Consider the following 144,179-nt stretch of genomic DNA (forward strand, 5'->3'; position numbering starts at 1 on the left):
GTGCAATACCAGCAGCAGTGCAGATGTTTATGGAACACCATTGAAAGACTTGTTGTGGATGAGACCCGGCAAGTTTTTGTGTTCCATGCTCATGTGCTCATTTCCTGGCACACTCGCAGTGAAGCTCCCACCGTGAAACAAAGGGAAAGTGAGTGCGGTGTGCCAATGCGATTGGCAAACCCTGGCCTTGAGCTCAATGAGAGAGGAATCCGTGTGGACAGCCTGTGTAAACCTTCATATTGAACAAAAGCTGTCTTGTGAGTAGACCTCTGCAACATGCCAGACCGCTAGTATTTGTCTTCCTGTTTTTGCTGCTCTTTAAGGAGAACTAGTAAGAGCAGACCAAAACTCGGGGGTTTAATGTCAGTGCATAAAACCAGAAAACTTTCCAAGAGCTTGCAAAAGGTTGGATAAAATAGCGCCAGTGGGAATAGCTTAAGATGTGCTTCTTGACAAAAGTTTTTGTGCTGGAATGACGTGAAAGAAACCCATTGCACCTTTTAAAAAACAGCTGGGCAGCTGAACAAAAGATAGGGTAGCATAAGCTTGCCCATAAACTCTTATTCTTTGGGGAAAGCCCTGGTACTAAACTGGAACCCAAATGTCTCACACGTTTGCAGTGTAGGTGTGCTCCAACTCTGTCCTGATCCCCAGAACTGCAAGAGTATTTTTGCTCTAGGTCTCCCTCCCTCCTCTCACAAACACACTTCTGCAGAAGAGATTACGTGCCCCAGTGGGACGGAGTGTGGGAGTGGAGAGCACAGCCCTTGGCACTTCGAGTCACCTCAAGTGCAATCCCAGGATCTCAGTGGGGTGGACTTTCTCCCTAACAGCCTCTTCAAGGATACCTCCTCCCACTTGAAATCAACGTCTTCAGATCTATTGGCCTTGCTGGCTATGGTTTCTCGTGTTTACAGTGAAATATAGAATTAGATCTCCCTTTTCAAACTAATCAGTTGAGCGAATAACAGTGCAATCCTGAGCAGAGTAACTGCAGTCTGAAGCCATTGATTTCAGCGGGCTTAGACTGGGGCAACACCGTTTAGGTTTGTACTGTAAGTTGTGGTATTATGTGGTTTATCTGCTGTCTTATAGAAGCTGACTAGTGAATCTAAAGTTTACAATAAAAACAACTCAAGAGCAAAGTTAATGTCCTTCCCCAAGAAATCATTTATTTGGCTCCAGAATGTAATGTCACTTCAAAAAAGAAGGGCGTCTTGCTTTTATGGACCTTTTCAATGCTTACAATATTATGGCTGAATTTTATTTTGGAGACTGTAGCTCATCAGTTTATAGCTTTGGGTTTTGTTTTCAGTGTTCTGTTAAAAAAAATCCTAATGCAAATTTTGGATCTTTGTTTTAATTTTTTTTTTAAAAAAAATGAAAGAAAAACCTTGTAGATGCTTAACAGTATAACCCTTACTAAACTCTCTAAAGGCAGAGATTCTGGAGGGAAAAGGTGTAAATAGTCTGAGATGGTCTGTGCATGGTTTTAAGCAGGGCTTGTTTTTGTCAAAAAGCTGTATTTTCTTTCCCCGCCCCCAACCCCTTGCTGTCTCCCCCTCCCCAAACCACAGACCTTAGAGCTGTGCCTTTTCTATGCAATATTACAGACATATACATCTGAAACCAGATTACTGTATTCACTTGTAGGTATGGGCTGTAATCAAAACAGTTGGGCAGATTACATGGAAATGATGCAGTCTTACTTTTGTAGTTTTATATTATACAATAAACAGTTTTAAAAAGAACTACAGCAATCCTTGGCTGGCTTTTTCACAACTCTTTTCATGCATTAGGACTCCAGGAATTGAGGCAAAGATAAGTGCGCTGTAAGAAAGTAGGCAGGGCGACGAGATTTGTGGATTGCTCATCGGATAGGACCAGCCACAAATAACACTACAGATCCATCTCTTTTTTTGAAATATGCCAACTTCAGCCCTGTTTATGTGATACAAAAAGAAGAGATCCAGAGGAGTTAGCCATGTTAGTCTGTAGTAGCAAAATAGTAGAGTCCAGTTAGCACCAAGACTAACCAAACCATAAGCTTTCGAGAACCACAGATCTCTTCGTCAGATGCATCGTCAGCTTTCGTGAATCGCAGGTGCATCGTCAGATGAAGAGAGCTGTGGTTCTCGAAAGCTAACAATGCATCTGACGAAGAGAACTGTGGTTCTCAAAAGCTTATTCTACAGTAAAGATGGTTAGTCTTAAAGGTGCTACTAGACTGTTTACTAAAAAGAAGAGCGTTTGCATGCCCTGGTCCTGCCCCCCTACCAGCTTCCATATATTCATCCGAATTTATGCACAGCCCTTGAGTGGATAAAAGTGGTGGGCTCTCTATGTGCCATTTCTAGCTTTCAAAAATTCTGGGCGCAGATTACTCAAAAGAGTGTACACGAATACAGTGCATATGCAGGGGGTTGAGTCACAGGGTCTGATGAACATCAGAGGGGGCTAAATTTGGGCTGATCCTGGATCCTCTGGGCCCTTTGCCTCTTTCCCTTAGCACACGCCTCTGGCCACACCCCAGACTTTCTGCCTGGGGGCTGGAAAATGCAACAAAAGCTCAGCTCAGTTGTTTGAGCCAGCAAGTGGGGTTAGCTCAGCCGAGTGAGGCAGAAAAGCCCCCCACCCTCTCGTCTTAGCCTCCTGCTGCAGAAAGTGAGGGGCAGGGAGGGCTGAAGAAAAGTAAAAGTAAATACCGGTTTTCTGCTGCCCCAGAAGGTCGGATCCGAACCAATGGGTTGAAATGAAATCAAAAGTTTTCAGCTAAACGTAGGAAGAACTTCCTGACAGAGCGTTCCCTCGGGAGGTGGTGGGCTCTCCTCCTTCGGAGGTTTTTAAGCAGAAGCTAGATGGCCATCGGACAGCAATGCTGATTCTGTGAACGTGGGTAGAGCATGAGAGGGAGGGCAGAAGGGGTTGCATCAGTGCTTGGTTTTCATGGCCCCATCTTACATGCCCAGAGTAATGCCAGGTAGCAATTTTCCCCAGGCCAGTTTGGCTAGGGATCATGACAGGGTTTTTTTGCCATCTGGGCATGGAGCAGGGGTCACTGGGGGTGTGAGTTTCCTGCAGTGTGCAAGGGGTTGGACTAGATGAACCTAGAGATCCCTGCCAAACCTATGATTCTATGAAATAGTCACCCAATGACTTCATGTTTGAAAAGTATTTCCTTCATTTATACCCCACGTTTCTCCTCAATGGGGACCAGTCATTCTCTTCTGCTTGTCTTCACAACCATCCTGTGCGGTAGGTCAGGCCAAGAGTCTGTTCCTGGGCTAAGAGCACCCAGCAACCTTCAGTGGCAGAGCAGGGATTCAAACCACTGTAACTACTACACCACACCGGCTCTGAAAAGAATGGGTACCAGCAAGGCTTTTTTTCTGGGGAAAGAGGTGGTGGAACTCAGTGGGTTGCCCTCGGAGAAAATGGTCACATGGCTGGTGGCCCCGCCTCCTGATCTCCAGGCAGAGGGGAGTTGAGATTGCCCTCCGGTGGCTCTGATAGGTTTGTGTGCACAGCATTGTCATTGCCCTGCCTGGGAGGGCTTTTTGGATTGCGTACAAATAGACTGTCATTCTTTCCCTAACCATGTCAATTATTTTCACAGAGAGACTGTTAAATGCCCTCCGAGTTCCATGCTTTGCATCCCTGCTGCTTTACCTTTGCGATACTCTGATTAGTGCTGGCCGTCTTGGAGTTCCTTGTCCGTTGTGAAAGACTGTCTCTTAGGTTGTCAAATGCTTTTCAGTTTACTGATCTGCAAGTAAGTATTTTCATTGCTTATAAAACATACACCCCTTTCCACAATCTCTGAAATCTGGTGAGTAGGATCTCATGGGTAAAGGATACAACCTCGAGCAATTTTGCAGTGTGTGTGTGTGTGGGGGGGACTACAGCCAGAAATACATTTCCCGCTGGAAGTATTAGACATGGGAAAATGCAGGTGTCATAGCTATACTCCCCCCATTATTAAAATGCAAAATGAACTGAAAAACATGAATAATATTTCAGTGCGAGCCCACGCTAGTTTTGAAGCTTTTCATTAGGAATGGCTGCATGGCCCAACTTCTCCTTGCAAGGCTAGGGACTAGAAACTTTTTTCAAAAATCCCACAAAGCCAAATTCATCACCAGTATCTAGTTTGTATCTAGGGGGATACAAAACAACTCCCCACGTTTGGCTAACACACAGCAGCTGTGGTTTTTCTGTCCTGCAAGTGGGGTGCTTTATGCCGCATTAGAGATTTCCTCCATGCGATCAGCTTGCATGAGAATCCTGAGCCAGGAAAATCTTGTCTGCGAGCAGATAATGCAGTCACTTGTCTTAGGTAATCGTACACATAGTAAATGCAACAGGTTGGGCATCCATGTTCAAATTGCACAACAGGCATATTTTTTTTCTGCTAGCCAACACCTCTCGATTTCAGCTCTTCTGCTCTGCGGAGTGCAGACTTTAATTCATAAACAGAAAAATATCTATTTGCATTCCCACCCGCCCACGCAGTAGTAGGACTTGTCTGCCTCAGATACACAGACTTCCATGCTCAAGATTTCTGAACAGGACTTTTACAAGTTGAAACAAGTTACGTCTGCAGCTCGCTGTGCCACCAGTATCTAAAACCTGAACTGGATCAACGAATGTGACCTTTGCCCATGTTTTACTGCGATAAGTAAAGTAAGTAGATTAGCTGATTGAGTGGGACTTGACTTTTTCTCTGCCACAGACATCAGAAGGTTATAAACTGCAATCTCCCAAGAATTTACCACCGAGTAATGCCATTGATTACAACTAACCTGCTCCCAAGTGAAATGGAGTCATTTTCCTGTGTGTATCATCAATGCAGAATTGATTATTCACTCCTGATCTCCTAACTCCAAAGAATTTTATGAAAGCTGTCAGTGCCAGAAATCATGAGTAGTGAATTGGAAGAAATTAAATGGGGGTGAAACGCTCAAAAGAAAAAAGATTTTCCATTTTCACTACTCGCTTGCCAGGAGCAAACACTGGAGAGCTGTACAGTACATATTATGAAAGCCTTGTGACAAAATGTTATACAACGAACAACAATTGCTCGATAATTCAAATAGGATACTAAAAAAACTGTATTTATAGTTTTAATGAAAAACAAAAGCTCGGTTATTCATGTACCTTCAATAGACTTTAATTTATTCTCAAAGAGAAGCAAGCAGGGTTTTTTTTCAATGGGAACACGGTGGGACAGAGTTCCGGCACCTCTTAAAAATGGTCACATGGCTGGTGGCCCCGCCCCCTGATCTCCAGACAGAGGGGAGTTTAGATTGACCTCCGTGCTGCTCCAGTGGCCCGGAGGGCAATCTAAACTCCCCTCTGTCTGGAGATCAGGGGGCGGGGCCACTGGCCATGTGACCATTTTTGCCGAGGGTGATTTAAACTTTTAAAAACTCCCCCCTTGTTCCAGCTGACCCAAAGAGACATCATTGTGCGGCCTTGAGTTCCACCACTGAGTTCCACCACCTCTTTTCCCAGAAAAAAAGCCCTGGAAGCAAGTCTAAAAAGCCATAGTAAAAATACTTCATCTTAAACACCGACAGCAGCCGATGGTGATATATTAGCATACAATGTAGAAAAGAAACTTCTATTGTTCTTGGACAGCTGTGATCCTACGCAAAGTCATGTCAGTCAAATCTCACGGAAATCAAAGAGCCTAGACTGGAGTCATCCAGTATAAGATTGCACTGAAATGAGCCAAACATCTTGGCCAGCACTTGTGAAACAAAACAAAAAAAAGAAGGAAAATAATCCTCTCCCAAAGATATTTTTGCAGCCATGAAGAAAAACTACCCTAGAGAAGAGGTGAATGTATTAATTTGTCATAGCAAAAATCAACAGGAGTCTTGAGGTACCTTCCAGTAAATAAGTGTTGATGCTAGCATAAGCTTTCCTGGACTGGAACTAGGGTTGCCAACTCTGGCTTAGGAAATACCTGGAGATGTGGGGGTGGAGCCTGAGGAGATTGAGAAGGGGGGCAAGGAGGGACCTCAGCAGCATATAATGCCGTATAGTTCAGCCCCCAGAGCAGCTGTTTCTTCAGAGGAACTGATCTCTCTAGCCTGGACATCAGTTGTCATTCCTGGAGGTCTCCAGGTAGGGTTGACTGGCTGCAGCGTACAATAACCAGGAGCAAAAAGGGGATGGTGCACCAGTGTGACATGTGTGTTGGTGTCACTTCTGGTTAAAACCGGAAGTGACATCACTGGATTTTCAAAAACTCTATGGTAAAATCAAGTTTTACTGGTAGAGATGACAGCGTGCTGGCACGCTCCCTGTCTCCTCCCACCAGCATTTTAGGTGCTGGTGGGCAAAGTGCAAGCTTGCCAGGAGGAATCTGGCTGTGGCAGTTGACTTGGTGAGCCAATCTCCAGGCCTAATCTGGAAGTTGTCAACCTTAACTAGAACCAACTTCTTCCGGTCCCTTGCAGATGCAGCCCATTTTATGCAGGAGGTCTGAGAAAAGAAACCCAAACTGCAAAGTCAAGGGGTCATGAAATAACAATTTACAACCTTTTTACCTAAAGGTAAACCCCTATGCAAAACTGAATTATTCAGGAGAACTTTTCAGTAGGGGGCTGGGGGCTGGGGGCTGTGTCATTTCTGCATCATTTAATGTCATGCTTTGTTTCAGCTCTTCTTCAGATTTCTGCAACACAAATCCTTTTGCGCTGTTTACTGGATGTCCCGTCCTGATTCTCAATGAGAAAGGAGGACTATCGATGACATGAATAAACACATAAACCAACATGGCATGAACAAGTTCTCATTTTAAGCTTCTGTGGGATGTTGTGACAGCCTTCAAAAGGTAATGCTTTTGCCCCAGAGACAACAGAAATCACAAGATTGAAGGCTTTGGGACACAATGGACTCTGGTTCCTGGCTCACGCTCCACAAGACAAAATGCACCAAGTCTTGAGATTTCGTTGTATAGAGCCCCCCCTCGTCCGAGATCTAGCTCACCCTAGGGTCTTGAGCGTTCTTTGCCTGCTCCCCGCCTGAGAGCAGTCGGCCGCGGGCTATTTTCACCCCGCCGGCCGGTTAAAACGGCAGTCCGGTCAGCTCCGCAAGTGGAGCTGCGTTAGACCTCCATGGATCCCAAACAGGAAGTCTCCCCCCGATCCTTGAGGTCCCACCTTGCGACGGGTCGGCTATAATCTCTGCGGCAGTTTTGGGGCCAATTCGGCTGGCATAAGACCTACATACCCAAGCATCGATTGGGGGAAGAAGCTGAGAGGGGAACTTAAAATCGAAACAGCGATTACAACCCGAGAAAAGTGAAGAGAAGGTAAAGATCATTATCTTCTGAGACGGGACAGATTGATAAAAACAGAGAGGAAAAAAAGTAGATTTTTAAACTGCAACAGACTAGTGAAAAGGAGGGGAAGACTCGGCAGGAATCGAATTTAAAAAGAGACTAAGTTTAAAGAAGTTATTAAAGAAATGGGACTATTGTTTTGAATACCTGTGGCTTTGGAGCTGTGAGAAAAAGACACCATCGCGAGATCTGCTGTGGGAAGACGGGAGACAGGAAGTGCGTAATAACAATAGAGTGGCTGGAGAGAAGCGGCCCTTGCTGGAGGGCAGGAAGTAGGGAATCGCCATTTTTGAAAGGGGAAGGGTCGCGGCTTCAGCGGAAGAGGAAGTAGGCCATCTTGGATTACAAAATCATAGAGAAACCATAGAGAAAAGACGCCCGACATTTTGGACTCTTTAAAATTTAATTTCTATAAGAAGACCGGGACATTTAAAATAGAAAAACGTTAAATTTTACGCCACGGAGTTAAGGAAGAGAGCGGATTCGTGGGAGCGAGCTAAAGCAAGCCCCACGATGTCAAAAAAAGAGTGGCAATCGGCAATAGAAAACCTGGATAAAAACCTGGACAAAAAACTTTTAGATATGATTAAAGAACTTAAGGACACGAAATTGGAGCTGATAAAAGAGGTTAAAGAGGTTACACAGACAGTAAAATCGGAGCTGTCAGAAGTGAAAAAAGGTATGGAAACAATACGAAGTGAATTACAAGGAACGCAGCAGAGAGTTAAAACAGTAGAAGACGCGATGGAGAATTTAGCAGACACGCAACAAACAGAGATGAGATTGGTGAAGGGGAGAATGTCAGTTGCAGAAACTAAACATATGGAGAAGCAGCTACGTTTTCGTGGCTTGCCAGAAGTGGAAGGAAAGTCAGCGCAAGAACAGATGACTGAGGTGTTGGCTGAGTACCTGGGGAAGGAGGAGGAGGAAGTTGTGGCTATCCTAGATGTGGCATACCGTGTGAATTCGAGAATAGCAACCCAGAGGAAACTACCAAGAGATGTGATTGTGCAGTTTACAACACGAAATATGAAAGAGAGGATTGTGACAAAACAGTTTCAAGATCCATTGGAGATTGATGGCAAGACGATTATTATAATGAAGGAACTGCCCAGATCAGTGTTACTGGACCGGAAAAAATATAAAGTGCTAATTCAGATTTTGAAGGACATGAAGATCAGGTACAGATGGGAGTTACCGGAAGGAGTGTCCTTTGAGTTTGGAGGGGCCAAAAAACGCATCAGATCTGAGCGAGAGATGGAGCGATTTATTAAGGACAATGAAAAAGACTTACCAACAAGATCATGAGTATGGAGTGTAAAGTATTATCTTGGAATGTAAATGGACTAAACTCACCGAATAAGAGGAAAAATACTTTTCACTGGCTACTAAAACAAAAATGTGACATTGTTTGTTTGCAAGAGACCCATATCAGAAAGCAGGATGTAAAATATTTAAAATCTGGAAAATTGGGCAAAGAATATGTAGCAGCCTCCAACAAGAAAAAAAGAGGAGTGGTGTTGTACATAAAAGAGGAGCTACAGCCAAAATTTGTTATGAGAGATGTGGAAGCTAGATTTGTAGCAGTGGAATGTATTTGGAATTTAAAGAGAGTGTTGGTAGTCGGACTTTATGCACCTAACGGTGCAAAAGAAAGCTTCTTTGAGGATTTAAGGAAGCATTTAGACGATCTTGCATACGACCAGATAATTCTTGCTGGAGACTTCAATGGAGTGACAGACTTGGAACTAGACAAAAAGACTACAACGGCACAAAAGAAAAGAGGACTATTACCAAAGCTTTTTTTTGAGTTGATTCAACAAGAGACTCTTGAAGATGTATGGAGGAGAGAATATCCTAAAAGCAGACAGTTTACTTTTTATTCTGCAAGGCATTCTACATTATCAAGAATTGATATGATCTGGGCCTCAAAAGACTTAGCATTATGGACTAAGGAGGTAGAAATAATGCCTATGGTAGGCTCAGATCACAACCCAATTATGTGGAAATTTGGAAAAAAGAGAAAAAGGAAAGCATGGAGAATAAATGAGGACTTGTTACAGGAAAGAGAGAATATGGAAATACTGAGAAGAGAGACAAAGTTTTTTATACAATACAACGTGAATAAAGAAGTACCAACCAATAAAGTTTGGGATGCTTACAAGGCGGTTGTAAGGGGCATACTAATGGACTTAAATGGTAGAGCAAGAAAGAAGAAAGAGGAGAAAAGACAAGAGATTGAGGAGAAAATAAAAGCCAAAGAAATACAGCTAAAAAAGAGACCAGGGAAAAAGAAGGTATACCAGGAAATTAAAATACTTCAAGAACAGCTAACAGCAATGAGCAATAAAGAATTGGAGTGGAATCTCAAAAGACTGAATCAAAAAGCGTTTGAGGGTGCTAATAAACCTGGGAAGTACCTGGCATGGCAATTGAAGAAGAAAAGGGAAAAGAAGATAATAAATAAAATTTGCGAAGATAACAAAACGTATTTGGAGCAGGCTACCATTAGTAGAGCCTTTTATAAATTTTACGCTAAGCTGTATAATAAAAAAGAAGTAAACAAAGAATCAATAGCGTCATATTTGGAGAAAACCAAACTTCCAGAAATCTCGGAAGCTTGGAGAAATAAGTTGAATAGTGAAGTAACTGACGAGGAAATAAGTAAGGCAATACAATCTGCAAATCTAGGAAAGGCGCCAGGGCCAGATGGACTTACGGCTAAATTCTATAAGACAATGGCTAATGAACTGGCACCATTCCTAAAAGAGGTGATGAATGGGGTTTTAAGGGATCAAAGGATTCCAGAAACTTGGAGTGAAGCGAATATATCATTGATCCCAAAAGAGGGCCAAGACCTGACTAATGTGAAAAATTATAGACCTATATCGCTACTCAACAATGACTATAAAATTTTTGCGAAGATATTGGCGGAGAGATTGAAGGGGTGGCTCTCGGAAGTCATAGAGGAGGAACAAGCAGGCTTTTTGCCAGACAGACAAATAAGAGACAACTTAAGGACAGTGATCAATGCTATTGAATATTATGACAAGCGTTGTGACAAAGAGGTTGGTTTCTTCTTTGTTGACGCTGAAAAAGCGTTTGACAATTTAAACTGGGACTTTATGTTTGCCACTATGGAAAAGCTACAATTGGGAGAAAGATTCATCAGAGCAATTAAGGAAATTTATAGAGACCAGACTGCAGCAATTGTGGTGAATGATGAATTGACCAAGAAATTGACGATAAGTAAAGGAACAAGACAAGGTTGCCCGTTATCTCCATTGTTGTTCATTTTAGTATTGGAGATTCTGATGATACAAATACGTCAAGATGATGAAATTCGTGGAATAAAAATAAAGGACTATTCATACAAGGTCAGAGCATTTGCGGATGACATAATGTTAATTGTAGAGGACCCATTGGAGAACATGCCAAGAGTGATAGATAAGATCAAGGAGTTTGGAGACTTGGCAGGTTTCTTCATTAACAAAAAGAAGTCAAAGATATTATGCAAAAATATGACTAAGCAGAAACAACAATTGTTAATGGAAACAACGGATTGTGAAGTAACAAGTAAAGTGAAATATTTGGGAGTCGAATTAACTGCAAAGAACATAGATCTATTCAAAAACAATTATGAAAAACTATGGACTCAGATAGAGAGAGACTTGATTAAATGGAATAGATTGAATTTGTCATGGTTGGGCAGGATTGCAGCAGTTAAGATGAATGTGTTACCAAGAGTAATGTTTTTGCTACAGACAATACCAATCATCAGAGACTCCAAACAATTTGAAAAATGGCAGAGGAAAATATCAGATTTTGTTTGGGCAGGCAAGAAGCCTCGAGTGAAAGTGAAAGTTTTACAAGATGCAAAGGAAAGAGGCGGAATGCAACTGCCCAATCTGAGACTTTATCATGATGCAATCTGCCTAGTTTGGTTGAAAGAATGGATGACATTAAAGAACAAGAAACTATTAGCCCTAGAGGGATATAAAAAAATATTTGGATGGCACGCATATTTATGGCATGACAAAGTAAAGGTCAACTCGATGTTCCTGCATCACTTTGTTCGGAGAAGTCTATACATAATCTGGAAGAAGTACAGAATTTATCTACAAGAAGGAACCCCTTTGTGGGTGGTTCCATATGAGGTGATAGACCCGAGAGCTGTTGATAATGAACAACAATGTTTAACGTATAAAGAAATAACTAAAACTGAAGCATCCAAACTTAGAATAAAGACACAAGAGGAACTATCACCTAACTACGATTGGTTCCAGTATGGACAGATCAGAGACTTATATAATTCGGACTCTGTAAAGGGAGGTATACGAATAGAGAATTCGGAACTAGAGCAGACCCTTCTTAAAGAAGATAAGAAAAGAATATCCAAGGTATACCAAGTACTGTTGAAGTGGTATACCGAGGATGAGATAGTTAAAACACAAATGGTGAAATGGGCTATAAACTTTAATAAAGAAATAACAATGGAGGCATGGGAATACTTGTGGAAAACTACAATGAAGACAACGACATGTATTAATATCAAAGAGAACATTTATAAAATGATCTATCGTTGGTACATGACACCAAAGAAGATTGCGCTAGGGAATTTGAATACTTCTAATAAATGCTGGAAATGTAAGAAGCATGAGGGCTCCCTCTATCATATGTGGTGGTCGTGTGAGGTAGCCAGGTAGTACTGGGGGGAAATAATAAGAGAAATGAGTGAAATTTTACAATTTCAAATTAATAAGAACCCAGAACTCCTGCTACTGAACTTGGGAATGGAGGGAATTCCAGCCCAACACAGGACGTTGATATTTTATATGACAGCAGCAGCTAGACTTTTGTATGCGCAAAAATGGAAAGTACAAGAAGTGCCAACTATTGAAGATTGGACTTACAAATTGCTGTATATGGCTGAAATGGACAAGATGACAAGAAAATTGAGAGATCTGGACTCAGGGCAGTTCAACACAGACTGGGAGAAGCTGAAACAATACCTGGAGAAGAAATGGGAGGTGGGAGGAAAACTGTGGCAGTTTGAGAACTACTGAAGTATTGAAGTAGAGGGGGGAGACTTTACCGGGGGGAGAAGAGATAAATGTGAATTAATAAGCAGTCAGATTAATAGATTGACATATATATAGATATATATAGGTTAACAAACAGAACATAGAGAAAATAATTAATTATAAGGACTAAATATAAGGAGCGATTAACTAACAATATTTTCTTTTTTTTCTGACAAGTTTTGTACCAAACTGAATGTCTGAAGATATAGATGGGTCAAATTGATTGACTACGTGAGGAGAGATATATAGAACTATTATAAAAAGATAGAATGAGTAATATATATAGAGAATAAGTCAAATTGTTTGATATAAACGAATGTATGATCTATATGGTTTATGATATATAGAAATACCTGAAATTGAAAAATTGGGATAAATTGTTTATCTAAGATGGAAACAAAGGCTTACAGTTTGGGCATATAATGTTAAAAATAGTTAAGGATGTACTGCTTAGAATAATGGAGAATATATATTTGTTTTAGATAGAGGAAGCTAATAAAAGTAAGGGAAAGGGGACAAAGGGTTGGAAAGCTGTTGGAAGTCAACAAAAAGGGGGGGGAAAGGGAGGGGGTTAGAGATGAAAAAATTGGGGAAAATTGAATGTAAATGTGGAAATAATGGATTCTAACCCAATAAAAATTTTTCAAAAAAAAAAAAAAAAAAAAAAAAAAGTCTTGAGATTTCAGCGTTCACACCTCCTGTGACGAGTAACCCAAAGCCTCGGCCCTACAGGTGCAAACCTACAAATCTATTTGCCAACAATTAATTTTGGAGATGAGAAGAGGTTATTGTCTCCTTTCTCAAGTGACATTGAGTCGCTCTACACGAGGCATCTTACACAGGGATGCTCAAGTGTTTTGTTGTTAGCAGGCCTTTTTGTGGCTGTCGGGAGCAAGAGGTGGAATTCTTACCCAGCTCAAAACATACTTCCCTAATATAAAAAATTAACCATCACAAACATAACTTGCCATATTAAGTTTTTCTGTCTACCACAAAAAGTCTCTCTACACAAGACATCTTACATGGGGACGCTCAAGTTCAGGGAGACACAATGTTAGCCAGGAAGCACAGTTTAAATTTCACCTCAAGGGTAAAAAGTCTGACAAGAAAATGTCGTGATGCGACATCCCTCATAGGTCAGTAATGACTTGGTGCTTGCACAGGGGACTACCTTTACCTTTACTTTACACAAGGGTAGTTTTAAAAGACAGGGCTGGCAGAGATTGCTCCTCGGAGGGTTTGTTAATTTCATCTTTGCCTCCTGAAGGGTAGGTGAAATTGACAGCACCTTCAGGGAGGCAAAGATGAAATTAACAAACCCTCTGAAGAGCAATTTCTGCAGGCTCTGTGTAAGGAGGTGAAATTGACAGAGCCTTCAGGGAGGAGAAGATGAAATTAACAAACCCCCTGAGGAGTGATCTTCACCTGCTGTCTTTTTAAACTACGCTTTCCAGCTAACATTGCGTCTCCCTGAACTTGAGCGTCCCCATGTAAGATGTCTTGTGTAGAGAGACTTTTTGTGGTAGACAGAAAAACTTAATATGGCAAGTTATGTTTGTGATGGTTAATTTTTTATATTAGGGAAGTATGTTTTGAGCTGGGTAAGAATTCCACCTCTTGCTCCTGACAGCCACAAAAAGGCCTGCTAACAACAAAACAGTATCAAAATACTGGACAGGCAGGTTAGACTTTCCACTGGCATTGACGACACTGCAGGCGGAAGTAAACGGGGGAATGATTGCAAGGTAACAAAAATTCCAGAGGTGTTCACTCCCATAGCAATTTGTATAAACAAGACACACCCAACCTCTTTTAGCCTGACTTCCTTACTCACAAAACAAGGATCACTCAGGAGTTCCGATTTTCATAGAGACGATGTGAAGAAAAAAACAATGAGGCAGGTTTGCAGCTACCGCAGCAGCACAAGCAAGACATATAAGAAGGACAGTCCCTTCATGCCGGGAGCAGCGGCTGCAGGCCACGTGCGGCAGGTGTCCAGGGTGGCGCGCAGAACAACGGAGGAGGAGGGCTGGGAGGACACACGCACGCCTCCCCAGCCACCCGCCATGTCTGGCTGGGAGCGCACGCCGGCAGCAGCAGCATGGAGCAGTCTGAGTGGGCAGCCCTCCTGCCCAGCCATCCACCGCCCCGCAGTCTGGGTGCATGCGCGTGCACGCACGAGGGGGCAAGAGCAGACCTGAAGCTGCCCCCAGCCGCAGGCACCAGAAATCCTGGCTTCGGCCCTGGTTGCTCATTTCGAGGGTTTCTTGAAAAAGATTTTTAAAATTAACACTTCCCCACCCCAATATTCTTGCCTATTTTTCAGTTCTAAACGGAGCATCCAGGAGGGAAGGCAGCTTGGTATAAGCTAAGCTAAGCTCAGTATTTGGATGGGCGACCACCAAGGAAGACTCTGCAGAGGAAGGCACTGGCAAACCCCTTCTGCCTCTCACTTACCTGATAACCCCTTGCTGGCATTGCAATCAGCAGGGCTTTTTTTCTGGGAAAAGAGGTCGTGGAACTCAGTGAGTTGCCAGCACAGGGAGCAACTCCTGGCGGGAAGTGGTGCCCCTGCTACCACATGCGCACATGCGAAATGCACACATGCTTAGAGGCCGTGCAATGATGTCACTTTGGGTCAGCTGGAACATCGCCCTCAGTGAAAATGGTCACATGGCTGATGGCCACGGTGTGAAGGGTGATCTAAACTCTCCTCTGTTTGGAGATCAAGGGCGGGGCCACTGGCCATGTGACCATTTTCTTTTTTCTTTTTTTAAAATTTTTTTATTTTTAATTGCTAACATCAAAAACTACCCAAAAAAAAGGGGGAAAGGGAACAGGGGGAGAGGGAAAAAATAACATATAAAAACACACACTACATCTACAAGTTTTGTATTCCCTTCATAATACAATTATTTAAAGTTAAACTTTCTAATATGCTATTAGATTGGTAGATCTTATAAAATACAAACTACAGTCAGGATCAGGTCTTCTTCCCCCCCCCCCGGGTCTCAGTCTCAGTTCTCTCTGAACAGCTACAGTAGCTGCACTCACTCCCTCCTCCCCACTCCCCCCTTCAGATTCTAAATCTTCTTCTTGCTGGAACTCTTGATGATTAAACACAAAGTCCCTCAGCTGTACTTCTGATATTATCTTGAAGGCTTAGTCTTTATAGCTGAACTAGATGCCTTCCGGAAATAACCATTTGTATTTTATTTCACGCTTCCTCAGAAGAGCTGCAAACCTGTTATATTTGAATCTTCTTTTCCAAGCTAAAAATGGAACGTCCTTCAATATCTTAACCTTGTTGCCCAGAAAGTCCACATTGTACGAATTATATAAGATGGTGTCCCGAGTCTTCTTAGATGAAAAATCAATAATAATCTCGCGAGGCAGCTGACGCTTTATTGCATATTTTGAAGATGTCCGACGGACTTCCAGAATATTGCTTTTTAACTCTTCTTTAGTTGCCTTTGCGGATGACGCCAAAAGTTCCGACACCAAATCCTTTAAATTTTCACTTTCCTCCTCCTTCCCATTCTGAAGACGCAATACCGTCTGAGCACGATCCACTTGTAATCCTATCAATTGATTCTCAAAAAGCTTTACTTCTTTGTTTGTTGCTTTCATGAGTACTGCATTTTCCCGAGCAGATTGCTCTGCCCCAGACACTGCATCTTTAATGGTTTTCACTTCATTCTCAACTGAGCCAACCCTTTGTCCGATTTCATTTAGCTTATCAACAAAGGGCTTCATAGCTTCAACGACCGACGGTTTAACCACTTCTTCAAGAGTTTCTCCCTTCCCCTGTAACGTCGCCAAAACCGATTTGCTCACAGCAGGGCTCTGCTTTTTCGTCACCATCTTGCGGGGGGGGGGGGGAGAGACTGCCAACTAAGACCGCCAACTAAGTTCAAGGGGAAGATATCCGGACCTTCTTAGCTTCAACTCCCACCAATCCTTCGCATACGTTTGGAATAACAGAAGGGATTCGCTTACTTACAGGTTTTCACCTTAAATCTGCTTGTTGCCATTCTCCATGGCCCGGCAGCACGCATTGTGCTGCGCAAGTCTGCCGGCCTCCGTTCGAGCAAATGGGCAATTTACCCTCTGCATCAACTTCAGGGGGCTCTTCCCGCAGCGCTCCGGACCCTGACCCCCTCACTGGGAGTCCTGGGGGTTAACCCTCACAGGTCAACCACCCGGTCAGGCTGCTCGGCCGCTTCCTCCCAGACCTGCGGAGAGGAGCGTCCGACATGGCCGGGAAACCGAAACTGAATCAGCCATGTGACCATTTTCAAGAGGTGCCAGAACTCCGTTCCACTGTGTTCCAGCTGAAAAAAAGCCCTGGCTTTTTTTGTGTGACTTGGTGGTACACATGTACTCACACAAACTGAGCATCTGCCTCTTTGCAAGATGCAAAATAGCAAAGAGTCCAGTAGCACTTTTAAGACTAACCAACTTTATTGCATCTGATGAAGAGAGCTGTGGTTCTCAAAAGCTTATGCTACAATAAAGTTGGTTAGTCTTAAAGGTGCTACTGGACTCTTTGCTATTTTGCAACTACAGACTAACACGGCTAACTCCTCTGGATCTATTTAGAAGATGTGTTTCTTCTTGCGGATGGAGAAGGGGGCGACTATGCACAAGTTCTCCAATGGTAAAATCCCTGTTCAAGAGGAAGGTAGTTTTTAGGATGGGGCCATAGATCAGTAACAGAACATCTGCTCCCGGGTCCCGGGTTCTGTCCCCAGTCTCTCTAAAAGGAACAGCTGGTAGGTGAGGAAAAAGATCTCAGTTATAGACCCTGGAGAGCTGCTCCTGATCTGGATGGGCTGAGGGTCTTCATTCACAGGAAGGCTGCTTCAGCTGGAGGCCCTTCATTCATATTAAACTGCTAGGATTGATCTACCATAATCCAGACTCCTACAATGTGCCTCGAGAACAAAACACCTTTCGGCCGATGCTGTGCTGTGAGAGCTTTGCTCATCTGAGCAGGGTCTTCTGCGGCTGCCACCCTACGCAAAATCAACAACTGCCTGTACGTGCGCTTTCTCCGTTGTGTCCCCCACTGTGGAATGGCTGTCCTGAGGAGGTTTGGAAGGCTCTCCCAACTTTTCACAAACTGTGCAAAACTGAATGATCCGAGAGGGCTTTTTTACATAGGTAATAGGGCTGTACAGAAATGAAATGGTTCCGAAAGATGCTTCGGCAGAGAGAGGGGAACTGCAGACTATACTGCTGGGTGCTGCCTTTTGCTGCTTCTATATAATTACTACATCATTTACCGTGTCAGCTTTAAATTGTTTCTGCTTCCTTTCAGGTTGTTTGAATGCTGTTTCAGACCTTTGCTTCTTTTCATATTTCTGCAGCCCAAGCTCTTCTACTATGTTTTATTGGATGCCCTCGATGTTGATGGTATTTAACCAACATTATGCAATCCACCTTGAGTCTCAGTGAGAAAGGTGGACTATAAAAATAAATAAATAAATAACATTAGAAATATGAACAAATCCAATAACTCTGTAGTCTTTCTAAAAGATTGTGTCTTCCGATTAAACATTTTTAAAAACCATGACAATAAATCTTCTAAAATGTTTATTTTTCATTAAGTAGCACTCAAAAGTTGGGAGCCCCGAACTCACCCAAGGCTGAATGAAACACTGAGATAATCTTGCCACCTTTGCACTGGGAAAGTCCTGGACATTTGGGGATGGAGGGGACAGACCTCAGGGGGGTATAAGGCCATAGAATCCAGTCTACAAAACAGCTGTTTTCTCCAGGGGAACTTTTCTCTCTCTCTTTGTAACTTTATCAGTTTTACAAATTAACTTTCACATACTTGAATTTTGAGAAGGAGCAGTATTATATACAGTCATAGCCATATATATAAAGAATGAATACATTGCTATTACTCTGTATTTCAGTGGGATCACCTTTTTAACCCTTTATCATTCATTCTCAACAAAGTTCAAAAGGGGAAACCAATGAACTAAGAAACTGGGTTAATATAACGGATTCTCATATATTGAAATTTGGTCAGAATTTTTTCCCCATAATAAAATATCTCCATGTTTTGTATATCCATTAACTTCTTGTGGGAGATTCTTTAGTTTTCCTTTCATAAGCATGACCGAAATTAGTTTGGGTATCTTATTATCCTTGCATAAATTCAACAAAATAATTTTATCATTTCCAATATTTTCTTCCAATACTCTTGAATTTTAGGGCATTCCCACCAACAATGAAAAAATGAGCCAATTTGACGGCATCTTTTCCAGCAATGTGGGTCAATAGTTGGAAGGAGAACTGATCTCTGTAGTCCGGAGATCAATTATTATTCTGGGAGAGCTCTAGAACTTTCCTGGAGGTTGACAACCCGAGTTGTAGTTCTGGGAGCATGCCAGCCCCCACCTGGAGGTTGGCAACCCTAAGTCTGGTACTGTCCTGCCTTCTACTCCTGGAGTACTCCAGATTATGTATTTCTCCCAAAGAACACTTGCCCCCAGGTATACTTTTAAAAGTGTACATTTTATCCCGTACCAAAAGAGAGCTGCCTGTTGTGTGATACTGCCTTTGTGAGTTGGAGTCTGTCACATTTTTATCCCACTCTTCTTTGAAGGAGCTGAGGATGGCATACACCATTCTCCCTGCCTGTATTTTATCTTTACAACAACCCTGTGAGGTACATTAGGCTGAGACAGACAGAGAGTGACTGGTCCAAAGTCCATAGGGCCTTCTGCCACATGAAGAGTATCAAAAATGCTGCCGCCACCATGTTTGGTAGGAAATGAGACATCTGCTGGGTGAAATCTATATCTCTGTCTCTCTCTGGATCGAAATCAAAAAGAGTCCAGTAGCACCTTTAAGACTAACCAATTTTATTGTAGCATAAGCTTTCGAGGATCGTGACCTGCCTGTTCTAAGCACTCTTCCCTGAAAGGAAGGTCTGCTGAAATTAATAGGATGCACACGCAATTTCAAAAAGTGAGTGCTACGGCCAGTGACTGTTTTCTTATCAAATGTCTGGTAATTATTCCCCTTCATGATTGCGTCAGTACATCTCTCAATACCCTGCATCATGGAACAGAACACTTTCTGCCTCCCAAATTCTAAAATGGGATTAAAAACAAGCCTTACGCATTACAAATCCAAGGCATTCTTGTTGCCGAGGGCTAGAAACTTAAAACGTATTAAATCTTTTTTTAAAAGCATCTGTTTTCTCCTTCTAGGGAGAGATGCACTGCTCTGTTCTTCAAGGAAAGAGGAGAAAATATTGGCTTGTGCCTTCTATCTCCACCGCAGTGTGCTGCTTCATTTAAGAGATCCTTGTCCCAGTGACCCAACCAAAGGGTCTACCATGTGGCCACCCCACCCCCCCACCCCATGAACACTGTGGTCCACTTGGCTGCTGGGCCTCATTTTTGCATTCCTCAAGTTTTTGCTCTTGACACGAGCAGCTGTTCCCCTTCCTACAGCTTCCTGACTCGACTGAAGGAAGCAGGCGAGGCCTACAAGTGGGCGGCAGGGCATGTCAAAAATGCAGCACAAGAAAGGGGTGCACAGATCTCCTGTATCAGGCTCATGGGTAGGGCAGTTTGGAGCTTGGCTCCTTCCAAGATGTGTGTGTGACCCAGCCTGACCTCTGTGCCAGCAGCCCAAAACCTTTCAGGAGGGCAAATAGGGACATCATGAGGAAGAGAAGCGCAATGTCCTGGGCGTGACCTGAACTCTACCACGACCACCACTGAGTCACTGGAGGCACCTCCCCTCCCCCTCCACTGCCGTTCTCCTTGTGGTCATAGGAGTTAGCCGTGTTAGTCTGTAGTTGCAAAATAGTAAAGAGTCCAGTAGCACCTTTAAGACTAACCAACATTATTGTAGCATAAGCTTTCGAGAACCATAGCTCTCTTCATCATATGAATCATCATGCATCTGACGAAGAGAGCTGTGGTTCTCAAAAGCTGATGATGCATCTAACAAAGAGAACTGAGGTTCTTAAAAGCTGATAATGCATCTGATGAAGAGAGTGGTGGTTCTCGAAAGCTGACAATGCATCTGACAAAGAGAACTGTGGTTCTTGAAAGCTGATGATGGAGCAGCGCGGAGGGCAATCTCAACTCCCCTCCGTCTGGAGATCAGGGGGCGGGGCCACCAGCCATGTGACCATTTTCAAGAGGTTCTGGAACTCCGTTCCACCACGTTCCAGCTGAAAAAATGTCCTGCTCCAATATAACCCTCTAAACTGCTTTAATATGCATTCAATTGTTACTTATATGACATGTTATGTGTTTATTAATTTTGATGTATGTATTTATTAATGGATTTTAGTATTAACTTCTTGTATGACTGCAAATTCATGATTGTATATAGTTTAATAGTTTATTGTTATAAATAAAAAAAATTAATAATAAAAAAAAAGACTGCACCTTAACTTCATGGAAGTGGCTGGAATGGCAAGCTGAGCCAGAAGGTAATGAACCCAGACTTTCAAGCATACACAACTGGCCCTCAAAGGGGCCTCTTGGGGTGGTTTTCTTCTCATTTAAAACATTTAGACTCTGCTGCGCTTACAAACCATAATAAAATATTGATTCCCCCCCCCCCATGCACAAATCTGGATCAATAAAACCATAACATCAACATTCAATTTATATACCACCCTTCAGGACAACTTAACTCCCACTCAGCGCGGTTTACAAAGTTTGTTGTTATTATCCTCACCCTGTGAGGTGGGTGGGGCTGAGAGAGCTCTGAGAGAGCTGTGACTGACTCAAGGTCACCCAGCTGGCTTCAAGTGGAGGAGTGGGAAATCAAACCCAGTTCTCCAGATTAGAGTCTTGCCACTCTTAACCACTACACCAAACTGGTTCTTATCCAACAATTAACCTGATGAAAATTCTTCAGTTCTTCATACCCAAAGATTGTCTTTGCACAGTGCCTAAAAAAACCATGAAGAGAACTGCACATTCCACCATTCGGGGTGGGGGGGCTAAAAGGGTCAGTCAAGTTTATTATTACAGTCTGCGACCAGTACATATAAAACCATTTGCAAATCAGTTTAAAAACAGTTGAGACTGGATACAGGGGAAGAACGATGAATAAATACAAGAGTAGAAAAATAAGAGCATCATAAATTAGTTGTTTAAAAGGTTAAAATACATTCAGTCTGCCTTATGCGATTTACGTTGCTTGTAGACCTGGGCACAGAATCTTGCTGCTTGTCATGTTGTCTGGTGATTCCGATCAGACAGAAGATAATCAAGTTTGATTTTATTTGAACTTCCAGGGAATCTTTCTACTAATGGACTGATGGTTTCCACTCTAATTTTACTGTGACTTGGGCAGTTAATGAAGATGTGCTCCATTGAGTCAATTTCTCTTAGGGGACAGGAGCAAAGCCGAAGAGAGTAAGGGGCAGCTTTAAACTTTCCTTCCAGAACAGCAGAGGGTAGAGTTGAACTTCTAGCTAAAGTAAATGCCCTTCTGGAGTTACTGGATTCAAGAAAGTAAAAATAGGCTGCAGGAGCGGCAATACATTTAGCAGAATCTGAAGAAATAAAACCTGGTGCTCTAAGTAAATCTGTTTGTCTTTCAATGTCTGTCACTCTCTGCTTAATGAGTGATTTTGCCCGGTCTAACCCCATGACCAGAAAACTTTGAGGGGAAAGACCCAATTTTCCCAGGGATTTCAGAGTCGCCTTTTGCCAATTAGATTGAAATTTGTCTTGGAATAACAGAGGGAGCAGACCTTGCGGGTTTAGACATCCTGACAGCCATTTGAAGGCTAAAAGGGTCCAATTCCTCTTGTTCTCCTGAGTAAGCTCACTATGGTGGCATGCATGCCTTGTCCTTAAGTAACCCTAACAAAGGTGCCCCTGAGGAGCACCTTAGCACCTGAGTACAGTCTTCACTCCTGAGGATTCCCACCCCCCTCCCCCGTCCACCGTCACTTGAGAACGCTAGCTTCATCCAAGAGGGATTCCGTGCCCTGAACGGGCTTGATTTGTCTGCTGTGCTAAGTTGGCTGCCTCTTGTGAAAGTAGCAAAGCACATACTTGCTCATTACATAGCACCTCTTTATACCTTAACACAAAAGGAAATTGGGCTTGGCCCATATATTACATAGAACCGAGTTCCCCAAGGTGGTGCCCACAGCTGCTGTGGTGCCCGCAGAACCTTTCCTGGACCCCACAGAGTGTTTTTAGAAAGTGGGCAGAGCCCGTGGGACTTTTGCCCAGCGACACTTCTGATTCACCGTGCAGGTTTTTAAAGACATTGTTTCGGCAGCAGCTGCCACTACAGTACAGGCACTGAATGACTGCAGAGAAGCTGTGCATACGCAAGAACATATTTTTAAACAATTTGTTCAGTGAAAAAGGCATCCTGTTCAACAAAGCCTGAAATGTTGAAGAGTTGCTATTAGAATTATGCATGATGTCACCCTCTGAGAATTGGTGGTTGGCTCCAACTCTTGTGGTAGCCATTTTGTGGTTGGTTGAGGGCTGCATCTTGAGTATGGGAAATTCCTGGAGATTTGGGAGGGGTGGAGCTTGGGGAGCTGAGGGACCTCAGCCAGGTTTAATGCCATATAACCCACCCTCCCAAGCAGCCATTTTTTTTCCAGGGGAACACATCTTTGTGGCTTGGAGATCAGTTACAATTCCAGGAGATCTTCAGCCACCACCTCAAGATTGACAATCCTAGATTGGTTCCACCTCTTGATGCAGCCATTTTGTAACTGCACCCAGCACCCAGCGTCAGACTTCCGAAGGCGCCCAAAAGCTCAAAAATGGTGCGGACAGCTGAGGTAGAAGTAGCAGCATGTGTGCTTTGGCAAGGTCCTTTCAAAACAGTGTTTCTTGCTACAAAGGCAATAAAGTCCCCGGTGTATCACAACCTTTGTGAAGACAGAGATTGAAAACGAATTTGATTTAGGAAGTTGCCTAAGGTAGTTTCTGGTAGAACAATGTTGGGGCATTACAGTTACAAATAAGTGAGGGGGCAGGAGGGCTGAACGGTCAGAGACTGACTAATCAAGATCCAACCTGGGCCGTTTCCAGACGGCTTACCTGCCTCTGGAACGTCGCGCCATCTTGTGGGGAAAACGTGAAATATCGCGTTTTCTCGCGCGAGTTTTGCACGACGTCACATGACATCGCGCAAAACTCGGGCGAGAAAATGCGATATTTCGCGTTTTCCCCACAAGATGGCGCGACGTTCCAGAGGCAGGTAAGCCGTCTGGAAACGGCCCTGGATGTAACTCGCCTTCAGTAAAGGAGCTCAGAGTAGTGTACATGGATTGTCCTTACTCATTCACACCCAGTTCGTAAACTTTTTAAAAATTCTCAATCTAAACAGAATTATTACGGACATTTGAGAGCAAGAATGAACCTTCTGATCTGACAATTATTCTGGCACCTTGCTGCTGGTTTTTGATTGACTAGGCAACAAGAAAGTCAGTGAGAAGAGAGGCACAGCATATGTGCCTGAAAGTTATGCCATCCAACCTAAACAGTCAGTCTTTGCACCAAACGCTACCATCGCTATTGGCATTTGATTGATCATGTTTTCACTTTCCACCATTAATTGCACAATCTCAAGCTTTGGGAGGGCTGATCATTGTATTTTACTGAATTATTTATATGCCACTCCTCCGCTATAATCTTCTGGCATAGAGAAAAATGCACATTTGAAAAAAAAACACCTTTAAACAAATCAAAATTTCCTAAGTTAGGTTTAAAAAAGTGCAAGCACCGAATCATTACTAACCCATGGTGGGACATCGCATCATGACATTTTCTTGGCAGACTTTTTACGGGGTAGTTTGCCATTGCCTTCCCCAGTCATCTACACTTTACCCCCAGGAAACCGGGTACGCATTTTACCAACCTCAGAAGGCTGGAAGGCTGAGTCAACCTTGAGTCAGCTACCTGAACCCGGCTTCCACCAGGATAGAACTCAGGTCATGAGCAGAGCTTGGGCTGCAGTACTGCAGCTTACCACTCTGCACCACGAGGTAACCCAGCAACTCGTAAAAATAAAAAAAACCTCATTAACATTAGCTTTGGCTTGGGTAAGAATCAAACTCAATTTTTTAAGAATTATATAAGAACGTAATCCAAATTATCTTTTTTGGGGTGGGGGGCACACTCTTGGAACTTAGAGAAAGCACTCTGGGGGTTTAGGTTCATTTAACTCCAAGGTTCATTTAAGCTGATTTGCTACAACCTCACAGAAGTAACTTTGAAGCAAGTTACAAGTGGCTAGCACCAGAGTCCCTGGTTAAATGATTGCCTTCATCTTTCCTTCCAAGAAGAAATGGAAACTAATTTTAGCTATTATGCTAGGCACGTATATTTAATAAAACACACACACTGTGCATTTTAGCAGTTTCCAAAATCCTGGAGACAATTATCCCACACAAACCAGATTTGAACTGGACAAATCATTGTTGGTAGACCTATACAAAGCTGCAAAATCCTCTAGATGCAGTAAAGGATGAGGCAAAAAGGGGTTTAGCTGCATCTTAAGAGTGCTGTTTTGTGACCAGCGGATGGCCCATTGTCCCCCTATCTCCACAACTCCACTGTCCTCCCTATGTGAACTCCTCTCAGCAGATGGATGTTTGAGGCTGTCATGCAGTAAAGAATTCATGCATGCCCTGTAGGTGCCACATTCAAGGGTGGCCACAAGCAGAGAACCACCACTTACAATCCGATGCACGCTTGCCTAGCAAGAAACCCTGGTGACATCTGAGATTAAACATGCATGGACTCAGGCAGCAAGACTGTAATCCAATGCCCAGCTACTCAGAAGTAAAGGCCATTGAATTCAGATGTGCTTGGATAAGCACCATTTTTGTGGAAACATTTACATAATTTGCACACATCCGATTGGTTCTAGGATGATTGTGGGATTTTCTGGAAGAGTCACATGTCATCACATCATTTCTTTTTCCTGCTTTGTTGTGATCTTCCTTAAAAAGTTTTAGAAAGTGCCTTCGGGTGCCATAGGGTTCAGAAGATGTGCATTTTTGCAAATCCCGCTTACATTGGCTTATATCAGCCCTGCCCCCCCCCAACATACCAGAGGGATGTTTTTTGGCTTTAAAGAAAATGAGGAATTGATGGATCATTATAGCCATAACAATCTATTGCAGGCTGCACCTTTTACCTTATAACTGTGCAGTGAAAAGGGCTAGAGATTTAACTTTTTTTAAAAAAGCTGGAAACTAGTAAAACCATGGCACTAGATCCTTCTAATGCTATAGCAATTTAGCAGTTTCTGTCTTTTAAATAAAGCCCTCCAGTGGAGGGAAGGTGGTGAGCTCAGCATGTTTATATATTGGAAATGTGGTGAAAACTGCTGTATGGATGGGTGCTCCATGGCCACTGTGAATGCCTCTGCAATCAGAGCAGTAGGAAGAGCTACAGAGAGACTCATCTTGGTAGAAGGCGCCCCCTTCTCTGCAGTGCATTTTCCTTTGTAGCTCAGAGTGTTGCTTCTGCCTCTTTCTCCTCTCAAGACCTCACTTAAACCACAGTGTTTTCCAGAGTCAGCGCTTGGCTATCTTCTATGCTGGTTTCATCTGTCTTGTAAACCATCTGGGCAGCGCCTCTGTCACTTCTCTGATTTGTACTTCATGTATCACCGCCAGGGCTTTTTTTCAGCTGGAACGCGGTGGAACGGAGTTCCGGCACTTCTTAAAAATGGTCACATGGCTGGTGGCCCCGCCCCCTGTTCTCCAGACAGAGGGGAGTTTAGATTGCCCTCCGCGTCGTGTGGCAATCTAAACTCTCCTCTGTCTGGAGATCGGGGCGGGGCCACCGGCCATGTGACCATTTTTGCCGAGGGCGATTTAAACTTTTAAAAACTCCCCGCTTGTTCCAGCTGACCCAAAGTGACGTCATTGTGCGGTCTTGAGTTCCACCACCTTTCCCAGGAAAAAGCCCTGATCACCACTGATGCAAAGGAAAAGGGAAGGACCAGTCCCAGCGATAGGAAGACGTAGTGCTCCCCCTGCCCCCCAATCCAATTTCCACAAAGGTGTTTCTGCAGGCACTTTTCTTCTTTGCCATCAAGTAGGGTACCCCACACCGCTTTAAAACAACTGGTCTCTACCCTAACATTGAAGGAACCAGTGCTTTCAGCTCAGGTTCCCGTACCTTTAACAGCTGTATGGCTAGAAGAAACTGATGAGCAATATTATGGGGAATTCTTGCTATGGAGTTTGTTTTCTTGCATCTTGCTTTTATGACCCCAGGCCCGCATCAACGTGAAACCCAGTCCTGGTTGCCTATAGGAAGTTCCGCCATCTCCTGCCAGGACAGGGACTGAAGATCATGACGACCTGAAATATCTGCTCCCCTCCTGCTTTTTTTCTTTTGTGGCTGGAGTTCTGGAGGGACTCGAAAGCTTGCAGGTGGATTGATTCTAATGAAAGGGGTTAGATAGATGGTGTTTTTGGCTTTGAGGAGAAATCCAGCCAGTCAAGTCTGGTGTGGTGCTGGGAAAACCATCCCTTGCTGAGCTCGTTGCTATGTGCCTGTTAAAAGGAATTCAAGATCTGAGAGAAGCAAATTTTATATGCACATACGTGTGCATACAAATAGCCACCACTCGCCTGCTTTCAGGTGAAACGCTTCTCTCAGGTCCACAGTAGACAAACCTGCTGGACCAGCTGTCCCAATGATGCAAGCAGGCACAGGTCTGGCGAAGGAAGTGGAGCTCCGTCATTTGGAAGCAACGGGGTGGGGCAGCAGCCGGTGGTTTGGTTGGCAGCTGGTTCCACAAAGTGGCTGACAGAATTCCAGGAGGTATGAATCAAAACATCATTGAGAAGCAAACCACAGGCGGAAGAGGAACATTTTGAAAAAATTATTTATTGAAATACATATATACCCCTTTTCGCTCCATTGGGGGCCCAGAAAAGGGTTCTCTACTCCTCTTCCACAGTTTATCCTCACAACCACCACCCTGTGAGGTAGATCAGGCTGAGACTGGCCCAAGGTCAGTCAGAGAGTTGAGTGGGGATTTGAACCTGGGGCTCTCAGACACTAGCGCTGCACTCTAACCAATTTGCCCTACCACAACATAAAATAACTCTTTAAAATAGTGGCCCGTGTCCAAGTATCCAGTTAAAAAATCTTAGGTTTTTAAAAAGGGCGGAGAGGCCATTTCTGTCAATTATTTGCCTCTCCTGCCGCAGCCCATTGAGCCCCCGCCTTCCGATATTTTGTTTTCGGGGCCTTTGAAACAGCGCAGAGAGCATCTGCAGTGGAAAGGGGGAATTGGCCGAACCCCTCACCTCCAAAGAAACCTTAGGCACCCTTCCGTTTTTTGAAGGTGCCTGGATACGGGCTGGGTCCTTGTTCTGTTGCAATCTCTTCTTTCAGACATGGCAGGCTGGACGCCTTCCATCTTTTTCTTGTGCTTATTTCTCATTCGGCTAGACTCACATGTTGCAATACTAGTTGCTTCCTTTCTAACATACTGAGATTTAATCTCTGACCAGGCATCCAGCATTGTATTTTGGTGTATGTCAGTAATAAGATGGTGAGCTGGAGTAATCGGTGCAAATTCAGAGCTAAAGCAGACGATCAACCTTTTAGATCGCAACACGCTTGATTTGAGCCCACCCAGTCCGGTGAAAAAGAGTCAGGCTCGAGCTCTATGCCTTTCAAAGGCCTTTAAATTAGTCAAGTTGTTTATTAAGGCCCATGTGTTGATGGTGGAGAGTGCCATCAAGTCATAGCTGACTTATGGCGCCCCCTGCTGGTGTTTTCAAGAGGCTCACAGAGATGATTTGCCACTGCCTGCGTCTGCATAGCAATCCTGGGCTTCTTTGGGGATCTCCCACCCAACTACTCATCAAAGATGACCCCGCTTAGCTTCCGAGATCTCATGAGACTGGGCTTGCCCGGGCTATCCTGGTTAGGGCATTAGGGCCCATACAGCAACACAAAGAACTCCTTCGTTGGGAGTGGGTGTTCAACAAGATGTACATGCTGCACATCAAAAAAGGAACTTCTTGTGGTAGCGTAGCACTTTAAAGAAAAAGCTGGTTTATTTCAAAGGCCGGGGAAGTTGTCAGAAAGTACATGTAAAAGAGACAGAGCTTCTGCCAGACCTAAGACACTAAAAATCCCAGTTCCCTCTTCCTCTTTGAGCGTTCCTGCGTATGAATTCATCCTACCAGCCTGCTGTTCGGTCTTTTCTCTCCCCACCCTCGCCTCTCCTATGAGGCCAAAAAAAGGCGGGAAGGCACAGGACAGTCGGCTCCAGCTGGATATGAACCAGCAGAAAAGCCAGAGGAAAAAGGAGGGAAAGTTGAACGCTGAAGCCCTTGAAGACAGAATCACCTCACAACTTGACGACAAAACCGTCTCAGAACTCTGTGGCCCTTGGTCAGTTTTGAAATGGCCGTCTTTGCCACAGTGGCCCAGTACCACACTGAGATTGGCAACTGGGTTGGCAAGTTGCTTCCTGTAAAAGAACTTCTGGTGAATAATTTGTCACCCACAGCGATGGGCCATTTGCAACACGGGAATCTATAATATGAACTAAAATCTGTAATATGAACTAAAGCCGTGTCAGAGCACAATGTAAAGACTGCATCCCTCTCATACATTTTTAGCCCACCCTTCCTCTAAGAAGCGGAGGGTGGTATACGTGGCTCTCCCTTTTCCCTTTTGTTGTCACAACAACATTGAGAGGTAGTGTGGCTGAGGAAATACGGCTGGCTTAAGGTCCCCAGGGAGCTTTATGTTATCTTATTTACTTCATTTACATGTCACCTTTCTCCCCACGGAGGCCCCATGGCCTCATTGGCACACACCCTTCTCCTCTCCTCCATTTTATCGCCCCAACAACTGTGTAAGGTGGGTTAGCCTGTGAGAGAGTGACTGGTCCAGGGCCACTTCCATGGCAGAGTGGGGGATCCCGACTCAAGTCGCCCAGACCCTACACCAGACTTAACATCAGAGTAGGAATTTGAGCCTTGGTCTCCCACGCCTAGTGTCTCTTCTCACAGAATTGGACATTCAGGTCACCAGCTGAGGTTTTACACAGCATCTGGTTACTATCTAAAGTGTAATTTCTGGTATACAGGAGAGGTTCTTCCGCTATGGTACCAAGGTGTGGGCATTTCCTTGGACGATATGGGCCACCTTCTTCCCTCCCTCCTTTTCCAGTACTACTTGGGCTTAATTCAGTAACTGGTCCCCTTGTGCTGTGCTCACATGGGTTGTTTTAGGCACTGCTCTTCCCATTTGTTAAGGTTTGTTTTTATTTCTTCTTGACCTCCTCAAAGATCCAGTACTATTAGGATAGACAGGCTTTTGCTAAGAAATATCAGGCATTAAGCATAACAGCACAATGCAAACAGTATGCCTCCCTCATGAGCCTGCATCCCTGAAAAGTTGCTGCAGACTCGCTTGTGGCACACAAAGATGAATGAATTTACTGGGGCAGGTGCTATTTAAGCAAGGGGCACAAACTGGGTGCTGGCACCTAAAAGCTTATGCTGTAAATTAATCTTCCAATATGTTTATAAGCTTGCCTGAAATAAGCCGTCATATGCTACAGAGAACACCGTTGTTCTGGTCCACTTGCGCTTCAAAGACCAACCCGCTTTCTTACCTTGCTGAGTGGAAAAATGCAGTTCTTGAGTGGTAGCGATACCAGGGAGCTACATGCCTGTATGGGGGTCAAACTGTGCACGTAGCGAAATTTCTTTCTCGTTCCGGGAATAATCTTTGATGGTTTAGGTAACTAAGATAAACTCACCGTATTTTCTTTTATTCTGTAATCTGCATTGTTCACACTACCTTCGAGTTCTGCAACCCTGTATTATTCACTGGCTAATGCTGTATGTTTGCATTGTGCTTTATTCTGTATTCTGCTGGAAAGTCAGGCTACAAATAAATAAAGGAATGGCCTGGCCTGGCTACAATAGCTAAATGGATTCTATCGGGACCAGGTCAAGTTTATCACTGTGTCTTCTGTGCAGTCCAACATGGGAAATGCACACAGAATCACAGACTTGGAAGGGGCCATAGAGACCTTCTAGTCCAACCCCCTGCCCAATGCAGAATGAGCCTAAAGCATCCCTGACAAATATTCATCCAGCCTCTTCTTCACATGTGCAGGCTAGCCACGGTGGTTGGCCTGCATATGCGCAGTTCCCATGTGGGACTGCACAGAAGAACACTTGATGAACAAGTTATAGGTAGGTGCAACCCCGTTTTATTTTGTCACCGCAAGAAGGTACATTTATCACCTCTCAGGCCCCATCTCCACCAGCCAAGTCTAAGCCCAGGCCCCAGAGAATCAGCTCTGCTCTCTGTGAAATAGGACCAAGACAATTTAGCTCTGAGCACCAGAAGCTGCTGCTCGGCTTCCAAGTAGTCACGGATACATGACAGGACAATATTAGACATCGGCTGCTAAACTAGAATGATCTCTGGTCAGGCCCAAGAATGTTATGGAATTATTGGAAAGTCATGTGATTTAGCTACAACTCTAATGTGGAAATGAATGAACTTGTTCAGGAAGACTGTACCTAGTTCCAAGTACTTTGGCACAAATGAAGTACATGAAGTACATGATATTTGGTTGGATTGCATTCTGCTCAACAGCTCGGCCCTCTTCTGGCACAACACACCTCTTTTATCAGAGGAAGGCTCTGCCATTATATAAAATGAACCACAATATCCAATCCATTTTTTAAAAAATCTCCATTGCACTTTATATTGTAGTTCAAATGTTTCTAGCGTTAGCACACAGCGCCTGGAAAGGATTAGCGCAGACAGGATTTAAGAAAGGAGAAACAAAGGACAAAGAATAATGCGGCTGAATGCAGCCACATGTCCAGTTTAATGAATAATTGAAGAAATAACATTGTAAAACTGTAGGAAGGACGCACTGCTAATTTTTTTTAAAAAATGTTCCCCTTTGTGTTAGGTGGCAACTGTATCTTTGACTGTTCACTTGTAAATTTGCTGATGATATGGCATTGGTATCTCTTACCAAAATTGGGATGAGAAGACAGCTTCAGCAATTAGGATTGTACTGCAAGGAAGAGGCCTTTAACATTAATTTTGGAAAAACTAAAGTCATGGTCTTCAGAAAAAGGGCACTAATCTCTTGCTGGAATATACTGGGCAACTCAATTAACCAATGTAGTTCCGTTAAATACTTGGGAATTACATACAGAGAAAATCTGAATTGGAATGTACACGTTGCCACAGTTAAAGCTTCTGCAACAAGGATTGTTGGATCTATTTTGAGGTTGGTTTTTTTTACCAAGGGTGGAGTACTTATAGACCCTGCTCTAAAATTATTTAAGAGTAAGGTTATTCCCCACCTTTTGTATGGTGCTGAGGTGTGGGGATGGAAAGAGGATGTGATTACCAGTCTTGAAACAAGCCAAAATCAGTTTCTACGTCGAATTTTGGCTCTTCCCAAGGGAGCGCCAGTTGCCCTAATGAGAGCAAAAACAGGTCTGCCCTCTTTGAGGGCACGGGTGCACCTCGTGGTATTAAAATTCTGGAAAAAAAGCAAAGCAGCTGGACCTGATACATTCAGATATCTGTCATTTAATCAAATGCTATATATTAAACAGATATTCCATCCCTGACGATCTTCTCAACCCCTCAGCAAATAACTTACATCTTCGAGACTGGGTCCATAAGGGTGATGCCCTGATAGATAGACAGGCAGTCTTGAACTGTCAGTCAGCCTCTTGGTTTAAACTCTTCAAGTGCAATCATTCTAGAGCATCTTACCTAGTTAGTATTGCAAACTATAATCTTAGAGCAACCTTCACATCCCTACGCTTCGAAACAATGCCAACTGCAGTTTTAGCAGGCTGCTACAGTAAAATTCCCAAGGACCAGCGCTTCTGTCCCTGTGGAACATCTGCAATTGAGGACTTACCTCATTATATTCTCAACTGTCCATTGTATGTCCAACCTAGGACTAAATTTCTTTTTGAGATGTTGTCCAGCCTTTGTACCCACTCAGACCCTGAGAAGATTGCAATTTTATTAGCTGACTCTGATGCTAACGTATCCCACAAAATGACTTTATATGCCCTGGCTGCAAAAAAAATACAGGCCAATGCTGTACTTAAGGGATAACATTAATATTGTACATTGGGGATTTTTATTGTCTTTACTGTTTTAACCGTGTGTACTTTTATTGCCGTATATGAACTTGACAACTGGAAATGGTTTAATGGCTGTATCTAGTTTTAAATTTTAACGATTTGACCATGTATCTAGTTTTAAATTTTAATGCTTTTGACCATGTCACATCAATTTTATTTAAACTTGTGTTTCTGTTCTGTTTGTTGTTTGTGACTTGCAATGGCCTATGGCTGTATACAATAAACCTTCTATCTATCTATCTTGTAAATTTAAAAAATGGCCCCAGACTGAAAATTAACACACGATTTCTTGTGGAAATTTTGCGGACATGTAAGATTTTGTGGGTTACTTCAACTTAAACAATGCAAGTTTAGACATTAGATCTTATTAGTAACAAAAAGTATACTGAAAGACGAGATTTTCTATTTATACAATGTGGTAGATCTTCCATTTCCTTAAGAGGTCAACAGTGCAACAAAGAAATTAATTGTGGGAAGCCTCAAATTAAACCAAACTCACAGCTGGATGCAAAGAACTAATTCCACATGCCCAGGAGCTCCCGAGCATTATGGGAAACTGGTCTGGAAATGCAAGTGGAGGTGCAGCAGGAGTGCGATCTCACAAGGGGCGCATTAAAGTAAACCCCATTGGACATACAGTTTATGCATGGAAGACTCGATGTCCGCTTTATGAATTCAAACGCTCTAAGCAACATCCAGCAGAAAATATATCCTATCACACAATTCTGAGAGTATACTTTAAAATAAGAGACAATATCCTCAGGACTGCCTCTCCCCTCTGCTCTACCACAGCAGTTCCAGGTGTAACCTTGCAAACAGGCAAAATTTACAGGTGCCCATATACGTGCATTCTCTGTTGCGGCCCTTACTTTATGGAGGTCAGGGCTGAGGTCAGGAAAGCTCCTCCTCTCCTAGCATCCCACAAACTATGCAAAACTTATTATTCAAGAGGGATTTTTTTTACACAGGTAACAGGGCTCTACTGAAACAAAATGGTTCAGAGGGATGCTTTAATAAGGGATTGTCAACTATACTACTGTGTAAATTACATGTTCTTGTATGATCCTCCTATTAACTGCCTGCGAGGGCCCGAAGGCAGAAAAGCCTGTAAATAAATAAATAAATCACGATGTAATTTCTGCATTGTTCAACTTGTCATGCTGTGGAAGAACAGCCCCGCTGACTTGCAAGTGCTGCTGTGTTCAGCCCTCCAAGATGTCTAGGTGCCCATCAAGCGTCCCCCATCTCCCCCGGCCATGTGCTGCTCTCCCGACCTTCAGAGAGATTTCTTCTCTTGCTGCTTCTTTACTACACTGCAGCCAACTGGCCATTTTAGGAATTACCTGCCAAGAATGCCAGTCCTCCCAGCATTCCCGGCCAGTCTGCCCAAGCCTCAAAATATAATGCATTTCTCCACACATACTAATACTTACGCTGCTTTATTTCAGCCGGTTCATATTTCTACTTGGCTTTCATATTTCTACAGTCCTAATCCTATTGCATTGCTTATTTGATATCCCATCCCACTTCATCGATTGTATTGGCTTATAATGTGTAATCTGCTTTAAATTTCAGTTAGAAAGGCAGACTATAAATACCAAATTATTAACAAAATTCCATTATCAAAAGTTTGTCAATTAAAGTATAAGGAATCTCCACCCCTTGGCACTATGATGCTTTCATTTACTAGATGAAGCTTCTGGAAGAGCAAGGAAGTAGTTGTTCAGGGTGTAATAAAATACTACAGACTGATAAGCAAAATAACATGGCACTTTGCAGTGGCATGGGGCAACGGCTGCTACATACAGGAAAGTGGGTTCCATTTGTATACTCTAACGAACTCCCCAGTGGTGATCTCAAAATTAATCAAGGGCAGTCTCGTTCAATACATCTCCTCGTAGCCTCAAAGAACTTTCTTCTCTTATAGGGCTACAAATCTGTTCTGGATAATGCAGTAGGTGGCACTGTTCCTTGAAGTCAGCAGCAACGCCAGCATATCAGCGAAGACTTTTTCCTGTGTCGTCTTTGGATAAAGGAGGAACCAAAGCCCAGATCTTTTAAAAATGTCATCAAGCAGCCCAAGGCACTTTTCACAGCATTAAATGATTTTAGCTAGATGAAAATGGGATTGTGCAAGCCAGAATTTTTGGCCCAAAGGCCCACTCTCTCGCTCCCCTTCGAGTTAGAGTTACATGCAGCTCTCACCAGCCATTCAAACTTAAGAGCCTTTCGAGTAAACATTGGGCACACAGCCATGCGCCTGTTTGTAATACAGAACTATGTCAGAGCAGGAAGATGCGGAGCAGCCACAGAACCTATTAGACGGCCGGCAAGGTGAGCAGGTGGCGGGACAGAAGGAAGGCACACTGCTCATTTAAATGGGGGGGGGGGCTGCTCTGAACCCAGCCACGGCTGGCAGGCACGCGTAGCAGCTCCTTCCACTGATTCACCCCCACGGAGACTCACACACGGACAAATGGCTCCCCAACGCTCTCTTCCTCAGAGGGAGTAGCAGCAGAGACTTCGTAGTATGTGCAACCCTCTAGTAGGCCAAGATAAACAAGAAAAATCAGTGAGCTGCTGAAGCTGAGTCAGAGGAAGGAAGGAAAGCCCCGTGGCAGCCTTCCCTTCCACGAGAGGAGAGAGACCAGTGCTTCTGCGGAAGCTGCAGGGAGAGAGTTCACAACAGGCCCCCACAGCGTCCCATTCGGAGCCTCAGAACTGCTTTGCATTGAAGAAAACCCACAAGAACAACCACCGGCAAAAGACGCGCGCCACTAGGCTTGGGTGTCATCTGAGCTGCAAAATGGGTAGGTAAGAGGGATAAAAAAGGGCCAGGATCCCAGGCCTATGCTGGGGAGGAAGGGTGGCAGAGGGCCCCCTCCTGTGGCCGGTGCTCCCACCTGTGCAGCAAAAAGTGGCCGAGGCTGAGCCTCATAAGATGGGGAGTCCTCCTGCCTGGGCTGCAGTGGGAGTGTGCGCTGGCTAGACTGAGCCCTTCGGCTGGCAGTTGCCAGTTCGTTTACAGGCACAGATCAGGCAGAGTATCTTAGGCACGGGGAGGGGAGGGGGCGAAAGGACACATTCACCAGTGCTTGTTTGTTTCTTTTTAAAATCCTATCCGGTAAAAAAAAGTTAACTACAGAAATGAAGGGGAAGCTGATAGCAGGAAGGGGACGTAAAGTGCAAGCGAAGCAGGTCACAGTACAGAAGATAAACACCAATCCTTCCAAAAGGGCCAGATTCAAACGAGCAGTCTCCAGCCCTTCACAGGAGAGGCAACTTGATAGCTTTCTGGACAGGCGCATCAATTAGGAACCACCCTGGTCATCCTCTCACCTCCTTCCCTCTTTCTGTGACGCCACAGGCCCTGCAGCTCAAAACTGTCAACATTAGACAGGCAGCTGCCCCCCGCCCACCCCCCCGCCCACCCCCGCCCCAGCAAATGTGCAGAGAATGAGGCTGGGCTTGCAGCTCCCCCACTCCAGCCACCCTCCAGCAGCAGAGCCCAACCGAGCCCTTGAATCACGAGTCAACATGCAACCATCTCCCACAGACAATAGCTATGCAGCTCTGCCATTAGCCAGCCTCAGAAAAGATGCAGGAGATGGAAACAAAAAGCCACAACATCCAGTCTGATTTAGAAGTGCAAAGGAAGAAAAACTGAGTGAGTACATTGTGAGATCAATTATGAACAAGGCTAGCATGAAGAGGAGGTACACGCTACTGTAATAAAAGATTGCCGCTAAAAAACAGCAACGAAAGAATATATGTCCTGTGACATGTTACAGCAGCTGGCTTTTTGCAGAGCGAGTTCAGCAATGCAGGGAATCAATAGCTTTCTGCAAGACAGCCCTGCTGCTGGTCAGGACTGAGGAGGTTCTGCAAAATGTCTTTAGTGCTGTGAAGCTGCAAGTGGCTAGCAAAAAAACTGTTGTAAAATAACAGATCTACTCACACGAAGAAACATTCTGCAAATAAAAATCATAAATATTAAAGCAATATGCCACCAGATTTTTTTTACATGCTTTGTTTACTCTTACTTTGAGGGTTAATCATTCAGTCTTTATGACCGATGCTTCCAAAAATCAAACGAGGAAATAATGTGGCAGACTTTAAAAGATAATGAGCATGTCTTCATTAGCTTCAGTACCTTGTAAAAAGTGATCTTTGGTTAATGTGGATGAACCTCTTCATAGTTCACCTCAGCACATGGTTGCAAACCCCTTGGAACGCGTTTATTGGGACACTATGCCGGACAGCTGGAGTTCCCAAATACTGGAGCCACGCCTCCCTCACTGCCTCTACTTCTGACCCCAGACACCAAGACATCTGTCTGATTTATTTCTTACAGGACAGACCTTTTTCCATAGTTAAAAGCCCTCTTAAATAGTTCAGTTTTGCATAGTTTGTGGAAAACTAAGAGACAGGGGACTTTCCTGACCTCTTCAGACAGGCCATTCGATAACGTAGGGGCCACCACTGAGAATGCGCATGCATGCTGATTTTGTCCATTTAGTCCATGCACGTAGCTGAAAGAAACAGAATGTCAGTCCCTGGCAGTCAGGTCCCTCAAGTTTTCCACAGTTAACATGCAGGTGTTCCAGCTGAAGCAACTTTACTAGACAGCCATACAGTTCAGGGTGTTCACAAAAAGGTAGCAATTGGCAGAAGTGACCGTTCAAAAAAGGGTACTGGTAATTATAGGGAAATCTCCCACCCTTTGGGTCTGTTAACATTCTGACGCGAAAACCCAAAGGAGTTACATGGGAACTGATTAGTTTAGGCTAGACAGAGTACAAAATGAAATCATCCCAGTCTCTGAGAAAAGATACATTGCTCACTGCCCGCAGCTTGCATCCAAGGGCACTTGCTAGAAAAATGAAAGTAAATACCTTTAACCAGGCCTTTTTTTCCTAGGAAAAGAGGTGGTGGAACTCAGTGGGTTGCCCTCGGAGAAAATGGTCACATGGCTGGTGGCCCCGCCCCCTGATCTCCAGACAGAGGGGAGTTTAGATTGCCCTCCGCGCTGCTCCAGTGGTGCGGATGGCAATCTAAGCTCCCCTCTGTCTGGAGATCAGGGGGCGGGGCCACCAGCCACGTGACCATTTTCAAGAGGTTCCGGAAGTCCGTTCCACCACACTCCTGCTGAAAAAAAGCCCTGCCTTTAACAGATAACAGAGAGGTCCCACTGGCTCTCTGGTACATTTCATTTCAGCAGTCTAGACACTCTCAGATGATTTATGCAGTGTACAGAATACAATCTTAGCAAACAATTATGATCAGCACAAAATGCAAAACAGGTTACTTATTGGCAGGTATGCAGGCATACAACGCAGAATGCAACGGTATGCACCGCATAACCTTCTTATTTATATATATCCAGAAGCTAGCCAGAAATTTATTTACTTTTATCTGTGTCACAGCTACTGTGTCAGTCTGTTCTTCCAATTGATTCACAGTATGGAATGTGTGACTGCTACAACCAAGGCACAGATGTTACCTTCTTGTCCTACTGCTGTCCCACTATACGGGGACAGTCCTATGCATTTCAATGGAATTTCGAGTGACCCAAACCAACCTTACTTATGAACTCACCGTCGATTCTTCTGACATAGGAGTGCCTCAATAAATTTTTGTTCCAATCTTCTTTTTCTCAAGATGGAATCTTTTGTCCCGGCCTCTTCTCCCTGTCAATCATACGTTTAATTTCCTGCCAAGGCTTTAATAGCATAAAGGTGGCAGCATGGTTTGTTTCTGCAATCCTGGAACTACTCCACTGAGTCGCAATGGCTTTACTAAGAAGCTGCTACCATAGGTCACTGAACTCATCTGGTCAGGTCTCCGTCTTCTCTCTCTGCTCACTTTCATAGTGGTGCTCATAGGAAAGGTGGGCGTTGGCATCTCCTCAAAAATGGTCCCCTCTTCTGCATTCACCTCCTACCTCTGCCTTCAAATGACTTTTTATTCCAGGCCAAAGCCCCCAAAGACGGCTGTGGAACACCTAGGCAAAATCTGCAATGAGCAGCAGTAAGCCGAATGGCTAAGAATAACTACCAAGCAAAAAGGTAGCTGTGACACATGTAAACTACCCATAAAAGCACAACATAGATCTTGCACCAGGAGCCCCGTGGTGCAGAGTGGTAAGCTGCAGTACTGCAACCCAACTTCTGCTCACTATCTGAGTTCGATCCTGCCTGAAGCCGGGTTCAAGTAGCCGGCTCAAGGTTGACTCAGCCTTCTATCCTTCCGAGGTCGGTAAAATGAGTACCCGGTTTCCTGGGGGGGTAAAGTGTAGATTACTGGGGAAGGCAATGGCAAACCACCCCATAACAAAAATCTGCCAAGAAAAGGTCATGATGCGACATCCCCCCATGGGTCAGTAATGATTCCGTGCTTGCACAGGGAACTACCTTTACCTAAATCTTGTACCAATACTGTGGAGATAAACCACAAGTAGCAATCCAAAGAGAACGGCAGCAAGACAATCTATCTTGAAATCTTTTTGTTGTTGTTCTGGGAAGTAAACTCTTGCCTAGGAATAGATACTGTGATTAAGAACTGGTATGTGCACATGGGGAAAAAGTTTCTCCTGAGGAACATCTGTGGTTCTCTCGCTCGCAGATACAAAAATCACATATCAGAAACCATTCCACAAATGATGTAAAACTGAATTATTCAAAAGGACATTTTACTGAGATAGGAGGGCTGTATTGTAGGGAGGGGGGGCTTCAGGTACTTCACTAATGACATGGGGACCATAGACTTCACAACTATGTTGCCTTGCATCTTATCTGTTGCTTTAAGTTTGTGCTCCTATGTACTACCTGTTGCTTTAAGTATGATCCTACTAAGTAGTTCTGTGTTGTCTAACGTCAGCCCTAGAATTGTTTATGCTCTGTTTCAGCCTCTCCCCAACTCTGTATTAGCTTCTCGCCAATGCTATGTCTGTAAGCATGCATTTAGTTACTCTATGGCATAGTTTATGGAAATGTCCTTGTTATTGACTGTACTAATCTCACACTATATAATCTGCCTTGAGACTGAGTGAGAAAGGTGGACCATAAATGACGACATCATCATCATCATCATCATCATCATCGCAAACAGCTATCCAATGTGAAAATGAACAGATGCATGGAACAGACATGGTGATTCTTACATAGCAGGAGAAAGCACTGAAGCAAACTGGAGTAACTTCCCCCCCATCTTTCAGTATAAGTTGTCCCTGCATTTTTAGAAGCTGTGTCTATTCCTGATGTGCAAGCAAGGTGAGCGGAGCAGTGCCCAAGTCCCATGCAAGCCAACCTCAGCTGGGAAAATATACTCCCTGTGGGAGTCCAGTGTGAACAACAGTCATGGCTCAACTTACTTCAGATTCACTCTGACAGCTACTCTGCTGCAGAGAGGATGGTAACAATCTATGATTTGTCAATTGGTGGGAACCGCCCCCCCCCCCCCGCACTGCCCAAAAAGATGCATTTTGTAAATCTGTCGGACAAAGACATTTTCTTTTAGAACAAGAGAGGACTTCCAACTCTGCCGTAGGCAGTAGAGAAAGTGTAAGTGATACAACAATAGTGCTACACACATTAACAGACTATATAACTTTATTTTTTTATTTTGTGTAAGCTAAGAGGAAATTTATACACTGAAATTTCAAAAAGACCTTGGGCATGCACATAAACCTTGTTAGAGGTTGTTCTACATAGCATTCTCTTTTTTCCATAGGAATTTCCCCAAACATTTACAACCCATAGTTTTACTGTACATACAGCCTAAACCATAGCAATCTATGATTATGTCAATTTACACTGTGCAAAATCAAACATAAAGAATAGTGGTACAACAAAAAGAACTAACAGGTATATTTCATTGTAAGACATTCAGATAGCTTTTGGTCCTTCCATTCCAAACCAAAACAGATTTAACACGTAGATCCCCAAAATCAAGTAATTAGGCAGTGCTCTATAACTTAACTGAAGAGGACAGTAAACCTTGTGAAAGGAAATGATAAACTCATAGTTCCAGAAGTCAGGAAGTTTTAAAAAAAAAACCCACCCCCACCCCAACAAAAAATGGGGGGGGGGCCTTATTAGATGGATCAAAAAGGGAAGGTGCAGCCTGCATCAAATGAAAACACTGAAAGACCCTAACTTTTTCGGCTCATTTAGGGAAAGTATTTTCATAAATGGGAAAAACAGAACTCCTGAAAAGAAAACATTTGAGGGGGAATTTCACAAAGAGCAGATACTGGAAGTGTGCATTTTTTAAAATATTTATAAAGTTTTGTAAGAAGGACGCCACCAGTGTATTCCACAAAGACGTAAATGTTTACACCCCAGCACAAAAAAAGGATAAATCTTCAAAAAAGATTCAACCCTCCCCAGTTATTTACACTTTTTCTTCTAATATAAATTTAGGGCTCCTGTATGTAAATAAATATACGTATCTATGTATACCGTTCTAGTGCTGCTTACCAACAAATCATCTGAACTTGAATTTTTCATGAAAGCAAAGATCACTTTGAGAGGACCCAGAAAAGGGGCAGGGGTCAATGGGAAAGGTCCGATTCCCTCCTCGCTTAGTCTACCTGGTCTTGGCAACTTGCTGAAGGCGTTAATGTGGCCGGGAACATCAACACCTTGGCATGCATGAAAGTTAAGTCAGGAAGGCTAGCAATCACCTGGGCGGCCTCTTCGCTGAGCCGTTCTTCCTTTTTGGGCTTTCTATCAAAACAAAGAGACAAAGAAGAGTCACTCCAGGCACCTAGAGAACAAGCCTGTCATGGGATATTTTGCTTCCAAACAATGAACGATCCCCTTCTACCAGCGCTGCTCCCTCATACGGCCACTTAGAGAGGAGCTTATCACCACCACTGCAATGAGAACACAGCTTCTCTCTCACGTGTGAAGTTTTGTGCAAACTTAATGGCCCTTTCAAGACCTGTTAGAATGTGCCATTCTTAGTACCACAGGTAAAACTCTTCAATAGAACAAAAACCCCATTGCGGGTATTATTTCACTTGCTTTATTTCATTTATATCCAACCTTTCTCTACGATGGGGACCCAAAGTGGCTTACGCCATTCTCTTCCATTTTTATCCTTACAAGAATCCTGCAAGGCAGGTAAGGCCCAAGGTCATCTAGCAAGAGCCAACGGTGGAGTGGGGCTCGGACATGGCGTCTGTTAAGAATCCAATCGCCTAAAGGCTAATGTTAGAGAACGTCTCCTAAGTGTTAGGAAAAGAAAGGTCACAGGACATACACACACGATCAACATGGAAATCTGGGAACCTGAAGGCAGAGAGAACCATGATGCTGTGGGAACAGTGCCTTCTGGGCCTCTGTCTTCGAAGCCCTTTCCTTCATGTACACACATTTGTCAAGAGCTCTGGAAACTTCAGGCTGCCTAAAAGGTTAACGGATAGCAGCCGCTGTAACCATACCCACATTATATCCTAAGCGGCACCTTCCACCAGCTTGTGTGTGTTATGAGCGGTCAAGTTGCTTCTGACTTACGGCTACCCTATAAATGAACTGATGCCCTCCAGCAAGTCCTACCATGAACTCAGGTCTTACAAACGGAAGGCTGCGGCTCTCCTTACGGAGCCAGTCCACTTCATGCTGGGCTTCCTTCCTCTTTTCCTACTGCCTCCATCTTTCCCTGTCCTTACTGTCTTTTCCAGGGAGTCCTGACTTTCCATGAGCCTCAGTTCCCCAGCTTAGTCATGTGGAAACTTAAGCTCTTTGTGGGTAGCAGGCAACAGAGAAGTTCCACATACAAGTGATCAAACAGAGTAAGAGAAAAGGTGCAGTTCCACTAAGGGCAGGGAGGGCCTGTGGCTCAGTGGTAGAGCATCTGCTTGTCGTGCAGAAGGTTCCAGGTTCAATCCCCGGCATCTCCATTTAAAGAGACCCGGCAGTAGGTGAAAGATCTCTGTCTGAGACCCTGGAGAGCTGCTGCTGGTCTGCGTGGACCAGGCTGGCCTGGATCTGATGCAGCTCCCAGAAGAACCTCTTGCACCCGAGGAAGGTGTCACTGTGAGCATAACAGATCTGTGGGATTCAACCCACTAGAAATAAGCCCAGGTTCAAGGGCAACCTCTCTACTAAGATCACACAAAAATGTTGGGGGGGGGGGATTGCAATTGCTTTTGCAATTGTTTCATGCAGTGTGCTTCAGTGGTGCCGCTTCTTTGCTTTGTTAAGATTTGAGAACTTCTAGGCAACAAAACATTGTAATAAAATTAGGCTATTTTTCAAAGTTATGTATTCATAGAGAAACAGAAACACTCATGTTTAAAGCACTGGTTTGTGTAGTGGTTAGAACGTAGGATCCTGGAGACCCAGGTTCGAATCCCCACTCTGCCATGGAAGCTTGCAGGGGGACCTTGGGCCAATCCCACTCTCTCATCCTAACCTACCTCACAGGTTTGTTGTGAGGATAAAATGGAAGCGAGAAGAACTGCCCAATACTCCCAACAGGAAAAGGTGAGTATGACAAGCAGAAGAAGGCTGCAGGTTTCCTTCACAGTCGCTTCTGAAATTAGCGCAACATTTTTGTCTCTGAAAGATGGGGCAGCCAGCTGTTGGAGGGTGAAATCTATAACCCAGTCACCATGACAGAGGCATGGATATCATTTATAAACAAGATCCCTAGGCAAGCGTATACTCAGCAAACACAAAAATCAACCCACCAAAATACCACATTTAAGCTGCTTTCACAATGGAAATGAAACATCCTATAAACAGCCATAAAGGATTTAGTGTCTCTTAAAAAACCCAACTCCTTGGGGCTTTTATGGATCCCTTACTAGTTAGGGGGCATTTGGCTAACCCACTCTTCTGTTTAAGCATTTGTTTTTGGACAGCAGCAATCTAGAGTCAAAGAGACTCCATGCTCAGAGTCAACTGCCACTGACAACAGGCATTTGCTTCTCATGTCATCTTGAGATTTCCCTCAAGATCCCAGAAATGCACTTTCTCAGCAGAAATTTAAGATCAACTTGACTTACATGTTGCCCACTTAAAACAGCTTTGTGCCTCATGCATGCTCAGCACACGTGAATCAAGAACCGATCTGTTGCAAAAAGTTAATGTTGTTTGCAATTGCTTGGAACTGAGTTTTTCCACAGACAAATAATCCATATCCAAACTGTGTCTACGAAAGTCTGCCTGATAGTCAGGCTAACTGAGCATTAAACGTTTGTGTTCGTTGTTTTAAAAACAAACACACACACACACATCTGAATAGCTGTTGGGGCATTTACAAAGCCAGAAATAACGCCACAAGATTAAGTTATCTACAAAAGTCTTTGTCAAGAAGCTTGAAAAATTATATAGCAAAAAGTTTACGCTACATCATTAACATTTTTACATGTCTCACCTTTTCAGGAACACATTTTTTAAAAGGTAAGGGCCTCATGAATTACCCCCTACAATGGCATACAGAAAAACACTGCTTAAATGTGAATATAACAGTTTGGTTCTTAAAGGTATGCTGAAGTATGGGAAAATATGAAAAAATCAGAACATAGGTTTTTTGTAGTTTTTTAAAAAATTTTGCACAAGACCTTTAAACAATTGATGGAGAAATTGGGAAATTTGAAAGTATGCTTTTGAGACAAGGTTTTACTCCCTCAAAATGTGCAGCACGAAAAAGTGTATGTAATCTCCAGGGTCAGAGTGTATCAATCACTGAATATCCTGTAGAAATATATCACACAAGTGGGGAACCCACAAGAACTTGCAGGGATCATTTTCCCCCATTTTCCCCCCTTTCCCTACATTATAGTGTAATGGTTAGAGGGTCAGACTAGATCCGGGTTCAAACCCCCACTCTGCCCTGAAAGCTCACTGGACGATCTTGACCTAACCTACCTCACGAAGAGGAGAGGCAAATGATGTAAGCTGCTTTGGGTCCCCATTGGAAAAAAAGGCAAGGCATAAGAGATGCAAATAAATATATTTCCTCTTTTCTCCTGGCAACCCCCATATCCTTTCCCCTTCTCTGCATCCTTCTCTCCTTCCCAATCACCGACTAACCGCTAAATCTTCAGCTTTATTATTTATTTACTTCATTCATATCCCGCCCTTCTCTCCAGTGAGGACACAAAGCTGCTTATATCAGTAGCAGCAAACAGCTCAAATGAGTTGTGTGGTGGCTGCTGCTGGTCCCAGATGAGTTGGGTGGCTTCAAGTTGACGCCATCGCTGCACCTTGCTGAGTTGTGCAAATTGCATGGTAGCAAATTTCCCAGTGGTTGCTGCTGGGCTTTACCTGAATGATTCCTTCCCCCTAGGGCAGGTGGGAGGGGAGCAGGGGTGGACTAGAAGGCCTAGAAAGGGTCCCACCCCTTCCTCCCCTGCCTTTCACTGATAGCCGCCAAGGTTTGAAGTGTGACAATATTGCTGTGGTTGCCCAGCCACCCCCACAATAGCCACAGAGATCTTAGAGGGCCTTCATTTCTTAAAGGTGAAGGCTCTGCTTCTATTATTTGGGGGGGGGGGTTAATCCCCAATGTATTTCCCCACAAATTTCCATTCCTCTCCAAACCTTGTGTCCCCCACTCCCATTTCTTTAACATTTCCAGACATTTTATGTCTAGTTGAGGCATGTGTGAAGCAAATCCCCAGAACTCCCGTGGGCTTAACCTTCAAGATAGACCCAGGAGACGTTTACCCAGATAGGCTCAGACATCCAGGAACAGGGCGTAGCGCTTCTGGGATCCATGTCCCCCTCCCATTTTGCTGTTATAGGCATATTCTACATGATTGAAAAATTATGTTTTTGAACCAACAAAGGATAGAAAAATGATATTGGATCCAAAAAAAAGAAAGGAAAAGGAGAAAGAGAAAGAGAAAGACCACGCACAACAGGGCTGCTCTGCCCCTTTCTACACCACCCTGCTACACCTCTTCAATTGCTAGGACTGTGGATGAGAAAGATTCTCTGGAATAGTACTGTAATGATTCCAAGTAAATGGGTGCATGTGTCTTTAAATGCTTGGTTTGAGCTAGGTGAAGAGTGGGGGTGAGAGAGGGATGAGTGAGTGATATGATTGGTTGATGACTGAGAGGGTGGGCGGAGTGAATGCAGTTTAGACTGACAGTGCAGGGAGAAAAGTTTTTAGTCAGAAGGAAGCAGGCTAGCTGTGTGCTGCCTGAGTACACTGAAGTATTTATGAGAGAAATATAACCTGTGTGGAACCTGAACTGAGCATGTTTGTGAAAGGACACTCAGTCAGGGAAAGAGAGGCCAGCTGTGGGCTGCCTGAGCAGGTGTAAGCATTTCTATGAGAGAAATATTGAGTTAGAGAAAGAGGCTGTGTGTGAAGCCTTAGAAGAGATCTTAATGACTTTTTTGCCTCTGTTTTCTCCCTGAAGAACTCAGGCACATCTAGAGATAGTAGAAAATGTGGCAGGACACCTGAGTGGCTAATTGACATTGACAGAGAGGTAGTGGAGAGGCATCTGGCTGCACTGGATGAATACAAATCCCCTGGGCCGGATGGGGTGCACCCAAGAGTGCTGAAAGAACTTTCCAGAGAACTTGCAGAACCCCTGTCCATCATCTTCAAGGCCTCCTAGAGGACTGGGGATGTGCCACAAGATTGGAGAAGAGCAAATGTTATCCCAATCTTTAAGAAAGAGAGGAAGGATGACCCGGGAAACTACAGGCCGGTCAGTCTGACTTCTGTTGCTGGGAAGATATTAGAGCAGATTTTAAAGGGATCAATCTGTAAGCATCTGAAGGACCGCTCAGTGATCCGGGGAAGTCAGCATGGTTTTGTTCCTAACAGATCTTGCCAGACCAACCTGGTTTCCTTCTTTGATTGACTGACCAGCTTACTGGATCGGGGGAACTCTGTTGACGTGATTTATCTGGATTTCAGTAAAGCTTTTGATAAGGTCCCCCATGACATTCTGATGGGCAAACTGGAAGACTGTGGAGTGGACTATAGGACAGTTCGGTGGATAGGGAACTGGTTGGAGGACCACACTCAAAGAGTGGCGGTCAATGGCGTTTCATCAGATTGGAGGGAGGTGTCCAGTGGGGTGCCGCAGGGCTCGGTTTTGGGCCCGGTACTTTTCAATATTTTTATCAATGATCTGGATGAAGGAGTGGAAGGGCTGCTCATTAAATTTGCTGATGATACCAAATTGGGAGGGGTAGCAAACACCCAAGAAGATAGAATTAAAATTCAACAAGACCTGAATACTCTGGAGAAATGGGCAGCTGTGAATAGGATGCAATTCAACAAAGACAAGTGCACAGTATTACATCTGGGCCACAAAAATGGGAAGCACAAATACTGGATGGGGGATACACTTCTGGGCAGTAGTCTATGTGAAAGGGATCTTGGGGTAAGAGTGGACTGTAAACTGAATATGAGCAGTCAGTGTGATGCAGTGGCAAAAAAGGCTAATTCAATCCTGGGTTGTATCAAAGGGGCCATAGCATCGAAATCGCAGGAGGTCATAGCCCCTCTCTATACTGCCTTGGTCAGGCCACACCTGGAGTATTGTGTGCAGTTCTGGAGGCCTCACTTCAAAAAGGATGTGGACAAAATCGAGAGGGTGCAGAGGAGAGCGACAAGAATGATCAGATGTCTGGAGACTGAGCCGTACGAGGAAAGGCTGAGGGCCTTGGGAATGTTTAGTTTGGAGAAGAGGAGGTTGAGGGGGGACATGATTGCTCTCTTTAAATATTTGAAAGGCTGTCATTTGGAGGAGGGCAAGGAGCTGTTCCAGTTGGCAGCAGAGGGTAGGACCCAAAGCAATGGGCTTAAATTACATGCACAAAGGTACTGGCTGGATATTAGGAAAAACTTTTTCACAGTCAGAGTAGTTCAAAAGTGGAATCAGCTGCCTAGGGAGGTGGTGAGCTCCCCCTCACTGGCAGTTTTCAAGAAGAGGCTGGATGAATACTTGTCAGAGATGCTTTAGGCAGATCCTGCACTGGGCAGGGGGTTGGACTAGATGGTCTGTATGGCCCCTTCCAACTCTATGAGGCTCCACGTAGGAGCCTGACGCTTAGACACGTTACCAAAGGGAAAACTTAAATAAAATATTTTGTAATATAATGTTCCTGGTGGCAGCAAACTACCCAGAGGGTGTTAAGGGAAAGATTAAAGGTAAAATCTACTCAAAGAAAGTAAAGGTCATAACAAGTATATAATGCAAGTGTGTGTGTGTGTGTGTGTGTGTGTGAGAGAGAGAGAGAGAGAGAGAGACAGACAGACAGACAGACAGACAGACAGACAGACAGAGAGTGAGTGAATTAACTCTCCCGGTACACAAGTACCTTCTGCTCATGTAAAGGGTACTTGGAATCCAAGTCACTGTTTTAAACAAACATGTAAACACTCTCTTACATGTATGGTGTTTAGCATTCCCGTTTTTAAAAAAGCACTACTACTAACATTTTACGCATGGAATGAAAATCGTGTTTCCATGGAAAAAACCCTCCAAACACCCTCCAATTTGTTCTTCTCATAAAGCCTTATTTTATTGTAATTACCGCCTTAACTTAGCAGTCTGTAACCTGTGGCTGTAGAGCCAAATATAACGAAGTCATTAAGTATATTAAAGATAGGTGGGGGTAGGTGGTATGCTATAATAAACAGCAAACGGGGGAAATGGCAGGCAAAGACTTTTATGGGACTAAAGGGCTTTTTAGAGACACTTCGCAGAAGGGGAAATAACAGAGGTGAGCAGTTGCCACTAATCCCAAGTGCAAGCCACGCACAGGTGTAATGCCAGTGCAGTAAAACGACGGCACAGGGTGCTTCTTCATATACTTATCACTTAGGGAGAGCACAACTTCCCTGATCCAGGAACTGACTCTTCACTCCACCCTCCTCCCTGCAGCACTTGTGGCTTAAAAGATAAACTTTCATTCAAAGTAAAACAAATTCTGAGCCAGGGATATGCCCAATGCTGGAAACTCATACAGAGCCCAGCTGTTGCGAAGTGACTCCACCCACACAGCTAGTCTCAGTGGAGAGTCCACAGAAGGTTCCTGCCCGCCCTGAAAACTTTCTCCAACAGCTGTTACAAGGGAAGGCCAGAGCAGGTCAAGCCTCAGACCCACCCCTCCCCTTCAGCTACTGCCCACGGGCAGCATCCATGTTCCCCACAAGCCGTGGCCAGGAAGCAGTTGTGTAATAGTCTTCGAAGGGCAGAGTCTCAAGACACTTCTCCCTGCCCATGACACTCCAAACAATTACTGTCTGCTGGGAATTTCAGTCTATTTCCTCAAATGCCTCTCCATGCACAACCAGTCCCCACACATACCTGTGCTACTTTACCCATATTTCTCCTGGCTTGGCTCATCTTCACACACTCACATTCTTGATTTTATCCTTCCAGGGGAAAAAAAAATCAAAATAATGCCCACTGTCAAATCTATCACATGCCCTGAAACCAAACTACTTCTGCCACGCTCTCAGACTGGGAAGCCATCGTCTGCATGTTAATAAAATGTATATCCTGTCCTTTCGACTTAAAAAGCACTTGGGGCAGTTTGCAAGGTAAAAAGGTATAACATAAAATAATGACAGTAATTCTGTGACTTGCTGTATAACATATCAGCACAACTAAACTGATCACAGCAAATTAAAATGCTTAATGAAACACACAGATTGCCCATCAAACCCAGCAGCATACAAATATTATTAAATGTCAAGTAAGGTAAATGTATATATATGAAACGACAATTACATCAACAAAATCTACATTTGGTAAAAAATAAGTGTTTTTAACACTGTCTTTTGGGGTAGTATTTGTGTTATTTTTGTACAACAGCAGCAAAGGCAAGTAATGTTTTGGTGAGAAAAGGCTGTTTTATGCTAAAAACGGAAGTTTAAAAACATTAAACTGTCAGAAAAGCGGAATACGCTTGATTTTTAATTTTTTGTGCCTGGAAACAGCCAAACAGCCAAGCTAAGATTAATTCAAGTAGCTGATCACTGAGGCTTAGCACTCCCCCTAGTGGCAAACTGTTAGAACGATGTAACAGAGACTTGTTGCTTCACGCACTATAGAATATTCAAGCTAGTGAGAAAAAATTCTGAAAACTTTCAGCAATTTTCTTGTAACAGCTTTACATCTGTACCACTAATTCCAGAAACAACCTCCTGCAGTAGCATGGACAACGAGCAAGCATAACTTGGGCTGCATTGCATTTGCGCTGCCTAAAACAAAAATATCTGCAAACTGAATTGCAACATCAGCTATGTTCGTCTGCTGCAACAAATGGAAAGAGGAGTCTTGTAAGTGTCTTAAAGATTAACAGAATAAGAGCCCATATTTTGTGGGCTCCAACTCATGAAAGCTTCTATTTCAATTCTCATTAAATTCAAAGGCAAGGAATAGGGCCATCATGAATAGAGAATGAAACTGCTGAAAATGGGACAGCAGCTGGAGAATGTAAGAACCGCAACGTTTGTACACTAGAAATATTGTCGTTTCAGAGTTTGTGCCCTCACACAGAAACGGTATCCTTTGTGGGAAATGCAGAGATCTGAACATTTTGGGGACGTTTATGACTGATTAGCAGCCTTGGGCATGAGCCGGTGAGCTCTCAGCAGGGATCCTCGACGTGGCACCTGCCAACGTGTTTCCCGGTTCTCACAGATGCCTTCCTCAAAGCATTTGTTCCCCAGGGCAGAGCGGCAGTCCCAATTTTCCTCTACCTCACTGGAGATGGAAGAGCTTCAGAAGGGAGCAGGAGGCATCAGTTTTGTGTCAGCAGGGAGCCCCAAGTCCAAAATGACTAACTCCCTCAGAGGACACTTGGCTTGGAACCTCCCAACATCCTGTGACTGACCCAAGCACCCAACTGGAGCCCGTTCTGTGGTTGGGCTGCACCCCTACGGCAGGCATTTTGGGGTGATTCCAACTGCCTGTTCTCAACATTCCAATAGTGTCAACAGACCCAAATCAGGAGCAGCCCACTGATTGGTTCAGATGGTCCCAAATAAGAAAAGCAGCACAGAGGCAGCAACTCGTTTCAGCCCAACTGCAGCGTCCAATGCAGAAGATTTATTCTGACATTCACTGTGGTGTAGTGGTTGGAATGTTGGGCTAGGATCTCGGAGAGGCCAGGGCTGAAACTCCCACTGCGCCATGGATGCCTGCTGGGTGGACTTTGGTCAGTCACAGACTCTTAATCTAACCTACTTCACAGGACTGATGGGAGGACTAAAAGGAGGAGAGGAGAACTGTAAGCTGCTTTGGATTCCCATCTGGGGCGGAAGGCTGGATGTAAATGAAGTAAACAAACAAATAAAACGCACAGACCCAGTGAAAAGACTGAACAATCTGAGGATCTTCAGACTACACAAACCAAAGAGCTTTGGTTCTGCAGGTGAGAGTTTTGTAATGTAGTCTTCATAGTAGCAACATGAGCATGTTATCACTAGGGCACTTGTAGACTTCAACCTTTCCCAAAATGACAAGGCTTTCAAATGGGTCGTGGATTTACCTGGCTGATGTGCTTGCTTTCTCTACCGTGGACATGAGCTTTGCAAATGCATCAGTCACTTTATTGGTCACATTGGTTGCTTCCAGCTTGGATGTTGTCAATTCGTACAGCTCTGGATCCACACCTTATAGCACAAAATTAAAATCAGTGACGGACAGATACAATCATGGCAGCCCAGCTCAGAAAGCCACTTTTCTATCTTCTGTAAACATCTGAACTACCGAGACTTCCAATTGTAAACGTGACAGAATTGGAACACAAGTTATCCAACAAGGAGCAAAACATTAAATTTTTAACCAATTTGAAACATTGTGTTCTACTGACACCATAGAGCACAATGGTTTCTAAATGTTACAGTATGATTTCAGCATTATACAGAATAGCATATATTTCCATTCTATTGGCTCCAAAGTACGAGGGGTATTTGAAGCCCTGTTTTTCACGTTCTATTAAGTTGCAGTTATTAAAGAAATTTCAGAACCCAAGAAAATGCTCCAAAATTAAAAGAAGATTTTGAGAAAGGTAACATAGTACAAGTTGAATAAAATGGAGAAAGAGAGGAAAATGATGCAAGCTGCTTTGGGCCTTCATTGGGAACAAAGGCGGGATACACATGAAATAAAAGAAAAAATAAAAAAGTGTATTTTTTTTAAAAAACAGGCATTAGAATTGTTTTATCATTATGATGAGGATGTTTGTACTGCTCTGATTTAATACATGTGCATCATATTATACCTAAAAGCACACATACTTGTCCTTTGATAGGACTGAACAAGATACCCTTTGGTTAAGCCAAAGAAGTAAGACAGTATTTGCATCCCATCGCTTTTATGAGCTTGAAGGGCGGTCTGTGTTCAAACATAAATACACACTGAGGGCACCATGCATTTTAACTAGTGTTTGTCAGATGTTTACAGAAACTTTAAAAACGGCCAACACAATCTTTCCAATCAACCACATAGAGAAGAAATGGACTATAAAGTAATAAACCTTAAGAAAGCTTCTGAAATCCCATTAAGGTATACCAACTCGTAAAGCTGCATTTCAGTAAATAATCACAGTAGACCTTTTGATATTTAAAAAGGATTATAAGGATGCTGCTGCAATTAATATCTTTATGACATTTGTTAATTACAGCCTTAACTTTTTAGCTGAAGGTGATTACCTTAGCTTACTGAGTTTCTGCTGGACATGTTTAGCGACTGACTTTGCTATTAAGCTAAATTTTACTCAAAGGTGATTGCAAATATTTCAGCATAACAACAATATTGGTAATAATTTATGTGTCACATATTGATACTATAAAATGGGCATATTTTAAAACCTTAATGAGATTGAATGGATTTAGCCACCAACTTTAGCCCAAAGCTCCTAGCGTATGCACGCATACACACTGTTACACAAAACCCACATACAGGGCTGCAGGTTAGAAGCAAATGACTTTCCAAGAAACAAGCTGGAAAAAACTGTAAGCAATGGTCACATCTGTGACTTTGACAATGAATTTGCTAATGAAGACCTAGAGTGGTGGTGAAGGTTCTTCATAGTCATCATTTCAGATAAACGCTTCAGAAACAGGGTTAAATCATTTCAGTAGATGCCAAAAGTGTCTGATAACAATTACCATCACTGCAGAAATTAAACTGAATGGGTGGATTTACAATTAGCATCATAGCAAGTATGACATTCTATGCAACTCTACAAGCTTCTCTAGTTTTGAATTCCAGCAGATACTCATATGTGAGTAACTTGAAAATTACTTCCAACCCCAAATTCAGGGACGAGACTGCCTTAATTTAAATCGTAAGTCAATGAAGCAAAAAAAACCCCTTCTTGCACACAACTGCAGGATTCTCCCCCTTAAAGATAAAGTGACCATGAATAGAATGATCAGCAGAGTACAAAGTCTGGTTTCTCTCTCAAGCATGGCACATGCACCAGGTCTGACTGCAGGAACCACACCAAGCTATTATTTGGAAAAGGAGACCTGTGTGTGCGCGCTCCAGGTATCTATCTCACCCTTTCTGCTTAGTCAAGGTATGTAAAGCTATATGCGGACAGGGGAGGCATGCACGTATTTTCTGTTGCCTGCAATGATCTATTACACAGCGGACGGAAGAACTTGACTCTTACCCCCCATGCAGGTAATTGTGCATAGCATGGGAGGACTGTGCCCCAAGCACTTTCAAGAACTCTCCCACTAAATTCAAAAGGTTACAAGGGGCCACCTAATCACATGTCTCAGTTTCTACATTTACTGTCAGACTCTCTGACCTCTCTACCATTTGACCTTTACAGATGAATAAGGAAAAGTGAAAAGTATCTTTACTTTTCAAGAGAATGAATCCTGACTGGGCTATATCAAAGTCTGCAGTGTTTTGCCAGTCTGCTCTCACAAAAACCAGCAGTTATTTTCTTATTCTGTAATAACTTATTTGAAGATACCAACTGCCACACAGAACTACAATCTTTTTCCTGTCTTAAATGTCAACAGCATAGCTGTACTCCGAAACAGAACTTGTTCCATTCACAGAGGAACTTCGTTACTCCTAGAGGGAGTTTTTCGCTGTTGCCACCATCACCTGCACATTTTGTGTACAGAGACCAATGAAACCTATCCCAAGGCCAGAAGATCTGTTTTTTCAACTGAGCAGCGTGTTCAGCAAGACTCCACACCTCCAATCGCTTGGGATACCTACAGTCGCAACGCTCGATTTTTATTTACTTATCTGCACACAAGTTTTAAAAAACCTGACATCTGCCCTGCTTAAAGCGTTGTAGTCAGACCAAATGGCACGTGCTTTCCACTTGAGACAAGGACGGATGAGGAAGCCGTACCAAAAAGGCAGGCATCTTACAAAAAAAAATACGTCACAGCCCACTCTTCTTGTTTGTAGGAAAGTCATGTAATGCGGCTCATGCTTTTTAGTAGGAATGTTAAGAGAGATTAAATCTGCAGTGTCCGAGCACTCGGCTGACCTGGGATGGTGGTGCTGGCGCTAGAGCTACTGTCATCCACGGGCCCAAAGAAATCGAGGTTCAGGAGAGAGGAACCTCCACTAGCTTGAAATTCAGTGACCGTGTTGGTAGGCAGCCGTATAGAAGGTAAGCCAAGGGAGGGATTTATGTGTAAAAAGGGGGTAAGACACACACTTGAACATGCCAGTTAAAATTAGTACTCATTACACAGTTTTCTTTAAAAAAAATTGACACAATAATGCTTACAAGGTTAGTTTGCAGATTTCTAAAGATGTTAACAAGTCGTTGTATATTATCATGTACAAATGCAGGAAGGAATTCAATACTAGTAACCTTAGATCTAACCCAGTTTTGTATTTTTTTCTCTTTTAGAAAAATGGATAGAACCAGAAAGATCCGGAAGAGATGTACTCCATTAAAGGGAAACATTTAAGATTCAGAACCGTGTGTCCACAGCCACGTTGTTTTCACAGCCGGTAACAGAGCTTAACGGGGAACTGACAAAGTTCTATTTACTAGTTTAAAATAGTGGGTTGTCAGTAGTTCAGTACAAAACATGAAATACATGGTAACAATGGTTCCAAACAGATTCAGCTGATTGGTGGTAAATTATACTGTTCCCCTTTAATACGGGAAAAAACAGAAAAATCGGACACAGATACATTTTAAAGAAATAGTTAGAAGAAAGCATGACGAACTGACTGAAGTAGTGAGACACCAGACAAAGGCAAGGGAGTCCATCCAGGCTTTCCTTCTGCACCTTGAGAGGAGTCATAAAGCGATTCTGTCCTCAAACACTGTGCAGCAAAGGTTTGCTGAGCAGCGGCCCTTGCGCGATCAGGAGGCAGGGCCATTTTTGATACAGTTTAAACTAGGGAAGCAGCGACACAAACGGCATCCTCTTTCAGCTCATTTCATTTAGCAGCTTTTAGATTCTGAAGCCCTTGTTGGCTTTCTTGGCCCTTATGCCATGGAAAAACAAAGTAATGCAATTGTCTGGCAATTTACAAGAGGCAGAAGATTTCACAAAGTCAACAAAATATAAACGCAAAAAAAATCAAGTGGATCTGGCATACAGAATCTCTGTTACAGCTGAAAACGAACTTCTCACTTAGAAAGCACAACTTTGTTAAAAACTGTGCTAGGCAAAAGCCATCATAACGTGATTTTGCCATCCAGAATTAAACACAAAAGTCGAAATCCATGCAAGTTTGTTGGGGCGAGAGTCATAAGGTGTGTCACGATAAAAACTACTTAAAACCACTCCAATCTTAGAATGCCTGTTGGGAGTATTTATATACCACCAGTCTGTGTTCACAGTACAAATTCAGCAAATGTCTTACCTTGCTCTTTAAACATTATGGATTGCTTTAACTGGGCACAGCTAAACAGAAAGAAAGCCTGAATTTCCAAAGTTAATATAGTTTTTTTTAAAGAAAAAGATCAGCAGAGAGATGTTTGTCTGAACTTGGTAGCTTTCTTAACTCTAGCTCTGGTGCTAGAGGGCTCTACGGAGAGACGTACCATCTAAAGGGTTAGTAAGGCCACTGGTACTCCAGTCAAACTGGACAGGTGGTAGAGATTCCTAGAGTTGAAAAGTCAGAAACCAGAGTTTACAGTCAGGTAAGGTCATAGCATCACAAAACATCTCGTGTGAAGTTCTCTGGCATGCAAGCAAAGGGCAACCATCGGAGAAGCAAAGCATGAAACTCTGAACGTTCTTGGCTCACTGTGAAGTCACTAAGCTGAAATAAAGGACCAGTGCTTGTTCCTGGGAATAACTGGGCCAGGACATGTAGGGTAGGCAAGGCAACTATTTCCCAAAGTCAGTGAGACAAACCATAGTGTCATGTCACCATTCCGAGACTATTGTTCTCACAAAGCAGGGAAGATAATTCTAGTAGAAATGATATGGGCTAATGCGACAGAAAGAATCACTGTTCATCTTCAAACAACACAATCAAAAAAAAAATTCTGGACTTGTATGTGTAAAGAGACAAAAGAATGCAGATTTCACCCACATTCCTCTCTCCTTTTGAACCCCGGAAAGATTATTCCTGGAGTTACAGGACCTGTGCAGATAAATGGCCATGGGAGAAGGGATTAAAGGGGCTGCAGCAAGGAAGGGCAAAGGAGTGAAGGTCTTCCCTCTGTGCTATTTCGTGGTGGAAGTGGGGGCAATTTCACCCCCTTCTGCCTTCTCGCTGCAGCTTTTCACACACAGAGGGGGCCAGCAACCCCAGAAATAAAAGGAATTGCTTGGTGGTGTGTCGGGGGGGGGGGGGAATCTGCATTCCCTTGACATGTAGGTTACAAGCTACCACTTTTGAAAACCTGTGAGAGGACTGCCCACAAAAAAACTGAGCACAGGTAGGCAGCTTCGAAGATGGAGGTTGCTCTTCAAATAACTAATAAATTTTCCCCTAACAAGAACATCTGGTTACACTTCAAGAAGGGGAAACTTGTATGTGCCTGAGCTCACTGATACAACTCTGCAAAAAGATCACGCTGCTAGTATGCTAGACTAACTAATTGGATGCCTCTCACTTTAACTTAAGGGTCTTTTTCCTGTTTCAAAAACACAAGAGAGGAGAGGGAGAGAAGCCAGCCTAAGGTTGGTATATCCCCACAGGAAATAAATTCTAACAAAAACTCTTTGAGATTTTCCTCTGGAACAATCTCTTCGGATACCCAGAAAGGCTAAATTGGAAGGGAAAAGAACATACTGAACTTCACTGTTTTGTATTCTATGAACTGGATCTAAGCCACCGGAAGGGGATTGAAGCTGTTGAAGCAGGCTGTCTCCCTCTTTCTATAGCCTGTTGAGGCCCCTGAAATTCTGCTCCTGAGGCTCAAGCAAACAGCATGGAAGGCAAGGGGGGGGGTGGAGAGTAACCCCTCCCCCAAATCCAAAGGAATTGACATTTTACTGGCAGAACTGCGTCTTTGAATCCAACCGTCTGAAAAACAAATTAAATAAACATGGTGCCAGTTTGAAGTTTGCCTCTCTAGTGCTTGCCCCCCCCCCACTCCTTTCTATTTCTATATTTATAATGTACCACAAAATCTCCCTCTTTTAACAGTCATCAAGCAGGACAGGATTAAAGAGTGTCAACAGCTTATTCAAGTAATCTGAAATGTTTATGCTCATGAAACAAAACTAACTGAAACAATCTAAAGGTTGCCGGTGCAGTGGTCTACAGGAGGGAGGGAACAGAATTTGCCCAGCATCTTGCCAGTTATTCAAATGTCCTCTAAATCTAAAATTTGAACATCATCTTACTCGGTTTCAGAGGATCCACCATTACTTAGTTCTAGACCCTTAGTCCTAGCCTGGCAAAAGTGCTATCTATAGGGATATAAAATAACATGGAGACCAGGGCTGCAAGCTGCTGCATATAGGAACCCTCCCATCCAAATCACCCTCCACACAGTCTAGTATCCTATTCTTCTCTCCCGCCTATCTACTCAGTGATCTATTGAGCAGGAGATTTACACATTACCAGAAAAAAGTCTGGTAGTAGCAAGAATTTCCAAAAGAAAAAAAAAGACAGGGCAGGTGGGTGGTTCTAACTGCAGAGGAAACGATTTGCATCCAGAGGAAACAGCTGTCCTGGGGAAGCGTCTTGCCATGCAAATGTGGCTTCTTGTTTATTAAACCTAACATTAGGATTGCCTTAACAGGCGTAAGCCAGTGCAGTGAGCTCTACAGAAAGAGGAAATGCAAAACAGACTTTTCGACTAATCTCTTGTTAGGCCAGCGCTGTGCAATTCAACAGCTGAAATTCTTCTACGCAAAAAAGTTGGTCAGAGCCACTTTGCTTGTTTTGAACATCTTGCTATTTGGGGGGCATTCTACCCTCAGCCTCCCACTCCTCAAAGCAAAGTTGGAAGCCTTCCTCTAGCCTAAGGGGCCTCCTCCCATCTTGCGGCTATTCCATTGGAGGAAAAGCCACTTAAGTTGGACTAAGGCTACTTGGAGGATGGTTGGATCCACCCCATTTTAACACACCGTGTTAAAGAACAAGAGGATGCAAAATAACGTTCCCAGCATACACACATAAACTAGGTCTTCGTAGATTATGTTCGGATTTGGGGGTACAAGTAGATTCCAGCAGGTACTTTATCTCATCGTATTCCTAAATACTGGAGAGGGAAACACGCCCACCCACGTACTCTTCTTCCTCCAAGGAGATTCTTTTTAAGAATGCAACAGGGGGAAAACAGTAGTCCTTTCTGGATATGCACCAACAGTTTTAAGACAAAGGCACTGTAATGTTAATTGGACACCCTGCTATTAAGGTAGAACTCATGGTCACAGTAGCTTGTTCAGATGATTAGAAAGCAGCAAACAGTTATGGCAAAAGAGGTCACAGCAGCCTTTAGCAGATGTGCATCTCCCTGTTGCTGACAGGCAGCCAGAGGCTCAGTTCTGAGTCACCTTTCAGTTAGCTGAGGTCAAATCCCAAGGAAGTGGCACAGGGGAACGGGGCATGCAACAGAAGCCAACACACACTACCGAAAGGTTCTGAGCATTTGCAGGGCAGGACATTTGCTGCGCATACGCCCAAAGCCTTTTGACACTCGAGCAGCATTTTGCTTTCTTTTACCTGGAACTGATCAGATGTACATATATTCATCTCTGGTGATACAGGGAGAGTTTGTCCTATTGAAGCTATTTTCTCTGCAGCAGATATTGGTTTCAGAGGTTCCTTAGTAGGCTCTAACATACCCTAGAAATTAAGACACCGCACATTTCAGGGTCTGATTCCTTTAGGAGCAACAATTAGTCAAATCCTAATATTCTCGGATGGCCTTTCGGAGAGACTTTGGGATACTGCCTGGATGACTATTTTAACATAAAAAGTAGGTTTATATTCCATCATTGCAAAAATAAAAGTATTGTTTTCCTAAACTTATTATCATTAATGTTTCATTAACAGAAATGCTTTTGCTAGTTACTGCATTTTTAATTTGTATTTATGTTGATAAGAGTGAAAAACACAAACTTTGATCCTATCTCTTTTTTCCCTGATTCTGTTTTCTAACCAAAGAGCAGCTAATCACAACCCAGAACATGAACCCATTAAGCCAAGACCTTACTTTGCTTATATTTTCATGTGTTTTATTTGTGGCAGCTACTTATCAAACAAACAGATGCACAATGCAGGAAAACTGAAATGCAGGACTTTTGGTTTCCAAACACTGAATAGAAGTTACTATAGGATTTTTTTTAACTTGAGAGACAAAAGATATTTGTGCCAATAAGACACGCCCCCAAATTTGACAAGATTATCAGGATATTTGATCTGGGAAATTCAGGTTGCTAAAGATGGTTTTTAAATGTACTCAAAGGAAAATCCTGGTTTGGCTCAGGTGCAGTGCTAAATCGTAATTTGTCCTACATGAGTGAGCACGGGGAATTCTTGGGCTCACCTTCTCCTGCCTCTCTTTATAAACAGCAACCTCATTTAGTTATATCTGAACCAAACTGCCTAAACACCAAATCCAGGAATCCCAGATAAACCCTCAGCTAGTCTCATCCTCCAAGGCTTAGGAAAACTAACAGAAAACCAACTGGCTAAAGCAAGATATTCTTTTTATCTGCAGTAAGAAAGTCCTTGAGGGCTTTCTTCTAGGTGCAAGGTAGTTTAGATATTTCGACATAAATGAACAGAACTTTTGTCCTCATTTCACTCTTTCCCTGGACATGCAAAAGCCAGAAGTTTGAAAAAACTTTGCTTGGCCCAAGTGGTAAGAGAAGGGTCTTGAATGAGTTTCCAGGAAAATGGCTCTACATAACCCTTTCCCCTTGGATAACTACCTCTGAATTCTTCACCATAGTTGAGCATGCTTTACCTAGAAAGTTAAGCAAATAAAATGACTAAGGGATCTTGCTTCTACCTCCCATTGCTCTTCTCTCCCAAAACTAGGGTCATTATGGTTCTGGGGAGAGAGTTCTAAACTCTCTTTTATAGCTGATAGAAGACCAATGACCCCAGCTGGCAATCCTAGGGGCTATGAAGACAAAACTGAAATTGTATTGTCGAAGGCTTTCACGGCCGGAGAACGATGGTTGTTGTGGGTTTTCCGGGCTGTATTGCCGTGGTCTTGGCATTGTAGTTCCTGACGTTTCGCCAGCAGCTGCAGCTGGCATCTTCAGAGGTGTAGCACCAAAAGACAGAGATCTCTCAGTGTCACAGTGGTGTAGCACCAAAAGACAGAGATCTCTTAGTGTCTCAGTGTCACAGTGTCACAGAGGTGTGGCACCAAAAGACAGAGATCTCTCAGTGTCACACTGAGAGATCTCTGTCTTTTGGTGCTACACCTCTGAAGATGCCAGCCGCAGCTGCTGGCGAAACGTCAGGAACTACAATGCCAAGACCATGGCAATACAGCCCGGAAAACCCACAACAACCAAAACTGAAATTCCTTAGCCACGTTTGCAGGTAACACTACTCTCATTAAAAAAGGCCAGGTGGGGTATACTTCACTTTACCCTATCTACATCCATCACATTAGGCCTGATAATTTCTCCTGCACTGAGGATTTGAAACCTAACTCCAGGGTATCTGAGCAAAACATTTTACTTATTTAAGGATGGTAGTTTCATAGCGTGATAGGACCCTTTATTTATTTAATTTATAATCCCCTTTCTCTGCACACAGGCTTAAAGCAGATTTACAACATAATACATAAACAATTAAAAGTTAAAAACATTGATAGCAGCCATAAAATACAATATTGGACATAACAGGTAGTACATTTTGCCTCTACCACACACTTCGGGCCCACAGGGCAGGGTGGTTAAGATTCAAGAAATGTAGGGTTGGATACATATTCCCCCCCCCCCCCACACACACTGAGAGAGACCGATTGGATGATTCATCTGCCTCAACCCCCATACGCCTGACAGAACAACTCCGTCTTACAGGCCGGGCAAAACGTTAACAAATCTTGTTTAGACCGGGCCTCCAGAGACAGAGAGTTCCACCAGGAAGGTGCCAGGACCAAAGAAGTCCTGGCCCGGGTTGAGGCAAGGCAAACCTTGAATTTGAAAGCGCCTTAATTTATGGAACATATTCTATCATAATGCAAAGGAACAACATACGCTATCTAATGTTACTAACATCATTAGTTACAACCCATTGATTATTGTTTATGAATTCAGAGCTCGAGCTGAGAAATTAGGCAACTGAACAGAACTATTGAAATGAATCTTAACTTACCAATCCTGCTGCATACATGGGCACTATAAAAGGTTGCTTCTTGTTGCCTGTGAAGAGCTAAAAAGATAGTTCATTATGATTATGCTACAATATGTTAACTAAGACACTAAATATATTCTTCTGTCTTCTTACAGGGTTGGATCCCCTGGGCCCATTCTGCTAGTGGTGGACTTTCCTCTGGTACAAGGAACCTTACTGTGTGCAAGAGGCTCTCCGAGTCTCTGGCTTCAACAGCAATGGATAGAGGAACTCAAGAGGAATGAATGGATCCGGGGGGGGGGGGCGTGTCTAACGCATTAAATTTAATAAAGAAACTTTTGGAAATAAAGCCATGTGCCATTTTAAATATCCCAACAGCAGTTCATTTGTCTGCACTGAGTGCAGCTCAGATAAATGGAAGAAATGGCTTATCACTCACTATGTTTCTCGTGTCGATTCCTAAGGAGCAGAGCAGCTTTTTGTTGCTGTGAGAACCACCCCACTGGTATCGCAGTCCATACGCGTCATGAATGTCCTGAAGCTCCGCCCACACGTCCAGCAGTTCCCTGCACAACGAATTATGAATTGTGTAAAACAGAAGGGGACGAAAACTAGGACTTGGTGGCTTTAGCCATTTTCTTCCAAGTCTTTAAATGGTTGGTGGCATGCTCAGAAACTCCGATTAACCTCACGCCTAAGCACAAAACCTCTAGAGAGAGGAGGGGCTAGTAGAGGGCTCTCAGAACAATTACTGTTTCTCCTTTTAATTGGAAAATAATGCCCTGGGCTGATCCACAGCAGCCACTTAGGATTCAAAATATTAATAAGTAATCAGAAAGCAACTGAAAGCAATAAGCCGCATCCTAATTAAACAACATCATTTGCACATCTCTAAGTACATAAGAAGCTAGATTAATCTGGGGAACCATACGTAAGCTGTAAACGATAAACTGCACTGAACAATGATTTTTTTTTAAAGTGTACTCAACTAATACTGCATTCGTATCTGAGCCCACTGAAGAAAAACCCCTGCCATACAGTCTCCAGATATTTACTTATGTTTATCACATGAAAGGATTTGTACCTTTCTGACAAGGGCTCCGCTGGCCTTCCAGGAGTACTACCAGCTTCCAGTAAGAGATTTAGAGGAACAATCTCTTCTTCTATTTCACAAACAGGTACAGTAGGAAAACAGGCCTCAAATATTCGTTCTAGACGACTTAACAGCATTGTCTGCATCAGGACAGTCAAAACCAAAAATGTTGACAATCATAAAAGTGTTTTTCAGAGTAAGGGAGAGGAAAACACAATAACGTGTTTTAGATATAAAGTCTAAACAAAGATTTGATCAATGTATTGTAGAAAACACAAAAGGCTATAAACATCCAACATGATCATAGTTGAAGTAACAGTTGTATACACAGTAAGACATTTACCAATGTTCTGTTTATTTTCTCTTTCAAGTTTAACATATGAACTCTACACCTCAATCTCTGAATACTCCCAAGCACACATACCCCTTTCTCAAAATGTGTCCGCAGTTTCCCATGCGTGGAGTCAATTTGCTTTATCAAGAGTCCAAGCACACACTAACGGGAAGAAAGAAATTGTAAAAAGGCAAAGGAGTCTTTGGGATGATGAAGCACTGAGGACAGGTTTTACTCATACTTGTAAATTGGTATGGAAGCTGAGGAAGTTTTTCCAGATATTCTGATGATCTAATTTCAGAGAGACAATCTCCTGCAATGCAACCCAGGTGCCGGGTTGCTAAGATGCCTTGGAACGTTATCATGGTGCTAGCATTTGGAATTAAAAGGCATAACGTAACATTGGCCTTGCAGGAACAAACCTTAGGTAATAGATGCTGGAGCTGTAAAGAAGTATGTAATACCTTGAATTCTTAACATTTCAGAGATGAGAGCCAGTGTGGTACAGCTTTTAGCATACTAGATTAGGATCTTGGAAACTCACGATGAAATCCCCACTCTTGCCATGGAAACTTGTTGAGTGACCCCGGGGCAGTCAAACACAGTCGAGTCTACCTTGTAGGGTTGTTGTGAGGGTAATATGGAGGAAAAGAATGTTGTGAATCACTCTGGGTCCCCACTGGGGAGAAAAGTGGGATGTAAGTTAAGAAAAATAATAAATAAATTTGTGCATGCCAGAGATACGGGGAAGGAAATTTTCCAAAAAAGGTTTCCCATTTCTAAATAGTCATTGTTTCATAAAATTAATAGTGACGAATGGGTGTAATTAACTGGATGGATCTAGAGCTGCATGAATGGAGATGAAAACAGAAAGCAGCCCCACTTGAGCAAGAAACAGTGCTAGATATATACTGCAAACCACATCGAGCCTAGTAAGCACTTGCACATCTGGCGCAAAGGGAAATGCATGTTGGGATGCAATTTAACACAGCGCAAGATGCCAGTGTGGGATTTTTTTTAGTACACTTCCACAAGGACTGTTGGTCATATGGAAATCTGCTTCCAAACACATTTTTATCAGGTGATTATCTCTAAGAATTCTAAGAAATCAAAGAGAATTCCTCGTTTGAAAGAGAAAAAGAAAATAAGATGAACCAATTACTATATCTAAAAAAAAGAAAATTTCAAAAAGAAGGAATTCCACCCACCTTCTGTGGAAGGAATTCCACCAACCCCCTTAGCTTGGATGCAACACATAATTCACACTTTTTCATAATCAATTATTTTCATATGAGTATTTGTTGATATTGGGACACAGAATTAACAGGGATTATTTTTTAAAAATTACTAAATACAAATCAAAACAAACATGCTAAATTAGATCATGTTCTACTGAGGGCATTCCGAATGTTTTCCAGAAAGTATACTACGATGCAATACAAACTGAATTGTAACAAAATCTTCCACTACCCCCTTCTCACAGTCAACTCCTGTGATATTAGCAAATGTACACGACACAGTATGCAATGCTCAAATGGTTAGTACTAGATGGCAGAGAGATCTGTCCACAAGACTCAGCTAAACAATGGATAATACCAAGGCAGGAAAACTGTTTCTAATAAGGGGAGACAATGATGTATCTACCTTTAATGCTCATTTAACACCTAATAATACAATATACGGAATCAAGAGTCAGTGATGTTATCAGGGCTGATGGGGAACTGAATGGGTGAAAAAAATCCACTTCATTTTTCACATTTCAAGTTGGACATCCGTATGCGCAACACTTGGAGCAATTTATCACAGCCCCAGGTGCCAGTCTGCTAAGATGCTTAGAAACATTATCCTGGTGCTTAGAAAATCAAGCCTTTGACCAAGTTCATGATGGTTTTTGAAGGAGGATGCCCGTTTTTGCCAATTCACAAAGAGGGGAGGAGAACAGTTTTAATGTGAACGAGGATTTGAGCTCCTTGTCTCATCTAGGAGGACTCATCAGACTTGGAGAGAGAAAAGTGTAATGACAACCCACAAAAGGGGCAATGGGTATATCCCAATGGTGCAATAAAACAGTTTGAGTAATGGCTACTTTTCATCAGGGGAATGACTACAGAAGTGAATTAAATCACACGGAATCAACAATTTTCTAAGATTTCTAATAAGCAGTTATAAGAAATCTGAGTTCAGCATAAATTTCCATTTCCAGATGAATACCAAATAATGAATATAACTTTTTTGCAAGGGGGGGGGGGCGCAAACTGTCATATAGAACAACAGAACAAAATATTCAAAAAAGCTTAAAACGATCATTAGGTGAGTGGACTTACACTGGGTTGGATCCAGGGCAAGATTTCTACTTGTGCTAGAGCTCTTGCATAAGGGGAAGTGGAACAAAAAGACCACGGTAGCCACTTAATTTATCCCCACTTGTACACAATGTTTTGTGCACACTACAATATATAGGGAGAAAAGCACTAGGTGTTGCACAAAAATCTTTCACAAGCGGAACAGCTTCAGGGCCATTTCTGCTTCTGCTTGCGTATTATTGGATCCAAGCTGCTGATTACATGTTGTCAATTCACAGCTCATCAGAAGTCAACTTTATATTAGATTTTAAAAAAACCCCATGACACAGCAAGTCTTTTGCGTATGTGTTTAAATGAACAGCAGCACCAAGCTGGGGGGTGGCTGAGCAACCTCCACCACCGCCAAACTGCTTCGTCACCTTTCAGTAATACCGGGGGCCTCTTTTGACAGGCACACGGAGGTAATGTGGCATTTGGAACCGAAAGATGGAAGGGGAAGGGTTAAAATGCAACCCTCCCACCAATTGGTTCACTCAAACACACAGCTTATTGGAGGTGATTTTCATTGTTTTAAGCTGAGAGACTACTACATAAGACTGCTGTATAACATGTGGTTCAGCCCTATATGCAGCAGTCCTTGGAATCAGGTGTGGTATATGTATGTGTACGTACACGTACAACACACACACAGTATACCTGCACTGAACATCATCTAGAAATGTGAAGTCTGGGGGTGCGGAGGCTAGAAACATTTGGAATGCAGTTTTCTTCTGCTGAACCCACCCCCCCCTTTCAGAAAGTCTGGGTGTAACAATGGGCTAGAAGCTATTTCCCTTCATTCCGCTGGTGGCTGTCTGTTCCTCTGCAGCATGATGCCTTCCCACCGAAGCAAGAACAAAAGGGCATCAGAGAGGCACTGATAAAAACGAAATAAACTCCTGAAAAATGCTCCTATGAAAATAATCTCTTTTGAAATGAGTAAAATGCTTTCCAAGAAATGCTCAGGATGAAGAATCTATAGCTTGATAGAGACAATTCAGGAGCGTACTACAGACAACGTACTACATTTCCAAGGACATATTGATTGATTAGATTTTTAGCCCGCCCTCCCCACAAACAGGCTCAGGGCAGGTGACAATCATAAATAAATTACAATGGATTACAATGGATAAAAACAATAAAATAACATCTCAGTACAAACATGAATTTCAGTATTCCAGATGGGGCATCCTTCCCTGTTTCCCCGCCCGCCATACTCCAAGGAAGAAAAGGGTTGGAGGTGTGGGTTGGTGAAACTAACTCCCCAAACATAGCAGGGGTGGGGGAAGAGATGAACCCTACGTCCCCCATTGGTAGGAGACGGGCAGGGAGGCTAATTAGATGGATATTGTTTAAATGTGACTAGTTCTGCCCATAATTACATTGTGTGTATCACAGACTATTCAAAACATCGTTTTTCAATGGCATATCTCCAACTATGCAGTTCTTCTGACAAAACAACTTTCTGTTGGCCAAAGAGCAGGCAACAATTCTCCCCACCACTGTAGACTCCAACCTTGCCCCAAGAGCTACTCCTGAGGAGAGAAACTAGGAGGGGGGTGTTCAGTGGGCTGTAGGAAAAGGTGGAAGTGGGGAAGTTTCACTCCGTAAAGGCTGCAGACTGTTGGATTTAAGCCAAGGTTATTAAATTTAACTCCTCATCCAAATCTGCTGCTAGTCCTTAACGCTGTGACTGTACAGAGACAATTTCTAAGTTTAAATAATACACCTTTAGTTTCTAATAAAAGCACCAACTCATAAACAGAAAACAAGCAGTGTAAATCCAGAAATACTGATTTCAATTATTCTGATTATTTAAATACTGTGGAGGTTTCAAAGTAGCAATTAATGTTTTTCAGGTGATTATCCCAAAGGAACTGTAAGAGAACGCTTGTCTATTTTACTGATTTTGTGTATTGGGGTGGAGATTAAACTACAAACATATAATAATCCAAATTTTCAAAATCGAGTTATGATTTCGCATGATTCTGGAGGCCAAATCAAAACCGAAGGCTAGCATCCTTCCCTGTTGCGTCAGACATGGTGGAAGGGATACTGCAATATCCCAATGGAGCAGATGAATGGCCGCCTTCAGCACAGTTCACACAACTCTTTGAGTGTGTTAAAATAACAGCAAGCATACACAAATCAAATCCCACTGAATCCAATGGGATTTATTTCCTAGTCCGTGTGCTTAGGATCATAGCCTCTGTGTGTCAATAGTTTTAATGCTTTTCGGGTTTTCTTTAAATACTATTTTTACAGGATTATTCCAGTAGAAATAACTTCCACATTAAGGTTTGAAGCTGTTCGAATATTTAAAGCCACACTTGATTGGGCATTTTCCCTGTAATCAAATATTTCAATTCCAGTATTTGTTGCAATTGAGACAAAGGTAACATAAGTTATTTTTAAAATCTCCTTACTATGTCAAAAACACACTAAATCGATTCATGTTCTATTTAGGGCATTAGATAATTTTTTCAGAAAACTTTTGGGGAAGAGCTACCTCATGACAATAGCCATTTTGGCTCAGACCTCTGAGTTGCTAAAAGGGATGAATTATTAGCACAGAGCAGTTTAGGGTCTCTTAAAACTTCTGACAGCTGAGGAGTATGTCCAATGGCAGGTCTATTAAATGTCCAAAAGTTCTCATTGTTCAGCGCTGCAGTATTAGACAAAAGTGATTCATTCTACATGTTCTGTGTACAGTATATGCCTAATTCTTCTTATATACCTGTTTCACATGAGACCAAATACTTGCCAGTGCCAAGGGCATTTTGTGGCATTTGAGAAACCAGGGCAACCACCAAGTCTCAGCTTGCAGGCTATTTGGAGAAAAGGAAACGTTGCAGCAAAGAAACAGATTTTGAAGGTGTTCTTTACCTTCTATAGATTCAGTTTGGGCACATCTCGTTGAAAAAGGGTCTGACAGCGGGGCACCACTTGATCCAGTCTGCTGCAGAAACCGGAACTAAGCATCAAGGGATTCCCACAGAGCATAAGCTCACCTTACTTCCCCTCCCTATCCCCATCAGCATCGGCATGTCACATATATTCATACAGGCCACCTCCAGATCAGAAAATTAATGAATTCAGATTTTATACTGAATAATGGTACAGGGGGTGGAGTAGATGGAGATATGGAGTTGTACAGTCGTCTACATCATTGCTCTTTGTACCTCTTTCATGTAATACAACACACTGCTACACAAAGGTTTCCACTTGGAGGTTTTGCTCTGTACTCCCCTGCCAACAGCGGAGTGCTTTTTTGCTTCTACATGACACCGTCCTGCAGCAATTCAGCTTCCAATATTTCCCAGCATTTTTTGGTACAGATCTTTCTTGAAATATTTCTTGAACATTTGTTTGGGGAAGAGTGTAGATAGGCAGATTTCTGCAGCTCCCCACTTACATTCCTTGCCATTTCCTCTTCCATCTTATCCCCCCCACCAACTACTGGGCTTTGTGTCAGGGTTTTTTTTGACAATGAGAATAATGCTATAGCAGTATCACACTGCATCAATATACCTACTGCTGATTTTTTTAAGCCACCTAAAAACATTCAGGTGGCATTGGGTGTATGGGGGTGAACACGAGAGGAACTGGAGGAAAGAACAGAGGAACCCCACCCCCCATTTGAAGGCTCTGCTGCCACTGAAATTGCCTCTGCATTCGCAGCAGCAATGAGAGCACAACAGGGAATTGTCTCCACATGGAAGCAACTTGAGTAACTAGTGGAAAGTGCAGCTGATAAGAAACCCATTCCTAAAAATAAAGAACCACGGGGAGAGAAAAATGTATGGTAGCAAGCAAATTACCAATCTCCTGTTGCCTTCAGAGGCAAGATTAATGTTCATCTCTAGCAGAATGAGTTTTGGACCACCAATTGGTCTTCTATCTTTAAACATCTTTCTAGGTTATCAAGGTGGTGGCCTATTGGAGTTTTTATAGAAGACTGAATGAAATGGTTAAAAAAATCCTACTCAAAACCTGATAAAGTTTAACTTTAAAAAAGTGATTCTAATGTTCTTTAAAGTAAGAAATGTTGTGAACTGTTGATGTGAAGAGGCAGTCTCTTGATAGGGAAATACAATTTAGTTCTAGGGTCAAGTCATAAACCTGAGTGAAATCAGACATGTGAAAGTCTGGAAAAACACAATAAAAACCATCCCCCCCACCCTCCAGAGTTCAGTTTTCTTCAAGGGAAAAATTGGAAAACTTTGGGAATGTGCCAAAAAAAAAAAGAGGCTTTTTCTGAAAGAGATGGCTAAACTTACAGCTCAGATCAGAGATAAAACATTATCTACCTTCATGGTTAACTGGAAACCCCTTATTGACTTTCTGCATTAGACAAGGAAAAATGAACTGATTTGTGATTTTGATTTCTAAGAAGATAAATTTGGGAAAAATAAATAGAAGGGGGGCAGTATTGAAAAGGTAAATTTTGGAGATATTAAAACTAAAAGTATAATGTCTGTTAAAATATTATAGGTGTTGTAGAGAAAAATGGGAAATGAAAGATGTATTATTTTTCTTTGTTATTTTCGATTTTTGTCCTTTTTCTCTCTTTGTATTCTTTTTTCTTTACTTTTTTTTGTTTCTCTGCCCTTTTAGTGAGCTTTTAATCTTATTAATAAAATAAAAATTTAAACTAAAAAAGATTTGTTTCATTTGGAATGAGTGAAACATGCTAAGACAGAACAGGGTACAAACAGATTATAATTCCCTCTTGCTTTAGTACTGGGTATACAGACAATTTTGCTTGGAGACAACCAAGGTGCTTACTTTTAAATTCCATAAAGAAGCCACCTAATACAATTTTCTATACCAGCCAAGTTATAAATGATGCATATTATGTTATTAAAGCAGCAAAATGAGTTTAAGTTTAAATGAGTTTAAATGAGTTTAAGAAATCCTGTATATATTTCAACTTCCCCTTGAATTTCTGTTGTCCTCAAAATGGGGGAGATTTCCCTCCCATGTCTCCAACATTTCTGGATATTTCACATTTCTAGCTGAAATTCCCACATACATTATCTATTTAATTCATTTATACCCTATCTTTGTTCTCGATAGGGACCCAGAGACTGTCATTGTTCGCCTCTCCATTTTATCCTAACAACCCTGTGAGGTAGGTTAGGCTGTGAGGGTGAGCCTATCCCAAGGTCACCCAGCAAGCTTCCATGGTAGAGGGGGGATTCGAACCCAGATCCTAATCTGACACGTTAACTACTACAGCATGTGTTGGCTCCCCTCCAATACTCAGGATGCTGCTCAGCTGGATGATGCCTTGTACACTGCTGGGCAAATGTTTGAACCCAAGATTGTCCATGTTGATCCTTTGCACAGCAGCAGATGCGTACAATGGGCTGCCCACAGGCAGGAAGCCAAATGTTGTGGGTCTAACATGTGCACAATTGCCCCTAGTACTCCATCCTCTCTGAAATGTCACAGAGAAAGAAATTAAGTGCAAGGCAGACCAATGAGAATCATTCAATTGAAAATCCAATTAAATGTGTTGTGAAGGATATTAAAGCATCTTGCCTTTGATGTTTCAGGTTTATATTAATCCATTTTCTTTTTTCAGTGCAATTACATCCTTCAATTCACCCCACCTTTCTTCCCCAGAAGGACTCTAAGTCGTTTACAACATCCCCCCCGCCCCCCATTTTATCCTCACACCACCACAGTGAGGTAGGTTAGGTTGGGGCTGTGCGACTAGCACAAGGCCACCCAGCAAGCTTCCAGGGCAAAGTGGGGATTTGAACCTGTGTCTCCCAGACTGTAAATCTGCACTCTAACCACTATACCACACAGGCTCTTGTTGTGCCTCACCTGCACTGGCAACCCGTTACAGTCACGGATTTTGTTTTAAAGGAAAACTTCGAGTACAAAGACATTAAAGGCAGCTTGCCAGTGAAACTGAACTCCATCTGATGATGTGCAGTGAATGTGGTTAGGTGAAAGAAGCTTGAACTTGGCCGTCATTATTTTGTTATTTTTCATCACTGAGAGCCAATTCAGTTTTAAATTATCCTTTCATTCCAAAATTCTTAAGTACGCATGAAGTTATCTTACACTGAATCAGTCCATCATGGTCAATATTGTCCACTGAGACTGACAGCAGCTCTCCGCAGTCTCAGGTGAAGGCCTTTCATGTCACCTGCCACCTGGTCCTTTTGCCTGGAGATGTTGGCGACTGAACCTAGGATATTCTGCATGCAAAGAAGAGCCTCTTCCCACTGACCCATGACATGGACCCTTCCCCTGCTATAGGACAGTTAGGCAAAGACATCAGGATGACAATGTTTTCTCACAGCAGCCTTAGGAGTTATACATAATTTCCTCCACAGCATCTAAGAACAAATGTGTACCTTTAAAAAAAAAAAGGTATTATTGGAAAACTTTATTAATGCCGCAGGTTTACCCAAATATGCCTGGGAGTAAGCTCTATGAGCTTCTCCAGCCAACAAACCCAGCTTTTGCATAAACTTGCAAGAGCAAGTCAAGACCATGGGTGAATTTCTTCGAATAAAGCTAGCTAGAGAAAAAATATGTTTCAGGCATCACCACCTTTATTCAAAACATCACGATTCATCAACTCCTCTAGTTACCTGAGCTGAAGTTGGCAATTCATGCAGTTGCCTGCTGCCACTTCCATGGAAAGTTGTTATGGAAATACTGTCTGTCTTGTGCAACACTGAATCTTCAGAGCTAGCTGTTGCATCTGTCCTATGTGCCGGCCACACATCTTGCTCATGAGGAGATCCCACAATCTGCTCATCTCCAAAAGCAGCCCACGAACAGCTCTCCTTTTGATCACACTCAAAGGCGTTCCACTCTGTAGCTTGGCTGCAACCAGCAGAGCTGAAGTCGGAAAAGTCATCAGCATCTAGACACCGTTTTGTTACTGAATCAAAGTCTCCAAACTCACGATCGTTTTCATTTTCCATTTCTGCCAGAGGCATCTCGATACCAGAACCTGGACCAGCACTCTGGCATTCTTCCAAACCAGAGCGAGAAATATCACTTGTTTCCAAAGGCGCTACCATGGCTATTTGCTGACTATCACTTCTACCCAGGAACGGCCCACATTCATTACTTGGCTTATTGATTTGTTTCTCAAGAGGGGTCTGGAGATCTTCTTGGCTCACAGAAACTTGAACACCATCAGCAAATGCAGGAGACCCATTACTTACTGTGCCAAAGTCACCAAAATCATCTTCATTTAAATCACTAAGGGATGCTTGGCCAAGTTCACTTTCGCCATTTTTAACTATTTCAGAAATGGGCACGTGTTCCTCCGCAGGAAGACAGCCAAGATCTTGAACATTACTTACATCAAGGTTTAGCAGGCTTGCGGTATCACTGGTCTGAGAAAAGTCACGTTCTTTGCTATTTCCAGCGTCACCCTCTCCCCTTCCTTCAATACTTTCTGTTGTGCCTACTGAATTCACATTTGTCTGCATGGAAGAGAAAGCATCAGCACATTCCAGTGTCCTACAGTCCTCCTCACCCTTGACATCTTCACGGATCACTACATTAGTTGTTGAAATGCAAACCAGTTCACTTTCAGTGCAAGTTTCCCCTTCATGTTCACAGCTTCCATCTGAAGCTACTTCCTTCATAGATTCCCCCTGTCCAGCGCTATTTATAATATTGCTTTCATGCACACCTAGTGCTTCTCTTTCACTAGAATTTTTGCATATTTTATTTCCTGTTTCTTCTACCTGGGCTGCTTGCTTGTTTGAAAACTTAGCAAAATCTGCAAAATCCTCTACCGTGCTGGGCACAGAATCTAAACTTAAGTCAATACTATGAGTGCTAGTGGTTTTTAATGTCTTTGAGTCACTGATACTGTCCAGATCTTCAACTCCTGGAGGATTTGCTGCATCCAATGCTGCAAACCCATTTGTTAGCACTTCTGGACATAGCAATCTCTTGCCATAATAGCTGTCTATTTGTTGGTCCTGCCTTGCAGCTTTCCGATCAGTCCTAATAATTTCAGAGTGTGGTGCCTCTGACCTCTCAGTTCTGTTTACCTCTGCTGAGTTTAATTCATTGAAGGATGCGCCGAGTCTTCGACATTCACATTTTTCTTTGCTAGCACTATCAGGAAGTCCTTTAATAGAATTTTGAAGTTCTGTAATGCTGTCTGAATCATTAATATATCTAGCAGGAGTAAAGGCTATAATGCCATCCACACTGTTCGAATAATCAGCGTTATATGGAGATTCATGTTCCTCCTTTGAATTGGAGTAATCCAAACCAAAGTCAAAACCTACACTGGTACTGCCACCAGCACCTGAAAATCCACCGAAGTCACCAAACTCATCATCTTCCTCCTCTTCAGCTCCATTATCTAGTGGTGGAGGGGATGAAGAGTACATTCGGATAATCTCCGGTTCCATTGTTTAGCTATCTAAGCAGAATGCTTTGCACCTACAAAAAAGGGGAAAGAGAGTATCTTCAATATGTTAACAATACATTAACATACGTTAAGAAAAAGTGCTAACAAACACCCTATGGGATAAAATGTTTACTGTACAAAAGAAGTATCTTGGATCCCACTTTGAAACAAAGTACTGTATTTAACAGCACACAGTAAAATGCCAGCATTCCAGTGTTCTCCAAACACCTTTTTACAATGCCAGCTAGAATGAAAATGCAAAGACAATTAATTGTGCAACTGAAGTAAAAACCCAGAGTTTCTCCACAAACATTCCTACAGTCAAAACTCCCCAAGCTGAAATGCCAGCCTGACAGAAAGAGGGGCAGATTGCTTTTGGAAGAGGGGAAAGGGGCCTGCAGGTCATCAGTCTCTGGCAATGGCACCGTGCTTTTTCACTTATCTCCTCACTGGCCACTGGGGGTCAAGGACTCTCCCACACTGGCTAGATTCTCAATTAGGGACCCTACAACTGCCTGAAATCTCTCTCTTATATCTGACTTTTTGTGAAAGAAAATAAAACACCAAAAGGTTTTATTATGGGGGGGGGGGGGGTTAGGGGAAGGGACACTAAATCAAATAATTTGTATAGTAATACTGTTCATTTTTGCTCCTGACATACCATTTGAAACCAAAACTTTCAAGGAAGGTGTTTTTATCTCACTTGAAAAGGATTTCCAATATCAAGATGCTGTCTGTACACAGGGTTCCCAATAAGAAAGGCTCTGCTTTTCATCTGAAAGCATTTTAAACATTTGCTTCTAGGGCCAGGCCTCCGAAACAGAACAGAATGCACCAACTTCTCAGCAGCGTCCAAGACAAAGAGAGCTGCTTAAAATTCAGACACCTCACCCAGTCCTCCAAGTCGCATTTAAATGATCCAGACTTGGGAAGTGACAATTGAGTATTCCCTCTGGAAAGGCTGTGAAAGTCTGAATGCCCCCTCTGGAGACTGTTACTAACCAAGGTTAATCTGGCGTTTATGCCACAAAGGTTCCTTCATTCTAAAAACCACCCCCTATTAAGATATTCATAATGTACATTTCAATTAATCTACAAGGATGCTAACAAAAAGCTCAACCATCATCAAAAGACTAGCTAAACCCAATATAAACAAAAGGAAGCAACTGAGGACAATCAGAAGAGAACAGAAGGGAGCAGCAGCAACTCATGAACACAGCCAGCATCACAAAAGCTCTGCGATAAAAGGGTTTTAAAAAGCTGCTTTGACCTGGTCCTTAACACAGGAGAGGAGCAAGGCATGCCTCCCTTGAGTCCGACAATACCTGTGCTACACCATCTTAAGCAGCCACACACCATGCAACAAGTTCGGGGGAAATGGGGTATGCACTCAGAGCAGGCCCTCTAGAGAGGCGCTTAATATATTGGTACACATACACACTAAAGGCTATAACCGGTATTTTCAATTGGGCTCCACACAAACTGGGATCCAGTGAAGTGATGGAAAAGTGGCCTGCCAAAACCACCACCTTGACACATGTTCCAAACAACTGGCCATTTGCTATCCAGGTCCCCACAGGATGCAGTAGAAATCTTAGGTCACTGCCTGACAGGCGTGGTGAAATGGTTGAAAAATAACAAATTGAAATTGAACCCAGACAAGACTAACGTGAGCTTGTTGGGAAGGCAGAGATCTTGAAAGACACTGTACTCCCCACTTTCGATGGAGCTCGTCTGACCCTTGCAGACTCGGTTAAGAGCCTAGGGGTTATACTGGATGCAGCACTACTACTAGAAAAACAAGTTAAGGCAGCCGCAAAAAATGCTTACTACAATCACACTCTAGCCTTGAAGATGTCTTCTTACCTTGACACGGCTGACCTGGTCACCTGGATCCATGCTATGGTAACATCAAAACTTGACTATTGTAATGCACTATACATTGGTAGTCCATCTAAGTTACCTAGGAGGCTGCAATTGGTGCAAAATGCTGCAGCTCAACTGTTAGCAGGAGTGAGCAGGAGCATGGACACCATTCCCATCCTACAGTCACTCCATTGGCTACCTATCAGTTACCGTGCTCAGTTCAAGGTATTGGTTATTACATACAAAGCTCATCACGGTCTTGGCCCAGCATACCTATGAGACCGCCTCCCTCCCTATGTCCCTCCACAGCAGCTTCGCTCATCTGAACAGGGTGTCTTGCCTGCACATCGGTGAAATCAACAGCAGCCCACAAACAGGCTTTCTCCATGGTGGCCCCTACCCTGTGGAATGGCCTGCCTGAGGTCAGAAGAGCCCCCACTCTCCTGGCTTTCTTCAAACAATGCAAAACCAAATTATTCAAAAAGGCTTTTTACTCAGATAGCAGGAAAGTATTGTAGGGAGAGGGTCTCAGATACTTTGCTAATGAGTTAGGGACCACAGACTTCACCACTATGTTGCCTTACATATTATCTGTTGCTTTGAATATGTATACCTATATACTGTCTGTGCTTCATGTTATCTAATGTCACTTCTAGAATTATTTTTTTAATTTTTTTTTGTCACTTCTAGAATTGATTATGTTCTGTTTCAGCAGTTCTTCAACTCTGTATTGGATCCTTGCTAACGTCTTTGTTAAATCCTATGACATTGTTTATGGAAATGTCCTTGACACTGTATGGAAATGTCCTTGATACCGATTGTATCAATCTCACACTATGTAATCCGCCTTGAGTCTCAGTGAGAAAGGCGAGCTGTAAATGACATAAATATATAAAGACAGCTCCCGGTACAGGTCATTACAGCCGTCTAAAGCGGGTATCACTAAGGCCTGAATGACTGTGGCCGTATATCATAGGCGGGAAAAATTATTCCCCACTTTCACCACCCCTGCTCCCCAGCAGATGGCCACGTGAACCATGAATCCCCTCTGAGGGTCGGGAGAGCCTCACAAACAAAATGCATCAGAGTACAGGAGCCTGCAACAATGTGGAGGAATCAGGTAAAATCACATTCGGACGCTGCCAGCAGAAGAGAACATAAGAACATAAGAACATAAGCAAAGCCATGTTGGATCAGGCCAGTGGCCCATCCAGTCCAACATTCTGTCACACACAGTGGCTAGAAATCCAGTGCCATCTAAAGGACTGTCAGTGAGGCCAGGACACCAGATGCCCTCCCACTGCCTTCCTTCCAGCACCAAGACAACAGAGCACCACCTCCCCACAAAGAGAATACCATCTATCTCCTGTGGCTAATAGCCACTGATGGACCTCTGCTCCATATATTTGTCCAGTCCCCTCTTGAAGCTGGCAATGCTTGTAGCTGCCACCACCTCCTGTGGCAACGAATTCCATGTGTTTATCACCCTTTGTGTAAAGTAGTATTTTCTTCTATCTGTTCTAACCCGACTGCTCAATAATTTCATAGAGTGCCCACGAGTTCTTGTATTGTGAGAAAGGGAGAAAAACACATCTTTCTCGACCTTCTCTAACCCGTGCAAGAGGAAGAAGGAGCCGAATTTTCCCATTACCGCAGCACCATGTCGCTTTTGGAAGCCTTTGAGAGTGTTCATCACAAGTTCATTAAGGGTAACCCAGCAGAAGTTATATTTCCACAGTCCCTTGTCAAAGTTCCTGAGTAAACTTAGCAGTCCAGGGGAAAGCAAACAGATCCTCTCATAGGTTAAATGAGCTGAGCTGCGAAGGGTAAGTGTAAACTGACAGTTCTCACGAACTTGCGGTTCTGAGAAACCTTCATTCAGGCCCATACTATATAACTCATTCTTGTATGACCTGGAGTTGGACCTCAGTAGTAAAGCGGCCAACTTGGAAAATTACAGTAATTCTGCACCTTGCAAAGTACACTAACTCAGGATGGCAAAAGTCAAAGAACATGTCTTCAAACTGGGTGAAGGACAACATGGCAAAAGAAGTTCAATGTCAGCAATGTCAGGGCATCCTGGCATAAAGAATGCTACACATATAGACTGGAGGAGCCTGAACTGGTGATACTAACGAGGACGAAGGTCTTGGGATTCTGCCGGACAACTCAAAACAAGGTCAATTAATTAGGCAGCTGCAGTAAAAACTGTAAATCCCATCACAGGATTAGAAAAGGGACTGAAAATAAAATAGCCAGGATCTTAATAACCCCATATATATCTATGAAGTGGCTGCATTTGGAATACTGGCCTCATCTCAAAACTGATACTGTAGAGCAGGAAAAGGAGTTCCCGTAGCGATGATAAGAGATGGAACACCTTCCGTAAAGACGGCACACAACAGAGGATTATAGAGTTATATATGGAGTGAATCAAGTAGACAGAGCGCAGTGTCACTCAACGAAATTGACAGGCAGTAGATTCAGAACAGAAAACAGGAAATGCCTCTTTACATACTATGTAATTAACAGCATGAGGAATTCATGTACTAGTTTAGATGGCTTTAAAGGAAGACTAGGCAAATTCATGAAGAATATTTATTTATTTAAAAAATTGTATATTGCCTTTCTATCTGAATAGGACCCCCAAGGTAGCGAACATTAAAAAATGTAAAACATTTTAAATAGTGTAAAAATAATTCAGTAAATAAACACACACACAAGGACAGAGCAGCAAGAAAAGGCAGGCAGGCTAATAACAGTTACTGGAGGGTATGCCAAACAAAATGAAAAAAACCTTCACCTGCTGGCAAAAGACAGCAACAGAAGGGGACAGACAAACCTCCCTGGGCAGAAGTCCCAAAGTTTCGGCTCCAAGAGAAGAAGGCCCTTTCTTCAGGTGCCATCCATTTAGCCTCAGATGGCATGGGCACTCAAAGCAGGGCCTCCAAAGATGATGAGAGTGAATGGGTAGGTTCCTATGAGAGAAGCCAGTCCCCAAGCCATACGGGACTTTAAAGGTCACTGCCAGCACCCTGAATTGTGTGCCAGTGTAGACAGGACTAGACTGGAGTCATATGGTCCCTCCAGCCCACTCCATTCAACATTCTGTCCACAGTATTCTGTACCAACTGGAGCATCCAGGCACTCCTCAAGAGCTGCCCCACGTGGAGTGCACTATTGCCAGGGCACGTTCCGCAGTGGCAAGATTTTCTTATCCAGGAAAGGCTGGAGCTGGTGGAAGGCACCCCTGAAACCACTGCTACCTGATTACCCAACAAGAGACCTGGGACCAATACATTTACCCATGGTTATTAACAATAGTGGCTGAAGAAACCTTGGTTTCGAGGCAATGCACCTGTGTGTGTCAGTTACTGCGCATCAAGAGGAGAGGGAGGCTGCTGCTTTCATTCCCTGCTTCCCAATATACCTGGCTGGATACCACGAGAACCAGGATGCTGGAATAGGTAAGCAAGTTTAATCTGGCTTGTTCTGACGGTAAAGAGAATCACACACACACACCCTGCTTGCTGCCATGTTTAACTTGCAAGAGTTACAGAAGCCTTTCAGATTTTCACCACAACCAATATTTGCCCTAGGGAGCTTCACAAATTCTGGTACACTTTGATACATCTAGATTACTAGATGTATCATTCCAATCAACAAGAAAGTTCACAAACTATTGGGATGTATTGTCGAAGGCTTTCACGGCCGGAGAACGATGGTTGTTGTGGGTTTTCCGGGCTGTATTGCCGTGGTCTTGGCATTGTAGTTCCTGACGTTTCGCCAGCAGCTGTGGCTGGCATCTTCAGAGGTGTAGCACCAAAAGACAGAGATCTCTCAGTGTCAGGAACTACAATGCCAAGACCACGGCAATACAGCCCGGAAAACCCACAACAACCAAACTATTGGGAGTTGCATGTTCAGAAATCCATTTATGCTTTTAGCTGTACCATAAGCGTCAACCTGACAGTTCACATTCTGAGATGTGACCACCTTTTGTACAGGCAACACACACAGTTGCCCCAGACCGCATGCAGCAGTAGCATCTGCCATGGGCAGGAGCAGCTAAGCGGAAGAGTGAGTTAAGGATTTAAGAGGCACTACCAGTGAGCAGTGGCTGAGGGGCAGGAGAGCCAGAAGCCCTCAATGGATGGCTTCACAGCGTGGTAAGCAGAGGAACAAGGATGGGTAGCTCAGCATTTTGGAGCCATGAGCTGACAACTGGCTAGAAAAGTCCAATATGGAGGCAACGGGTCAATATCCTATGCTATGAAGAATTCCCCCACCAATATCACAAATAATGAAACAATATTCAAAAACAATAACCCATTTACTCTAGTATAACAACAGAAATGAACAACATCCAAAGTAAAGAAGTAGGTTTCCAGACATCAGTCTGTTGTGTCCTGTCAAGTCCTGGAGGTCGCTGGCAAGTCACTTCGCCCAACACACAGCTAGCAAGAGAATGTTTCACCGCATAGGTTTTCTCAGGGGCAATAATAAATCAATCCTGTAAACGTACTACAAAGAATCTGGTCTGGTCTCATTCCATTAACTACAGTATCTGTAATCTCAGGCAAAATTTACTTCTCCCTTTCCTGGTGTTGTATTCCATTGGCTTTGATCATATTATCTTCATTGACCTGGACATACTTCATTGTGGAATTTTCTCCACTGAGACAGTTCTTTAATTGACTGAAAGAGCAACTGGGAAGTGTAATTGACTCTGGTTCCTGGTGTTACTGATTACGATATGATTGACGGATTGATATTGGATAGTGTTTATACCCTTTGGGATGTTGTTCATTTCTGTTGTTATACTAGAGTAAATGGGTTATTGTTTTTGAATATTGTTTCATTATTTGTGATATTGGTGGGGGAATTATTCATTGCTCTGTTGCCTTAGTCCCCCCCCCCCCCCCGAGTGCCTTTGTTTCCATGCACAATATCCTATGCTAGGCATTGCTAGCTAATCAGCTAACCATTACCGTTCCATGGTGATGAGAGGACAGCTCCTTGCCTCTGCAAAAGACCAACAGGTGGTAAGAGCATTGGGTTCCCTTCTCATTCACTAGTGGTGGCCTCAGACTTGCCACCACACCAGCCATTTCTGGTCAGGGACACACTGTTTCCTAAACCAAACATGAGAGGTGGAAGTAACAGGTACTGATTACAAATTGTGAGCACACAGGTACCTGGGTGTAACATAAGAAAAACAGGATGCCCCATGCCTGCAAAGACGGATTGCCACATCAGGCACAGAGCTGGCTTTAGAAGACACACAACATTTTTCAGTATTCAGATAATGGGGCAGTCTCTGCTCTCACAGAGATCTTGACACATGGAAAAATTCATCTGAGAAGAAAGACACTAAAGGGGCACAAATGTTCCAGCAATTAGGTGGACTATTTTAGGAACTGTTTTACATCTATTAGGTGAAAAAAACTGCTCCAAACAAGTTTTCCTTGGACAAATATGCGTTATTTCCTTCTTTAAAAGACCTGGCTACAGAATAAATTGCAGTGAAGCTTTTCTGGCTCTCAAATCTGTTTTTTTTCTGGCGGGTTGTACATGCCAAATCTAGACAAAAACAACATACACTAATTTCACAGACCTATGAAAGAGCAGGATAAGAACTACCTTATTTGCACTACACAGTGACAATACGATAACACAATCCTCTCTATCCAAGGCACAATACCTCTGCACAGAGCAAGTTGCTTGCTTTTTAGAACACACAGAAGGAGGGGTGTGCAATCCATATCCATGGTTGGGAGGAAACCAGAGTTTTGCCACTCTGGCTAAATCCAGTTTTCCCAAATCAAAACAAAGAATCCCAGATCCAATCTGGGAACCTGGAGCCAGACCCCAGAAAAATCTGGGTAAATCCAGGAAATGTGGCTTCAGCCTCTGGCTGGCTCCTTCCTGGACATCTCCTGCTTTTTTTTTCCAAGAGGGGAGAGGGAGGAGGGAGTGAAGCAGAGGCAGGAGGACTGAGGCAGGGAGGGGGAGTGAGTGGCCAATCCATGCAGGAGCTCTTCTTGTCTGCGCGGCTTCTGCGAGTGACACCGGTGTAGTTGGGTTAAGTTGCAACACAGTCCTTTGCTTCAGTTTGGTTTGGATGGAATTCTCTGTTTTGATATGAGTCTCTCGTCTGAGGTTGGTCCCCTTGATTCACTTTGGTTCTGGAGGACTCCATCCATGCCCTTGCTTCAGTTTGGTTCTGTTGGGCTTCCTATTGCATTTGTGAGTATGCCTTTGGCCACTGTAAGCCTTGCCCCTGTGTATTTCTGCCTGACAGCCTGCTTGGAAATGTTGGAAACAATGGCGAGTGGCTGGCGGCATCATCTTTAGGGGACCAGAGAACTGGAGCCTGGAGTCCACTCTTCCTAAAATGTGGGAACTTTAAAAGACAATCAGGAGTAGGTTCCCTGCAAATTAATCTTTCCTGGATTTCTGAAATACCAGGTTTTTTTTGGGATCCCTGAAACCCCAACTGGATTGCCTAGATTGGGGGGGGGGGTGCACACTTCTACATCAAAGGTAGGGCAAGGAGAGAAAGAACGACTTGCAGTGCTTATTTTATCAAATGTGTCAGTATAGTCATTTACCATGCTATGTAGCCCCATGCCACATAATTAAAAACTAATCCTTATTTCATGATGATAACCTTTGGACTATAATGTATCTTAAAAAGAAAACTATCTTTAGATAGATTTTTCCTCAAAGATATTTTATTTTAAAAAATCTGATCTAAATTAAAAAATCCATTTTAAAAAAAAACCATTGATTTTTATCCACCCTAGCAAGAACCATTATCACCTCTATGGCAAGCAAAAAAAGGTCTTTAAAAAGGCCCAGATCCAACTAGTTTGACACACACCACCACACACAAGGGAAGCTTTGGGATCAGTTGGCCAAACAAGATCCCAAAGGCTTCGCGGAAAGCCTTTCTTGAAACTTTAAAGCAAGCCATTACATGGCACTGGGGTGCATCCTTCAAAAGAGTTTTTAATGTATCATTGGGCATGTCCAAGGCTTGGCCACATCTATAGTAACCTTTTGGATCCCAGCCAGTAGGCCAGCTTCAGTATCATCCGGCAGAAACCAAAGAAATTCAGATATATTTCACGAGCCACCACCTCCCCGCCCCCTGCTACTTCAGACATTAGGGAAAAGGAGATTTAACTAACAAGTTTCTCCATTTCTGCTACTACATGTTTACATCTTTAACCTTGGCAAACATGGGAGGAAGGAAGACATGGTGCTCTATTTAATTGTTATTTATTTATGTCACTGAGACTCAAGGCAGATTAAACAGAGAGAGTCAGTAGTCAATATCAAAGACATTTCAATAAACATGTAATGGGTTTATACATGCACATTCCCAAAACTAGCAGAAATCCAATACAGAACTGAAGAATGTTGAAACAGAGCATAAGCAAGTCCATGACTGATATATTAAACAACATAGGAACTACCCAATAGGATCATACTTATAGCGATAGTAGTGAAGTCAAAGGTCCCTCAATATTAGTAGTAAAGTATTTGGTCTCTACCCCTTTCCTGAGGAATTCCCTATCACTTTACTAATGGATGCCTTGAGACCACTTCCTTACAGTACAGCCCTCCTATCTGAGTAAAAAGCCCTCTTGAACAATTTAGTTCTGCGTTGTTTGCAGAAGGCCAGGAGACTGGGAACTTTACTAACCTCCTCAGGTAGAACATTCCATAAAATGGGGGTCATTTTGCCCATGTGCAAGGTGGCACCCACAGAAGACCCTTTCAGATGAGCAAATGGCGGAATATAGGGAGAGAGGCGGTCCCATGGATCCAGTGGACCAAGGCTATGAAGAGCTTTTAGGTGGTAGCCAATATTTTGAATTGGGCTCAACTCTGAATGGCAGCCAATGGAGTGACTGCAGAATAGGGAAAAAATTCACGGTCCTCCTAGCTCCCAATAAGAGCTGAGCTGAGCCCTATGGGGATACCTCCAGAGGCATGCATTGTTTCCCCACAAGAGGAAAGATCATGACCTATATATGTAAGGACAGTTCAGAGAAGCAAATAATTTAGACTTCAAAATGACACATGGACAAAAGTTAAAATGTCCCTCTTCCAGTGCTACTGACCCAATCCTATTCAAGGAACAAACAAAAGATGGTTCAGAGCTCATCATGTATAGCCTACATTTTGTTTATATTAGCCATGAAAGATCATGCATTTAATAAAATAAACTGTAGTCCATGAATGCTTATGATGCAATAAAATGTTAACCTAAAAAGTCACAGAACTTATTAATTTCAGCTGTGTTACACATGCAACAGAGGTTATATATTACTATTACAGTCACTGTTTATCTATCTTTGTAAAACTGCCATTTAATGTACTTTTATATAGGATTCTTCTTACAAGGGCGGTTTTGCCTAAAGCGTCCAATAGATTTAAGTCTTTTCTTTCAAGTATCTATATTTAATCTCTAGCGCAAAGGAATATGGTTCAAAGAAAAAAATTCAACCCGCGGGGTGTAGGCGGCCCTTTGTTAAGGACCAATTTATCAGACTACTGTGGAGACATGAATGTGAAAAAAGACTATACCTTAACCACTTTTGAAAAACTATAAAACGGTTCCAAGATTGGAAAGGCCTGTTTTGTGTATGTCTGTGTTTGTGCATGTGTGTGTACGCGTGCGTGTGTGTGTGAGAAGCAGCTGTTGCTATGATTTAACTTTTGAACTAATCTAGGTTTCTGGCAGCCCTATGTTTTTCTCTTTAATGAAAAGTAATGGAATTTGACCTTGACTGCTGGCAGTCTTTAACTGCTTGGATATGTTTTTGTCATTTTATATGAAAACTGACACAAGTGCACACACCCAATCAGGGATGATGTTTATTTTTAAGTGCTAAACATGTTTCTCTTCTAGACAACTCCTGTTTCTTCACACTAGGGAGCTACCACAATGGTTTTACACTGAAATTACACCACTGAATCGTATTTGGAACAGGTAAGGACAAACAACTTCAAATACATCTTGATGTAAATAAAGGTTTAACTTGCTTTCCATGAATCGTTTCCTACTCAGCTTTGCATATCTGAGAAGATTTTGTGTCTTGTTTCCCCATGTAAGTACAAAAAAGCAAGAGCTTTTATTTCAGGCTAAGTGTACTGACCATGAAACTTAACAACAAACAAAATATACATTTTAAGGCTGTGACGATTTTAATTTTTCCCTCCTGTAGCAAAGTTTCACCTGGTGATTTCAGTGACAGTTTTAGGTATTGATTCAATCATTTACTTGCATTCACTAAATGAAGTTTAGTCCACCAAGGTCACATTTCAACACTAGGTAGCTACCAAACTGAATCGTGCAAGCAGGACACAATAACGGCCTTTCATGCCTTGAGCTTCTACCAGCTCTTTCTTGTGGAGAAGCTCCCCTGAAATGAACCCTCCAAAGCATCCACTGAAGCTGCCCAGCATGGGCAGCAGCGAGAGCACAAGAACTAGACGGCGGGTGTCCTAGTGCGCACGTTATCAGGGCTGAGAGCCTCTGTAATACACTATGCTGGACCCAGGTCCCTAACAAAGTCAAAATGTATTTAGTTAGCAGCACACCAAAACAAATTTCAAAGGAAAAGGAGCCTGACTTCAAATTTTAAAGTTATTTATGTATTTATTTGTGTTTGTTATAATCCACCTTTTTCACTGAGACTCAAGGCGGATTACACAGTGTAAGTCAATACGACAGAGGGCTGGGATATTCAACAAACAATACAAGAGGCTACGTACAGTAGAAATTGGAAAACAAGCAGAAATCCAACACAGAGCTGAAATCACGCAGAAAGCAATTTAACATGACAAATTAAACGACATGGAAAGTACCCAGGAGGTGTATACTTGGAGCAACAGACAGTACCCATTAGTATTACAGTCCCTATCCCTTTACATAAGCACCTTTCTGAATGATTTTCTTACACGGCAGCCCTCCTACCTGTGCAAAAAAGCCTCTTGAATAGTTCTATTGCACACAGTTTGCAGAAACCCCAAAGAGTAAGAGCCCTCCTAACCTCATCAGGCAAGCCATTCCATAAGGAGAGAACCACCACCAAGACTGCACACCGGCACAGGCAGCCGCTGGTTTTACCCGTTTAAAGGGTGGCACCTGCAGAAGGCCCTGTTCAGGTAAGCGAAGCTGCTATGGCAGAGCACAGGGAGAGAGGAGGTCCTGCAGATCTGAGGAGTCAAAGCCATGAAGGGCTTTGTATGTGATAACGAACACTTTGAATGGAGCCCAGTCACTGAGGGGCAGGGCAACCTCATGCGAAGAGGCCCCCGTGATTTCACTCTACTTAGGCTGGAGCTGTGCAGTCCTGAACTGCACTGGCAAAGTAGCTCCCAAATGGATGGATAAATGACAGAAAGAACATTTCAGTGCATCGATATAGGTAACAACACCAATGACTAAGAAACCAGACAGCAAAACCATGCTGCAAACGCCTATCAACCTTTGCTGAATATTGAACTAAAAAAATCAAGCCACTTAGGATGGCAAGCAGTAAGACTGTATTGGATGACAAGCAATATTTTCCACCCATTTTCGACACATCAAATATGTGGGAGGAAATTTTTTTAAACGAATGCGGGGCTAATTTTGGAAGCCTGTTTATTTCAACTCTAGTACAGGTGTCTTTGGCTTATTATTATACATGACTTGAACAGTATGGCTTGATCTAGTTCAAGAAGAGGTGTTACTTTGTTTTGCCTAACCACAGGGGATAGATCAGATAGATAAAACAAGTTATTCTATTCAAGTTTCCCTGCGCCAGTGTACTGGCAAACACACAAAGATTGTATCAACATAACCTGCTTGTGTCAAATAAAGTCAGAATGCAACATGCCACAACTTTCTTCCTATTCGTATATCATAATACTTTTCATCACCCATTATGTATAAATGTCACTGCAGTTTTTTAAAAAAGAGATGAAAACAGAAAATAAAGGATTATTAAATTTGTACTGCTAGATAAACGAAGGTGAGCCTAGGAAAAATAAGTTGGAGGGAAGCTGAAAACACTACAAAGGAAAAAAGGATTTTATATATACACTAAGTATACTTGGAACAGAGGGCAAAGAATATTAGTACAAGTGGACATGCCTGTTGCTGTGTGCCAGGCACATCTTTCCAATCAAGGGGCACGTTGACTTGCCATGACCCATCTAGGCAGGCAAGGAAGTAAGGGTTACAGCAGCTATAGTTGCTAGTTTAGGAAAAGACCCTTCACTGTTAAAAACTCAACATAAATAGAAGAGCAAGAGCTGGGTCCAACTGCATCTTATACCAACTAGATTTCTATGCTATGAGCTTTTGAGAATCATAGAGAATTTTGACGCTCGAAAGCTCTTACCTTGGAAATCTAGATGGTCTTTAAGGTGCTCTTGGACCCAGATCTTGCTTTTCAAGTGCAGATCAACACAGCTACCCAACTGAAGTTATCTACCATAAAGAAACTCTACAGAAGAAAGTTTTCTGAGAAAACTAGTGTCCACTTATACTTAACGGGCAGGCAAATCCTAAGGGGAAGGGGAGAAAGTCCATAGGGAGAGGACTCCAGCTTCTGAGGGCGGAACCGGCCAGTATACGGGCACAAAGCTGCCTCCGCCACCGGGGACGGCCCGCTGCTGCCAGGGCTGCCGGGCAGCTGTACAGAGGTGGGAGTGCGGCGCAGGCCTCTGCACTGGCGTCGGAGGGGGCATGCTGGGAGGCGGGGCCAGAGTTGGTCAGCTTCCTAACATGCCCCAGCCATGGGAATGCCCAGTGGGCCTGGAAAAATTTACACCTAGCAAAAAGGTGGCGTAGCCCATAGGGGCCCATTGCCCAGGAAGGATCGGGCCCCTCTGTCAGCAGCATGTCCTACCCCCACAGCAAGACGGAACATAAGATCCAAACTATCCGAGGGACCAATCCGGTTGCGAACCCATGGTGGACAAGCCCCCCTCCCCACAGCCAATCCACGCCTAAGGTGCACTACAAAACACCCAGATGTGCCAGGTATGGCCAGGTAAGTGGCCACACAGCCAGAGGCTCTGCTGGGCAGCCCTCGAATGCGGGGACTTTGCACGCGAGGCGGGAGACTGGGTGGGCATGGTGGAGGGCCATGAGTGCAGTTGGTGGAAGCATTTTGGGAGCTCTTTGCACTCACATAAGGAAAAGTTGCAAAGTCCAGCATGCCTAACTGGCCACCCCTTACCAATGAAAGTCTTCCCATAGGTTATCAGACTATGGAGTCACATCTTGGGAAGGGACGAGGGAGAGCGGACAGGTGAGGAGACAGCGGGGCGGAAGCCTGCACAGCTCGGTTTACCCTGCCAGCCACATACTGTTTGTGCAGCCGCCAAAACACTACCTGCCCAAGGTGGGGCTTGCCGGCTTGGGGGGGGGGGTGCAGCTGCAGTGGCAGCATGGCATGTAGGCAGTTGCGAAGCGCACAGTGCCTGATGGGGGCATTGGGGCAGCGGCCCTCATAGGCCGAATAGGGGCCACCAGTCAGACCTCCGAATCCCAGGAGTGGGCGGGCTGGGTAGGGGGTGGGGCCAGAGGGCAGCTCGGCTGGGGGGCTGGTCTCTCCGATGGCGGAGAGCTCTCAAATGCCACTCTCAGTCCCTGACAGGAGGCCCCCAGCAATGCACAGTACCATCCCGAGGAGGGGTCTGCCTCGCTTGGTCAAGTGTCCCGCTGCAGTCTGGGTTGCTGCTGCAGGCTCCAAGCACGGCTCCTTGCTCAGCCAAAGGGTCTGTAGCAGAGGACACTGTGCGGGCCAGCGCAATACGTTTCCCATGTGTTACTTTTCCTTTGCAGGCAGGTTACCACCCGTCCGGAGGAGCGATGGACATGGCACCCACCCAGTCAGCCCGTGTGAGCCACTGCGTCGAACTGGCCCCGCCCAGAGAGTTTGGTCAGAAGGCAAGACAGGCCGCGGGGCTGGGATTTGCATTTGTCCAAGCACTTCCTGAAACATTTGCAGAACAATCAACTATGTAATGTGTTCAAGTCATCCGTCTGTCTATTTTCTGCCCCATTTCTTATTTACAGCCCTTTACCCAGGGGCTCCCTCACAGGCTGGGCATCATGGGCTGTGGCCAGAGGTGGGATGGCCAGGGAAGAGGGAGATGGGTGGCGGTCGAGCGCCTACAGCAGGAAGCACTGGCCTCTCCCCCCTTCCCTCATGTGAATGGAGGGATGGGAGCGGGGCGGTGTGCAAGTAAATTCTTGCAGTCATGGGATGGTGAGGGGGGGGGAATGGGATAAGGGGTGCAGCCTGTGGCTGCACTGGCATCAAGCCCACCTTGCAAAGCATTTCCCTCACCCAGGGGCCAGCTTTTCGGGGTCCAGAGGAAATGCTGCACACCGAGAGACACCCCTGTGGCACCCTGAGGCTGGCCCGCAGGCCACACCAGAAGCGAGGAGGCCCAGTGGGCCAAGTGAGGGGGTGCCACGGAGATGCCAGGTGGAGCTGGCTGATACGGGACACAGAGTCCTGGGAAGGACCCTGCTGAAGGGAGTGCAAGTGAGGAGGAGCCCTGGGAGACCCTGCCTGGCTACCTGGACCCCGGAGAAGGGAGGAAACAATGAGAGACACGGCAATCAGGCTAGTTCCAGCCCGAGAACAGGAGTCATGGGCTCACCAGCCTGGGGGGGGGGCGTGGTCGGCCCGTATGCACCCATTGATGGGTTCTGCCCTGCAAACCCGTGTACCTGGAGCGGCTGGACCTGTTATGCTGTGCGGTCCCACCCCTTCCCACTTGGGAGGCAGATGCAGGACACAGAAGCCATACAGGTGACCGCTCCTCCAAGTCAGGTTTGAACTGGCCGGCTCATGCAACGTGCCTCAGGTTGGCCTTTGCTGGGCTGGGTGGAGTGGTGCGCGCCAAGCACCCTCCCTGCACAGGGGCCACTTCAACCTCACCCCCCCACCCGCGGTGTGCCCAGCCATGCCCACATCCCTCATCTTTAGCAGCCTGGCTCGGGACAGGCTCCTGGGCAGCCCACCGGCAAGGACTTGTGCCTGTCATTCTATCAGCTGCAACGGATCATGATCCGCCCACTGGCTACACCTCTCCTCACCCCTCCCACAGCTGTCAGATACCTCCAGCACCCATTGGCCGTTGGCCCTGGGCCTCTTGGTTCCGCCCTGCCTGATGTGCTTTTCGCCACTCCCGCTTCGGAGCTGTGAGCCACCGCCACCACCTCTGCACTTTGCTAGCACAGGAGCAAGCCCTGCAGCGCTGCGGCACTGCCTGTGCAGCTACACCGGCGTCACAGCCGACCATAGGACTGTGCTGTAAGAATGAACTATACCAAATAATTTGGGGTATTTCTACTAGTAAGAAACCAAAGAGCTTCACAGCATTTTCAATTCAGCACTTGTCCACTGCAGAAGAGGACAGGACAACGTGTTTCAGGAGAGAACTCCACTTTTTGCTACTACAGATTATTAAGAGCAAACCTCATTTTAGCAGATGACTTAAGTTTATTTTGAAGTTATTTGTTGTCTAAGAACTCTGTTCAATAAGCATATTTCAAGCATGCTGAGGTTGTTAACACTTCCACAAATTAGTGCTTTGAAAATGTTTAAAATTATCCTAGAACAACAATTTGCTATGTACTGTCGAAGGCTTTCACGGCCGGATAACGATGGTTGTTGTGGGTTTTCCGGGCTGTATTGCCGTGGTCTTGGCATTGTAGTTCCTGACGTTTCGCCAGCAGCTGTGACTGGCATTCTTCAGAGGTGTAGCACCAAAAGACAGAGATCTCTCTGTGACACTGTGAGATCTCTGTCTTTTGGTGCTACACCTCTGAAGATGTCAGCCACAGCTGCTGGCGAAACGTCAAGAACTACAATGCCAAGACCACGGCAATACAGCCCGGAAAACCCACAACAACCAACAATTTGCTATGTTTGCATGTACACACAACCAGCAATTTTGGCAGTGTTTTCAACACAGCATGGGCCAGCAATGCTGGCATAAAGTGGGGAGGTATTTTGTGCAGCAACGTCACTCTCTGAACTTTTACTGATGACACCAGAAGAACAGCATGATGAAATCATCAATTTATAACAGAACCAAAGCCTACTTTCAGCAGGAAAATAAGAGGCATCTGCCTTAAAAGGGTAGGGTGGGGAACAGAACAGCAGCCAAGTTCCCCTTCCTGCCACCATGTCACCAAAAGCCATGCTGGAGAGTTCAGAAGTCGCTTGTTTAGGTGAAAGTCTACAAAAGGGCAGCTGAAAAGCCCCAGTGAACAAGTGGAATGCGCTGACGCCATTTGGATACTGCCATTATTCCTTTCTGCTTCCATTTACAGTCCAATTCTCAGTGTGTCAGATTAAAAAGAATCTTAAATTATTACGCTTTTGACAGCTGACTTTGCAGCACAACATTCTAGATCTTAAGCTCGCTTTGTTGAAAATAAATAGTGTTCATTCCACAACACTATAGTGGAATAAGAAAACGCTTTCCCAACCACTGCATCACACCCTTCGTGCATACAGTCAGGACAAATGACCTCCAAGACACTAAATTTATCAATACTTCACATGCTAACAGATCTAACCAGAGTTTTCCAATGACCAAAATCCTAACCTTACACTTCCCTATCAATACATTAAAATTTAGATTTACAGCAAAGATACACACACACATACACACAAAGAAAGACTTTATGTTGTGTTCAGCTTAGCCAGGGTAAACTTACATCACCTATCACCAGATTGTATCTAAACAGGTTGCTTTATTAGAAACACTATAGTGCACCTGCATGCAGTTAGTGTTCAAATAAGGACTATCATCTCCCATTTGCTTCTAAGGGAAACCTGAACTCTGGCTATTAGATTTCATTTCAGCTACCCGATTCAGTTCGCTAATGTTCCAGTTTACAGGAGACCATCTCACTGAAGTTTGGCCTCATGCACTCCACGTAGGCTGTACAGTGCAGTTGCTGGAGAACAAGAAAAGCGCAGCAAAGTGTTCATATCTCACATTTCATTTGTGAGGAAAACAGATAAACACGATCCTAATGCTCAACCAATTCCACCAATACAAAACCAATGGGGCACTCAGAAAGGCTTACTGATTTGAGCAGCACTTCTCAAACTGGGAGCTGGGGACTGGACGGGTCCACACATCCTTTGTGGCAGGACAGAGCGTAAGCTTCTCTCATGACCATCTGGCTGATACCAGAAAAAGTGCCCTCTCAATATTCTAGCAAGGGAGCAGGAGGTCTCTACCTAAGGGAGAACCGGTGGAATGTGTTCCCTGCTCTTTCAAAAGGGGGCACTCATGCACCTACCATCACCCACTGTTCCCGAGCTTCCAGATCATGTCAGCATACTATTTCTGGGAACTCAAATTTGCTGAGTGGCACCAAGAGGCACAGTTTCAATACTGTCATCATAGTCACTTCAGAAGATACAAAACTGAACTGGCTTTCACTATGTTCCAGTGCAACAGATTTCACCACAGCCACAGCCACGATACTCTCCATTTATAGACTAGAGCAGCCAATGACAGCTCTCAACTGAGCATCAGGTTGCATATATTGCTGCCCTTTTCCTATTTCTACGAGCTACTCAAAAGTGTTTCCAGGCCCCTTCCCACTCATGTTCAGCCAGGGCTAAAAGTTGTCAACCAATAAGCAAGCGCCTTGTTATCTCCAACACAAAGCCTCATAGGAAGACTCACTAAAGCTTTAGTCTGGGCCTTGATGTGGTCCTCACTGTGTTCTTTTGATGACACAAGAGGATGGAGGCCTCCAATGGACAACATGGGGCCTGTCTCACGTTTTGAAACAGGGTGTCCAACACGTGGCAGATGCTGGTGCTGGGGGAAAGGAGGACTTACGGGTCCTTGAAATGTTTAAAATCAAAATAGTAATTCCCAGATTACTAACATTTGATAACTGCTGAGTTGGAGGTTAAGTCCCCCCCCGTCCCGCCCCCCCCACACACCAAACCCCTTGAGACCTGACAGAACTGAAATCCACACAATACAGCAAAGCTTCTAGTCAGCCTGTCCTCTTCCCACAGTCTTCTTTCCTCCCATCTTCTTTTTAATATTTCCCTTTCCAAAGATTGTTTGGCACTGCTGGATGCTGCCTTCCTTTCCCACCCAAGCATAATTTTTACTACATGAATTTTAAAAAACCCATAATGCCACAATCTCCTGAGCACACGAATGAACACACATTCAAACAGTAAAGCCACAATGCAAAGGACTGGTGGGCCCTCCTCCTACCAACCTGTCATCTGGAAAACTCCCCACACACATCATGTTGAACATTAGTGTTTAGCTTTGTGACCTAATGTGTTCTGCCCTGGAACCCGAGACTAACTATCACACAAAGAACCATTTTAGTTTAAGGAGCAAGTGTTTTCATTTTAAGCATATCAGTTGTGGGATGGATGTCTTCTTGCAATCCTCAGCATAACTGTGAAAATGAATCTTACTTTAAAAAGTGGTATGTGTTCAAAAGTCTCCCCTGAACAAGAACCCTACACAGTATTATGAAAAGAAAAGGCGGGGGGGGGGGGGGCTTTATTCTGGATAAACAGCTTTGTTAATGAAAACAACAATAGAACAAAACTGGTAAAATTCATGTGTGCACAGTATCATAAATTATATGTCAACCTTACAGTCCACCCCTGCTCTGCTCTGGAGTCTCCTTACTTTGTTTTAAATATTAACGTGTTCTTTCCCAGAACCTATACAGAGATCGTGCTGTGGCTGAAATTGAAGGTATCAATTTCACTTTCCCCTCCTTCCAACCAAAGATATATTTTTTTCAAGTTTCAGAAGGCAAACAGTCCAACAGGATTGCTCTACCAACAATACAGCGGTATTTGCTACATTCTCCAGACTCCCTTTGGTCAACAGTGAAAAAGCTGAAGAGCAAACAGTACTGAGAGTAAATAAAGTTGGGTGTCTTAAAGGCAAGTTCATATTTGACTTCTTGCTGCCACAGCTACTTGGGTTTTTCTTAAACTACACTTAAATGATGGAAACAGTATACCAGAATCAGGAGGTGGTAACTCAGGAGAGAGTGAAAGAACCTAGATCTCGCTCTTATCAATAAACAGAAAACCTAACTTAAACACAAATTTAGCAGCCAGGGCTTTGTTTATTATAGCTCTCTAGTTAAAGAGAAGCAGAGCCAAAGGGATTAAAAATCCATTTTTAGGTCCTAGAAGCAACTTAACATAAATTTTCAGTAAACCAAGAGTTTTCTTCAGTAAGATTTAAACTGGAAAAAAATTTAGTTTAGTTTTATATTATAAGTTTATATGAATATGCTATAAGGTTTGGAGGTCATCATGATAGATACTACAAAGAAGGGTTCTGGGGTAAGGGTGCCCCCAAATATACACATCTTGACTTCCAGGAGTGAAACAACCACATTTCTTGCAATCACAACATGAATAGATTTCATACACAGCAAGAAGCACCTTAACCAATAATCCCCTCCCAGTGGAAAGCAGGTAGTACTTATGTCAATGACAAAGCATCCTTAAACTGCCTTATTTCTGTTACTATCTGTTCCAGAGCCAATTTGATAGGAGTCCATGCTCCCACCATAACCAGGATACTAGCACAATCAGCTAACAAGATGAACATTTGTTTGTCTTGCTGCCCAGCATGCAGCAGCATATGCTCCTTGTACAGTTTTCACACATTCACAAAATAACAACAAAAGAATGTAATGAAGACTTGTCCCAGGTCTGGGGGGTCCCCCCCAGATCTCATCTTTGGGGGACCATCTACAAGTATCCCCTGAAGTCCACTTTCCAAGTACCAAAACCAAACTTCAGCAAAGCACTCCTTAAATGCATTCTAGTAATTCGCTTGATGTTGTGACCCACCAGCATGACAAACACGTCCTGCACACATACCATAATTTTAACTCTAAACAATAATAAATGTATAAAAGCCACCAGTTCCCCGCTAATGAATCAAATATAGATGCTGCCCAGAAAAGAGCCCATATTAAGCCACAGCCACAGCACTTACAGGTCACAGCAAGGTACCAGCTACTGGATTACAGGAAAGGGAGAGAGAGGAAGGTTGGCAGCAACCCCAGTGGAAACTCAACACCTCTGCTTACTCAGACAACACCACAGTATCCCTTCCTGGTGACACTAAAGCTTATTCCTCCATTCTTTCTGATTGTCATCCCCTAACTTTCAAAAAGGCGGAAGCAACTCTTTCCTCTCACGGAACAGCTAAGTGAGGCACAGGAATCAGAGGAAAGGCCTGAAGGACCGATATTATCTGGCTCTTTGCCCCACCCCAAACATTCATTCTTTTCTTAACAGCCTATGTGGGGGGAGGGGGGGATCTACCAGAAAGACACAGCGTCTTAAAGAGCAAGATCCGGGTTCAATAGTGCCTTAAAGACCAACTACATTTCCAGGGCAGGAGTTTTCAACGAGAGCTTTGACTCTCAAATGCTCATGCTCTGGAAATCTAGTTTGTCTTTAAAGTGCTACTGGACCCAGATCTTGCTCTTCTCCTGCAGACCAACACGGTTATCCACCCGGGACCGTGTAAATTATTTAATTTACGGAAAATATTTAATGGAAATTATGATGTAATAGTTTTCTGTAAATCATTTAACTTTAAAGATTACAAACATTTCTAAGCACATCTTCAATCCCAGATGATTAGGGACCAAAGGGGAGAGGACACCGGCCACCCCAATTCCGAACTGCTGTCAGAGGAGAAAGAGACTGAGCTCCAGGCTCTTTTTAAGAAAGAAGGTCCTGCACGTACCAAGGCGGCGCGGGGGGGGGGGTTGTTGGCTTTCCAGGTTTCCATGGAGACAGAAGGCGGGGCTGCCTGGGTGAGTCAATGGGGTCCCCCTCCCTTCCCCCAGCCGGGAAGCCCCGCCGCGCCCCGCCGCCTCCTTACCTCAGGGCTGCTGGGCCAGCTGGGCCGGGCATGGCCGGGCCGGAGGCGGCTGCAAGCCGGGAGGGAGGGTGGCTCGGGGCTCCCGTCAGGGCGACCCCATCCCGCGCTTCCTCCCTTCCGCCCTCCCTTCCGCCTTCCTTCCTTCTCGGCGCCTCAGTCCAGCCCCGCCGCCCTCCCCGGCCGCCCACTTAGCCCATTTTCTCCCGGCAGGCCGCGCGCCAGAAACGCTCGCAACGGTCTCTCCCTACCCGACCCGCCTCCTTTCTCTCGCCACATCCTGTTTGACGCGCCACTTCCGGCCGGGAGACCTGTTAAGGATCTTAACGCGCACTTCCGGCCCTTAGCTGACCTCAGCACCAGCCCTTCCCACACACATTCCTTGGGGGTGTGGCTTGGCGAGGTCCCGCCCCCGTTCCTATGGAAACGCTGGGTCACAACACAGCATCAAGGTGCCGTGGGCTAGAGTGGCGCCGCCGGGCCGGGAACTGCGTTTACCAGCCTCCAGGTGGTGGCTGGAGATCTCCCGAAATTACAACGGACCTCAAAGTCATAGAGATCAGTTTCCCCAGGAGAAAATGGCTGCTTTGGAGGGAGAACTTAAGGTCTAATACCCCACTAAGGTCCCTCCCCTCCTCAAACCCTACCCTGTCCAGAGGTTGCCAGCTCCAGATTGGGAAATTCCTGGAGATTTGGGGGGTGGAGCTTAGAGTGGGTGGGGTTTGGGAAGGGGAGGCCTCGGCAGAGGATAATGCCATAAAGTTGACCCTCCAAAGCAGCCATTTTCTCCAAGGCAACTAATCTCTGTCGGCTGGAGATCAGTTGTAATTCCGTGAGATCTCCAGCCACCACCTGGAGGCTGGCAACCCTAGTCCAGGCTTCACTCTCACTCTCACTCACACCCACACACACCCACCCACACACACCCACCCACCCACCCACCCCCCGAACTCCAGGAATTTCCCAGCCTGGACCTGGCAACCCGACCTCTTTCGAGTCTCTCCCAGTCCTTCACTGCCCCCTTGCTCCTTATCTTGCTGCCAGTTGCCTTTCCTAAATCTTGTATGCCTGGTTAGTAGCGAAAGGGGGGAGGCTGCCGGTGAGCCAAACTTTTTCCCTGGTTCCAACCTTCACAGATTTGCAGCTCAGCTTCTCCTGAGTCCTCCCTCTTCCACCGCTGCTGTTGCCTCCCTTTGCAATTCTTGCCCCTCGCCAGCAGCACACTCTGTCTGCAGAAGCCTGAGAGAGCTCCCCATAGGACAAGCCAACTAGGGAAGGATTGGAGGGAGGGAACCTCAGCTTTCTTCATCAGAAAGCATCTGATAAAGAGAGCTGTGGTTCTTGAAAGCTTCTGCTCCAATAAAGTTGGTTAGTTGTAAAGGTGCTACTGGACTCTTTACTATTTAGATGCAGAGGAGTTCGCCCTGTTAGTCTGTAGTAGCAAAATCAAAAAGAGTCCAGTAGTGCTACTGGACTCTTTTTGATTTTACTATTTAGAACAGAGATGGGCTTAGACTGCAGTAAATCTACTTGGGATTGCACTGAGAGTAAGTCAATACAAACTATTATCATTAATAATAAAATTATTGTTTGCATTCTTCCTTATTATTTTTAGTTACCTTTAAAATACAGTGACAATTCTCGCAAGGCATTTCAAGAGCAAGCAGAGAAGTCATGGAATACCTGTTTTCCCATTACACAATGTGAACAGAAGACCCCTTTATGAGCCTTCAACCTTGGCATTAAGCAATGAGTATGATCATTTTATCACGGATCTTTTTCGCATCGTGCTCTCACGCAACTTCTCGAAGCTTCCCATTTTCGACCGACTTTATTTGGAGCTGCACTGCCACGTTGAGTAAGAGCGGAGCCGTACACTGGCTCTCTGAGCATGCGCAGTCACGCGTCCATACCAACTGGGGAGAGCGCCGAGGCGATGATTGAGAGCTCGCCGTACTGGAGGGTTCGCTTATCGCTTCTGCTGAAATGGATTCTGTTCCCCGTCGTCACAGCAACCGCGGGGGGCGTCGCAAGGAAACGCCCCGCCGCGCCCCTTCGATTCACTTCCGATCTATGACTGAGCGGGGGTAGAGCGGCCGTTTCTGAGGACAGCGGGCAACAGGGGCAGTTTCGTTTTCACCGGAAGTTAATGCCGTGAATGAATTTTTCTGCTCTAGGACAACAGGCGGGAGCGTCCATAGAGGCCCAAACACAAAACTCTCAGAAGTGGATTTCCTGTTTTAAAACTACCCCTCTGACCCGGGGACGCTCTATCTTTGCCATCTTTACGGTCAACGCTCTTTCCCTCCCCACCCTCCCCTTCAGTATTTTCCTACGCCTTAGCAGGGAAATCGGATCCTGGCGGCGGCTTCAGTTTCTCCCGGAAGTGGGCGCGGCTAGACACGAATCCTCCGGGCTGAAGTGGAAACGAGGGGGCGGGCCAAGGGGCGCGTGGCGTTCCGCGGTATGTGGGTTCTGGCTGGCAGGGCGAGCGGCCGTGGGAACCCGGGCGGACCGCATCCGAAGTTGTCGGCAGGAGCCGGCAGGGGCGGTTGCCAGCAGTAGACTCTCCTTCTTTATGATCATAGATAGATCCAGAGGAGTTAGCCGTGTTACTCTGTAGTTTCAAAATAACAGAGTCCAGTAGCACCTTTAAGACTAGCCAACTATTGTAGCATGAGCTTTTGAGAACTACTGTTTGACGAGACCTACTCTTTGCTCTCTTTGACGATGTATCTGACGAAGAGAGCTGTGATTCTCGAAAGCTGATGATGTGTCTGATAAAAAGCTGTGGTTCTCGAAAGCTTATGCTACAGTAAAGTTGGTTAGTCTTAAAGGTGCTACTGGGCTCTTTGCTATTTTACGTCTGTATGATGCATACATCCACGCTTTGATTTCTTGGGACAGCCGCCCAAGAAATACAGCTCTTGATAAAGGTTTCCGAAACTGGCCTGAGCTAGCGGCCTGTTGGGTGGGACACGTTGGACTTCTGGACTTTCCCAGAGTGGCTACCTGTAAGGGAGAAAGAATGATACTAATTACGTACAGGAGAATGTTGGACTTGCGCACTTACCTTTGTTCGGGATCGTCCATCCAGAAATACCAACTTTTGATAAAACGAGGGTGTTGTATCATGATGTATAACGAGCCCATTTTGTATTGCTTAGTGTTTTGGATATCACTTTTATAACTATTTATTCTGTATAGTTGTTTCAATATTCCGTTTATAATCTTGTATACGAATTTGACACTTTTCCCTTTGGAATTGCACCTTAAAATCACTTTGGATATATAGCTATACTGACTGTGTTCATTGTTTCCGATGGGAGGGGTTCCACCCTTTTTTCTGTCTGAGGGTTTCCAGCCTCCCTGCCAATCCAGGTGCTTTGGCTGTGGAGGCATACCTCCTTGAGGCCCTCCCCAAGCCCTCCCTCCCCACGTTCCACCCCCAAATCCCCCAGGAATTTCCCAGCCTGGAGCTGGCAAACTTATTGCTCTCAGACTGTGACCTACCTCACAGGGCTGTTGTGAGGATAAAATGGCACAGGTACCTGGACTGACCTTTGAGCTTCTCCCTGACTCCGCCTTGGAGTTGGCTTAGGGTTGCCAGCTCCAGGTTGGGAAATTCCTGGAGATCTGGGGGAGGTGCAGCCTGGAGAGGGTGGGGTTGGGGGAGGGGAAGGACCTCAGTATGGATTTGGTTCCATAGAGTCCATCCTCCAGAACAACCATGTTTTCTAGCTAGGGGAATTGATCTCTGTAGTCTAGAGACCAGTTGTAATTCCAGGAGATCTCCAGTCACCACCTGGAGGTTGGCGACCCTACGATTGCCTGGGGGCTCTTGAGCCTGTCACAGTCTCAGTCTAATCTACCTCACTGGGTTGTTAGGTTAAAATCCTATGAATCGGTCCTGCACTCCTCCTTGTCCTGGCAGTAGCGCTGCATTAAGTTCTGCTGTATGTGCTTTGGTTTTGCGCAAACCCGTATGCATTTATGGGTTTAAAATTTTCACTTGTAAGATCCATGTTATCCTTCTCTCCTCCTTCTGTCACCGTTGGCTCACAGTCTGTAACTTTACCATTCTGAGGTGCTTTCTTATTACGCTTTAGTGGTTTCTGTACAGATATCCTGATTCTAAGAATTAAAGGGCGATTGATTTGGGGTTTACTGTGAGATGCTGCACCAGATTCTTTTCCTGATAGTTTTGTGGTCTTCTGTTTAATTTTTGGCTAATAGTGATTTTGAGTCCACTTGCTGTTAATTCTGTGCACGCTCAGGTGATTAACCACTGGACATGCAAGTGTCACCCTTAGCAAGTCCATCCTATATTTTCTCTTCATGCCTAGTTGTTTATGTGGTTTAAATATAACTTGTTTTCTTTAGAGAGTCTTTCCACCACACTCATCTTTCCATGATTCCTCTTTTCTGCCCAAAGACATGTCTCTCCCTGTTTTGTCGCCACCCCTCATGTAGTTTGTCAGGTTTTTTGTGTGTTTCTCTTCATGTAAAATACTTTTCTGAGGAGAAATTTTTCTTTCCTGGTTCTCCCCTCATCAGCACCAATTCATCCTTGATCTCAGCAGCTTTAGCTACTGTTCCTGGCTTTTTATCCTGTGCCAACCAGCAATATTTAGCAGGAAAGTCTGTAAAAGTGCTCCAATCCTATGATATTAATAGCATGTGTGTGTGTGTGTGTGTGTGTGTGTGTGTGTGATGTCTGCCAAGTCACCTCCAACCTATGGCAACCCTCTGAAGGAAAGACCTCTAAAATGCCCCATCATTAACAAATTTGTTCAGATCCTGCAAACTGGAGGTGGCTTCTTTTATTGAGTCAAGCCATCTTGTTTTAGGTCTCCCTCTTTTCCTACTGCTTTCTACTTTTCCTAGCATTATTGACTTTTTCAGAGTCTTGTCTTCTCATGATGTGACCAAAGTACAATAGCCTCAGTTTTGTCATTTTAGCTTCTAGGGAGAATTCAGGCTTCATTCGATCCAGTACCCACTTATTTGTCTTTTTGACTGTCCGTAGTATCCGCAAAACTCTCCTCCAACACCACATTTCAAATGAATCCATTTTCTTCCTGTCAGCTTTCTTCGCTGTCCAGCTTTCACATCTATACATAGCAATGAAGAATACCATAGTTTGGATTATCTTGACCTTGGTTCCCAGAGAGACATCTTTATCTTTAAGGATCTTATCTAGTTCCCTCACAGCTGCTCTTCCAAGTCTCAATCTTCTTCTGATTTCTTCATTGCAGTCTCCCTTTTGGTTGAGGATTGAGCCAGTTTCCTCATTGTCAACTTTAAACTTGTGTAACTCCTCAGTAGTCATTACTTTTGTCTTCTTGATGTTCAGCTGTAATCTTGCTTTGGCACTTTCTCTTTTTACCTTCATCAGTAGTTGTTTTACTTCTTTACTATTTTCTGCCAGTAACTTGGTGTTATCAGCATATCTCAAATTGTTAATGTTCCTTCCACCAATTTTCACTCCACTTTCTTCTAAATACTATCCAGCTTTCCTTATGATGTGCTCTGCATAGAGGTTGAACAGGTAGGGAGATAATATGCATCCTTGTCTGACACTTTTGCCAATTAGAAACCATTCTGTTTCCCCATGTTCTGTCCTGACAATAGCCTCTTGTCCAGAGTACAAGTTGTGCATCAAAACAATCAGATATTGTGGCACCCCCATTTCTTTTAAGATTCTCCATAACTTAAAATGATCCACAGAGTTAAACGCTTTGCTATAATCTATAAAACACAGGCTGATTTTCTTCTGAAATTCCCAGTAGCATCCAGGTGTGTAAAGTTTTTGCTTATATTTTAATTCCACTTTGTAATATTTTTGCTTTTATCCATCCTGTAATGATTCACTCGTTTTTAAACCTTTTAACTTTTGTACCTTCGGTTTGGACCTTAAATTCAGCTCTACCTTAAACGTATACCTCAGGAGGGCTCTAGTTGTGCTCTTTATATTTCTACTCACACAGAGCTTTGGTGCTCTTTATTTTTACCCCAAGCAGTTACCTTGAAAATACTTTCCCTTTTATGTTTGTGTGACCTGTATATTGCTGCCTCTGTGACTCCCACAAAAGGCTTTCACTATAGACCTCCTTGTTGCAACTTGTAATATATGGTGTCTTTGTTAGAGCTAGTAGCTTGACAGAACGGTCAGCATGTGATGGTGGTGGTGAGGTAAAAAATAAACTCCACACAGACTTAGATGCACTCAGGTCTTTCCACACAGCTTGTCTGGTTTAGTTAGATCAATCTCTCACTTAGGTATCTGTATACTTTCTCTGTCAGGCGCACACACAGTTTACCCGATGTTGGTAGAGTATTCACTCTCTCAGACAAACATAGACTGCCCCAGGCACACAGTTTGTCTGGCTTAGACAGGATAATTTCTGAATACCACAGAGATACCAGCTCTCTCATACAGTTGCATTCAACTTGGCAGAATAAATTTCTCCCTGGCTGGAACACACAGAGACTCTCTGGCTGCACACAGCTTGTCTGTTTTTAGCAGAATCACACAAATAGTTCAGGTTTCACAAAGATTGCCCAACTTCATTAGAATAAAATCCCCTTCATGCTTCTATACAATTTGTCTGCTTTCCTCGGGATGAATATTTTCTCTCAGCATGCTCTCTCAGAACAATTCACTCCACCCACTAGGGGCCACTCTCCAGTCAGATTTCATTCCACTCACCCATCCCGCCCCCCTCCTTCTTTCCTCACAGGCCTGCACTGTAACTAACTGTAACACGTTAAAAAACTCCACATTAGCAAGCAGAAATTAAACCAAAATTATTCAAATGCAAAACATGACATGGTGGCTTTTTATTTTGTCTCCATCCCACCATTTCTTCAACAAACGCTCTAATCTGCAGGCTACTTGACCATAAGTTTCCTCAGGTTCCTTGATCAAGTTCTGACTTCTTTTCTGATAGGTTCTCGTTCTTCCCCTGCTGGTCTGCTGACTCATTTTTTCTTTCAAGGTCCTTCCTTTGAGCTCTTAGTTGGGTTGCCTCGCTCTTGATTTTCCGTATCTCCACGGTGTCCGATTCTCTCTGTAATTCATTGTCGCTGTTAATGGCTCCAGGACCTCCTGCTTTCTCTGTAGCTGGCTTTATTTTCTTAGGTGGCATATTAGTGACGACTCCTTACACTTTACCATTTTTGATTTTTACCTCAGAATCATTTTGCCACACCTGTTCGGTTTCTTTTTAATGCTTTAGGGTCTTTACTGCAGCTCCTCCTTATGTCACCTCAAAATATTTTCCTCAGGAGGGCAACCCCATTTTCCAAACCTGTCTTTTCTTTCAGACTGCTTGGGGTTTCTATTTCAGCCCCTCATTACTTTTTTACTGTTAAACTCTAACCTCAGGAGGACAAGCCCTTTTTATTAAATTGCTCCTTTTCTTTTTTAATTTTCACACATATAAACAGAGGGGTACAGAAAGGAGAGAGGGTAGGGAAGCAAAAATTACAATTAAAAGAAAATTAAAGATACACATTACAAGGACTATCAAAATACAATAACCATATAACATTTTTACAACAACGTAGCTATACTTTATGATTGCTGATTATTATACTTAATCTTGCATCTAAACTAATTATATATGAAATATTAAATCTTAAAGTTTTTAAATAATTATTCTATTCTTTGAGTTAAGTAACATAAATACTGTGTCAAAAACTTAAAACAGACATTTCTGTAACCTCTACAGATCAAAACCCATAACAGAATTTACAAAGTTAATCTGTATCACTTATTTCTCATCTTTATCTTTATCTGTAATAGGAATAAGTTTCCCATTTCTTTTCAAATTCTTCTATTTATATAATTTGTAATTTTGCCATTACAACTTATTCTGCCATTTGTCTTTCCAGTTTTCTCTAGTTGGACATTCCTTCACTTTCCATTTGGTTGCCATTACTATTCTAGCTGCCATCGACATGTACCTGAATAATTCATGTAATATTCTTTTGGCATTATCTGGCAAAATTCCCAACAGGTTTCATGGCAAATCAATTTTTAAAATCTTCTGAATCTCAGTGTGTACAGCTTTCCCATCTTTTTTGTTTTTTTGCATATCCACCACATGTGGTAAAAAGAGCCATCTGCTTCTTTGCGCTTCAAACACGGCCCTATATATTTCTGATCATTTTTTCCAATATCTTTTGGGGTGCTGATTCTCTCTTAATGTTTGACTTGCCATAAATTTTATACCTTTCATCCATAAATTTTCTCACTTTTGGAATATTATCTCTTCTCCAAAATTCTAAATCCATTTCAACATACACATTTTAACTTGTTCTGTTTCTGTATCATACTGGATTAAGACTTTATAGATTTGCCCCAACATTTGATCTGGGTAATTTTCCTTAATTCACTCTGTATTCCTTTTCACAGCACCTTCTTACAATTATCTCAGAAGGGCTTTTTGGTCACACTGAATTTCTTCACACACATAAACACACAGAGCTACAGGTATTCTCTACCTTAACAGGGTTTTTACCTGAAGAACCTCTTTACCTTGGGGTTTGTATCCCACCGCTGATCCAGCACTTTATGTGACCTCCTTACCCACCATAAACCTTCCTTTTCATAGGTTTGGAGGTTTCACAGGCAGTTATGGGCCATCATAATGTGCCATCTGTCTAACCTCTTATTTTCCAGGCATAGAGCCCTGACCCAAATCCACACCGAGTCTCCTCTTTCCTCCTTCCAGAGGCTCCACCAGACAGGACAGCCCCTTCTCCTTTTTGTTGCCTCTGGTCTCTGTCTGCCAACTAAATAGAACATTTCATGTGTCTGATGAAATAGGCTGCAGTGAAATACCACATCCCAGAATATACTTCAAAGTTGACAAATGTGTGCTCTGCACTGGCTCGGAAGCTACGAAGTGCCTTCAACAAGCAGGGTGTATGTGACTCAACAGGAGCCATCCAGCTCCATGGATATGTAGACGGCTCTAGCCAAAGGTAGATGTCACACCAACGCCACAGAGCTTGGGAGACCAGATGGGAAAGAACAGATCTTCCTCTTGAGAAAGGAAACATTTTTTAGGAAACATTTTTTAGAGCCACATCTCACAGACTTTACATTATGGACTATATATAAGTCAGATTGGCAAATTGCCTTGACCCAACTCTTTGAAAAACCTGAACATCTATCTTGACCCTAAGATGTATACAAGAATGGCCCGGTTAGTTTCCTCCAGGAACAGCTGCAGCTGGCGTACCAGTGTAAGCTGGTAAACAAGAGAAGATGCCACTTCTGCAACCTGCTAATCAAGGGTTAGTGAGAAATATTTTTCCCAGAAAACCCCGCTGGGTAAACCTATATGTAAAGTAGGGCCTGCACACAAAATTATAAATGAAACCAAAACTTTAAAGAACAGAGTCGAATATCATAATCATTTATGTACTATACTTCTACTGTTTATGTACAGTAGAAGTTGCATTCATACTTTATGCCCATAACCTTTTTCTATCCAGCGTTCTCATATATATTCTATAGGTATTGTTGGGTGCACTTTTAGAAATTGATAAAAAGATTTCCAATTCAATTCAGCATTATAGTAAAAGAGGAAATAATTATCTGAAAAATGAGTGAACACCCCGCCCCCACCCCCGTGATGGAGCTTGTAAGTAAAGCAGGTGGTTGGGAATACCAGAAGGCACTTTCCCTTGATCAGCTCCTAGCTGAGACAGTATCACCATGTTGTAATAAAACCCCTTAATGGGGTAACCTGAGCGTCTGAAAAAGCTGCTCTGGCATGGTTGAGAATGGCATTCTCTGGTTGATAATGGGATGAGCAAGAATGACAGCAGCAATACTGACAAACAGCTGAAGTTTCTGGCTTATTAGCAGGCCCTGTTAAAGTTAATGATACACAACTGGACAGGGGAATATTCAAGAGATACCTATGGATACATAGCAAGAAAAATAATTGAGTGGCACTAAGTAATGCTACAGAATTTGCAGGTTTGCATGGTGAGATGGTTCTTCCATAGAGCAGAACATGGGCTATCATGGGGCAACCTCAGGGCAGGTGTCTGCATCTGGCTGCGGCGCTGGCTGTTCCTAGGGAGGCTGGGCTTGCTGTGCTATTGCATTGCCCCAGGGTGGTTCTTCTCACCTGGCTGCAGTTTTGGCCCTCCCCGGGACAGGATTCTTCTCGCTGCACTGATGTGCTGTCACCCTTCTCCACTGCTGGCCTCCTCCATCTCTCCTGGAGCAGCTGGGGGAGGGAGGCAGATAGGTTTGCCATCCTCCAGGTGGTGGCTGGAGATCTTCCAGAATTACAATTGATCTCCAGGTGACAGACATCAGTTCCCCTGGAAAAAAATGCCTGCTTTGGAGGGTGGACTGTATGGCATTATACCATTCTGGGCCCCACCCCTTCCCAACCCCTGCCCTCTCCAGGCTTCTCCCCCAAAAGCTCCAGGAATTTCCCAACCTGGACCTGGCAACTCTAGAGGCAGAGCAGACCCCTCCATACTGCCTGATTCTTCCCCCAATCGTACCATGTTCTTTTTTGCGGGGGGTGGGATATGGTCCCCAATGTATGTTCGTGACTTTTATGTTTTTTGGGAGCCTTGGAGGGGGAGTTCCTCAAGGTTGCAGAAGCCTCTGGTTGGTTCTGAATGGGTACTGATCATTGGATCAAATAAGCATCTGCCCAGTCAGGGCCACTTTAGAATTATATTATATTATATTATATTATATTATATTATATTATATTATATTATATTATATTATATTATATTATATTATATTATATTATATTATATTATATTTTTATTTATTTATTTATTTATTTATTTATTTATTTATTTATTTATTTATTTATTTATTTACATCATTTGTAGTCCGCCTTTCTCATTAAGACTCAAGGCGGATTACACAGTATGAGGTTAATACAATCAGTATCAAGTAAGTACATTTCAATACAATACCATAAGGTAAACATATACAAGTTTAAAGACATAGCATTAGCAAGGATCCAAGACATAGTAGAGATATTGAAGCAAAACATAATCAATTCTAGGACTAACATTAGACAGCATGGAGCGCTGGTTGTATATAGGAGTACATATTTAAAGCAGCAGATAATATATGAGGCAAAAATGATGATGAAGTCTATGATCTGCAACTTGTTAGTGAAGCACCTGAGACCCCATCCCTACAATGCAGCCCTCCCATTTGAGTAAAAAGCCTTTTTGATAACCAATGGAATTGTGTTCCGTGCAGAGACCAGTAGGTGGCCAGGTGCTCTGATTTTAAGAGCCATGCTCAATTGAAAAGAGAAACAATGGTGAAATAAAAAGTCCTTCCAGTACAGCAGTGGAAAGCAATTTTGACTCCATCAATCATTATCTTTTAACATTTCCCAATCTCGAAACAGCTTGCGTCAAAGCCAATGGGGTAAAGGCTATTCAGCTTCATTTCACAGGGATTCTGTTTGCACTTACATTAATATTGGCCTTGCTTTGAGTCCTGTAGCACCTTAGAGACCAACAAGATTTTCAGAGTGTAAATTTGCAAGAGTCAGAGCTCCCTTCTTCAGACACCTGACTCTTGAAAGCTTGTGCCCTGAAAATCTTGTTCATCTCTAAAGGTGCCACTTGATTTAAATCCAGCTGTTCTACTGCAGACCAACACGGCTGCTCTGACCTCAGGCCTCTTAGCCAGGTGGTCTTCTTGAGAGCAGGGACTTAAATCATTATGTAGGCCCCAGAAACCTAATTGAAGAATTCCATGTTTGGGCCATTAGCAGAGTATCATTTGGCATAGGCAGCGTGATTATAGGTGGTTGTGCGTTCATTCTGCTGGCTGGTGTGTATGCAGGAGAGAAAATAATAAATCATATACTTTATATTTAGAAAAGAAAGAAGAGTTCTTTATTGTAGGAACTCCATACTCTGGTAGGAAAGGACAGATAGATCCTAACTACCTATCTAGTCTAAGGATGGACATGGATGGCAGGACAAGGCCTGCATCCATGCTGCCAAGATGGAGGGAGGGGAAGGAGAGAGGTGTTGCCTAGAACAAAGCCAGGAGGAGGAGGAGGAAGAGAGAAGTAGAAAATCCTGATAATAGCAATCTACATATCAAAGGACAGTCAGAGCAGTAAACAGAGTCCCCTGACCTCTCTTTCAAATTCTTTGGTTTGTCCCCCTCTGAAACCTGAAAGGACAGTGCTGAATACTCTTCAGCCAACTATCCTGCCAACTGTGGCACAAGGCTAACAGCCTCAAGTTGATCTCACAAAGGTCTTCTCATCCTCAAATAGGATGGCAGGGGAGGGGGGGAGCTATTCTGAAAGCATCTCCTGGAATTCACCCAGCTAGGTCCTAAAGGGACTACAATCCTGGAGGGGACTGATTCTGCTAAAGCAATGGTTTTGCTGTCTGACTGGAGAATGGGCAGGGTCCTCTCTTAGCTACATCTCTGCAAATCACCTGCCTCTGCTGTTCTTGCAAAGGTGGGGGAGAATCCTGGAGCACTGGTGGACTGGACCTTGATCTGACATGGCTGATGCATAGTTGCCCCAAGACCTGGCAGGGAAGCTGGAGATTTGGAGGGGGGGCACTCAACAGCAGGGTCCTTAAGTTCAACTGTTGGGTCAGGTTCTGAGGGGTGTACGACAGTGTGTGCCTTCTCTTGATTCCCTGTTCTCCCTCAGGTAGTGTTCTTGATTCCTCTTCTGAAGATTCCAAGCCTGAGTCCATGGACTGCCCAGTGGCAGTCATGATATAATCTGAAATTTGCATTTTTTAATGACAAAATCACTGCACGAGGAGCACTTAACAAAAAAAGTCTTAGAGTCTCTCTAAACGAGACCTCTTACATGAGAATACTTAAGTATAGAGAGATGCAAAGTTAGCCGGGAAGCGTGATTTAAAAAGTCAAAGCTGAAGGCTCTATCAATTCTGAAGGCTCTATCCATCTCTCTACACAGAGCCTGCAGAGATCACTCCTCAGAGGGTTGGTTAATTTCATCTTCTCCTTGGGGAGGCGAAGATAAAATTAACAAACCCTCTGAGGAATGATCTCTGCTGGCTCTGTCTTTTCAAACTACCCTCCTGTAGAGAGGTGAAATTGACAGAGCCTTTGGCTGTGTCTTTTTAAACTATGCTTCTCGGCTAACATTGTATCTCCCTACACTTGAGCATCCTCGTGTAAGAGGCCTCATCAGTCTGGAATTTGTACAATGCAGCTACTCCATGATAAAAAGTTTCAAGTGTGAACCCTGTGGAATTCACTGACAAATGGGACTCAAAGTGGCTTAGGACATCTCTTCCTCCTCTGTTGTATCACAACAATAACTAGGCTTGCTGGATGCCCACTTGCAAAGCTTCCCAAAGCGAATCGTATCATATTTAAACAGTGTCTTCAGCTGCCTGGAACGGACTTCCCTGCCAAGCGGCTGAAGCAAGCTAGCAGGGTTTAAATGCCCATTCTGTGCCGCTTTGAAGCGGCATGGAAAGGGGCATTTAAACCTCATCTTCAGCTGCCTGGTGGGGACTTCTTTGCCAGGCAGCTGAAACAAGTCAGTGGGGTTTAAGCGCCCCTTTCCATGCTGAAAGGGGCTTTTAAACCCTGGCTTCAGCTCTCTAGCAAGGACTTCCCTGCTAGTCAGCTGAAGCAAGTCTGTGGATTTTAAACTACCCCACACTGCTAATTTCACCTGATGGGAGGGGGAAGAGGGAACACCCTCCTCCCCCTCCCATCGAGTGAAATAAGCAGCTGGGCAGGAAGTTTGTTGGTGTGTTCTAAACCTTTACAGAGCACACTGAAGCGAGTTAAATAAGCAATTTCCAAAGTGGCTTGCTGCTTCGGAAATCCCTTAAATCTGACTTTCCTCCCCCTTTTGGGTTTCCCGAAGCAGGAATCCTGAATACATTTTTTCACTGCAGACCCCTAACTATTACCTGTGTCGCGCTGATGCACCTTGGCCATCAAGGAGCCAGAATGATTATCAAACAGAGACTATGGGACACTTCTCTCCAAGTAGATAGAGCACAGGCCTTAAATGTCACATTAGTGGGGAACAGAAAACAAGATTTTACTCCACCTAGCTATTTCTTTTCATTGGAGTTCCCAAAACACAGCAGAGCTTTTCACCTTAGCACGTTTTAATGCTCTCCCATCTGCTGTCTTGGAGGGGAGATATGCTCATACCCCATATGCAAATCGCCTCTGCCCCTGTCAATCTGGGCAAGTAGAGACAATAGAGCATGTCCTTCTATACTGTAAGTTCTATCAGGAGATTCAAACCAAATATATTTTACCAGTTATTGCTGCCTACCCAGGCAGACCAAGTCAGTCTTATTCTGCCCTCCTTCTAACTGATTCCTGCAAAGAAATTACTGCTAAGGCCGCAAGGTTCTGTGCTTTGGCTAGTGTAATCAGACAGAACATTATTACTTCCTCTAGAAATTTTAATTAAGATTTTAACTATTTTACCCATTTTAGCATATTGATGTACTTAATTTTTAGACATGTGTAAACTTAAAATTAATGTACTCTTACAGTTAATTTTATTGTTATCCTTTTAGCAGTTTGCTGTAATGAAATCACTGCTGAGGTAGCAAGATTCTGCACCCTGATTAGTTTGACTACCACAACTCCCTTAAGAAATTTTAATCACTATTTAACAATTTTATGTATTTAAATATATTGCTCAGTTCCCTAGATATGCTTAGACATGTAATCAATGTATGTTATATATTATTGTATATGCGGACTCAAATTCTGATCCTAGATCGTAATAACAATAAACTAAACTATTATAGAGAAACTATAACTATTACCTGTGTCAAAAAGCCCTCTTAAGTCATTCATTCTCTGCATAGTTCACAGAAAGCCAGCAAGGTTGGAGCATTCCTGACCACTTCAGGCAGGTGAGTCCATAAGGTGGAGGCCACAGTATAGAATGTACATGCCTAGCAAGGGTGTTGATTTGGCCCATTTGCAGGTTGGAGAGGAAATCCTGCAGTTACAAGGGACTGAGGCCATGAAGGGTTGTGTATGTGATGGCCAAAACCTCAAACTGAGTGTGGTAACTGAGAGGCAGCCAACGGAGTGACTGCCGAATGGAAATTATATTCATGATCTGCCTAGGTCCTGATAAAATTGAGCTGCGGCGTTCTGCACCAAACGGATTCTCCAAGTTGACTTTGAAAGGAGACCTATGAGAGGGCATTAGAATACTCTAGGCTCCATGTTAACTGTGGCGTGGATCCAGGGGGGCAGATCAGCTGCGTCAATGTCAGGGGCCATCTTCTGGGCTAGACCGAGTTGGAAGGAAGCACTTTGTGCAGCTGCATTAGTTTCTAGCAGTTTGAGTTCCTTGTGGCACCAGATTCGTTACTTATTTATCTCCATCATTCCAAGCTACATAGAGTCCTGAGCATGTTGTGCCTCAGGGCGAGGGTCTGGGGATGCTTCTCAGAAGGCCCCCATTACTCAGAGGCTGCTGCTGAGGACCCAAGGCGAAATGCCCGCAATAGGTGGACAGGTGTGTGCCAGGAGTGGGAAACTGGCAGCCTTGCATGCGGAGGGGGAGCTGCTTCTTTTGTAAGCAAGGAGCGATTTCTTGATGTGACCTACCACCCCCTACTGGAAAGTTCACCTTACATTTCAAGCACTACAATCCCCAAACATAACGCTAACAATATATCGAAGAAAGCATTGAACAAAAAAAACTTCTGCACGATGGCCTTCCTCCTTGCCCCTTCACTTCTGGCTCTGGTCTCTGCTGCTCGATCTGCTGCCAGGATATTGCTCGGATTTCTGGCTTGGGAGTGGCAAGCTAGAGAGAGATTTCTCTAGCTCCCTTGATGCCACCCTTTGGGTCAGCATTTTATGTGTTGGTCTTAGACCCTGTTATACCTCCGGCAGAACTGGAGTAACAGCATGCCGAGATCTCTGAACTGTTACTGGCAAACACCTATCATGCTATATCTTTTTCTTCTTCGTGTCTTGGAAATAAGACTATGATAGATCTCCCTGTGTGCAAAATAAGATTTTGAATTGTAAGTATTATCATCCTGCCTATAAACTCTAAATAAATCCCTAAGATTTTTTTTTCATATCCCTGCATGCCGAATCAAACCATTGAGGATGACTAAAATTAGGTTTATGAATCAGTTTGGCTATGGAGTCACAGGAAGCTATTACACAGGATACATTCGCCTCATTCATAGAACATGTTTTAACGATAATCTTTCTAAGCTCCAACATCCTATCAGATTGAAGTAAACAGTAGTTCCTTGTCAGTTTGGACAGTCCATTTAATTCTTTTCATAGGACTCTGGGGAGCAGTGTCATATGCTAAGGATATTGGCATTTGAATTGTAAGAAAGCTACCTTGGAGAGTTAGCTGAAGATGGTCACTCTCAGAACGAGCCCCAATGGAGAAAGAGCTAACTAACGGGTATAAATCTGAAGAGCAAAGACAATAATCGATCACGCTGTTACCTCTTATTGAAAGTAGGTAAATTCATTTGTATTTGTGAAGCTAGGCAATCCATTTAATATATTAAGATCATAGGTAATACAATATTCCATAAGTTGGAAACCAGCCTTATTAAACGACGTATCTTTAGAAATACGTATATCCGCAAGAGGTAGAGGTAAATTATCAATCCCTTCGAAACCCAAAGGAGAAACAAGACTTTATTTGGTCCTATTCGTGCATTCATGTCACCCATTATAAGTAGCGGGGTAGATGGAAAATGTTTCAATAAAGAAATAATAAAATTAGATAATTTGCTCCAATAATTCAGAAGCATTGATTCATCCTCGGGTGGAGGGAGGTAAACATTAACTAGAATCAGCGTAAAGTTGGCTAAGCAAATTAACAGAGGGAGGGCTAAGGGAGGGAGGTCAAGCGGAGTTATTTCACAGCATATGTTGGCTTTGATCATAATTGTTAGCCCAGCTTTAAATCTACCCTGGAGGGTATTCCTATGAGCAGCAAGGTTGAATGGGAGAAATCCAGGGATGTTAACTTCTAGCTCCGACCAAGTTTCTTGGAGTAGGATACAATCATAATGGGCAAGGAAATCAATAAAATCAGGATCACTCGATTTATTCCTCCAACCAGCCATATCCCAGGCTATAAATCTCTGGTTGAGTGCTTTTCATATAGTCAATCCAACTCTCCAATTTGATCAAGCAGTTTTTGAGAGTCCTGGTAAATACAACCATTTGTAGATGAGAAATCTGTAAGTATAGAAACGGAAACCACATTGTCAGCATTTAAGTCAGTCCAAGAAGATTGACTGGAAATTATAGGATGAGAGGATTCTTGCTGTTAAATTGATTCAGCTTGTTAAATTAATTCTTTGCAAGTGAAACAGCTGTGGGTGTTTCTCAAGACAGACGGTTTAGAGTTACATCTACCTTTATTCCTATGGTTCAAGATGCAGCTATAGAGACTTTTGAGAGGGTAGTTCTTAAAGAGAGAGCTACCCTTGAACAGAGGCAGAAGCAGCGTTGGGATAACTTATCTGATGCTGAGAAACTAGCCATTCGCAACCTCGCCTTAGATCAGAGTCTGGTTATTAAACCAGCAGATAAGGGTGGTGGGATTGTGATACTCAACACTGAGGACTATCTGAGGTTTATAGACAACTCAAAGATCCTACGTTCTATAAATGCCTACCTGGAGATCCCACTGCGCATATTAAATGTATCATCAAAGTGACTTTAGATGAAGCCTTGACCTTAGGGGAGATTTCTCTTAATCTCCATGTTTTTTGGTTGTTGTGGATTTTCCGGGCTGTATTGCCGTGGTCTTGGCATTGTAGTTCCTGACGTTTCGCCAGCAGCTGTGACTGGCATCTTCAGAGGTGTAGCATCGAAAGACAGAGATCTCTGTCTTTCGGTGCTACACTTCTGAAGATGCCAGTCACAGCTGCTGGCGAAACGTCAGGAACTACAATGCCAAGACCACGGCAATACAGCCTGGAAAATCCACAACAACCATTGTTCTCCAGCCGTGAAAGCCTTCGACAATATATCCATGATTTTTTGCTTAATAAAACACTGAGGGTACCTAACTTTTATCATCTTCCAAAAATTCACAAACCTGGCTTTCCCTGTAAGGGACGCCCTATTGTTTCTGGCTCTAATTCCATCCTGAAGCCGCTTGCACAATATTTAGACTCCTTTTTGCAACCGCTATCCAGGGAGACTCTTTCATTTTAGATACTAGGTCTTTCATAGCATCAATAGAGAATACCCCCTTGTCGGACGACACTGTGCTAGTCACTATGGACGTTACAGAATTATATACATCAATTCCCCACGAGGATGCTAGGGCGGCGGTGGAGGAAACCCTTAGAAACAACGATGTTCCTTCTAGAAACTGGCTCTTGCAACTCCTTGATATTATCTTGGAGCATAACTATTTCCGTTTTGATCCAGATTTTTTTCTCCAAGTCAAGGTGGTAGCAATGGGTAGTCCTGCGGCCCCAAGTATTGCCAACATCTATATGATAACCCAGAAGAGGCCCTTTATTTTGAATCAGGATACCAATCCTTTTTCCCCCAGTATCCTTTATTTCAAACGATATATTGATGACCTATACCTCCTTTGCAAACATGCCACCTTGGCAGATGCCATGGGGCACTGGCTGAATTCCAGAAATCCCCATATACAGTACTCCTGGCAGATGAGCAAAGAGAGTATTAATTTTCTTGATGTGACCACTTATAGGAACTCTATGAACACCATTAGCATTCGACCTTTCCGCAAACCTACAGACAGGAATTCTTACCTACATTATGATTCCTTCCATCGCCCCATTTGAGACGCAATTTACCCACTGGGCAGTTTTTGCATCTGTTTAGAATTCTTCCAGCCTTAGCGATTATGTGGTAGCTAAAGATGGACTCTCTCAAGATCTCCTCAAGAGGGGTTATCCCAAGAAAGTGATAGATGCAGCAGCTGTGCATGTATCTTGTACATCTAGGGAATCTCTTTTTACACCCAAGGAGAGACCACAACAGACATCGCTGAACTGGTCTCTAGAGTATACACCACTGGCAGGGGTCATCTTGAAGATAATGAGACGTCATTGGTACGTTCTTAATGAGATTCCAGGATGTGAACAAGCACCTATGATAGGATTCAGACAAACCAGGAACCTAAGGGACTCTCTGATTTGATCTGATTTTTCATGAGCTACTCTGAAACCACCACAACCTGTTGGGCATTTTAAATGTCGGAGATGTAACATCTGTGATCTGGCTATAGAAGGGCCTAGTCTACTGGTGGGTGACATGAGACAATCCATCTCCCTCCGGGCTTTTTCAACTTGTAATTCGGCCAGTGTCATGTATTTGATTGTATGCTCCTGCTCCTTGTTGTATATTGGCAGTACAAGTAGACCAGTGAAAATATGCATACAGGAACATATTTCTCACATTTAGAGGCACCCCTTGCCCAGCATTTCAGATCACCATAGCGACCCTAGGGATTTCAGATTCTCTGTGTTACAGGTGGTCAAGACCTCTAATATGGGGAATATACAACAGGAACTACTGCGGAGGGAATCGTTTTGGATTTTTAAACTAGGTACATTAGCCCCTACTGGTTTAAATCAAATACTGGATTGGTCTTGTTATCTGTAATACTATACTGTGAGCTCGCTGGTGGTTTCATGCAACTTTCATTGATGTATATGGGAGAGGTTTTGTTTCTTTAAGATGTTCTCTGTGTGATTGGCGTGCCTATATATATGACGTTTCTGTTCAAGAGTATCTGGGTTACCCATGTGGGACTAGAGAGGAGAATTTTGCCCTTGTGATTTTTGTCTTTGGAATTGTGAGTACGCTGTGTATAGTGTTGTATTATGACACGACTCGAGAGATTTCTGAAGTTTTGTATTTATTGTAGAACTATGAATATGTTTGTTGGTTGTCAACACTCTTGAAAAAGCAACACTGAAACAGGAGTCAAGCTTGCGCCCTGCTGAGCTGTTGATAGCTGCAACCTTCTCACAACACATCTTGCTTCTCCACTGGAGGATCTTCAGCCAGGGAGTTGGCTTCCCCGCCTGCCTGTGGCTTCTGGGATTCCCCTCTAAAGACTGAAGGAAGAATTGTTCTACATATGTCACTGAAATGCTTGGAGAACTTGTGACTGTGTTGTGATTCCTTGTTGTTGAGTGTTATCAATCATAAATGATTTGTATATATTACTAAGTGTTTTCAGTACTTTGCTATTGATACTACCGCTGTAGGTTTTTTGCAGTTGATCTAGGTTTGTCAGTAGAGTATCCTGAGAGATTCTCATTTGGTTTTCTTCCTTGTGCCCGTGCCAAATGGTAATCTTGCTACCAGAGGCATTGTGCAACCTCTGAGAGCACAGGTGAGGGACTATGGGCTTTCTCCTTCCATAGCTGCCTTGAAACATGTCTTTTACTACAGGGTTTCTCCACTGGTCTTTCTGACATCCTTTGGGGTTCTATCTTAGGGAACTGGAGAGATTCCGACTGTAGGTGTACTGGGAATTTCTTGATTTCTTCAGCTTGTGGTGATGCAGGAGGCAGAAAAGAGCTTGCTGACATTTGCACAAGTTTTGGAAGACGCCATCTGTGTTCTGCGGTCAGACTATTTACATGGGCTTCCCGGCCCTCCTGGATCCAAAAATGGCAACTCATGGAAAGGCACCCCCTCACTTCCACAACAGGTAGTGCTGCCTGAGAACCAGCTTGTCCTCCCTCAGCCAGGCTCTGAGGAGCCATATATGCTCCTGGTCTCGCTTCCTGAGCCTGCGAAAGCAGGGAGGGCAGAATATAAATGTAATAAATTAAATTAAATTAAATTCCAGTGGAATGGGGACAAAGGCATGCACAAGGGACGGCATTCCCCACTCTTGCTGAATCCTTTTCTGCCGAATGTGGAAGTCCAGGATGTCCCAGGCCTGATCCATGCGGAACTTCGCTGCCCTTCACCTGTGCTGGGACGTCTTGTGTGGAGTCTTATTTTGGCTCCTGTTTGTTCGATCTTGGTGCCTGTTGTTTGGCGATGATCCTTCCCTTGGGCTGGCAGGAGAAACGCTGGTGAATGGAAATGATGTTCACATATGTGCTGATGTCAGCTGACACTTTAGAAACTTTATGGTAATACTACCAGAGTTGCATATAGGCCAATGTCATTTATGCCCCTCTTAAATTTACAGCGATGCTGGCCCTAGTGGGAAGACAAAGTAGTCAAGTATATGGGAGGGATTGTATGTTGTTTTTTAAAGTTAATAAAAAGTTTATTTAAAAAAAAAGTATATGGGAGGGAAAGTGTATTGAGGGAACTTTCAATCTCTCTAATAGCACTGATGGATAGCAGATGAGGGAAAGGCAAGAAGAATCCTGCTTTATTCATCATAAAAATATACTCACAGAACTCACTGCCACAAGCTGTGATGGTCAGTGGCTTTCATGGCTTGAAAAGGCCAGGAGACCAGGCAGATTCCTGTAGGAAGGGCCATCAAGGGCTAATAACCATGATGGCTAAATGGAACCTCCATGTTCAGAGGCAGTATACCTCCAAATGCTAGTTGCTGAGGGGTATGACGGGAAGGATTTGGCCTCCATGTCCCTCTTGTGGGGGGCACCTAGCTGGTCACATGAAAGATATCTGGATGGGCATTGTGGGTAGAAGTTGCTGCACTACATAGTGTGATCCAGCAGGGCTCTTCTGAGAGTTTCATTCAGTGGGCTTACTCCCAAGTATGTGTGTGTAGGACCATAATCGTTGGCCACTGGTAAGTGTCCCAGACATACAAACCACTTTCTCATATGGTGGTGATAACAGATTCCTCTTCAAGAGCTGTGTTCTGTGCAACACCCAGTAAGAAAAAGGATTAGTTAGGAGGATTAGGTACCAATTTAAATAAACATCCCTTGTAAACTACCTGATATTTGGGATGTAGGAGGCCCATGGAGAACAGTATCCCTATTTCCACATCGTCCCCATCCCTTTTCCATGTACAGTTGCACCCTGAATGCAGTTGTTTGGTCAAGCTGCAGTGTGACGAAATGGTTGTTAAGAACAACTCACAGCCAGGAATTTAAGCACAAGCCTTGCCCGACACTCAGCCTGTTGATCATATTATGGTGTGACAGAATCCGGCTCACAGGCCCTTCAACAAATAGCCTAGGTGCCTGGCTCCTGAGCCACGATTCTACCATCTCCAGAAGAAGCTGCCTGTGCCAGGCGCATGTTAGCTGGCCCTTGAGGAAATCACGCCCCCCCCCCCCCCACCCCAGTGTGTCGAGTGCTGACTGGCTGGCCTGAGGAGCAGTCCACAAGCCACTCTCCCTCGTGCTCCCCCATCTGGCTGGCTCAAGTATCAAAAGCAGCTCTGTGAGAGAGTCCACATTTCCTTGACAGAAGTCCCAGAATTCCTTAGTGGGAAGCCATGAAAGTTGGAACATGTTCATTGGGTGGCCTCTCTTTTTTTCAGCAGATCCAACCAGTGGCAGGAGATCCCTCCACCACCCAGGAGACAGAGGCTCCATCTTCCCCTTGCTGCCCCCAGATAGACTCCTTGATCTCCCGGGCGAGGCACCTGGGGAAAAACAAGACGGCGCTGATCCCTCCAAAGGACTCAAGAATACCATCTCGATGAGGCAGCAGCTCCTGAAATGGTTTCGCCAACGCAGGAGCCGTGTAAACACTCAGCCTCTCCCGAAATAGCTGCTCACTTTTAGCAGCATCTTTTTTTTTTCTTTGAAATTTCCATCTTTTTTAGGAAATTCGTTATAAGCCTTAAAAGTATTCATTATTAATATTTTAACAGTTGACCCATGAAAAATCACGAGAAAATTCTCTCCCTGGTCTCCGCTTTGTACTCTGGCTTCCCTCACCACCCCTTGGGCCTGACCAACTGAGGTGGCAACTGCATTGTGGCTCTTAGCCCAGGCCCTCACCTGGACCGAGGCAGCCTTGGTGGATCAATTGCAGCAGGAGCTCTCCAATGAGCCCTTGGATGAGTTGGCCCCTGCGGAACACCTGGCCACCGGACCCAGCTGCGCCTCTGCATCAACAGGCAGCTGATGAGCCATTGGGCTAGTCATCGGCCTCCGGCCAAATAGCCCAGCCTGTGATGAAATGGTTGTTAAGAACAACTCACTGCCAGGACTTTAAAAATGTGGATCAAAAGTTTGGTTTGCATGATGGAAAGGTGGCATGGGAATAAGGAGAAAGACTTTCCTCAGGCAGAGCAACGGGCAAGGCCAATCCTCCATTTCTAAAACCCAACCCCGTCTCCCGTTTCCCAATCCCAACCTTGTAGGTCTCCTCTGGAGAAGATAAACTGCTATGTTTTGTATAGCTCCACCCGCCAGTCAGCCACTTGGTCATATTATGTGACAGAATCCGGCTCACAGGCTCTTCAACAAATAGCCTAGATGCATGGCTCTTGAGCCACGATTCTCCCATCTCCAGAAGAATCTGCCTGCGCGAGGTGCACATTAGCTGACCATGAAGAAATCACCCCCCCCCCCCACACACACACACTGTGTAGAGTGCTGATTGGCTGGCCTGATGAGTAGTCTACAAGCCACTCTCCCTCATGCTCCCCCATTTAGCTGGCTCAAGTATCAAAAGCAACTTTGCGAAAGAGTCTATTTTCTTGACAGAACTCCCAGAATTCCTTGGTGGGAAGCCATGAAAGTTAGAACAGTTTCATTGGCTGGCCTCTCCTTTTTCATCAGATCCAACCAGTGGAGGAAGAACCCACCACCCAGGAGACTGAGGCTCCGTCTTCCCCTTGCTACCCCCAAATAGACTGCCTGATCTCCTGGGTGAGGCACCTGGGGAAGAACAAGATGGCACCTATTACTCCAAGACAGTAGGAAAATACCGTCAGTGAGGCAGCGGCTTATAAAATGGCTTGGCCAGCACAGGAGCCACATGAACATTCTCTAAAAAGCTGTTGCTTACTCTCAGCAGCATCTTAGGAAATTAGTTTATAGTTATGATTGTAAAATCAAAAAGAGTCCAGTAGCACCTTTAAGACTAACCAACTTTATTGTAGCATTGTAGCTTATGCTACAATAAAGTTGGTTAAAGGTGCTACTGGACTCTTTTTGATTTTGCTACTACAGACTAACACGGCTAACTCCTCTGCAGTTATGATTGTAACAGTTTAGGGCCTAAGAGAAATAATGAGAAAATTCTGCCACTGGTCTCTGCTTTGTCCTCTGGCTTCTCACATCACCCGTTTCTTCACCCTGCCCCCTCTTCTTCCCCTCCTTCTTGGTGCAGTGCATGCTCTGTACAGAACTACGACAGGAGGACTGCTCCAACGACCAGACCAACATGCTTTGAGCTCAGCCTGAGAGGCACTGCAGCCAAAGGGGCCAATGTAGACTGCCTTATCTCACGGGTGAGGTGCCTGGAGAAGACAAAAACTGCAACTAGCACTCCAGCAGAAAGCAGAAAGAGACCACCAGTGAGGCAGCGGCTTACAAAATGGATTGGCCAGCACAGGAGTCATGTGAACACTTAGCCTCTGTGAAAGAAGCTGCTCCCTCTCAGCAGCATTTTAAAAAAAAATTAGTTGACAGTTCTAAGCCTTAAAAATCTAATTATTAATTAATTCATTCATTAATTATGATCGTAACAGTTAAGGACCCAAGAGAAATCACGAAAAAATCTCTCACTGATCTCTGCATTGTCTTCTGGCTTCTCACAGCACCCCTTTCTTCTCACTGCCCCCCCCATCTGTTTTCATCCACACCATACGACTCCCCCTTTGCCCCCAACACCATTTCCCATCCCCAGCTACCACTCCCACGGGCCTCTCTTTTCTCCATCTGATCTCAGCTGACTCATTGCCAACCTCTGGGCTCTCCACAGCCACCCCCCAACCTCAACGCTCTGCCTGCCCAGCCGCCCCTCTCGTCAGTGCTGGTATCGTTAGGTAGCAAACAGCATAAACTGCCTCCTTTACCTCCATGCAAGACTCCCTACATGCAAGGAGTTGGTCCAGCGGGTACACATCAGGATGTTCCCCTCTTCTTTTCAGCTCTACTATTAACTCACTGGGTCATTTTAGGCAGGATGGTCAGGCCTCACCCCACATGCAGTCCACACTCATTTGGCCCATAGTCTGCTTAGTCTTTCATCCTTATTTCTCCATCCAGCCACATCTTTTTTAAAACGGAAAACAACCTGTTATGTTTTCTGGCCAGGGAGGCAGCATAATTCAGGTCATTTCAGGGCATTATAGAAAGGAGCCAATACACAACAGAGGATTAATATAGACCACTGATGAGCTGGATGCACTCTGCTCCTCATCAAATGAGACTTTTTTGTGAGTTTTGTGATGTGTTTTAAGGACTGTTGAGTCTGCAATCTAGCAGGCAAGGAGAAGCTAAGACAAGCCTCAGACTGAACAGCAGCTGCTACACAACACAATATATACTATTGATGAGCTTGATGTACTCGGTATGTCATCATCAACTGACATGATTTTGCGCATGTTTGCAATCTGGAAGGCAAGCAGGAAACAAAGAAAAGCCTCGGACTGCACAGCAGCTGATATTGTTAACTAGCAAACAGCATGAGCTGCCTTCGTTACCTCCATGCAAGACTCTCTACATGCAAGGAACTGGCACAAATCAGGACGTCCCTCCTCCTTTTCATCTCTACTATTAACTGAGTCATTTTAGGCAGGATGTTTGGCCCCCCACCCCATGTGCAGTCGATGTCTCGTTTGGCCCATAGTCTGCTTAGAAGACGGAGGACTGCGGTTTCTTTTAGGTAATTTCCCCCAACAAACTATGAGACTGCTTATTTGGGAAACAGATTAATAGATACCATCAATGAGCTGGAATCCTCCACGCCACTAGCTGGTGTTCCAGGCTGTGATGGGAGTTTCTAGTGGCAAAATAGAGTCCTCTGAGTCAAAATTGGCAATCTGAAATGCAAGCAGAAAACAAAGGAAAGCTTCAAGCTACACAAGAGCTGATATGATTAGGTAGTGAAGAGTATGAGCTGCCACAACCTCCCTTACCTCCGTGCAAGAGTCCTTTTCTGCAAAGAGCTGGCACAGACGCTACGAAGCACGCTGCCCCCTTCTTTGCCTTTCTCCCATTAACTCACTAGGTGGCTGTAATGTTCTGCTGTGTAAATATATTGTGTTTTAGTTCTGCAAATTAACATGGGGTTTTGAATGTATGTTTGCTAATGCTTTAAAATGCAGGCCTCGAAGGGAAGAAAGCAGGGGGCTGGATGGGTGAGCGAAGTGTGTTATGATGGGATGGTACCTGTGCCCTATGGGGCGGAGTGAGCTGTATTTTTAGAGTAGTATTTTTAGAGTGGTTCTCAGGGAGAAAAGGCAGTTGTGAGGTGCTGGAAGCGGAGAAAAGACTCTGTTCTTCTGTGTCGATGGCATTAGCCTAAGTGGGAAATGAGGAAAATAAATTTGTGATTCTCTTTAGAAATTTTAGATGTACATTTATGTCACAACCAGCACATTGCAATAATACCCTTCTGCTCCCATTATGCATATCTACTTTTAAATAAACTCTATTTCTGTTTAAGGAAAATTACTGTCTTTTTTAGAAAAAAGGATGCCCTTCTTCCTCAAACGCATCCCCATGGACAGACTGTTCTGTCATTCTACCAAACATAATTAACAGTCTCTCTACATGTTATTAAATACCTAGGGATGCTCAGGGAAGCGGCATATACAGAGGGGCATTTCAGAACATGATAGAAAGGAGCCAATACAGCGGAATAATATATATCATTGATGAACTCAATGCACTTGGTATGTCATCACCAAATGACACGGTTTTACATGCGCTTGCAATCTGGAAGGCAAAGAGGAAATAAAGAAAAGCCTCAGACTATACAGCACCAGTGAACAGCATGAGCTGCCCCCTTTACCTCTATGCAAGACTCTACATGCAAGGAATTGGCACAGAGGCTGCAAATCAGGACGTCCCCCCTTCTTTTCATCTCGACTATTAACTCACTGGGTCATTTTAGGCAGGATGTTTGGCCCCCACTGCATGTGCAGTCAATGTCTCGTTTGGCCCATTGCTTAGAAGATGGAGGAAGCAACCCCCCCCCCCCCCGTTTAATCTCTACCCCAGAAATCTCAGGCAGCTGGGACTGAGAAAGGACAGATGCTTCCAGTCAGTTTCCCTTTTACCTCAGAGGCATTTTCCCTAGAGATTCACGACATAGAAAAATTTGTCTTGAAGGTTAGCATCTGAGTGTGAGGGGAACTCACCAGTACCCCAATATGGGAGGCCCCAATCTCTGATCAGGAGGTCCTGGAATGGATTACAGCTGAAGATTTCGCTGTAGCAAAGTCCTGGAGTCTTTCATCCTTATTTGTCCATCCAGCTGCATCTTTTATAAAAGGAAAACAGAAAAAAGACTGTACAAGAGCTGATAGTTGGGTAGCGAAGAACATGAACTGCCACAACTTCATTTTCAGATTTCTAAAATCCAAACCTATATTGCATTATTTATTGGATGTCCCATTTCTGTTAACTTAAACTGCCTCACACAATGTAATCCAGCTTCAGTCTCAGAGATGTAAATGATATAAACAAATAAATCTGGTTAGCTAAGCCTTCAAGAAATGCTGAGGATTCAACTTCCTGTTGGAGATTTTTTTAAAAAAAATTTGTTGTAGATAACCATTTCACAGCATATACAGGATTGCATATTATGTCTTATTATAGCAGCAAGAATTGTTTCTACTAGACACTAGAAATTACAATCTATTTCAAGTAAACAAAAAGGGCTGCAGAAGGTGTTGGACAATCCTACAAATACTTTCCTGGGAATAACCCTCATTTGAACAGACCTGAGTAGGAATCTACTCTGCTTGGTAGTGCTGTCTGAGCTACTTTCAAAGGCAAGATTGGTTGTTAAGCAGAGAGAAACATAGACTAACATAGACGTCTTCCATAGTGTTCCCAACACCACCCCCCCCCGGCTCCATCCCCAAATCTCCAGGAATTTCTCAACCCTAAGTTGGCAAGCCTACCTTCCCATATTAATGTATGTTATCAATCAATATGCTTGCACTGATATACATATAGACTGGTTTAGCTTTTAGGATGACAGAATTAGTTCTGTCATTCTAAAATATGGGATAAATTACAGTGTGTATTAAAGGTAAAGGTAGTGCCCTGTGCAAGCACCGAGTCATTACTGACCCACAGGGGGACGTTGCATCACGATGTTTCCTTGGCAGATTTTTGTTATGGGGTGGTTTGCCTTACCCAGTCATCTACATTTCCCCCGCAGGAAACTGGGTACTCATTTGACCGACCTCGGAAGGATGGAAGGCTGAGTCAACCTTGAGCCGGTTACTTGAACCCAGCTTCTGCCTGGATCGAACTCAGGTTGTGAGCAGAGCTTGGGGTGCACCAAGGGGCTCATTATAGTATGTATTACTACAATGTATTATGGTATGCATATTATAAAAATTTTATATAGCGTTCATATTCTTTATGTGCCTATTTCAGAGGTATACCAGGGGCAGGAGGCAACATCAGGAGAAGGCCTCAGCCTCTATGCCCTCTTGTTGGCCCTTAATAATAACTGGATGCATGAAATAGGATGTGGCAGGACAGAGGGTAAGCTTCTCTCATGATCATCAGGCTGATACCAGAAAAAGTGTCCTCTCAGCAGGGAAGGAGCTCTCTACCTAAGAGGGAAGAGGTGGAATCTGTTCCCTGCTCTTTCAAAGGGGGGGGGGTTAATGCACCTACCATTGCCCACTGTTCCTGAGCTTCCAGATAATGTCAGCACACTAGTCCAAGAGGTACAGTCTCAATACAGTCATCAGTCACTTCAGATACAAAATTGAACTGGCTTTCACTATGTTCCAGTGCAACAGATTTCACCACAGCCACAGCCAAGATACGCTCTATTTATGGACTAGAGCAGCCAATGACGGCTTTCAACTGAGCATCAGGTTACATCTATTGCTGCCTTTTTTCTATTTCTATGAGCTACTTAAGTGTGTTTCCAGGCCCCTTCCCACTCATGTTCAGCCAGGGCTAAAAGTTATTAACCAACAAGGAAGCGTCTTGCTATCTCCAACACAAAGCCTCATACAACATAGGAAGATTGGCTAAAGCTTTGGTCTGGGCCTGTTGAGCCAAGGCCCTATTGAATCAGCTACCCTCCAATACATGTCAAACATTTTACTTAAACTTGCTTTTAAAGTGGACTTGTGGATGTCCTCCCTGTGTTCTTTTAATGACACAAGAGGATGGAGGCCTCCATAGGATAACAGAGGGCCTGCCTCATGTTTTTAAAGGACGTGTCCAACACATGGCAGAGACTGGTGATAGGACAAAGGGAGGATTTATGGGTCCATGAAATGTTTAAAGTCAAAATAGTAATTCCTAGACTGCTAACATTTGATAACTGCTGAGTTGGAAGATAAGTCACTTCGCTTGAGATTGGACAGAACTGAAATCCACAGTCAACCTCTCCTCTTCCCCAGTGCCATAGGGAACCAGACACTTCGGGTAACTGGTAAAATTAGTGTGTGCACAGTATCATAAATTATATGTCAACCTTACAGTCCACCCCACAAACTGCTCTAGTCTCCTTACTATGTTTTAAAAATTAAAGTATTATTTCCCAGTACCCATACAGAGATTTATATGAATCTGTTATGAAGTTTAGGGGTCACTATGATGCTACAAAGAAGGGTTTTGGGGTGAGGGCGCCTCCAAATATACGCATCTTGACTTTCAGAAGTGAAACAACCACATTTCCTGCAATCACAACATGAAATAGAGGTGATACACAGCAAGAAACTCCTGAACTAACAACCTCAGCCCAAGGGGAGGATTTCTGTTACAGTATATTCCAGAGGCAATTTGAGTGGAGTCCATGCTCCCACCATAACCAGGATAATAACAGAATCAGCTAACAAGATGCACATTTACTTGTCTTGGTGCCCCAGATGCTGCAGCCTTCCCCGGTACAGTTTTCACACATGCCCAAAAAACAGACAGAAGAATGTAATGAAGACTTTTCCCAAGTTTGTATAAGATCTCATCTTTGGGGGATCCGCTGCAAGCATTCCCTGAAGTAGTACCAAAAACAGAGACTTCAGCAAAGAACTCCTTAAATGCATTCTAGCAATTTGTTTGATGTTGTGATCTGCCAGTGTGACAAACCCATCCTGCACACATATCATAATCTTAACTCTAAACAATAATAGATGTATAATTTAAAAGCCACCAGTTCCCCACCCACATTTCCCCACTAAAGAATCAAATATAGATGCTGTCTAGAAAAGAGCCCATATTAAGCCACAGCACTTACAGGTCACAGCAAGGTACCAGTTACTGGATTACAGGAAAAAGAGAGGCAGGTTGGCAGCAACCCCAAGAGAAACCCAACACCTCTAGACAATGCCATAGTAACCCTTCCTGGTGACATGAAAACTTGTTCCTCCATCCTTTCTGATTGTCCTCCCCTAACTTTCCAAAAGGTAGAAGTGACTCTTTCCTCTCACCAAATAGTTAAGAGAGGCACAGGCATCAGAGGAAAGGCCTGAAGGCCCGACAGTATCTGGCTCTTTATCCCATCCCAAATACTAATTCTTTTCTTAACAGTCCACAAAGGGGGGGGGGCATGGCACCTGACAAAGATATGTCGTCTTAAAGAGCAAGATCTGGGTCCAGTAGCACCTTACAGACAAGCTAGATTTCTTGGGGGGGTGGAGAGTGCCCTCAAATCACAGCTGACTTATGGCAATCCCTGGTGTGGTTTTCAAGGCAGGAGACTAACAGAGGTGGTTTGCCATTGCCTGTCTCTGCAACTCTGGACTTCTTTGGAGGTCTGCCATCCAATTACTAATCAAGACTTACTCTGCTTAGCTTCTGAGATTTAGGGAGATCAGGCTCACCTGGGCTTTCCAGGCCTAGGGCAGATTTCCCCAGTATGAGCTTTCAAAGGGAGTTTTGACGCTCAAATGCTCACTCTGGAAATCTAGTATATCTTTAGGGTGCTACTGGACCCAGATTGTGCTCTACCACAGCAGACGAATACTGTCTGAAATAATTTAATGAAACCAGTTTGGTGTAGTGGTTAAGACTGCGGGACGTTAATCGGGAGAACCAGGTTTGATTCCCCATTTGAAGCCAGCTTGGTGACCTTGGGCTAGTCACAGCTCTCTCAGCCCCACCCACCTCACAGGGTGTTTTGTTGTGGGAATAGTAGCATACTCTTGTAAACCGCTCTGAGTGGGCATTCAGTTGTCCTGAAGGGTGGTATATAAATTGAATAATATTATTTATTATTAAATTATTTATGCAAGTCATTTAATGGAAAATATGTTCCAATAATCTTATGTAAATCACTTTAAAATTTATTTATGTAAGTCATTGAATGGAAAATATGATGTACTAATAATCTTACGTCAATCATTTTAAATTTTTCAAACAATGCTAAGCTCACCTTTCTATAAAAAATAAATCCCAGATGACTAGGAACCAAAGGGGAGACGAAACTGCCCACCCCAGTTCCGAACTGCTGAGGCGGAGCTCCAGGCTTTTTTTTTTAAAACTGCTCCCAGAATTAAGGCTCGGGTGGGGGGGGGAACTATCCCGGTTTCCATGGAGACAGAGGGCGGGGGCTGCCTCCCAGAGGTTACCCGGAGGGGCAGCTGCCTCGCGCCTCTCCTCGCCTCAGCGCTGCCGGGCCGGACCAGGCCAGGCTGGAGGCGGCTGCGAGCCGGGACTGAGGGTGGCTCGGGACCTCCATTCCGCGCTCGCTGCCTCCTTCTACGCCTCAGTTCAGTCCACCCCAGCCTATTTTCTCCCGGCCGGCCGCACGCCACAAACGCTCGCAACTCTCTCTCCCTAACCGCCTCTCTCGTCACTTCCGACAGAGAGAACTGTGTTCGGGTTCGTAAGGCGCACTTCCGGCCGTTAGCTGGCTTCACCGATCATCCTTCCTTGCACGTATTCCTTAGCGGCTTTTCCCCGTTCCCATGGAAACGCTTTATCACAACGCACCATTGAGGTGCCGGGGCGTAGAGCGGCACAGCACGACCAGGGACGGCGGTCTATTTTTTACCCCGATGTTCGAACTGTTCCACCCCACTCTCTATGTGAAACTTGCCGAGGCGAGGCCCGCTCACCATCTTTGATCCGGGCCGACGCCAGCCGGGACTTAACAGGGCAGTGTTGGGCGACCATCTTGGATTTGGGAGAGGAATAATTCACCCTACGGGAAGATGAAGGTAAAACAACGCCAGTGCGGCCATGTCAGACAAGGGCAAAATGGCCTTTTGGTCGTAAGGGAAAAGAACGTGTGCGACCGCCGTGGCGCGTCGCTTCTACGTCAGGGTCTGCCTGGGCTTGCTAATATAATGGCCGGGGGAAGTCTTCTTGCAAGATCTTTAATGCAAAATGCAACCGGGAGGTCTCTTCTCTCCCCCCCCCGGGTTTTTTTAAAAAAATAATTCTTATAATTAAGTTAAATACAAATGCAAAACACAAACGCAGCCCAAACTTCAGTTCCATGTTTCAACATCATTTGGAAGTTTTAAAAAAAGTAATAACTCGTTTAGAACAAATTCCAGGAAAATAAAAGAGGTCCCGGGGAAATCACGAAAAATCCTACTGAAACTAGCTTCTCCGCCGTGGCTGCACCGGCGGGCGTGAGAGTGGACCGCACCCCCCTCCTCTGTGGCGAGGATCCAGGAGGACAAGGAACCAAAGCCAACAGAGCGGATTGATTGATTGATTGGATTTATATAATTTGCTCTCCCAGAAAAGGGGCTCAGAGCATTTAGCATCCACATTAAAATTTGCATTAACGTTTAATGTAAACCCATAAATAAACATAGGCAATAGTGTATGAGAATATATGGACATACATGCCATCAAGTTGCAAATGACTTATAACAACCCTAGGAAGAGGCTTTCAAGGCAAGTGAGGAGCAGAGGTGGTTTGCTAGTCCCTTCCTTTTGCTAGTCTTCCAGGATGGTCATCCATCCAAATGCCAACCCAGCTTAGCTTCTGAGATCTAAGGAGACTGGGCTACAACATCCTATTCCACATCCGCTGAGATCCCAGTAGTGGGTTTTCAAAAAATATTTTAATTGAATTTATAATAAAGTGCTTATGCTTAGAAGAGCAACGTACTTTAATTTTCATAAGAAAATTAACTTTCCAAATGTTTCCTCTAAAAAAAAAAAAACAACCTCCACAGAGCTCCCCTTTTTATGTGATATTAAAAATTCTTAATCTCTTACATGCATTCATCCAGTAAGTACATCAAATTATTTTGAAATATAAGACAAAGATAGGCACTCTGAAAGTTTCAAGTAATGTATATTCTTGGAGCCTAAATATGAGATTCTTTATTCTGTTCTTAAAAGTTTTTGCCCTCTGGTGGTTATTCTAGAATTCTACGAAAAACAGAATGAATGTTTCACTCTGAACTTTGTCTTCGTTTAAAACAGCAGCAGTAGGAAGGGGAAAGAAAGTCATTACACCCTTTTCACACATCTTGGATCAGTGACAACATCCCAATGCAGACAGACTGGCAAACATTAACTCATAGGGCCAAATCCTGTTCTGCAGCAGCCATCAGAACATCTGAGAAAAAATAAAGATGACCAAGGGAGAACATGACCGAGGTGCACGGGATGAGATGGAGAAATGGGTGGGATGGAGAGTGGGAGGCGAGTGGAGGAACGGCTGGTTCTCTCTGGATCGTTCATGTCATCCGTATGCCACCCAAGGGCCTCAGACGAGCAACGGGAGAGGTGGTGTTGATCTCCCAGTATTAAAGCACTACATTGGAACAAATCGGAAGAGGACTAGCATTAAAGGGTCGTGTGCATTGTGCCGAGGGATTTTCAGTCCCTTGGCTCTTGAAGCAGCACCTGAAAAGCAAAGGAATCTCTTCAGCTCATGAGACAGGCATGGGCAACTACCACAGGAAATCTGGAACCAATGGAAACTTTTTCGGTGTTTGAATCTGGAGATACATTCTGAGGCATAGAGTTCTACTGATAGTTCCCAGATGTGCCTTTGCAGGTACAAATCCGTTTTTCCCCTCCAGTCACCCTGATTATTGACTGAGAGCATCTTCCAGAACTCTACCAGCTAAAACTGGGCTGTGGAATCATGGCAGAGGCTACTCTGTGATTGCTAAGACCAGCTTGCTTGCGCAGGATTGTTGGAAGTGAAGGACGATGCAGTTTCTCTTTGCAGCAGGCACACCAGCAGTAGAGCTACCAAGGTGGATAGGTCAGCCTTCTGTCTATTTTCCTCTTCCGCTACTATACCTTTGTTATCTCGATTGCTAATCTCTGGGATTTCCTTCTATTCATTTGCCCCACCTCTGTGCCACTATGTCACTTCCAGGGAAAACCTGTAAGAGACAAAGAATACCTCTAGGAATCACCAGAAACTGACTTTCCGTCAATTGCTAGAGCTACCCTATATCATTTCTGGGTTTTCAGAGAATGCCGTGCTCCTCATGTCCCCATCCACAACCTTCCTGTCAGTTGCCAGGCACTTCCTGGCGATCCCTACCACATGGACAGCGACATAGGCAGCATTTCCAAGCAATCTTCCACTCAGAAATTGACCAAACACAGACTCTTTAGCAAGAGAGCCACATCATATGACTGAAGTCTCTGTTCTAGGCCTTATGTTTTATTTAGCAGCTGCAAAAATTGGCAGGTTGCATGCTGCCTGGCACATTAACAGCCATGTGCTTGCATTTATTTGCATACAAGAATCAAGAGGCCAGAAGCCTCTACCACCATTTCCTCTCAGAGGTTTAACTTTTAGAGACGCTGCAGAGGGAACTGAGCTAGGGAAGCCCACTCCCACCTTATGCTCCCCGGCACCACTCACCTGGCCGGAGAGGGGTGAGGAGTAAGGTGGTAGGCCCAGAGCCATCAGAGCACATGGCAAACTGGTGCAGGCACTCTGGAGGCCCTGAACACATTTCCTGTTCAGAACCAGAACCAACAGGGTCTCAGTGAGGTCAAATTGGCCCCAAACATAGTGAAAATACTATGTTTGGGTCTGAATTTCCCCCTGTTGAGACCTTGTTATTTCCCGGGAACATGGATCAGGCCCAGGGCTTTTTTTCTGGGAAAAGAGGTGGTGGAACTGAGTGGGTTGCCCTCGGAGAAAATGGTCACATGGCTGGTGGCCCCGCCCCCTGACCTCCAGACAGAGGGGAGTTGAGATTGCCCTCCACCGAGGGCAATCTAAACTCCCCTCTGTCTGGAGATCAGGGGGTGGAGCCACCAGCCATGTGACCATTTTCAAGAGGTTCCGGAACTCCGTTCCACTGCGTTCCTGCTGAAAAAAAGCCCTGATCAGGCCCCTGTGTCTGCCAGAAACCCTCCTCCCGCTTTTGAGACTAGAGGGGCTGGCAACGCTACGCTAAGCCTGATGAACTTTAGGAATGACATTTTAAAAAGGTGTTTCCAAGAGATAAAAATAGAAACTGAGATTTACCAGGGACAGGAACTAGGAAAAGAGGGCAACCTATTGAGGTGGAGGATATGCCTTGTTTATCCTGACTCTGAACAGACTCACCCACAAAACTCCCACGTTGGCAGTAGAAAACATAACCTGTCAAATTAGATTCTGACCACAAGAGGGCCAAACCAAAAAGTAACCATTTTCTGGTCACCTTTGTGTTGCTGTATCGATGGCCAACTATTAACAGTCGTGAGAATCTACCATCAAATATGATCTGGAAGGTACTTGACTTCGAAACTCTGGAAGTACTGCTCTTGCCAAAGTTAAGTGCAGCTTATACATTAAAAAAAAAATTTTTTTTTGCACAAGTGATCTTGAGGTAGGGAAAGGAAAAGGATATGAACTGTACAGATCATGCTAAAGGAAGACATTTGCATAAATCTGGTCTTGGGAGAGTCACTCAGCATTGAAGACCCATCTTCTCAGCTACTGTAAATCTTTTCTGGAGTGTGCGGTTTCAGCGTTATCCACATGTTCATTCCATTTCATTTATTCATTCATTCGATTTTTTTGTCTGCTCTCCCCGTGGCGGGCTCAAAGCGGAGTAACAACCAGGTTAAAACACATTAAAACATACAATGATAAAACTCAGTTCATACAATTTTTAGGTCTAGAAGTTTCCTTTTTAAAATACATGAAACGAGAGACTCCAAGGAAGTTGTATTCTTGTGGAAGATGAAGAATGCACTCCAACAAAAATACCGTAAAAGCATAATGTATCAATATCATCATATTGCGTTTTTGTTGGTTGCTGTCAAATTAGATTCTGACCACAAGAGGACCAAACCAAGAGGGAGCCGCTTTCTAGTCACCCTTGTGTTGCTGTATAGATGGCCAATTATTAACTGTCTTGTGAGAGTCTAACATCAAATATGATATGGAAGGTACTTGACTTCTGAACTCTGGAAGTATTGTTCTTGCCAAAGCTCTTTAGTCACCATGATTATTGCACTATGTGAAAATATACACATTAAAAACAAATATTTTTTGCCCAAGTGGTCTTGAGGTAGGGAAAGGAAAAGGATATGAACTGTACAAATCATGCCAAAGGAGCAAATTTGCATAATGCTGGTCTTAGGAGCTGAGAGTTAAGGCGTTGAAGACCCATCTTCTCAACTGCTGGAAATCTCTTTTCTGGAATGTGAGATTTCAGCATTATTCACATATTCTGCACATAACTTCACAATCATCTGGACTAGAAGTTTGCTTTTAACAATTGATGAATCACTCCAACAAGAATATTCTAAAAGCGAAGTGTATCAATATCATCGTATTGCATTTTTCTTGGATGATAATCTATTTGTGTTTCAACTAACAGTAATTTGTACAGTATTAGGCATTGAAAGAGTGATACTTCATCTGTAAATCCTTCACGCCTTTATTATTATGCCTTGATCATTCTTTCTTTACCCCAGTTTTCAGCTAAAAATTGGCTTCCAAACCAACTCATAATCAGGTGACTATTAAAGTTCCGTGCGGATATTTCTTTATTTAGACCCAGTGTACTATAGAGCTTTGAGTGCTGGACTGGGATTGAAGCTGCTTTGAGTCCCCACTGTGTGTGTGTGGGGGGGGGGGGGGGAGATGGTGTACAAATGAAGTAAAGAAATAATTACATTTGATTCCTGCCTTTTCATTAACATCCCCTAGATTTTGCATGTTTTGAAGTCTCCTCGAGGACAAACTATCCCACTCTTGGCACCAGAGTTGTATGCTCCCAACTTCTCTGAATGCTGAACTGCCACCAATTAATACTCTCAAATGGTTTGAGGTCAGGAAGAGAAACAGAGATCTAGCTCTCCCTGTGTGTGTGCGTGAGAGAGAGAGAGAGAGAGAGAGAGAGAGAGAGCTACATGCAGGACAGCAGAGGGGCGTAAATGGCTCCTCTGATATCCCCATCACTGGCTATGGGAAAATGCAGACCGAAGAGCTCTCATCTGTGTGCATTTTAATGGTTGCACTTAAGAGTTAATTTTAAAAAAAATGTATTTTATTAATTGTTAAAAAGTTTAAAAGAAAAAAAAAGTTATTTCTTGAAATTTTGTGAAAGTTGCTTCCTAAGCCCCATAGAACCCATGAAAAGAGAAGTTACACCTGCCCTATACAACATCCAGCTAGGGTATGAGTATAGAAAAGGAGGGAGAGATATCAGGGGTTTTGTTTGTTTTCCCTTATGTTATATATTGTCTTCTGTTCACTGCATACGCGTCTGGGTGGAGTTATCATCTTAAATAAATTTTGTTGAATTAATGAAGGAATGAAGACCCTCTGTTCCACAAAGATCCCCAACCGCTTGGGTCCGCTAGGAGGGAAGAGAGAGAGGTCAAGGAATATAAAGGGGCGTAACTAGAGGGAGGTTAGGAGGCTCTCCCGCCTAACCAGAAACTCATACAGGGACAGTGGTGGCAGCAACTACCCGGGGGCAGGAAAGGGAGACAGCCCTTTCAGGTGCCTGGCCAGAGGGGAAAAGAGAGGGGTAGGCAGAGCAGGGTCTACCAGTGGGAGGAAAGGCCCCAATTTGCCACATGTAACTTCAAGCTTTCCTTTGTTTTCTGCTTGCCTTCCAGATTGCTAATTTTGACTCGAATGAGTCCATTTTGCCAGTAGAAACCCCTTCACGGCCTGGAACACCAGCATCGAACGGCGTGGAGGAGTCCAGTTCATTGGTGGTATCTATTAATCTGTTTCCCAAATAAGCAGTCTCCTAATTAGTTGGGGGAAATTAGCTTAAAGGAAACCACAGCCCTGCATCTTCTAAGCAGACGATAGGCCAAATGAGACATAATTGCACGTGGGGTGGGGGCCAAATATCCTGCCTAAAATGACCCAGTGAGTTAATAGTAAAGATGAAAAGAAGGGGGGACGTCCTGATTTGCAGCCTCTGTGCCAACTCTTTGCATTTAGGGAGTCTTGCACGAGGTAACGGAGGCAGCTCATGCTGTTCATTACTTAACAACATCATAGAATCATAGAATCATAGAGTTGGAAGGGGCCATACAGACCATCTAGTCCAACCCCCTGCCCAGTGCAGGATCTGCCTAAAGCATCTCTGACAAGTATTCATCCAGCCTCTTCTTGAAAACTGCCAGTGAGGGGGAGCTCACCACCTCCCTAGGCAGCTGATTCCACTTTTGAACTACTCTGACGGTGAAAAAGTTTTCCCTAATATCCAGTCGGTACTTTTCTGCATGTAATTTAAGCCCATTGCTTCGGGTCCTACCCGCTGCTGCCAACTGGAACAGCTCCTTGCCCTCCTCCAAATGAAAGCCTTTCAAATATTTAAAGAGAGCAATCATGTCCCCCCTCAACCTCCTCTTCTCCAAACTAAACATTCCCAAGGCCCTCAGCCTTTCCTCGTAGGGCTCAGTCTCCAGACCCCTGATCATCCTCGTCACTCTCCTCTGCACCCTCTCGATTTTGTCCACATCCTTTTTGAAGTGAGGCCTCCAGAACTGCACACAGTACTCCAGGTGCGGCCTGACCCAAGGCAGTATAGAGAGGGGCTATGACCTCCTGCGATTTCGATGCTATGGCCCCTTTGATACAACCCAGGATTGAATTAGCCTTTTTTGCCACCACATCACACTGACTGCTCATATTCAGTTTACAGTCCACTCTTACCCCAAGATCCCTTTCACATATACTACTTCCCAGAAGTGTATCCCCCATCCAGTATTTGTGCTTCTCATTTTTGTGGCCCAGATGTAATACTGTGCACTTGTCTTTGTTGAATTGCATCCTATTCACAGCTGCCCACTTCTCCAGAGTATTCTGGTCTTGTTGAATTTTAATTCTATCTTCTTGGGTGTTTGCTACCCCTCCCAATTTGGTATCATCAGCAAATTTAATGAGCAGTCCTTCCACTCCTTCATCCAGATCATTGATAAAAATATTGAAAAGTACCGGGCCCAAAACCGAGCCCTGCGGCACCCCACTGGACACCTCCCTCCAATCCAAACGGAGGTTGTGGCAGCTCATACTCTTCACTACCTAATCGTATCAGCTCTTGTGTAGCTTGAAGCTTTGTTTTCTGCTTGCCTTCCAGATTGCTAATTTTGATTCAAACAAAATGCTCTTGCCATTGGAAACACCTTCCCGGCCTAGGATGCCAACATCAAACGGCATGGAGGATTCCAGCTCATTGGTGGTATCTATTAATCTGTTTCCCAAATAAGCAGTCTCCTAATTAGTTGGGGGAATTAGCTTAAAGGAAACTGCAGCCCTCCATCTTCTAAGCAGACGATGGGCCAAATGAGACATGATTGCACATGGGGTGGGGGCCAAATATCCTGCCTAAAATGACCCAGTGATGGCTGTTGTGGGTTTTCCGGGCTGTATTGCCGTGGTCTTGGCATTGTAGTTCCTGACGTTTCGCCAGCAGCTGTGGCTGGCATCTTCAGAGGTGTAGCACCAAAAGACAGAGATCTCTCAGTGTCTGAGAGATCTCTGAGAGATCTCTGTCTTTTGGTGCTACACCTCTGAAGATGCCAACCACAGCTGCTGGCGAAACGTCAGGAACTACAATGCCAAGACCACGGCAATACAGCCCGGAAAACCCTCAACAACCATCGTTCTCCGGCCGTGAAAGCCTTCGACAATACATGACCCAGTGAGTTAATAGTAGAGATGAAAAGAAGGGGGGGATAAGCTTTTCAGAATAGGCAGCACAACTCTTAATAACATTTAATGGTAATGTCTTACCTTTAATTACCTGTAGTTTCTTACCTCCAGGTCATTGGTACAAATATAGCAAAAACTCTTTAAAAAGACTTCTGAAACTCTTCAGACTTCATTGGTCTGAGATTACTTTTGAACAACCTCATTTACAAGACAAATTGAAATCACTCAAAAATATGATCAAAGTAACAGCTGGGTTCTTCTAAGGCACAAACTAGTACATTCTTATATAACATCAAATAAATGAATAACTAAATATTCTTGAACTATATTTATTATATCATAGTATTTTCGGGAATCATCTGTTGAATATTTGCACTAGTATTTATGAATGCACTGAGTCACTTTAATAGATCAACTAACGATTTAACTATCTGGCGTTCAGAGCTCAGCTTGCGGGCACTGCGTGACCTTCGCGCCGGTCTGGCGAGCCCTGGCCACCGCCGTGCGAAAGTGGGACTCTGTAATACGAACTGGAGTGCTGGATTGTGGTGATAAAGAAAACTATGAAGCTTGTAAAGAGTATGGAATTCAGTACTATCTTACTTTCAGGTACTTCAAAGCTTTTACAATGCACTTTACAACTGGATAAAACCAGCATGGTGCAGATCAGGAACTTCAGATGGTCCATCAGACAACGATGAGTTTTCTGTAGAACCATTCCCAGCAAACAAAACCACCTGCGTGTCCTCCTTTGGAGCCAATCCTGTACCCTGTCTCCAGAGGATCTGCTCGATGGGGCAAGGGCGCACTAATAGAATCAGAGCTTTGTGTAGCACCAGCAGTAGTATGTTGGCCACTGACTGTCTCCAAGCATTTCCACTCAGGATTGGTAGTGATTCTTATGGGAATACCCCAGCCTCTGACTCTCCCTGCCCGTCTGCTTGGCTGGGGATTCCAGCTCCCCTATTGGTGCATTCTTCCTTGCCAAGCTCACCAACCTAGGTGTATGCCTCACTCAGAAGCAAGTTGCTCGATGCCCAGCTTAGCCAGTGTACACATGGGCCCTGGGAGCAACTCACCATGCCACAGGAGCTACAGGGGAGTTGGCATCTTGTTGCGTTGGACATCTTTATGATTTGCTTTTCAATAAAGTCTGGATTGCTCTACCACTGGCGGGGGGGGGGGACTATCCAGAGTTCAGAATTTTTTGAGACAGTTTTTGACTCACCCTCCTGGTTGCAGCGTGTCTTGTTCTGTCAGTTTGTACCCGGAGAACCTCCCTTGGCTTTCCCAGGGGTGCAGATAGAGCGGCACACTCCTGAGCTTGACAGTATGGCGACTGCAACACCCCTTGCTGTTGGCTCCGGGAGATTGCAGGATCGTGCAACGTGAGCCAAAGAATTCCCAACAAGACTGGGAAATGTGAAGAGGCTGAAGGACAGCTTTTCCAGAGGGTTCTGGATCCTCATGGACAGAGGCACCGGGCCGGACTTCAGAGGCCTATCACCAAAGGTCTCCATGGTCGGGGGAATGGTTTGGGCTGACTGGGCACCCGTTGTTTCTGGGTGAAGTGGAGGTCTATAAAGTTGCTCAAAGCCCCGGAATCAATCATGGCCGTGGTACACAGGACGTGGTAGGGCAAGTTGAACTGAACCGGGATGTCGAGCTGGGTTGGCATGTGCAGGGCCTCTGAACTCATCTGAAGCCTTGAGGGTCCTATGGGGCCTGGGTTTGGCATTTCCCTGGCCCACTGCAGGGGTCCATTGGGTGGGGCAGGTCTGTATGCAGTGCCCATAGTTGTCACAGTAGAGGCAGAAGACAGTCTGTCTCTGCTGAGCCTTCTCTGCAGGGGTCACTTCTGTCCAGCCAACTGCATGGGCTCTGCAGTGGTGGCAGCGGGGGGGGGGGGTTTGTGAGCAGTCATGGCCCTGGTTTTCTGGGACTATTGGGAGCGGCCAGGCTGGGACTATTCGGCCGGAGGCCGATGACTAGCCCAATGGCTCATCACTTGCCTGTTGACGCAGAGATGCAGCTGGGTCCAGTGGCCAGGTGTTCCGCAGGGGCCAACTCATCCAAGGGCTCATTGGAGAGCTCCTCCTGCAATTGATCTACCAAGGCTGCCTCGGTCCAGGTGAGGGCCTGGGCTAAGAGCCACAATGCAGTTGCCACCTCAGTTGGTCAGGCCCAAGGGGTGGTGTGGGAAGCTAGAGTACAAAGCAGAGACCAGGTGAGAGAATTTTCTCGTGATTTTTCATGGGTCAACTGTTAAAATATTAATAATGAATACTTTTAAGGCTTATAACGAATTTCCTAAAAAAGATGGAAATTTCAAAGAAAAAAAAAGATGCTGCTAAAAGTGAGCAGCTATTTCGGGAGAGGCTGAGTGTTTACAAGGCTTCTGCGTTGGCGAAACCATTTCAGGAGCCGCTGCCTCATCGAGATGGTATTCTTGAGTCCTTTGGAGGGATCAGCGCCGTCTTGTTTTTCCCCAGGTGCCTCGCCCGGGAGATCAAGGAGTCTATCTGGGGGCAGCAAGGGGAAGATGGAACCTCTGTCTCCTGGGTGGTGGTGGGTTCTCCTGCCACTGGTTGGATCTGCTGAAAAAAAGAGAGGCCACCCAATGAACATGTTCTAACTTTCATGGCTTCCCACTAAGGAATTCTGGGACTTCTGTCAAGGAAATGTGGACTCTCTCACAAAGCTGCTTTTGATACTTGAGCCAGCCAGATGGGGGGGGCACGAGGGAGAATGGCTTGTGGACTGCTCCTCAGGCCAGCCAGTCAGCACGCGACACATTGGGGGGGGGGCGTGATTTCCTCAAGGGCCAGCTAACATGCGCCTGGCACAGGCAGCTTCTTCTGGAGATGGTAGAATCGTGGCTCAGGAGCCAGGCACCTAGGCTATTTGTTGAAGGGCCTGTGAGCCGGATTCTGTCACACCATAATACAGTCAACAGGCTGAGTGCCGGGCGGGGCTTGTGCTTAAATTCCTGGCTGTGAGTTGTTCTTAACAACCATTTTGTCACACTGCAGCTTGACCAAACAACTGCATTCAGGGTGCAACTGTACACGGAAAAGGGATGGGGATGATGTGGAAATAGGGATACTGTTCTCCATGGGCCTCCTACATCCCAAATATCAGGTAGTTTACAAGGGATGTTTATTTAAATTGGTACCTAATCCTCCTAACTAATCCTTTTTCTTACTGGGTGTCACACAGAATACAGCTCTTGAAGAGGAATCTGTTATCACCACCATATGAGAAAGTGGTTTGTATGTCTGGGACACTTACCAGTGGCCAACGATTATGGTCCTACACACACATACTTGGGAGTAAGCCCACTGAATGAAACCCTCAGAAGAGCCCTGCTGGATCACACTATGTAGTGCAGCAACTTCTACCCACAATGCCCAACCAGATATCTCTCATGTGGCCAGCTAGGTGCCCCCCACAAGAGGGACATGGAGGCCAAATCCTTTCCCTGTCATACTCCTCAGCAACTAGCATTTGGAGGTATACTGCCTCTGAACATGGAGGTTCCATTTAGCCATCATGGTTATTAGCCCTTGATGGCCCTTCCTGCAGGAATCTGCCTGGTCTCCTGGCCTTTTCAAGCCATGTAAGCCACTGACCATCACAGCTTGTGGCAGTGAGTTCTATAAGAACGTACGTATGAAATTTAACTGATTTTAAAAAGATGATTACCCAGTGGAAAGATCATATCTTGGGGCAAATCTGTAAATTTTACTCCAATATGCTACAAAAACAGAACAAGTGAAAATGTGTATGTTGAAACGGATTCAGAATTTCAGAGAAGAGATAACATTCCAAGAGTGGGAAAATTTGTGGATGAAAGATGTAAAATTCACTTCAAGTCAAACATTAAGAGAAAATCGGTACGTTTTACTGATGTTATATCACCTCAAAAGATATTGAAAAAATGGGTAAGACATATATAGGGACATGTCAGAAGTGTAAAGAACCCACACCTACACCCTTTTCTTCCCTTGTGTATGGTGAGCAGGGAAAGGGGGAAGGGTGTCCCATTTGGAATGTGGATATCCATGAGATGTTATTTTATTGGTTTTACTTATTGTATCTTATTTATGATTGTGACCCGCCCTGAGCCTGCTTGTGGGGAGGGAGGGCTAAAAATCCAATAAATAAATAAAATTAAATAAATAAGCAGAAGGCACTTTTTACCACATGTGGTGGACATGCAAAAAAAGGAAAGATTTTGGAGATTCAGAAGATTTCTGATTAAAAAGTGATTTTGCCATGAAACCTCAGACTATGTTGTTGGGAATTTTGCCAGATGATGTCAAACAACATTACATGAATTGCTCAGGTACATGCTGACGGCAGCTCCTCTGATTATCCACCCTGCTACCTTCTTTCCTTAGAAGGCTTACCGCACTCTCTGGAAGTTCTCTAGCCTCCTCCAGGGGTGGAGGCTCTTCCTTCTCACCGGAAGCACGGGCCCTCTGCTCCTGGATGGGAATCTCTTCCATCTGCTGCAGCTGCAGGGCCAAAGTGCCCAGAGAAGGTTTAATTTCAGACAGTTCTGTGATCATCACAGTCCACTTTTTCACAAATTAAAAAACAATGAAATAATTAACTTGGAATAGAGTGCCATGTGATGAGGCATTGGCTTCTGTCTTAGAGGGCTGTTTTAAAAAGCTGGCACCAGCCAATTGGGGAAGGCTGGTGGTAAAGGCAGGCGTCGGCACCTCTGGGACTGAATCTCTTGCCAACCTTCTTGTAGCTTTTCTTAACATCCTACACCCTGATTTAGTTGTGTGTGGAAACTCAACCATGACAATTACAGCCCTTGCAAGTAGGACACACCGAGCTAAAGTGTGGGAAAACGTTCCCTTTTCCATGTGGTGGTGGAGAGTGCCCTCAAGTCTTAGCTGACTTATGGCGACTCCTGTTGGGGGTTTTATGGCAAGAGACTAACAAGGTGGTTTGTGATTGCCTGCCTCTGCAATCCTGGTCTCCCTTAGCGGTCTCCCATCCAATTACTAACCAAGGCCGACCCTGCTTAGCTTCTGAGATCTGACAAGGATCTGACGAGATCTCACTATGTTTGGAACCACAATTGCATTCAGCCAAGCGTCAGGAATGATGCCAGTCCTAGCTATCATTGTAAACAGAGATGCAAGAGGGGCCGCCCACCAATCCGCATCTGACTTTAAGATTTTGGGGAGAATTATATCAGGACCCGAAGCCTTCCCTGATTTCAGTTGACCAATCAATTCCTTTATTTCATCAGGGGTCACGCAATGTTCCCTCTAAGCGGTGCAGTGTTGTGAGCCAGAAATCCAACTTGTGAGCAGCAACTTGCAAGTTGTGAGCGCGCCTTTTCCAAAACCAGAATCCATTTGATTAAAAGACTTTTGAATTAGATTGCCTGAGGCATTGATATTGGGTGCCATCACCCACTTACGCATATGTAATCTCCACATCGGGCCACAGCATGGTAACTGTGGTCAAGAGATAGAGGGAAAACAAGGGGAAACTAAATCCAGACAAGGCAAAGGTGATGTTGGTTAGAGAGATTGATATATTGGATGAGCCTGCATTTACCTGCATTGAATGGAGGTGGATCTGTTTTGACATACTCCATTAAATGTTTCTGAGTTTTATTAGCTTCTAGCCATCCAGTGAAAATGCATGTCTGTTTAAATTTATCTGCATGTCAGAAGAATTTAGCCACATCTTCCAGTGTGGCCATTTTTGCTCCAGTAGTCAAGCTTAACACCAGTGGAGCAGCTCCCAGCACTGCGAGCATGCAGCGGAGATGTCCCGAGGCCACCCGCCCCATGTCGCTGCCAGCTCCCAGCGCTGCAGGTGTGCAGTGAAAAGGCCTCAAAGCCCCACACCCCATGCCGCCACTGGCTCCCAGTGCTGCGGGTGTGCGGTGAAGAGGCCTCAAGGCCGCCCTCCGCACACTGTCACCGCCGCTGGCTGCAGTGTGCATACGGCGGAAAGGCCTTAAGGCCATCTGCCCCACTCTGCTGCCGCCGCCGGCCACAGCGTGTGTGCAGCAGAGAGGCCTCAAGGCTATCTGCCCCACACCGCTGCTGCCTCTGGCTCCCGGCGCTGCGGGCATACAGCAAAGAGGCCCCAAGGCTGCCCACCCCACGCTGCTGCCACTGCCTCCCCCTTCCTCCAGCCCCTTCTGGAAGGAAACAGGGAAGGCAGGGGGCAGGCCTGGGGCCAGGACTACGCCAGGCACACCAGGCCAGGGCTGCACCAAGGCGGGGCCAGGGCATCACAGACAGGTGTCGGGGCAGGAAACAGGGAAGGGGAGGCCCAGGGCACCCTTCTGTGTGCTGGGCTTTCTCAGCTGTGCGCTGGCATGTTAAAATTCGTGCAACATTGCGCATGAGTGCACGTTACCGGGAACACTGGTCACGGGGCCATTCTGGAATTTCCGAGAAAAAATTAGGGGGGTCAACTGGGGAAACCTGATCCTGATGAAACAGGGATAGAAAATATTGAAACCATTCATGAGAAGAAATGACAGATGTGGAGGGATCCTTGGCGTGAAATGCACCTGAGACTATGGCCCAAAATCTTTTTGAGTCATTCAGGGTTGTAGCTTGATATAATTGCTCCCATTGATTAATAATATGATCATTCCTTTTTCTTTTAATACAGTCACGTAACTGGGCCTTAAGTTTGAAATATTCTAGGGGAAGAGGTAAGTCTTTAGAATCACAATGTGAGCTATATACCTTGCATAGCTGAGCTTTCAAAGCACTACATTCCCTATCGAACCAAGAATCTGTACGATTGCTAATGCTCTTACTTAACGCTATTGGGTTTTACGCACAGTGACTTGGTCATAAAAGATATTAAGTTATTATAGGCTTCCATCATTGATGCAGGATTAGTTGCGCCAATTATAGAAGATCTAAGCTCAACAGTGAAACTTGCCTTGAATAGTTGTTGAGTTTTTTGTATAGAATAGTCATTCCATAAGATTCTAGGCAACAATTCAGACTGAAGGGGCTGGGAAGGGGAGTGGGAGACAGTGCTGACAGATGGTCCTGCTCTAAGAGTTAAAATGAGCGGGAAATGGTCACTAATAATAAAACCTCCCACAGTAAAATTTGAGACATATGATTTCAGCAGAGGGGAGACTAAAAGATAGTCGATTACGCGGCAGCCTTGTACTGAGGTAAATGTAAATTCTCCTGAGCTAGGGAAACTAGTAAGCCCATTCATCCAAATTCTATTGAATTGGATACAGAATTTAGCCAGGTAAAGGCCTGCCAGATTCATATGCCTGTCTTTGGACTGCCTTGGAAAGGAAAGGAAAGGAAAGGAAAGGAAAGGAAAGGAAAGGAAAGGAAAGGAAAGGAAAGGAAAGGAAAGGAAAGGAAAGGAACGGAACGGAAAGGAAAGGAAAGGAAAGGAAAGGAAAGGAACGGAAAGGAAAGGAAAGGAAAGGAAAGGAAAGGAAAGGAAAGGAAAGGAAAGGAGGAACCAGGAGGAGTCCTGCTTGACTTCCAGGGCCTTAAAAAACATGCTAAGGTCAGCACAACCTTAGCTCAGCTAAGCTCAGCACGAGGAAATTTCCAAATCATCCATAAGGGTAGTTAGACGTTCCCAGTGTTGGAAAAGAGTGGCCCTAACTAGGGAGGAGGGAATGTAAATGTTCACAATAATTAAAGAGAAATTGTCAAGATCAATTTTGGCAGCTTCCTCCAGCAAACTGTCTCCCTGAATCATATTAAGTTCTGAGTTCAGATGTAGAGTGACAGAAAGGGACAGACCAGCTTGCAAATGACCCCTTAAGTTGGTTCTAAAAGCTGGAAGGGGAAAGGATTTGTAGCCCTCAAGCTGGATTTGGGCCTGGGACTCTTCTTCAAAGACCCGGCTTCGATCTTGATACTCGGGGGATTTCTCCCGTTTCCTCTCTTGTGAGACACACAGATTCAGGCATGGGGGGGGGGTGGCGGCACCCCACTTCGGGTTCCACCCATGCTTTCGGCAATCATCATCAGCCAGGAAGCACAATCGACCTGTTTTCCGCTGTACATACAGGTCACGGTTGTAGAGTCATCAGACTCCTTGTACCGCAGGGAATTTTGTGGTAGGGCTTACTATAAAAGTTCTCTCCTCCCAGTGGCTCCCCATCCCCACCGGGGTCAGATCAGTGTCATATGTGCAAGGAGTTCATGACTGTCCTGTTTATTTGCTCAAACCTGAGACACTCTGGCAGCTTCACCAGGTCAAGTCCTAGGCCCATGAATAAGGCAGGAGTGAACAAATCTCGACTGCACCCAGAATCAATCAAGGCTCAAACCCTGATATGGGTACCCTGATGTGGGTGCACTAGGATGATAGGGAGAAAAAATCAAAGTTCCTTTGGGTCTCACCATAGGTGGCACTGGATCTTCTCGGACCTTCTGGCTGGTGCTCTTCACAGCAGGTCTTTGCCGTTTCCCGCCAGCTGTGCCTCTTCTCCCTCACTGCTGGATGGGGTTCTGTCTCCTGGACTCTCGGGTGTTCCGCTTGCTCCAGCCGCCGCCGCTTTCTCACTGGTTTATGAGGCTACTCCTCCCCACTTAGGATGCCTGAGTGAGCCACAGTGGGGTCCCATCTTCCTGTTGGGGAGAGGTTTCTTCCCGCCAGGGTGTTCCACAATGAAGTGGCCGGCGGCCCCACACTTCAAACCCCCTCCCC

The 144,179-nt window shown here is 44.1% G+C and overlaps 1 protein-coding gene, 1 long non-coding RNA gene and 1 other non-coding gene across 6 annotated transcripts; 1 reads left to right on the forward strand and 2 right to left on the reverse strand.

The window, feature by feature from the left end:
• Positions 1-40,203: 40,203 nt before the first annotated feature.
• Positions 40,204-95,563, reverse strand: AFTPH (aftiphilin). 3 transcript variants are annotated; one of them, XM_054977417.1, is made up of 10 exons: positions 95,551-95,563; positions 71,676-73,503; positions 62,374-62,522; positions 61,729-61,855; positions 61,311-61,367; positions 58,692-58,814; positions 55,606-55,666; positions 54,082-54,165; positions 51,103-51,226; positions 40,204-41,340 (listed from the first exon to the last, which is right to left on the reverse strand). In XM_054977417.1, exons 2-10 carry the CDS (start codon positions 73,470-73,472, stop codon positions 41,196-41,198), a joined length of 2,667 nt encoding a protein of 888 aa, XP_054833392.1. In that variant the 5' UTR covers positions 73,473-73,503; positions 95,551-95,563; the 3' UTR covers positions 40,204-41,195. The 3 variants fall into 3 exon arrangements, with proteins under 3 accessions (XP_054833392.1, XP_054833383.1, XP_054833401.1); XM_054977408.1 differs by lacking the exon at positions 95,551-95,563 and adding an exon at positions 95,303-95,542; XM_054977426.1 differs by lacking the exons at positions 54,082-54,165; positions 95,551-95,563 and adding an exon at positions 95,303-95,542.
• TRNAD-GUC (transfer RNA aspartic acid (anticodon GUC)) lies at positions 42,444-42,518 on the forward strand. Its single transcript has one exon. It is a non-coding gene; the product is annotated as a tRNA-Asp (tRNA).
• Positions 95,564-115,210: 19,647 nt separating the features above from the next.
• LOC129332222 (uncharacterized) lies at positions 115,211-122,701 on the reverse strand. Of its 2 annotated transcripts, none has more exons than XR_008597317.1 (4): positions 122,584-122,701; positions 121,610-121,741; positions 121,161-121,260; positions 115,211-116,380 (listed from the first exon to the last, which is right to left on the reverse strand). It is a non-coding gene; the product is annotated as an uncharacterized LOC129332222 (long non-coding RNA). The 2 variants fall into 2 exon arrangements; XR_008597316.1 differs by having other exon boundaries at positions 121,357-121,741.
• Between the last annotated feature and the right edge of the window lie 21,478 nt (positions 122,702-144,179).

This window comes from Eublepharis macularius, chromosome 1 (assembly GCF_028583425.1).
Source record: "Eublepharis macularius isolate TG4126 chromosome 1, MPM_Emac_v1.0, whole genome shotgun sequence".
NCBI classification, from domain to species: Eukaryota; Metazoa; Chordata; class Lepidosauria; order Squamata; family Eublepharidae; genus Eublepharis; species Eublepharis macularius.

Coding starts and splice junctions, on each gene's coding strand:
- AFTPH (XM_054977417.1), bottom strand. CDS start 73,472: ATGGAACCGGAGATTATCCGAATGTACTCTTCATCCCCTCCACCACTA. Junction 61,368..61,728: donor GAATCGACACGAGAAACATA/GTGAGTGATAAG, acceptor CTATCTTTTTAG/CTCTTCACAGGCAACAAGAA. Junction 51,227..54,081: donor CGCCAGCACCACCATCCCAG/GTCAGCCGAGTG, acceptor TTGTGCTATAAG/GTGTGGATCCAGAGCTGTAC.